At 49.7% G+C, this 139601-nt stretch overlaps 2 protein-coding genes across 2 annotated transcripts; both read left to right on the top strand.

Annotated features, from left to right (window-relative positions):
- The first annotated feature begins 53232 nt into the window (after positions 1–53232).
- LOC128721717 (uncharacterized) lies at positions 53233–76103 on the top strand. The gene is made up of 7 exons (XM_053815496.1): positions 53233–53277; positions 64978–65137; positions 70688–70749; positions 70839–71800; positions 71871–72300; positions 72363–72520; positions 73157–76103. Exons 1-7 carry the CDS (start codon positions 53233–53235, stop codon positions 74949–74951), a joined length of 3612 nt encoding a protein of 1203 aa, XP_053671471.1. The 3' UTR covers positions 74952–76103.
- A 13804-nt stretch (positions 76104–89907) lies between these two features.
- Positions 89908–136224, top strand: LOC128721903 (nascent polypeptide-associated complex subunit alpha, muscle-specific form-like). The gene is made up of 4 exons (XM_053815705.1): positions 89908–90373; positions 131549–131846; positions 131918–132245; positions 135620–136224. The coding sequence occupies exons 1-4, from the start codon at positions 89908–89910 to the stop codon at positions 135701–135703; spliced, it is 1176 nt and encodes a 391-aa protein (XP_053671680.1). The 3' UTR covers positions 135704–136224.
- Positions 136225–139601: the final 3377 nt, after the last annotated feature.

The following is a 139601-nucleotide window of genomic DNA, read 5'->3' as shown; positions in this document are numbered from 1 at the left end:
GGAACCGTAGTGGTACCATGGAGAGGCTACACTGAAGGCGAAGGGAAACTGCCTGTTTGCATTGGGCTCGTTCTTGGTTCGAGCAAGCGTACAGTGCGCCCTTTCACCAAGTGCCGAACGGCGAGCCCGGATGGTGGCTTTCCCGGTGGGAGATTTGTGCGAAGGAAACGAAAGCTATAAATATATTTTCATCCCCGGTTTTGGTTTTCGCTCCACCTACGCCGTGACTGCGCATTGGCTGAGGGGTGCTGGGATGGGAAGAAAAATGGCACGGAGTGTTATTGCCGAAAAAAAAAAGTTTTAATTAGCTCGTTGCGTGTGTCATTAATTCTTCAGCTGTCAAACTTTAGCTCAGGCGTGGCGTTGAGTCCTGCCAAGGATCCTGGGGGGAAAAAACACATTTCGCCAGCAGGGAAAAGAATGCTCCGGAAAGTGCTTCCGAGAGGGAAGAGAGTTGCTTTTGGCATCTTTTTTGTTTGTTTCACTTCACAGACGCAACGGCACCAGACTCGCGTGCACGCCCTAAATCGTCACCGAAGTCAAAGCCGGTCGGAAAATTCTACCGTTGTCAACGGCAACACTCGCGCGGTGACGGGAAAACCTTTTCCCGCGGAGGAGAAAGAAGAGATGGCTCAATTATGAAGGCACTGCGGCGTTACGAGCCTGAAATTCATCAACACAGAAGGCTCCATCAAAGGCCTCGGATGGCGCGTGCATTAATTCTAAAGCGTCGCACGGCGATCGATCGAGATCGGGTACGAGAGAATCTGTTCGAGGATGTTGCATAATTGGCATCTGGGATTAGCAATCAATTTGCATTAAAGTTTTGTGTGCATTAAAAACTTCCCCAAAGCGGTGGCCGATGGCTCCATTTAAAACCACGCTACCGGATGGAGCGATTCGTAAGAAAATTGCGCGCCGTTCGCGGCAAAGTCTATTAGCAACGCCAAACGGCTCATCGGCCCGTTGCCAACCGGGGAGGGCCAAATAAAATTTAATGATGCTTGAAGTACTTTCCACGCGCATTTATTTCGATATCCCAATTGATATTGCGCCCTGGCCGCCGGGGTGCTTTTTGCCTTCATTTACGATTTATTAAGATAGATACCATTATAAAGTAGTGCGCCGCAGGAAACGGTAACCAGGGCAGCTTCCCGCTCGAATCACAAATGTCGGGATGGCGGGAAGTTGTTGCCAAGAAGCAAGAGAACGAAAAAAAAAGGGAAAGAAAACCATCCCAGCCTCCCGGGTGGGGCGCTGGGCCAATAAATAAGGCACCAAACCAGAAGGGCGCGAGTTGTTTTTCCTTGGTGGTGTTTTCCTTCGACCGAGGAAGCCTCCTGCGACAACGGTTCGTGGACGCATGGAGAAAGCATGGAAAGCGGAAGCGTGACGCATAAATCTAATTCACCTTCCACCGTAGCGCGCCGGCAACGACGAACATGACGGTGGCTACTTCTAGAAAAATGGCGCCAGAGGCCGAGGACTCGTACGGCAGCAGCCAGGCAGGCCGTTACACAGGTAGGTTTGTTTTCGATGGCGGGAAAAGTGATATATACTTCTGCCGCGCACCGTTCGAGAGGGCATCCTTTTTCGCGCCGTTTGCGAGACACGCACTCAAGTCATCGTCCTGCCAATATTGGCGCAACCTGTGCCAAAAGGGGAGCCATAATGTTCTTACCGAAACGCATCCGGAACACGGCCAGGACGGTGGTAGTGGCAGCCAATCGTGAAATGATTCCTGACGGCGTTGCCCTTTTCGCCGTCGGCGCTGTTCAGATGGGCCACGGTGTATCCTTGCGGAAATTGCGCCTGAATGGTAGGCAAACCGGAGCGCATCGGACGTGATTCATGGACAAGCGTGTGCGTTTGCTTGCTCGCTCGCACGCACTGGAAGCGACGTTTCGCACGTGCTAATGTGCTAGAAGTAGCCAATTTGCCACGAGTCCTTTGGGTGTGTGGATGCGTGCGATGGACGACCCTCTCGAACGAATGTCTCCGCGTTCTGTGCGCGGTACCGTTTTCACCAAGAAACGAACCCCTCCGTGGAAGAGTCTGTTTTATTTCCGTCCCGTGGCGCCACCTTTTTGGACGCGCGGGAATGATATTTTTGGCGTCCATAATTGGCCCATATCCATGGCGAAGTCGCCCCGAGTCGTCGTGTTAGCGATCCTCGGCAACCTTTTGCTTCCATTCGCCAATTCAGCGGACTGGAACTGTTTTTTCAACGCGAGTGGAACATCGACGCGACCCTTCGTGCTCTTGTGGCGGAAAACTCCTCATGGAAAACTCCCTTTTCTCGTTCGACCATATCACCCAAAAGCAGGACGACGATAAAGTGTAACCGATTGCGGCCTGGCGAATATCCTCCTATCCAACATTTCCGTCATGCCGGCACGTTTTGCCGCCCGGCTTCCGGAAATGAGACCGACGACGATGTCGCAGACTCATCCGAGCCCGCATCGACATTGTTTTCATATCGCTACGCGGATGTTTGGAGTGCTTTTGGGACGCGCCACGTTCGTTTGATTTCCTCCGTACAACCGAAGTAGGCTTCGACTGCGTTTATCGATAAGCCGTTCGCAGCAGCTGGTCCATTTTTTCGCCTACTTCGGTAGGAGCGAAACCTGTTTTTCATGAGCGATTGTGGGGCGACTACTTCGAACCAATTCCTTGCACGGGCACCGCATCGGTATTGCTCACGCAAAAGATTCGGTCGATTCTAATGTGTCCTGGTTTATATCCACCGCCAGCACCGTCTGCGTGCTAGCCAGATAAATCGGTTAATGGCGAGCGCACGGAATTCGATCGATGCGAGAGTGCGTAAATGGGGGGAAAAATACGAAAATTTAACGCAGCTTCTTTGCCGGCGCCATTCCGTGACCACTTGCTTAATGGGATTCGGTCGTTATTGGGTGTGAAGTGTGCCGATGCGCATGTTTCACGGTTTGTTGTGAAGGAGTTTTCAAGCTAGTTATATTAGGAAAATCACTATTCGTTTTGTCAATGGGCACGAAAGGTAGCTAAGTAGTTATACAATTCTGGCGTTTGCTGTAGATTTTATAGTAAATTTGAACACATTTCTCCAGCAAAAGAATAACTGAATAATCCCTCATCAAGCCGCGTGTGATGTTGCAAAGTGATTCCAACCAAAACAGAAAACTAATTAGTCAAATGAAAGCCTAAAATACCAAAGCAAATCCCATTTAATGTGATTGAATTTTGATGTGTGAACTGCTGAATTCGAAGGCACACAAAACCGCTTACCGAGCGTTTTCCACTCGCTAAAGACCGCATTGAAATTAGATTAATTGCTCCCAAAATCCGGTGCACGGACAAGCACGCATATTCAAATGGTGTTTGTGGCCATTCGAACGTCTCCAATCCAAATTCAATCCAAGCGAGCGGAGTCCGATCTTACAGTCCGAAATACGCAAAATCGACTTGGGGGGAAAAAAACCCCCACCTCCATGGGGATTTGGAAAGGCATCGGGGCCACTGAGCGTCGAGTTTGTCGAACATGTACGCGAAAGGCAAGCTAACCTTCTCTACAGGCCCGTTGCTTAATGTTGCTTATGCTGCAGCCCCGGCAACAATCGTGTCTGCCGGATCCGGCGGGTTTGCCGCTGCATCACTTTCAAGGTTATTATGCTAATTGAGGATGTTTTGGCCGACGAGCGGTCTTTGCGAACCATTTTGGCTTCCCCAGCCACGAGTGTGAGCTGCTGCCTGAAGAAGAGTGGATTGTTTTTTTTTGTCTGTTTTGAGTCCACCATTCCTTCGAGCCGCCATTGCAGCCGTGTTGTGTGCAGCCCCGTTTTCTCACGGCTGATGAAAATTAATTTTCCCCTCTGCAAATTATGCTGCCGGGAGTTTTCCATATTTTATCGCACTTCCCAAAAGTCGGGGAAGCGATCGCGTGTGGTGCCATCGCGATCGACAAACCACTCGTTGCCGGCTACGAGCTGGAAGGGGGGGGAAAATCGAACCAGCACCCACGAATTGCTGCCATTAGGTGGGAGAGATTTTTCACCGACCGGCACCGTGGCTTCGCAAACCGACCCCCGGGTGGTTTTATTTCGCTGCGGGTTGGTTTCTCCTTGGCTACCGTGCGATTGGAAGCGCGCCCTGCGGTTGTTGCGATAATATATAAGCTTTCAATTCATTAAGGATGCGTTACAGTTGATAGGGTTAGCTGACGGGGGAGACCGCGTGTCCTAGATAAGACGCCGAAAAGCCGAGATTGTAACCTAGCGGTATAGTTTTATAGCTAGGAGAAGCTTGAAGTGTATGTACCAACTATTACTTGCTCTAAGCGTTTGTTTTGAGAGAGAGAGAGACACAAAAATTGAAGACCCTCATGGTGACACGTGCGACGATACACCATTTTCCGACGTAAAACAGTAGCTGGTACTGTAACGCAGAAACAAACAGACGTTCGATTGGGTGGGCTACTTCAGTTGGACCGAAAAGTGGCACAACCCGTTCGAGCTCGCTGCAGCTCATTAAAAACTCCACACTTGATTGAGCTGTACTAAATTATATGCTGCACTTACCTGGTATTGATTTTATCAATACCGTATTTTGCGGTGATGGTATTGATTTTATCAACTAATCCAATTGATTGCCACCTATTCTCACTTCAACGAAGCCGATCACCATCCTAATTAGGCGCACGGCTCAACTTTACAGCTTCATCATCGTTATCAAACCCCCTATCGGCCCTTCGCCCCTAATGGGGTGGGTCGGCCATTTGCCCATCCTAACCTTGGCGTGGTTTCCTTTCCATTAGAGCTCGTCTTTAATTTTACGATCCCTCCATCCTGAGCCGTCTTTTCGCTTCTCATTTCGATGTAACAAGCGGCTCGTTACTCCGAGCGGAGCCACTTTGCACACGGTTGCTAATAAAATCGAAATTCGATCTCCCAGCTGAAGGCAGGCAGATCGTTGCCCTTTCGCTGTCAATCTTGACCTAGTGAGGTTCGCTTCGATGGATTGCAATTTTTTTTCATTCGCTACCACCTGTACGGAGCGCGAACCCGATCAGATCAGTGCGCTGTGGAATGTGACCGTGGCGGTGAACCTGGGAATCATCCTGGTCCAGATGTTGGAATGTTGCGATTGAATGACCGAGCTGATTGAGACGGCGCCCATCGTAAGGGCGTCATCGTCGTCCTGCAGAAGGCGCCTAGTAGAAGCCACACAAGTGATGCCGCCATGGCACAAAGTATGGTGTGGCCTAGTTGCGGTTCCACGGCGCATTTTCCCGGTGCTGTGGTAATTGAATTGTGCACCTGACGGCCGCGGCTAAGGGATGAGAAGTCCCGCAAAAAAAAAAAGCATGAGCACCCACCTATTAAAGGTTTCTAATGCCACTGACGTCGTTCGGTTCGAAAGTGCGCTCGGCTGAGGTAATCAATCATTCAGCGTGGTTAAGAAGCGCGCGCGGCCTTTTGCGGGATTGTTTTCGGGTTCGGGAGTTCGTTATCGTCGAGCCGTCAACTTTCACTGCCCGTGGTGGGTTGTGCATCCTGTGAGCAGGATGTTGGGAGGCTTTCCATTGCTCTCGCTTTCGTCGCTTATCGGGTGCCCTTATCGTTGAACCATTTTGGGTCTCGATCGTGCCGGCCATGTTTGGTCATCGTCCACCTGGGGGTCGGTTCCGATAGAAGCAGCCTTTAGGCAACTGCTGCTGCTGCTGCCGTACACGCGTATGATACGCTAGGGATTTGGCGTGACTCCGCACTCGGTGCGTGGAATTTTGATAAACCAAGCTCTCGGGCATGCTCGAGGCAAACAACACGGAAGACGGTGGCGTGGCTTGCTCGCGAAAAATCCGCCCATGATCACGGAAGGAAGAGCAAAGGTTTAACGCCCGATGGTGGTGGATTTTTCGTGCCGCGAGGTATCTAACCGATTGCGTTTTGCGTGCGTTCACGCGGCCTGGGATGGAGCAATCAAAGCATAAGTAATTCCACCAATCTCCCGCACGAACGGTTGGTGGTTTCATTTTGGATGTCGTTAATCATTTTGCGAAATGTTTTATTTTTTTCGTTTTGTTTTTCCCACCTCTTCCGCTAGAGGTTAAACAATAATGTGACCGCTGTGGGTTCCGCGAGACCCCCGTCGGTAGAGTTAGCCGTTAGAGAGTGATGATTTTGGCGTGTGAAAACGTACTCGCTTTGGCAGTTTTTCACGTTTCCTTTTCGTGCTGCTCGTGTCGATGGATTGGAATTCTTGATTGGCGGTTAAAAGAGCCGGATGGATTTAGGGAGTCCGCGACGAGTGGTTTCCGGCCTCCGGTGGTGGCTCAAAATGATCGATTGTTTGTCGAAATCGAAAGCTATGCGACGCGGCCATCATTCCAAACTTTTCAAAAAGGTGTCTCTTGCGTCTACAGGTTGGGCGCGTTACGGAATCAGATGCAAATGATGCATTCCTGCTGTGTAACATCCCGTTGCAACGGAGCCGAGGCGTGATTAAAGCCACACTATCACGGCTGATCTATTGATCTCGATCGCGTTAGGAAATTAACTGCCTCGTCGTCGGCGAACGTAAACAAAGTGTCATTAATTTTCACCCGACGATTGTCACTCGACGCGCTTGAAAGATAGTGTCGGGATGCATTCGTTCGTGAAGGAGAGATAAATCAGCCTTAGATGATCTGGAAATCAAATTTAGAAAGCACTAGGGCTTTTAACGCGATCAACCACCAAGGGATGGACGGAGTTTGGATTCGATTGACATTTCACTGTGGCTCAGAATCGCCAGCACTTCTTCGACGTTCCCAAAAGTAGGCCCTGATCGTGCAGCGAGAAAGCACTAAAGTGTTGCCTATCCGTTGATGGGCACATCCAAGTATGCTGTACCATTCGCGCACTTGTTCGAGTTTCGCTCGTCTGAAAGGTGCCGCTGGGTCGTGACTTCTTGAGGCGAAGACGATACCAAGCTCGAAGTCACGCGCGTGGAGAAATTCAATCCCGCATCCAGTGGGGGCCCGTTTTGTCATCCGCGCAAAACGCCGGGAAAGCATTACTGCATCCAATCATCCAATCATCCCCAACCAACGGCCCACCCGGCGGTGGGTTTTATGCAAATTATGCTATGCTTTCTATTTTTTGACACTTTCTTTTCTCCAAGCGTTACGTCCTCGCTTGGGCCTGGGAATCGAGCTGAGTAGCCACGCTTAGGCTTGGAGGTCGCTGGGAATGACGCAGCCAGCGGAGAGTTATACACGTGCGAGGTCCGGTTATGCGAGCGGCCATCGAACCAGTTCCGGCCGTCGTCCGGTTTTCGGGTACACATGTAAATCTGCTTCTTCCGATAGGGGTTGGGGATGATTTTTTTTTCTTTATAAACCGCCCCATTCTCCACCCTTGCCAGTCTTTTCGATCCGGTTTCTCTTAGGGGCGTGATCGGAAAGATGACAATATTACGAAACACCGCACCGTGGCTCCGGCGATCGGTGGCTAGACGATATTTCCATTCCAAACCTGCTGGCCCGTTCGTTTGCTTGTTTGCTACGGCATCGGGAAGGTGATGAAAGGAACTTGCGCCCGGAATGTCGTTACCCTACGGGTACAATGCCGTGTGCCGCGGCTGGCGAGAGGCGTAAAAAATGCACTGAAATTTGATAAGCGATAGCCATTCCGTCCATTACCGAGCGTGGTTTCTTGCCGCTGAATTCGGCCGGCCATGATACACCATGATTAACGAGCATGAGCGGCCGTGTCGTAGTTGTATCGGGCCTTCCCGGAACTGGTAGCTCCCGGGGAGCCTGTGGACGGTGAAATATGTTCTACTAATTGGATTGGAAGCCACGGAACCACGGAGCCACATCGGAAGCCTCGGGAGCGTTCGCGTCCGCAACGGGCCGTGGCCGAGTGAAAAATTAGCCGTAGCGTGATTAGAAATTCAAATTGCTCACCGCGTGGTGTAAACAATTGAACGAGCGCGCGAGCGTGTGCTTCTTGCCCCGTGTGTGCCCGGACGGACCTGTTGGAGTCCTTTTCGAGAGGAGTGCTTAAAGTTTAATTAGAAAAATCAATTTTACATGTGAAAAGGTTTATGGCTAATTTTAATTATGAGCCTAGTGGTTATGATATATTAATTCCAAATTGGAGAGTGTTTTCCGAGTGGCGAATCCATAAAACCCCTTTTTGGAATATAAGCGATCTACATCGTGCTGCGAAATCGTTGTGCGAAAAAAAAATCATACACGTGCTCATTTATTCCGAACAAGTTGCCATGCATGAAACGTTATATTTAGCGCGATGTAGCTTAATTGTTTATTTTGTATTTTTAATCGAGCTTTATGAGCGTCCACCCCACGGAACACGGGGAGAATATGATTGAAGGATGTATGTCCATCTCGCCTCACTGCGGTGCTGAATCCACAAAGCGAAGCTGAAAATAAATGCCACGCAAAAAAAAAAAAGGGAAGCATGTAACAAATCTCCCGCAACGGTGCTCGCGTTAATACCGGTTGATAACTGGTTCTTAAAACCGGCACTGACGTTGCACTTAAGACGGGCGAAAATTGGCCGCCCGGAATAAGGGATGAAACCTTGGAAGCACGCTGCAAAAGTGCATCCACATCCCTCGGTTCAGGTGAGCGGGTTTTCAGCCATCGGAAAGGATTCGCAAAATTAAGGCCATTTGGTGGGGTGCATTTTTCGCACCGTCCCCATTAAAAGCGTCGTTTGATTTTTGTTCCTCTTTAACCGCGGACCGTTTAACGCGACCGTGCGCACTGGGGTGGCTCGAGTGTGAAATAAATTACAACCAAATTTATGTTTCGGGACAACATGGGGTTGAGAAAGAGACATGAGAGCACGCGCGTGCAACCTTGATTCGATGGGAGCCGCTCAGAACTGGGCCACGTGAGCGTGTGGCTTTCGTGAACGATTTGCGCGAAACCTCTGGATCCCTTCACTCGTTCCTGACGGTTGGAATGTGAAATCAGCTTCACCGGAGCTCTGCACTACTTCACGAATGCATCTTTTTGTCGAATGCATCCTGACAGCAATGCAGCTGTTAAACATGGGACAAGTGACATGGGGCAGCATTAAATGGACGACATTTCGACTGACCTTCGACTACGGCCTCGGTCTGGCAGCAGTTTGTGCGTGTCCCCTTTGGCCCTATCATATCGCTTTCATCGCGTATGGATTATGATCTGTCGGTGCTCGAAGCAGGCAGGCCACAAAGCCGCAGACCTCAGGACCGACCACAGGGTTGCGCCTGGGAAGTACATCTTGACCACGGACAGGATTTTCCGCTGGGCTCATTATTTAATGTTGCCATTTTGTGTTCGCGTTTGCGCGTGCCTTTCGTCGCACGCGTGTTGCTTCGAGCGGAACGCCCAAACACCGCCCCGGGATGATTTTCAGATTGCGGTATCATATTTTCCCGGGAATTTCTGTTCCACCTTCGAGCGGTCGGTTTGGCATGACATCAGATGATGTTTTTATTTGAAATTTCTCTCAGCTTTTGCGGCTTGTTTTCCACGCCGTTCCGCTGAATGACAAGCTTTAAGTATGCAAATAATTGGTTGATTGAACGGAGGGGACGCTGCCTGGGACTGGTCCCGCGAAAATATGTATTTATGCCGATGCTTTCCGGTCCCGCGATAACGCGTGTGCAATAATATTTTTCGCTCATTCCGTGGGTGGAATCGTGCCCTCCAGTTTTGGGGGGGCGAAACATATTCAGAACGCTAATTAGATGAGGTAAGCGTGGCGTATTTTGGGACCCGGATTTTTTTTCGTCCTAGAAATAGACAATCCGAAGCGCATGGAATTTCAAAGGAAAATTGTTGTACCATACACGGAGCGTCTTTTCAAGGTGCTGCTCGGGATGGAAATTGAGTGTGTCCTGGTGTTAGTAACAAAAATACTTTTAATTCTCGAAAAGAAATTGTAAGCAAATGTTACACTCATATCATGTCTATTTATGTGCGAGCGTTTCATAACGTTTTCATATTTTTGTGCTCCATTTCAATGAAATGTGGGAGGAATTATATAATTTTACACTTCAGGCGAATTTATTTGATAAAAATTGTATCAATGCAAAATATATTTGAATTTGATTTATTCTAGAATGCCTTTTTACGTTTGGATATTGTTAGGCATTACAATTCCGCATTAGAACCCCACTCAACTTCGAAAAGTTCATTTTCTCTCTATTAAGTGCGACATTCCCCAACGTTGAATGTTACGCAAATTGCTCCACCGAAACGTGGTGGCTAAATTTAGCCATGCGCGTAGAACATACCCACCCTAACCACCCGACCCGATGGCAATCGAAATTAGCAAAACGTTACCTTCTGCCCATTACTGCCCCGTCAGCGGCGCGCGCTTTTTTGGGCTCGGTTTGCGGCGGCAATTGGGCGAACAAGCGGCAGTGCAAAGCCAACCGCGGGTGCGATATTACGCCGCTTGGGTCAAATTCCAATTAGCGGAGGAAAAACAGACACGACGACTGCGTCTTTTCTTTCCATTATTTTTTTTCTTATATTCTGTTCGCGTCCGTTTCGGCGCATTTCCACGCGTTCGTTTTTCGCCTAGTGTCGTTTGGCGGCTGACCCTGGACGCTAATGGTTGCTTCACCATACGGTGGACGCACGACAAACACGACAAGAAGACAACCGCGCGAGGACACCAAAAACAAGACACCAAAATGCCCACGGACACCCAACCCACCCGAGAACCTGTGCCCGCGCGTCGATTATCGATTTGATGTTGTCCAATTATCGGACGGTCCAAATTTGATTACCGTCGCGGTGCGTTGACTTTGGAATGGCTTTTCGGCCCTCCAGGGGTTCCCCAGGTCGCAGGATTTCTCCACCCATGGTGGCTTGATTATGGCCCTGGTGGCAACGGCGCGTAAGCCTGTTTAAAGTCGCACTTCTTTTTGGCTGCCGCGCCTGGGGGCGACGAGAGCATGTGTTTTACGGACATTAGATTAGCATTAATCTAATTATGAGACTTTCTCCGCCTTGGCGTGGCGATGTTTGCTCCGTGGTTTGGCGTTATTTCTGGCTTTTTTTTGGAACGCTAACGCTCCATTCCACCAAGAGCGAAGGGAACACACTTGGCAAGGGGTTTAGGGATTTTCTTTGGTGCTTTTTTTATCCCGCCCTAGATAGGGCTTTTGGACCAACGGACCAAACACACATTCCGACGTCCGGCATTCCGACGTCGTATGCTAATGTTGCGCCCTGAAACGTGCGGAGACAATATCGTAAATTGGTGGGATTTAAAAGCTTCTGACCGATGAATGGCCACCCTCACGTGCCCTCTTCCCAGCGGCGGATTTTTGGGGAAACTCATAAGAATCAAACGCTCCCTGCTGGACGGATGGGCTCCGTTACGAGATGCCGCAATGGCGCGATTCCCAGCCTCACGCATCCCATCTAAAGTTGGTTGACCTTACTGAAGGGGCTTGACCAGATTGGTGAAAGGAGAACTCTTCGATCGCTGGCGTCACGGCTCATTTGCATACCGAAAAACATGCGTGTGTCGCAGATAAAAAAATATGTATTTTGTCTCCAGCGGAACACGACACGGCCGCGTGAAGAGGCCCTTTCGCGAGAGGACATTCCACAAACCACTCGTACGCAGTATGATGTCATCGCCATTGACGCGCCATTGTAATCGTAAAAGGGGTGGACGATTTTTTTGTTGTTGCTTCGCTCATCTTTTGCGCCCTCAACGCCACAAATATCGGCTATTTGTTCGACCGTGCATGACCCGCGTGACATCGATCACCCACAGGTGATCATCTTGGCCTCCCTGATCGCGGGGAGGGACACATTCTGGTGGTTTGTGGCAAATTTTCCACAAATGAGCACCCCCTCAATGCCGAAGGTGCTTCATTCGATGTGGTGCGATGACGCAGCGGTATCGAACGTGGCGCAGGTTGGACGATTAGACCCCGGTAAATGCCTGTAATCGGGTGTACCGTGGCTCGATCGCTACGAGATCGAGCTTTGGTTCGTGAAGAGATGATAGAAAAAACCAATTCCAAACCACTTGGGGCGCCTTTTGGGGGGCGCGTGTTATGTAAGCCCGGCTGATGGCCGTAGCGTTCCACAACCTGTCCTGTAGAACCGGTACCCGGTCGAAGGGAAACCCATCGTACGCATCATTCCGAGGGCGCAGAAAGCCGCGATCGCGGAGTCTCGCGTCATGTCGCGCGAATAACGGAACCACGGATTCGATTGCCGAACCCTTTCGTGCGGTGGTGGTGGGTCTCGCGTTTGGGATGAAGCGTTTGAGCGCGAGGAGAAAATTAATATTTATAATACGCTTCTTCGACCTCGGGTGGGTTTGGACGACACTGTGTGGCTGTGTGGCCAGGGTTCTTCAGTCCAGCGTTCCCGCTAGGATCACGAGGGCGAAAGAATTTCGAACTTCTACATCGCTCCGTTAGATTAGGCCATGGCCAAGTGTTCGTGTTTGGATTATGTTTTTCTGTTCTCGGTCCCGTCGGTTAGAAAAGGTCAAAGAACTGGAACCAGTTCGCGCGGGCTGGTGTTCGATGTATCGATTCGATCTTCCTGATACCACGCGAGGGCTAATGATGCCTCGAGCCTCGAGATGATCAGTTTTGACGGCATCCTGTTGGATCAATCATGTTCAACGGTCGGATTGGGGCATGGATAACACGGCCGAATTAATGGTTGCCTCAGCTACACGAAGGGCGTTTTGCTTGCCCATTTACGGGAAGGGTGAGTTTGTTGTATATGCGTGTGTGTGTGTGTGGGAAGGTTCTTTTTTGCAAATACCAGAGAAGCTTTTGCTTTTGAACCTTTGCCACAGCTCTCCGGTGGATCTAAAACTTTCCTCGTTCTTTCGAACGACCTGCACCAGCGTGGGGGTCGTATGCTCCTTTTTTTTGGGTCAATGGTATGCGGGATTCCAGCACGTACGCACCCCAGCAGTTCGATCGCTAGTTTGTTAGTCTACCCGGAGCCATTCGGCCTGGCGTCGATGCGACCCATTTCTTGCCGCCTAGCTGCGCCCGTAGAAGTACGTTTCTATTGTGCTGTTGAGCAGGGAATGCTAGGGATGCTTCCTGTATCTCAGGGTGTGTCACGTTAGAGCGACCCATTTCGTGCCGCAAACACAAAAAGCCTCTATTGTCTCACCAGGGTAAGGTAAAAGCCATTTTTCAGCTTCAACAAAGCGTATGCAAACGTACAACCGCCATGTCAATTCATTTTCGTGCAATTCGTGAGCTCCTTCGCGACGTCATCACCGTCACTAATGAGCCTTCCAGCGCGCTTCCTGGGGTGAACTCGAGCCCAACCAATCAGCAATAAGTGAGCCCGTTTCCCGCTTTTTAGTGCCGTCAGCATAAATCTCCAGCCTTCGGTGTTTCGATTAGCGTAACGGGCTTCCCGCTTCCGGCAGCTGTCACGAAACTCAATCCACGCTCAATCGATCGACTGTCGGTGTGGTTGCGATATTCCGCGCTTGCAGATCTGTGTCCTCGACCCCCAAGGAAGCAGCTTGATGCCGCGGAATTCAGCCAAGATCAAGCAAACAAGTGGCTCGGGCTTACGGCTTGGGTTATCGATCGTGCATCGGATTTAGCATGTGTCGGCCATAAATCTGTACCCGTTCCTAATTGGCTCGAGAAGGGGTTCAAAGGCAGGTGATCGATCCGCATGTTTCTGACGCACATGGTGCTGCATGTCGATCTCGCGGCTTTGTCGAAACCCGATCGAAGGCCTGTACGGTGAGCTCTTAATTATAATGGGTCCCCGCAGCAACCCGGTGCAGATAAATTAGTGTCGATAGTGGCGATTTTTCGCGGCTTGCGTACCCCCCAGCGAAACAAGGTCATTTGAAGGTGAAAGGGTATGTCGCTGGAGAAAAAGGGTACAAAACGCAACACTCCCGCACACCCATCGAGCGAGCTGAAAGCCATCGTCGGGAGACACATTTTCCCGCCTGATTGCATCAACCGGTGACCCGTCGGACCGTTGGGTGCCGAGTTTGGTGCAATCAATTAAAGCACTCGAAAGCGCAGCCCCAAAAACCGCAGGACCGTTCAGTCGTGTGACTTGTTTAATCAATTTACCGGGGTGCATTCGGGATTCTGGGTTTATGCGTTTGTTTTGATCATCATTTGATAGCGTCGGGCAGCGAGGTGCAGTGCGTGATTGGGATTTGTTTGTTTGCGTCCGTACGGTGACCGGAAAGCGGTCCGAATGCTGCCGCTGTCATCGAGGGCGAACCAAACCGCACGCTCGTTTTCCACAATCAAATTATTTATCATTTTCAATTCGATACAATTTTCCCTCATCCACGGTGTTCATCAACATGTTCTATCCTCGAATAGCAGACGTTTTCAAAATGCCATTGACGACTGGGCGGACTGTGTGCGGTTTTGGCACTCCATTTTGTCTGTTTGGGGTTTTTGGGTGATTTATGAACACGGCAAATAATATGCTGCAAACAGCGAAGGGTTTGTTTGAGTTTTTTGGCGCTTTAAACGTGAGCATTCGTCTATGAGGAAGGAATTGAAAGTGTCTGAAATTCAAAATTGCTGTTTAAACTGCTTCTCTCCAGCAGGAAATGACATGAAAGAAATGTGTTCCAAAAGGGGCACTTTAAAATTACGCCAACGGTTAAAAAGTGAACCCCTGAAGAACCTCTCACGCTCTTGTGAAGTACATGTTTTAGAGATGTTGTTTTTTTTGTGCATTCAGCTCCAAAATCATCCAGCCCGTTGGTTCGAAAACACTCCACACAACAAACGCACTTCAGGATGTGGAAGGTAGCGATATGGTTGAATCGCAAGGCAAGCTAGCTTCAACTAGAACCCATGCAAACTCGCGCCACGGCGAATGGGCATACAAAAATGGCCACCAAAAAAAAAAAATAAATGGCTTACCAAAGTCGCGAAACTCTAGAGCCTACTAACTCCGAGCGGCTCGTAGTAATAAAGTCACCCCCGGGCCGCTCTCGTGGAGTTTAAGGAGTGGCCGAGGCGAACCGTTTGCCAAGAGGACGTGTGCGAAGGCTGCACTTGGGTCGTAAAACATGGACGAACGCAGGTCGAGCTGCGAGGCCTCTCGACGATCTCGCGTGAATGATGGCGGCTCTGGGGGGCTTTTGGCGTCATGGCGTGGCGCAGGAGGCTTTCGGCTTTCGGGTTGAAACATAATTCTTCGACTTCAGCCATCTACAGGCAGCAATTTTGAATGTGCCCCAAGCGGAGGCAATAATCAGCGGGCTTTGTCTTGTTCGTTTTCGTCTGTGATTTTCCTTTCTCTCTCGCTCTCTTTCTCTCTCTCTTGCACCATCTCGCTATCTGTCTCTTTCCTCCTCCTGTACTGTACGGCAGGTCCGGTTCCCAAAAGGCTTGCAAACCTGCAAAAGCGCCGCGAATTTATGTTCCAGCTTGTGTAATAATACTGCGAAAGTTTTTATTTGTCGTTCTTTTTTTGTTTTGTTTTGCGCCAACGCGTTTACCGCGCTGTGATATCGTGAGCTTTGTTTTTATTTTTGCAACCCGTCCACCGTTAAGGCTCAACATTGAATGGTTCCTTCGAAGCTTATATGTTTCTGTTGCGAGGGGATGTCGAAAGAAAACAAAAACCACGAAACGAACGCCCACAGAAAAATCCCATACGATGTTAAGATAAGCCCTTATCGAGCGGCGAGCACGAGAATATAATCGAATGGTAAAAACCCCTCAATGGAATGGCTCCTTTGGACGGGTCGAATTAACACAAATTAATTCCACGACGCATATCGAACATAATCGTTTGTCGTACGGTCCAGCTTTAGATCCGCCGTTGGAAGAACCGTTCGAAAGCAAACCACCATCAGGACGAGCTAAAGCGCGTTCGCTTAACTTTCTTCCACCTTTCGGATCGCGATGCCCCACGTAGCGCCGTGTGCTGGCGTATGTTTAGAATTTCAAATAGATTATGCTAACGAGCAACGCTAAAACCGCACAGGGAGTCCTTGTTCTGTCGCGCTTCGGTTTCGGTTTCGATCGAGCGAAACAAATCGATGCACGGGTACCAAGAGGTCACCCGGAACGAACGCGGTCGCGTACAAATTGGATGGCGTATTGCAAGCATCTTGAGGATCGTACTCGCCAGCATCTTTCCACCTGCTGCACGAAAGCCATTCAATGGCCGGCGAGTGTCTTTTGTTGGCTCGTGCAGCTCGACGGCTTTTGTTGCGCACGCGGGAGCAATACGATAAATTTACATATTTTATTGAGCGAAACAAAAAAAAAAGCAACGAAAGAAACGAGCGAAGAGAATAACGTCCCACCGAAGCGACATCGTTCCCCGTTCGAGACGCTGCGTCTTGTGGTGTGGATCGTCGCAGCTAATCACGGGGATTTGTTTCCCTAAAGCTTTGCCGTTGTTTCGCTTGCCGGGTACGATAATGTGTTACCGGCGCATGATCGGCCGCTTGGTTAGCCGCGTGAGGAAAGTTAACGTCAATAGAATGGACTTTCACCTGCCGAGTGGGGTGGAAAACAAACCATCCCTTGCGGTGAACCCGGTGATTTGGTCGCCGACACTTGCGACATCCGGCTTTCAGGGAGCACGGTTCCTGGGGACGCTCGGAAGAGGCCCCACCATCTCAAGCGGGGGTCGAGCAATCGAACACAGTTGCTCGATTGATTGGAATTGATTTCCACCAGAGAGCAGGAGGGAGTTTGTCTTGCACATCCGGCTATCCCATCGGCACCGTGTCCGGGTTCGGGTTAATTGTTTCTGCAGCCTTCGGTGGGTCGGAAAACTCACCCTCGATAATTAAAAGTGGACAAGCCATGACAGCTCAAATTATCGCCCGAAAACGGAGGAGCCCAGGCACTCGTCACTTGCTTCCCTGAGGGAGCGTACATCGCAACTGGAGTAACTTCGGGTAATGGTTGGCCAATGGACACTTGCTCTTCTTGGCCACAACTAACCACAGCCGGAACATGTCTCCTCGAGTGCTCGAGATGTGCACAACTGAAGGACGAACTGAGCATGTGTACCGGCTGATTAAAAGGCCTTCCCATTGTACCCGTGACCTCTCTGATGCTGAGGGTGGTTCGGTCAGCAACTAGCGACCAGCTCAGGCATGTCGAAAGAAGGAAAACGTCGAGGCTCATCCCGACGGGTTTTCGACACGGCCAAGTGAATGTTAGCAATTTGAGCCACGCGGCTGGGCCGTCGCGCCGTCGGACAGTTACGTGGGAAAAAGGGAAAGTACGCTCGGCTGCAAATTAATCGGTGATAAAATTCACCCCTACGACCGTCGACCGGGGTTGGTTCGGTTCACCTTCTCCACTGCTGCTACCCTCTCGGGGTGGGACAAGTGAAAGAGAAAAGTAACAGCTTCACGGGCGCGTTCATTACATCGATGCTGCCGTCGTCGAGCTATTACCCGGGATCGATCGTCCAGCCGGCTGTGGTAGAGGGCTTGTTTTTTTTTTTAGTGTGTCTCGGGGAGGTCTGAAAAATCAAAAGCCCAGAAGCAGTGTCATAAGCCAACCGAACGGAATGTGCTCTCATGCGTCATAGTTTTTCGGTAATTAGAACTGGGATGGGTGAGTGTAAAAAAGCGAGTGGGGGGGTGTTAAAAATTGGAAAATTTGAGCGCTACCGAGTTTGTGAAACTCTCGCCCTCCCGCTGATGGGACGAAGCCATTGCTAAAGCGCCGTTTTGTTTTCCACCGGAGCGAGCACGTGTGTTTTCTCATGATTTAGAAATCGATATCACAGCGTTCGGGTGATTGAAAGATCGAGGGAAAATTGTGTTAAACTCACCCGGCGAGTGGTGCGAGTTATGCAGTTTATGTTAATTAAATTTCTTTGTGAAACGACACCAAAATGCTGGCGAGCATTTTTCAGCACTGTAAATTTCCCATCCCGCGCTTTAGAGCCGGATCGTAATGTGTTTCTTATTTCTTTTTTTTTTGTAAATTGCTTTTCACTTTCAGGTAAGCCTCACTCGCGTGCTATTCTTAACAATCAAAAAGCCTCCAAAAGGAACGATCGGCGGAAAAAAGTAAAAACCCGAGCCTGTTGGTGGAGCAGATGTGAAAAGTTAGTGAGTAAATTTGAAACTTTCGCCCGTGCATCATGCCCATACCACCCGCCAAGAGGGAATGTGATTCTCGGCAGCATTAGCATCAAAAATGCTGCTGTGGCGGGCGCTTTATTGACCATCGGCGAGAACGATTGTTGGGAAAGTTTTTACTTTGAACGGTGTGTTGGGTGCCCGCACTCTGGAATGTTTCGCTAAAGACTGGCCGGGGATTTTGGGCGGATTTTCGATCAAAATTTTTCAACTTCAACGTGCTGTTTGACCTTTAGCAGGCAGCGTTTATGCGATTACTTTCGATCTAGATAGGTTAAAGCATCAATATCATAATCATACCAGCTATTTAACGGTTGGTTTCACCGACTGAATAGAAGGAAGAAAATCACTTCACCACGAAGATGCTTCATTAAAAATCAAACAGCATCCCGACGGTCTCAATCGTCATCGTCAGGACATGTTGATGACATTCCCGTACAAGTACGATTCAACCATCGCTGATTGAAACATCCTGCCAACACGGTGCGATGGTGGGTAAATGATGCGTCAGCAGTATTTGCAAATTTAATGCAAACCTATCGACCCGCTTGCGTACGCCGTGTACGCCGAGAAGGATTCGAACGCTTCGGCACCACCCAAAACAGCTCGAAACGGGTGTGGAAGCGTACTGGCACACCCGCCCAAACTAATTGACCATTGATCGGTGGCATTCCGGTCGCTGTGAAGTGAAACGCAACCGATAAAACGTCGACATCAAACGTCGCCCGAAATGTGGCTGCCGTTTTGCTCCAACCGTGGCTCCAAACTTTCGAATTGATCTTCCATGTTGCCGGAGCGTTTTTCGAGCCTTATCGTACGCGGACGATTGCGGGCAATTTTCCTCAAACGCTCACAACCGAGCAAGGGGTCGATTGTTTTGAAAACATGCGCCACGATGGTGCACTAATTTTCCACCAGACACTCGGCAAATTATGCAAACGCCCAAATTGCAGAATCTCATCGGTCGTTCGCTCGCGAGGAAGCCGTTGTATCGCCTGCGACTTAGTAAAGCGCCTCAAGCGGTGGGAAATGGTGAAAATTGATTCGAAAATCGATCATTTGGCGGTCGGAACCCCCCACACGTAGACTGGGTCAATCGCAGTCGGTCGTTATCAATTCCTCGGCTCGGCAATCGAAGCAGCCCATTTTTCATCGCCACCGAAACACGGACGATCGATCGATCGAAGCCCCTGTTTTACCGCGTGTTTTTCCGGCGCGACTAGAAAATCCGGAGCGACACGAAAACAAAAAAAAAAAAAACTAGTTCAAATCAACAATTGAACGCCGGCGAGGTGAAATGTGCAATGGCACACCGTCAAAGCTGCGGCCGGGATGCCTTCTCTGTCTCGGGGGAGGCCTTGTTATGTCACCAGGGTCTTTGTAGGCCTCCTCGTCGGTTCGATGTTTTTCGCTACCGAGCAGCTAATCGCGTCCCAGACACGGCCGCATGCTTAGGCAAATGAAACCGTAAGCAAGGAAAGGTCTGGGCTGGTGAGTTTTCTCGAACCACACAGCCGCTGGGCCAATCGCCCTTCGTGGAGTTGAGCAATCGAACGCAGGTGAGTTCTCGCTTTTCGGCAGGTGGAACCTTCGACCAACCAATCCATCACGGGTGTTCCGCGATCCGGACGCCTGTCGGTATGGGCCCACCGTGACATGATTTTATCGAGCGCACTTTAATTGGCTCGCTGCTCTATGGTAGGTCCGACGTTTAGCTACGCTTTTGTAAGATTTCTGTGTACGCACGTATGTCTGTGTGTGTGTGGGGGTGGCTTTGTGTGCTGAGGGAAAGCTCGTGCGCGAGAAGCTCGATTTGTCGGGAAGGGTCTCGTGGCCCACGCCGATTCGCCCTTGGCGTTAGAGCAAATGTTGCAATGAAGTTAAAAATTATTGTTTTGACAAACGGTTTCCCTCCTGGGCGAGGTTTCCAAAACCATCGCCATCTCTCTTTCTCTCTCTCTTTCCCATGCGATCGATCCGCGGGCCAAGATTGATTAGCCCGGGGCGGTTTGCTTTCGGTTTCGATCAATCCGCTTGCGCCCGCGATTGTTGTGTGAATGGTCGCTAATGGCGGTTGCTAAAAAAAGCCGATTTGGAAACCGGACTCGCGCGGGCCCGGGAATTGCTATTTATGGCGTTTATTTTTCGTTTTCGAGCTTTGGAATTTTCTCGCTGCAACAAAAGTCAACCCGCGAGACGATTGCTGTTTCGGATGCAAATTGCAAATTCAATTATGGCTGTATTGCGAGCAGTGTTGAGCAAATGTTAAGAGCGTTCGAGGTTTCTGACGGCATGGATGTGAAATTAAAGCCACATTTTCGATTATTTCAAGCTGCACGTGTTGCTGAGTGAAATGTGACGCTTTTTGTGTGAGCTGAAGCAGACAAAAAAGCATTATATATTCTTTCGCATGTTACGCGTGACTGTGACATGACACGAATCGCTCTAGATGTAAAGCGCCGCTTAAATCGTAATCAAATTCAATTCAACACCCCACAAACAAGAGCCATCCCATTACCCGACGGAACATTACACGTTAATTTGCCAAATCCCGTGTCGGGCTGCGTGCCACCGAAGCGCGATAATCCGTGGTTTCAGTGACCACGGGAGGCGCACTCGGCGGCTTTTAGCCGGCTTGAATATTATTTTCTAATCACCATCATCAACTCGCTCGATGTCGCTCGCTCTCTCTCTCTTGCTGCGTGATGGACCGCAAACAACCGGAAACAAACATCGACGGCAACCAGAACTATCCATTAAAAATCCATCGTCTGCTTAATTGCTTTCACTTTTTTGTTTTGCCCTCCCGCCTGGTGGCATCCGTTTCGGAAGATGACAAGGGAACATGAGCTCTTTCACGCCTTGTGTGCGGTGCTTTCGATTTTTTCTTTCCGCTGGTTTTGGCTTGCCGTTTAGTAACTATGTCTATTTAACGCACCGGCCACGGATAGAGCGGGCCATTTTGTTTGCGGACAAAAAGCCCTTTTATCGGGTTTGGGCTGGGTAAATAAAAAGTGTGCCGGAATGTCGTGTGTTGGGAGGGAAAACAGGAGACAGCAAAAAAAAAAAAGAAATAAACATTCGGCTGGCAAATTGACGGAAATCGTCACCGGGATTGCGCTCGAGGCACACCTTGTTTCGTGAGTCGCGAGAAAAGCCAGGAATGTTTGTGTGTGTACACACATTCACACACACACACCACAGCCAGGGTGATAAATCACGAAGAGGAAGCCATCGCGGCATCCACGGCTGAGCGGATAAATCGACTCGAGTGGGTCGGTTCGCGCACCAAACCGACCGGAAATTAGGCTAATCGTCACCACAATCTCCTGCCGAAGGAAAACAAAAAATCGCACAAAAGCAAAAGCCCAAAATCGCACGAACGGAGCAATTTACCAAATGGCTTCACGTTATCGATTTACCGTGCGTTTGGCAGCGCGAGCAGTGGGATTATCAAATGGACCGGTAAGTTTTGTGCGTTTGCACTTTTTGACGAGTGGCTAAATCGACGGTTCGATTCGCTTTTGGTGCGATGAAGTATGATAAAAAAAAAGAATAGTGCGGAAGTAAGGTAAACGATGGCACATTCGAGCCGCCGGTTAACGCGGCACTGACGATGCATCGATTTCCTTCTCTCTCGTTTGGTGAAGTGCTAGTTGATCATAAATAAGGGGTGCATTTCAACGACGTGCAAAAAACACTTCTTGTTTTTCTTTAGCTCAAGCTCCGAAGTATGTTGAAAACAGGCGTATTTTTTATTGATTTTGATAGCCTTGAGAGCTAGGGTCTGATAAGGAAGTGGAGAACTTTCCCTTTGCATACGCACTTTGGCATTAATATCCTTTTTGGAAATTTTTTTTTGAGATTGCTAGAGTATGTTTAGTTTTTTTTTGTGGGAAAGTATACGAGTTTTTTTTTTAATTTTTCGCACCAACCAACAAGCTACAATTCGAGCTCCAATCTCGCTTGGCCCTCGGCAACTCGCTAATATTCGCCAATTGGCATCCATTTTACGATGCGCCAATAATCTGCTGGCGACTAACCTCGGCTGGGAGTCGAATTGCCTCGCTAATCGTAGGCACCCACGGGCGGCAATCGTCGCTCCAAAGCAGCGGAAGTGTGAATTAAGACGCCACCCGCCGATGGGCGCAAATCACGAAAATGGGAAAAAATCATACCAATCATCCCGGCCGAACGCAACGAAAGTGTCCGACTAGCCCTTGCGTGGACTTTCGCGCGAGGAAGCGTCCGCTGGGACCATTTTTGGGGGAGCGTTCACAATGGAAAGGATCGCGAATGGAGTTGGACGATTCATCATTTCCTCCAACACCATACACGGGTGTAGGGAAAAGCGACAAAGCGTCTCGCGAGTGTCTGACGTAGTGACCGTACGACCGGACGGCTTCCGTATGCTTCCATATCGGCCGTGGCCGGTGGAATCTCACGAGATGGATCCCTCACAAGGGCAGTAATAAAACGAATGGCAGTAATGGTACCTCCGGCATAATCCCGTGCCCAACATCGAGGACGACTCCCACCAAAATCGTAAGACCCCGCCGGTGCAAAGACCTGTTTGACTTGTTTCTGGTGGTCTCGTGTTTTTTTTTTCTTTCTTTCTCCAGCTTACTTCCTTCAAAGCCGCGCAATGCGCAAGAGCAATGGGTTTTGCGTTCGTGTGGAGGTCGCTTTCTCTTTTTTCGAACCCCACCATCGTTGATCGGTGGCGACCCCTGAGGTAGGCGCGATGGGTTAAGACGTCCGAGACAGGTCGGCATGGGGCTGCGGCTCTTTGACGTGTTTCTTTCATTTCTGGCCGCACACACGGCTGGATGCAGCGGAAGTTGAGACTCCCAGCGTTCCCGGTTGGCCATCGATTGGGCTCGCGGTAATCAAGCAAGGCTTGTATAATGCTGCTCCCTCAGTTCAATGCCCTCTACGTGCAGTTCCGTGCACGAATGTGGAGCAGTAACCCAACCATCCTGCTGGTGGGCGATCGAAGGTAAAAATGGGCTGACAAAATCGTCACGAAATCCCCAAAATCACCTCCTTAAAAGCGTGCCCTTTCCCGTTAAAGGGCTGGCTGGTGGGTTTTTTTTTTGCTTAAAACCTGCTCTCTAACCGGTAGCTTAGGGTTTCTTAGTGCGTGACCCGGAAGATGGGTTCCCCAGTTCCGGCTCTCTCGCGTTTTACGCCCGACAGGAAGCGGCATTCGAAGCCACATTTTTATCTCCGAAAGCCCTTCAAAGGCGTTCACTCGGGGAGACGCACATTTTCACTTTCACTGGTGCCGATAAAGCGAAAAATGAAGCTCGCCCACTTGCCGGCGAAGGAGTTATCGGGGATGACGTCGTACGGAGGAAGATTTTACGCGTTCAGTGGACCGATCCGGTTCGCTGTTGGCAGGAAGTTTTTTCGGTTGGCTTCCTTTCCAGAACCGGATGCGAATGGTGAGGCATCTTAAACGAGATGATAAATCTCCCACCCTTCGCAGGCACCGGCGTGCCGTTTATTTCTGCAAACAGTAATTATTTGTGTTGTGCCACGGGGAAAAGTTTTTCCCTCCCCCGATGCGAAAATGCCGCCTCACTGTGGAATCGCAATTTCGCAGAAGCTACGGTTATGGAAAAGCGAGCGCGAAGGACGAATGCAAATTCAAGGCGCTTTTTTGTTTTTTTTTATTCTTAAAAATTTTCCACCACACAACCGCTTGTTTGGAATTGTTTTTGTTGATCAAATTCCTCACGAAAAATGTGGCGCCGTTGCGTACGACGGCAGACGTTTGCGAAGGGATGCACAACGCTGCGGCTTCCTGGCGCACAAAACGCCGAAACCGATCGATGTGGCGTTTTGTCAGATTTCCGAGTGACACGATAAACCGGAAATTTATGAACGTTTGTCACGGTTGCAGCACCCCGGTCGAGAAGGTTGCCTTTCGCGCGGATCAAAGGGCGACATTCCAGCGGCGGCTGCTGTCAGCAAAAGTTCTGCCAAGCAATTCCCGGACGCCGGTGCTGTCTCGAAAGTTTTACCATCGGTTTTTCTCGCCAGCTCGGGGTGAGAGTTTTCCACCGCCCGGGAGACGGGTTTCCTTTTTCCCGGTGGTGGTTTCCGACAAAACTGCAACAAGCGAGCCGGGTTTGATCGGAATGCCGCTGCTGGGATGGCAACTTGAGCTGCGATTGGGAAAAAATGAAGATGAATGGATGTCTTTTTTTTTCTTCTCTCTCTCGATCCCCTTGGTTCGGTTGGCGGGATGAAAAGGAATTTTGTCGTTGGAATGCCAACTGAGTGGCGTGGTTCCGGGAATAGGGCTTATCCATTGAGCAATGATGTCTCAATGGGGGAGAGATGAATTTATCATCCGTCAATGCGTTGCCACCCAAACGAAGGGCCGGATAAGGCACGGTTATAGGGACGTGTTGCAAGTGACAACATCCGTTTTCACATCCGCCTTCAGACTCTTGCGTGGCTTGGGCGAGGAGCAATACTCAGACACACATTATGGAGATTCGTTACAGGCGCTGGAGAGAGAATCATTTTTCACATAAGCCCTTTATTCCGCGCATGTTCGTAATGTCTTTTTGATGAATTTTTGAAACATTGTAGCGGGCTGACACGAAACAAAAGACCCATTGCCCAATTATATGTTTACTAAAAGTTTACAAACAAACTGGGAACGCGCGGGTGCAACAAAACAAACCCATCATTATTTGCCGATCAAAGAACACCACCCTCTAGGTGCAGTGAATTCCCTACCCAACCAGCGGTCAGTCCCGTCGTGAGTGAGTCTTTTTGATGCCCGCGAGGGTGCCCTACAGCGAGCCCAAGCGAAAGCCAACCCCAATGAACGTATCACCACACGGCACACCAATTGAAGGTCCGACCTTCGGTGGGCTAAAAACCGTGCGTGAACGGTTGCTGCAAACAGTGCAAAACCCCCCGGAGTTGATTGTCGGTGGTCGCGTTGTGGACGGAATTATCCTCGCCAATTACAGGGTACCGTGCGCTTGCGGCTAATAACTTGCGCGCTGCCTTCATTCTGTGGCCTCGAACCGAGAGGGAAGGCGGCTAGTTTCACCGAACGTCGATCGAATTTCTTCCTGAACCGTTCAATCGTGGGTGCACGAATCGTGGCCCTATCGTAATGGTGGGTGGCAAAGAATCGCGCCGCTTCTAACGAAGGCGACCCTTTGGTTGCGATCGGTCGGTGTCGGTGCGCAGAACCCTTTGGAGATTGCGTTTAACAGCGAGAAACCGCGCGTCCAAGGGAAAGTGAAAGGACCAGGTTCAGGTCCGCGTACGGAGGCAAACATTCCACCCGGGGCTGGCTGGTGGTCGAACAATCGCGATCGTGGAGGGGTTGAACACGAGAAGTAAGAAAAGCACATGCGCCATAATTTAAGATTCCACCACGGTGCTGGTGCGGCATTCCCAGCGATACGAACAATTAGGCTCGTAAACACGGACCCCCGGATGGCTTCTGGGCATAAGTTATAAGTGTTTTATGGACTCCGGGAAGCGGGAGCTAGACGCGTGTAAAACAACCGGATTGCACTTTTCCTGCTCGCTCTCTCTCTCTCTCTCTCTTAGTCCTTTTCCCAACCGCTTCTTGCTTTGTGACACGATCTGGGAGATGTTAGACCGCGCTGAAGTGCATTTTCTGCTCGAGATGCATTAATCCGAATGATGCCGCTCTCGCACAGGAATGGAGAGCCTCATTTCGGTGGAGACGGTTGCATTAGCGCACGTTTATGGTGCCTGTTGCATGTCGTTCCCAGCCACCCAGTGATGGCCGCTGGCGTTAACGTGAGGCCTATAATGCGATGGAATTAGTTAAAATACATTTCTGAAACAAAAAAAGTTATACACACATTCACCAAACGAAACCGACGGTGCAACTTTGTGCTGTGATTGCGAAACCATCGGCTATCATTAAGTCATCGAGACTTCCATCACGTCGGCACGTCGAAAGATGCTCAAATTTGGTAATTATGGTGCCATTAAAGCCATCGAGATCCATCCCACAAGGAGGAGCGATTTGCGACACGGAACCAATCGTGCACGTGTGCACTGAAAAGCGCCAACACAAACTGACACTTTGTTCGCTTGTCGGCGTGGTGGTGTTAGATGCAGTGCAGTTGCATCGCCGATACCGATGTGCCACACCACAATGTCGCTGTTGTAAATGATGTTTCCTTTTTATTTCCTTCACATTCAAAAGCCACAACTGCAATGGTGTGCTTTCACTTCTCGTTTGCACGCGCAGCGGTGAGCGAATGGGGACGGTTCAAGAGGACGTTTGCGTGAAGCGCGTCAAGAACATGCCATACTCACGCGATTCCCGTTACAAAGAAGTTTATTTGCATTTTAATTGCACCCCGGTGGGCGGCTGAAATGCATCCGATGATGTAATTAGCAGAGCAGAAGCAACAGCGAGCGAAGGCGTGCGCGCAGTTCTTTGCGCTGACAAGTGCTGTTGAATGTTTGACAGCTCGGATGGATCCTTCGAGTGTGTTTGACAGCTCGCTTTGTGGGTTGGGTTTATGTGTGAAAAATCCTTTTAAAAATGCACGAAACCACACAAACCGTACGGAGGGTAAGTTGTTGTTAAATTCTCATTTCATCGTTCATCTGTTCGTGATCGCCTTCCAGCTCGACCCACACGACGACCTCTTATGCACTTGTCGGGTGGAACACATTCCTTGCATTCCACCATATACGCAAACACACACACCTACAAGGCCCCCACTAGTTGCGGAAGGTTGGCGTTACCCTCGATTAGCTATTCAGACGCTAATTTGAATATGATAGTGTAAGTTGTAAGTGGCTTGCCCCGTGCCTAACCACCTATTAGCCCACACACACAGGCTGCTCCGCGGTTCATGAAATCGCCAACCGTGAATGACACACCACGCTAAATTCCTCCCCAGGCCGAAAGGAGCTCTCGACACCACCTTCACGCAGGGCGCAAGAAGGTACAACATCGGCGCAGAGGCGGTTTAAGCGAGTCTCGAAACCACGGCAAGCGGGTTAAAAGCGTCAAGTGAGCACCTCCGGATCCGGAGGCTTCGAGTGTCTAACAACGTTTTGAGCAAACGTTGCGATCTCGCGAAGAGAACACACCGAGAACGTCGTGGAAGCTGGTTCACCTTGAGATCGTTCTTCGAGCGCATCCCACCACTTGGGTGATGAAATTCCAACCGGACGCGAATGCAAACGCATCTACAGACCTCTCAAGCAACTGTGGCCACTTCGGAAGTTTGGATTTCTTTTGTTTTTGCGCTCGCAAGAGTATCCTGGTTTTCTTCTTCTTCTTTTCTGTATGATCGCGCACACTAAAGCATCGTGACCAGCTGCTGCGTATCCCGGTGCGAGATGTTGTTATTCGATCATTGAAATGTCATAGCCGAGGCTGAGGCTCCGATTACTTAGCACGTCGAGGCGTTTCGTGCGCCTCCATGTGTTGTTCTTGTTGTTTTTTGTTCTTTTTTTCTCCACCCATTCGCGCTGGAATGCGCCTGCCTTTTGCTTTGCCAGGCTGCCGAAGGTCTGACCGTTCGATCGCGCACCATTAATCTCGCTCGCTGGAAACCCGCCTGACCGGAGGAGTGCCATCCGTTGAAGGCGATTGCGTGTTTTTTTTCTCAGTCTGTTAGTAAACGACGCTAATGGGCAGGTGTCGGGAAAGGGTGCTTTGCGGATTTGCGTCGTCACAGTGTTGCAGCAAGATCGCGAGAGGTGGTTGTTCTCGGCACTAGAACGCCACTCGCGAGGTTATGGGAAGCGGAAGCGAAATTCCTTCAAACGGTGGCCACGTTGAATGGCTTCAAAAATGCTCGCAGTTTGACGTTTTGGGGGGCGATAAATTGGCGATATTAGCTTTGGGAGTCTTGTCTTTTGAGTCTTTTGGGTCTTACTTCGAATTGAGTGTGCCTCAAAATTACGCTAATTTATGTTCAACAAACAACTAGACGTTAGAGAGCTTGAGTTGCTTCCTCTCAGCCGAGCAGCCGCATTGAAGAGCGATTCCATTTGTCTTGGGAAATGGTGTTTTTACAACATTTACCCTCCGGTTTTACTTTCACCCGTGGCGCCCGAGCGGATGCACGTTGTACAAAGTGTGAATCGAAGTGTTAACCAACCACTCACTCACTTACTCGGCGTGTATCTCCATTAGCCCTTCGAATTCGGTTCGATTCGGTGTTCAATTACTCCGGCGCATTGCTGCACGGGATTTTCTTTATTTTTTTTTTCATACAAAATACCCCACGCGTGCGTTACAACAGTGGGCATGTGGGCCCTTTTTCGCAGGTGCACGATTTTCCACCGAATTTCACCTTCAACGTAGGCACGCAAACGACGGGGCCAAGCTCGCGCAAACCAACGTTGTCGATTGGGAGTGAAATATTGGGGTACGGTCGCGGTTTTTCCACGAAACCCGCACTCATTACTAAAGTTCAATCGTTCATCACTCGTCCTTCTCATCCTGCGGCACCATCTGTGGCTGGGCACATTCGATGGACCGGCTAATGGTGCTTCCAACGGATCCAGGTGCGCCGAAATCGAAACTCTTCGCCGGCTAAAGGATAGCCGGCCAAAAAGAAGGCATATTCGTTTTCAACCTCGTGGCAGGGAAACAAAGCAGGATCTTCGTAAGAAAGGGGAACCTTAGCTCGGTTGTGACGCGCATCCTTGCCAACCATCTTGAAGAAACTTTAAACCACGGACCGGTTGCTTGAAGGGGAATCTTAACCAACCAACGGGAAACTCTTCCCGGAGGGCGTATGAATATTCATGAAAATTTCCCTCCCATAATAACAGATCACCCCACAATGGCAGCCAAATTGTAGCAGCTTCCGGGCGTATTACGGGCTAAAAGTGTAATGTCATTCTTATGGCGCGTACCAGCCGATTGCCTTCCGGATAAGTGTAACGCAGTGCTTCCCAGCTTCCAGGGGGGCGCAATCTAATTTCCCTGCCCAGAATGAAGGACGGCTCTCGAGCAAGGGGTGTGCATTGTCCGGAAGTTTCCTCCACAATTTAGGACATTTTGGGCCACAAAGACAAAGCCACCTTAGGGAGGCTCCCATCGAAACAAGAAGAGTTACGAATAGATCTGTCCCCGGTTCCGGAGACGATTGAGCTTGGCCGATAAGATGGCGCCCGGGAGTGCGTTGTCGTTCCAGTGTCAGCAGGATTGGCTTAGTTTTGGGATAATTGAATTTTAGTTCGTGATTAGAACGAATCGTCTTCCCTTTTCTGGTGGCCCCGGGAGTAGGACGTGCATCAGGCAAACGTGCCGACGGCCGTCCACGGATTGTTCCCGTTTATGCGCTGCCAAACGGGAAGGGATGAGTTTTTACGAGCACGAAATTCGCAACCTCCCGGTGGAGACGTGGGCAATGGTTAATTTTCGAAACGTGCCACTTTCGTGTCGATTTCTCGTACGGAAGGAAATTAAATTACGAAACTTCACCTTCAACCCTTCTGCTCGGTGCTGAAAACGGGGTAGCTTCCCGACAAGGGGTTTTCGAACGTACGAAAGTGATAATGGCGCTGTAAGGACAGTGGAAAGTTGCCACCCTTGCCGAGTTCCCGGAGTGCCTGTGTGCATGTGCGCGTGTGCGTGTGTGTGAGCGCACGTTCTTTAATGATCGTTTTCTTGTCTAAACTTTCTGGTGCACGTTTTCGGGACGCGCGTGTATGTGTACGTTTTTTGTTGACTCTTCTCTCGCTATCAGCCGGGCCACTGTTTCGGCACCGAAAGGTGATAATTGAGCCGTTTTGTTCCCATTTTTCGCTTCAGCTTCAGCTTACAGGGACTTAGAGAAAGTTTTTCCCCTCGCACGTCACTGGCCGAGCGGAGCGAACGGGTTGTCGAGTGGCCCGAATTATTGCCCGCTGTTGGCTGTTGCGTAACAATCGGGCGGGATTTCTTCCGTTCCGCAAATTCCGTCCGTTTGGTGACGGAATTGTTGTGTGTTCACGGCACCCCACGGCAGCCACTCAAGATAGGGCAGGGTCGCGTCGGATCTCCGTGACAAAGTGGGTGACGGTTTGCTTCGGTTGTGCCAACAAGTGCTCGTCCTTTTGGCCAAGTGCGGTCAATAGCATTCGTCGACGAACTCGCATGCCAAGTGGCAGACGCTTCCGAAGCCCCAGCGCAGCTCAGAGGCAACCGTCTTTGCATAACGTTACATGGCACGTTCGTGTGTGTGTGTGTGTGTGTGGGTTGGGGGTGGTGGTTTTTCCTCGAGCAGTTTCTTACCACCTCCCGAGAAGACGGCCCGCGAAAGTGACAGAAGCGGGCGGTAATGTAATTATGGTGCAGAACGCGATGCAGCTAATGCGATGCAATGGTGGCGAGGATGACATCAGCGCTGGGTTGGGCCGTTTGCATCGCGTCATCGCCGCTCGAAGGGTGGGGGTGGGTGGCATTTTCCGGTGCGGTTGCCGGTGGGCGTGCGGGTAAACGATGATTAACTTTGAGTGGCATAATTCAAGCGAAACGTACGAAAGTGAGAAAAAAGCATTAGCCAAACCAAGCCCAGCTCGTCCTGTTTGTGGTAAGCTGCGCGCGCGTGTGTGTGTGTGTGTGTGTGAGTTTTTGCAGAAATCCGTTCCCGAAGGAAAAGTTTTCCTTAGGGACGGTGCTTCGTGAAGCAGGTGTTGCTTTATGAAATTATGCATTGTTTGACGTTTTTCCGCCTGGCTTTTGACGACATTCCCGACACCGATGGTGCGTTGCGTTGAGTGCAGCATATATATATGCTTTGGTGAGTTTTGCCTTTCCTTCCATGTAGCAAAATCACAAATAAATGACGAAAGGAAAAAAAAATCCTGCTCATATACGTACAAGCCAATGGCTTGCGCAACGTGATTTTCCTAGCCACATGCGTGGCTGGAGCGCGACTGTTTGCTTTTTCGCGCCATTCTCCATGCAACGCGTCATATAAGGCGGTGTTGTGATAGGGCGGCTGAGAGAGCGAAATAGGAGAAAAAAGAAAGATGTACAAAAATCATCCCCAAGCATAACACCCGCGAGCGTGTAATGCGCACGAGAGAGCTCGGAGGGCCCACAGCCATCGATTAGGCGTTGGCCGCTCGGTGGAGCGTGATTTACACGTGCTTTTTCCGATGTTATTTCACCATACCATCGTCCGATCGATCAGCCAGCACTGTGTAACCAGCCAAGCTAGGGTGGAGCTAGATGGAATATGTAATACGGCACAGACGGAGAGGAAAAACTGGCGCTTTTTAATAAACCACCGCCATGGGCGAAATTAAGGGACGGATCAAGATGGAGTGGAGCAAAAAAAAAAACGTCGAAATGGAAATTCGTGGCGACCCGAACGGAGCTAGGCGGATGAAAGTGAAACTCAAAGTAAGAAAAAAGAAGCTTATACCGGCAGGAGGGTAGACGTGAAACTGCAGCGACCGCAAAGGTGGCAGGTTGCGTGCGAGAAAAGAAATCATAAAAATTATGTTACTACAAATCTCCAGCGTTTTTTGTTTAACTATCCAGCCGATCATCTCCGCGCACCGCGATCAATAGCATCTCATCGTGATCATGCTCCGTTGGGTTGATTGAGCCATTGCGGGTTGAACTGCTCCCAAGAGCTGTTTCCAATCGTACACCTGCGCCGATGTGGAACAGCTTTTGCGTTGGATTGACGGATTTTTTTTTGCGAAATTTCCTATCCCATCCCACCCACCGGTGCGGGCTTTACATGCAGATGTCTTCATTTGCATTCCACGGTGGTGACGTGCATCACAAATGCATTCGTTCCGCCGACACGGAGCGTGGAATGTGACGGTTAGATAATTGTGAGCGCTCGTTGGAATCGATGATCGAATGCCGGCGTTGGGACGTTGTGCAAAAATCCACCACTTTCGGTGGCGAATCCGGCTGCCCGATTCGGTAATTTGTTTGCGTATTAAGCTTTTCCGTGCGTTTGGGTCCGGGGCAAATATTTTCCCGCAGACAACGCACTCTCGTTCGGGAGCTTTGTCAACAGCGTGGCGCTAAGTGGGATGAAATTAGAAAGGGGCACGTTGGCATCGATTTGTAGTGAGAAAAATAGCAACGGAGGACGTGACTGGAAAATCGAGAAATACACTCACCCCATGGCAATTGTATGGGGGTGAGTGTGGTTTTTTATTTTCAAACCAAAATCGATACTCGATTGTATGCCAAGCGCAGTGTGATTTTAATAGAACGTGGTAAATTATGAATGAAGCCATCAGCGACACCTGCAGGTGAAAGTCGAGAGCTTCTCGAGCTCGGTACCAATTTAACTCCTCTGGTTTCCTTGCAAATTGCAAATTCCATCATCACGTTCGTGAGGGTGGAACGCCAACAAAGCCTGCATTCGTAGAGGTCCTTGTTCTTTTTTTCCATTCCTGCTACAGTGGGGCTGTTAGGACGATTTCTACACGGTGGGTGCGTTTAGCGCGTCGAAAAGTTGAACGACGGGAAAATGTAAAGAATGTTTGCTGCAGCATGTCCGTAGCGTTGGTAATTTCGACAAAAATGCACCGACGTTCGACTGTCGAAGGAGCTTGAAACGCTTGACGAGTTTCGACAATTGAGCGTTGTTTTTCAGGTTATGTATCCTTTCTCGTTCCTTCTCTAACTCAAAAAAAAAACAGTCACCTTCTTTCGTGATTGCATGCAGCCCGTGATTCGGGGCAATACAATTTAACGCCACTCGTGACATGAGGAAAGGTCCTGTTTCGGTTCTCCACTTACCGCGTTTAGTTTTTCCTCTTCAACCCGGCCGACCGGTTGCCAAAAGGACAAAGGAAAACGCAAGTGACGTACCCATTGCCACGCTAACGAACGTTGACCAAATGAAAAAGGGTGCCTTTTTCAGCTGCGCAATCAATGCTGGTGGTGGTTGGAATGGTGCCAAACTGAAGATGGTTCAATTCGGAGGAGAACATAAAGATTCCTCCCTGCTGCTTCCCATCGAGCAGGGAAACGAGAGCATCGATTTTCGCTCGCTACGCTAAAGATAGCCGGAAAATGCTTCGAATGTTTTTCTTCGCCCGAGCACGTAAATGAAAGTTCTTGATGATGCGTTTCGAAGTGTTCCACGTTCCGGGATCGCTCCATTCGCTTGGTGCAAGTTTTCCTCCAACTCGGCTCGGAAAGCATGATGAGGAAAATGTATGTGTGCGTATGTGTGTATGTTCTTTAGCTACCACTTCAACGAACAAGATCGAGAACCCCCACAAGAGCAACCGATCGATCGGTGCACTCGAGTGTGGGCTGGAAATCAAAAGTTGCTCCGCAAAAGAAAAACCCCCAAATGCAAGTGCTCTCATTTTCCCCGGTTTTCCCACGGCCGAGCGCCAACGTCCGGCAAGAACTTTCATTTCGTTTATTGAATGAAATCAATAAGCAATTAAAGTGGCTTTGCTCCCGGTTGGCCCAAGCCCAAACGAGGCGAGCAAATGAGAACCGTTTCCGGAAGCTTATCACGTGCTGCCGAGCTTATACAGCAGCTATCCTCGGGGGGGTGGAACCTAACTAACCACTTGAGAGGCGGCACAAGTTTTCCTGTTTTTCCGGCCGCCGCTCTGATCCGTGTGAATGAATTTCGCATGTGGCGGGTTGGCTTTTGCAGTCTCGGGTGGGATTGTGGCTTTTTCCGGCCCCTTTCGGAGCCGGATTCACTTGACAGACGGTTCGAGCTGCCGTACCACGGTGGTCCTGAACATTCCGCCCCGATAATGAATGGGAACGGAAATGGGGCGGTGGTTCGCCTTTGAACTGGCAGAGGATGGACCAAGGGTGTTTTAGATTTTTGCTTTCTTGAAGTAGATTTATTCGGCGCCAGCAAACGAACGGTTGGGTTTTTAGGATAGTAAATATTTAATTTTTTCACCCCTTGTTCGGCCAGTTCGGTTTTGCCGAGAAGCTAAGTGAATTTGGTGCAAGAAGTCGTTTCCTTTTTGCGGCATTTTTACCGATCGCATCTCCTGTAGAAGGAGGTAAAATACCGGCCGCCATTGTATCGGGTCGGGATCATTGTCTGGCCGAAAGTGCGTCTGCTGGTGCGGATTTTTACTCGTTCCCAAACCGTTCCGTTCAACAATTCATAAGCGCTTAAGAGCGGCACCGAACTTATTGCGTTAAATCATTCAATGCCTGATGTATGGCTGCGGTGATAAGAAACCAGCCACGCCAGTTCCAGCTCTTGGCGTTCGACTGCAGCGACACAAAGCTAAAGTCACCATTGGGAATGCACGTTCGCTCTCTCTCTCTCTCTCTCTCTCTCTCTCTCTCTCTCTCTCTCGTGGGGACACAAGCAAACGGGGAAGCTGTTAATCAAACTTTAAAATCTCATTTCGAGTGCTCGGAAAACTTTGTGTGCATCCGTGCCGATAAACGGCCCGTTTCGTTCACGCTCGCTGGCCTGGCCTGGTGTAATAAGAAAATTAAAATTTGTTAAACAAGATCAAACTTCTAATGAAAAGGGCATTCCTTCGGTGGTTCCCGAGTGACTCCAGGGAACAATCGTTCATTCTTTGTCGATTATGCTACAAAACCACACAATGGACGGGTCCTTCGAACCCATGTGCCCTTTCGGTTGTTCCGCGTCGACTTCTAGCCCAAGTCAGGGCGCTCCCGGCGATAGTTTACGGTGATATGGGAATCCCATATCGAGGGGTGCCTTTTACAGTCGAGTGTGATCCGAGATCGAATTAACGAACTTTCCCTTCACTCTGTGGACCACCGGTGCTATTTTCTTCGAAGTTTTGTGATGTTTTACTACGTTTTCCTCGCCATCGATGGTGTGCCTGGTTAGTACGACGGCGTGTGGTCTAGCCGTCGGCAGCAGTTGGCTGACGCCACAAAGCAGCTTTTGTTCTCGGTCCATCCCCTTTCTCGTTGATGAGCTGAACGCTCGATGGCTCGAGCGGGACGTAGTGGAGCTGAGCTTCTTTCTTTCTTTCTGAAACATATTTTTGCAACGTATGCTACTTTTCGTATTCTCTAACACGCAGTACTTTCTACTTTCAGACAGATTATCACCAACCCGGAGTGGCGAAATTGAACCGTGCCGCGTGAGGTGAGTGTTTCATCGATTCGATCGAGTGAAAGGGAATCGCTTGCTTGAGAGCTATCTGATGTCGGGGCGAATGGACAGTGTTTTTCACCACCCACTCTCACACTCTTAGTCATGTCGCGCTAATGACTGTTGGCCCACGAGCCGGGAAGGTTAATAGGAGGATTCCGATCAAATTTGTACCATCTGCTTGCTGTAAAGTGGTGTGCGAATGGCGTCACCAAAAAGGCACCGTAATAGGCTTTCCACGGCACCATCGTTCAAGGGTAGCGTAATCGGTGAATTGAACTCCAACAAACCACTACACGGCTCGGTAGTTAACCTCGACTTATTTCGGGACACCGGTACCGGTGCTCGACTTATCGCGTCCTGGCATCTGCTGTCGAAACAATTCCCCCCATAAATGGGCAAATGAATTCACCGAAAATTCTTGCTCCTGCTTTGCTGCAATTAATTATACCTGTCCCATGGTTGTCGCTCTGTCAGCCGAAGGATTTCGTCATCGAAGTTGACTTGTTGGCCCCACGACGTCGACAGATTTGTTCGTTTCACCTACTGCTTGACGGATCGGTCGAAGAATTTGCCCTCAAACCTCAGCCATCCATCGCTTAGTTGCTTCGTTCCGTCGTCTAGCAGCCTATGGGCTTGGGTTTGGGTCGTACGCAACTGCAGCAGCACCACTACTAACGCAATCAGATCCTAACCCGGCCCAGGGCGCACCCAAGAAATCGTGTATAGTTCCGCGCCCAGTTCCTCGCTGACATTGAGCAACTCAGCGAAGTTGGCGAACGCGTGCGGCTCTATTCGATGATCAAACCAGCTGTCGAAGGTTCCTGACACCTGGGGACGCCCATCGCCTTTACGGCAGTTTTGAGCCCTTTTTGTGGCGTAGCGGCCATATTTTTTCACCCATTGTCCTCACCTGCTGTCGTTGGTGTAGCCGAAGAAGCACCTTATTGACCACGGTTATTGATTAACGCGACCTATCGCACGATCTATATGACTTCGGTCCACTAGCGGCATGACCCAGATACCGAACAGTGGCGAGAAACTTCACCTGTCTCACGCGGCTCACGAAGGTCCGACCGACTGGCCATTAAAATTTCAATCTACTCCAAAGAGCCGCCCTTCGACTCGTCTTCTTCACGATGACATCTAATTTTTCGAAACAAACGCCTCCATAATAAGCCGGGAGGCCCTTTTTGTCCGCTATTATGGTGGTGGTGGGCTGTGTCACCGGTCACGTTGGTGGACCTTGACTCTAGGCCAAACGAATTACCGGTTCGTGCTCGGGCTGTGGACCAGGCCAAGGTGTTGTGTGTTGTTCAGAACGTCTCTCGGGTGTTCTGAGATGTGCAAGATGTCGTCGTGACGCTGGTGTCGTGATTATCGCGTGCTTTACGGTGTTCCTGCTGGCCACAGGTGTTTGGAAATTCACCTTCCAATGACATTTTACAACGCATCGTTTTCTGTTACTTTGGAACGCAATTTCAACCTGATCTCGGTGATCGCATCGTTTCTAAAATAAAGCGCCACCTTGTGTAGAAATAATCACATTAAATAACGCCTGTTTGATATTGCGTAACAACCACCCTCCGATGCTTCGGTGCGTACGAGGTGTGGGTTCCAATTTTAATGTGAATTCCCACGCCACCAAACTAACCATCTTTGAGGCTTGCTTCCACTTACGCCTCCACGGTGTTGATAGATTTTGAAGTGTCGATTGTTTGCGGCTGGAAAACAATCCCAGCCAGGGATCGGTTCGTCTCTCGCAAGGTCACGAGCAGCTGAAAAGCGATCACTAGCAGCGATGAGGAGCTCAGGCGACATAATGATGCTGGAGCAACAAATAGCTTCTGGTGACACGTTCGATTTCGGGCCCACCTGGTGACGATAAGCATCATTCGTCGAGAAACCGTGTAGGGCGCGCGAAAACGCTTGTCTCATAGCGCCAATCTCGCGCTGCATGTTTGCAAGAAGTTGCGAGACCAAAAGCTTCTGAACAGAGCTGAGTGGTGTAATGTTTTAGGGAGTTTTTTTATATATGTTTTTCCACAGAAAGCACCTCAATTGCATGGCTGATTTTTGTAAAATAAATGTTTGAAATGATATCTTGCTTAGGTTGGAGGTAAAATTAGGTCATTTCTGGAACGTTTCACCATGAAACAGATTTTGTCGGACGTGTGTTAATTCTTGCTAATTATTCCGCTTATACTCTGAAACAAAACGCTAAAACATTGTATAAACTTTGCCATTTTTGGGGTAGATGACCTTGCCGTCTTCATTGTACGGTACTATTGGCTTGAATTATTTTGTGGTGTCGTGTTGAACCCCTAAGCACATGTTCAAACCACAGATTGAGAAATAAATTTATTTATGTTATTTTTTTCCATGTCTGCACCCCATTCCACACAGCTTTCGCCCAAGGGAATTTGCAATTATTCGAACAAAAAATTGCAAAATCTAATTTACGATTAATCGCGTAGCTTTGCTGCACCTCGCGCGCTCGGAATTAAATGCCTGAATTGCCTGTCCACAAGGGCCTGCGGGTTCATTGAGCCACACCAGTTGTACGTTGTGTCCGTTTGCAATTACGGCCCTTCTTTGTGGGGCAAACCGCAGGCAAACAGGTTATGATGGATTGGAATCGGTGACCGAAAGCGAGCATAAACGTTGACCGCATTCTTGCGAAGGTAGCCAGCCTCCGCACCGGGGCGATCGTTAACCCTTCTCGCGGTGGGTTACATAATTGCTGCGAGCTTTCAACGCTGCGGTTGTGTTTTAGATCTTACCCTCTTTTTTTTCTCTTTGACTCGACACTTTACAGCTCAATCTGTCTTGCAAAGGTGACCATTTTCACCTGCTCGAAGGCGAAGAACATTCTCGGCGGTTAATCAAGCGAAAAAGTGTCAGCTCGAATTGGTGGCGTTAATCTTCGTTGCTCCGTGGACCGGAATGCAGCCGGAGGTGGTCGGACGGTCGGTTCGGTCTCGGTAGATTGAATTTTGCTACGAGAGTGGAGTGAAATCGACAATTTTCTAAACCAACGCCACCACCGCAAACGGGTGGCCAATCTGGCCCCATTCATATTTAAACGTCACCAAACAAACCAACGCACCCGACCCGTCCGGAAGGCTGGTTTTGTGGATCCTTTTCGTCCGATTTTAATGAACCATTACACCTGGGGATTTATTGCCTGCCCAGTAAATGTCAACCGCTTTATTAATAACATCTGCATTCCGGAGGTTGGCCAGTGGTTCCGGGAAAGAGTCCTCCGGTGTTGTTCAAAATCCTGTCGCTTACTCACTCCTGAAACATTAATGAAGGTGTGTGTGTGTTCAGAACCATCCCCAGCCCAGCATTCCTGATGGGCTCCTTCCCAAGAGGGTGTAAATCTGACGTAAAATTGACATAGACACGTGATTTTTAATTGCCAGACGACGTGTTCCGAGCGCCAGGATATCCTTACCACCTTAACCGAACCCTTTTTTGCCTTCCACTGTCGTTCACCGGCGCTACAGAACGTTTCCAAACACCGTAACGACGATTTATGTTAGCAAGGGTTGGTTTTTACAAAAAAAAAACCCTCCCCCATTGCTCCATTGATAGCGTACATCTTTTTAATGCCACCGACCTGGGCGGTTCCGTTCCAAGGCTCAACGTTTACCCAAGCGTACCCAGCCCAGGTTATGGAAGGTGTGGTGTGCATTTTCCTTCTGTTGACTTTCCGGCGGAAACCCACACCATACCCGCCATCGGTCGGGCTGGGTTTGGGTGGGAGGCAATCCTCAAAGTAAGCAAACCCGTAAAAGGATTCGACCATCGACCAAAGGGTAAAATTATTGATACGGCGAAGGTGCAACATGGAAACCGGGCAACCGCAATCTGCGTCTTGTCGGATGGCACGTGCGGTGGTGTATGCCGATGTTTGCCCTGCCATCCTGTGGCTAGCCTTTGCGCTCGCGTTAACTAGCAGCAGGTCGGTCACGCGGGTGTCGTGGAAAGGTGAATTTTAGAACACTTTTCTGCACACCCCCTTCACCCAGGGACGGTCAACATCTGCTGCGGGAGGTGGAAAAGGATCGTGCCGGCTCGCAAGGATGCGAAGGGAATTCTAATGCATGTTTAATGGAGGCCGGGTGTGTCGGGTGTCGATCGAGATTGGGTTGGATTGCAATCGTAAACATAAAGTAAACAGATGTTACATCAAAGGGAAAACGGCTCCCTTTCACTTAAGGAGCACAAATCGGGCCGGCACGTTTGCGAGCCGGAGGCGCTAGAAAAAAGAAAAGGATGCTGGAAGAGGTGTTTGATGTTTAAAGCTGTAATGGTTGAGGTTAGGGCAAGCTTGTGCTGGCTCGGTATCCAGATTCTTCGCATCAAACGTGATCTGATTGCGTGAGATGCGAATGCAATCCTTCGGAAAAAGATTCCGACTCAGAAATGGAACAAACCAGCGGGCCTGGCTCTGAGGGTCTGGCATACTTTTGAATTCAATGTCAAACCAACAATCCATCATTGAGGTAACAAACGCCACGAAGCACGCTGGCAGTTCGCTTTCGGTTACAAAATTAAATTTTCCATTTCCACCTTCGCGTTCGGTCGACTTCTTGCGGCAATTAATTAAACGCTGCCGTTCGCAAATAAGCGATTGCTTCATCCCCAAGCAGCCCGAGCCGCTTAGCTAATGCTGCAAATTAATGTGCCGAGAAACGATTTCATGGCTAATTAGACGATGAATGGCACTTTTAAGGCAACGCCAGCCGTTAAGCCTGGCTGTTGTTGTTCCGCGTGCAAACCGGGATGGGTTTTTTTTTGTTTTGTTTTCAAAAACACCTAAACAATCATCATACCAATCAAGCGAAAAAAGGGAGAGGGCTTCTTTACGACGCGACACAGCATCCAGGCAGACACTTTGCTCGTCTGCCGTTGCGATGCTGCGAGCGTTTGCGAGGAAAGCGAAACGAAAAATAATCCCCTAGCGTGAAATTTATGTCTTTAACGCCAACGCCACCACCACGTGGGTCCTTTTTCAACACAACGCAGTGGTGGAACATAAATTGTATGGCTCCTTTTTTTGCCACCGAAGCCTCAAGAGTAGTGATTTTTGTCGCACCAGAGGATGATGCTGCAATTTCCATCCAACGTTCGTGGCGTCGATTCGGTCACCCAAATCGAAGGGCGGAAGGTGTTAAACTGAGTGTGTTATCTCGTACCAAGGGTGCGTTTTGGTTTTACTTTTTTTTTTAGCACAAAGCCGCACATAATGCACCACGGGTAACGCGGCTCGTAAGATCCTAACGCGGCTGGGATTAAACCTCCAGCAAGCGGGAGGATGTTTGTTACGATTAGAGCGAAATTTATGCGATACCGTACTCGAGTCACATGCGTGCAATCCAAGCGTAAGCGTAATCCGGTAGGTAGTATATTTAAAGCCACTTAAAGGGCAACCCGTGGTTCCGTGAGAGCGTATGTGGCTCGAAGCGTACGAGAGCTCCTTAAATTCTTGTTATGGCAGGATTAGGTGGAATATTTACGGCACTACGGGGCCGATGAAACTCGCGGATATCCTTTTTAGCGCTGGTGATTTATGCGCCTCGCATTGCTTTATTTCCACCGACGTCCGAATTTTCCACTCCCAAACGCAAATTAATGCCACCTCGGTGCGGTTTAATTATTTAACGCCGCATTTAAAACAGCAAAGCACCACCTAATTACCGATTCGCAAATGTTCATTACGCCCCAGCCCCAGGACACCGTTTTCGCGCGATTCGTGAATTCGCACTTCTCGGCTTTTGTTTTTTTTCTCGCGCCTTTTTCGAGTGCATAATTTAATTCTGCCCCATTATTCGCGGGGCAGTTGCGATCGAAGTGCGACCGAAATGAGCCACGGAACCGAGCGTAAGCGATTATCGATCTCGCGGCTCGATCGTGGCTGTGGCTGGCTTGGGAGGAGAGAAATGTTCGCCCATAAACCGAAGGAAAAGTGGCGTAAAAAAGTGAAAATCAAATAAGAGTACAACCGGCAATCGGCACCGTCTCGCTCGCGCACGCCACGGGAAATAAAGCATCATTTCCACCCCACCGATCGGGACCCTTTTTAATGTGATTTTTTTTGTTGTTGTCTTCGCTCCACCTCACGGAGCCCAATGCGCTCATCAGAAAACTTCTCCTAGTGAAATCGAAACCCTCGCCCGGCGTCCTCGGCCGCCGGGCTCGGGGTCGTAAAATAATTGAGCATGTAATTTCATTAGCGGAAAATGGTGTTCCCTTTCCTCTTTGGTGTGCCACCGACTCTCGCTCGGTGTTTGCTCTTGGACGGATAGCTTGCCATTAGCTTTCGTTTTCGTTCGATCGATGTAAGGGGTTTGGCGTTTTTTTTTCGTGTGTGCTTTCTTGGAGGGTTTCTTGGTTTTTCACTCTCGTGGCTCTCGTATCGGGCTGTGCCCGCAATCAGGCGAATCTTGTGGCGTTCTTTTTTGTCGGTTACTGTACGTCTGCATCATGGAAAATCGTGGTTTTGCACAATCAAACATGCACCATGCACACACACACACCACGAAATCGTTGCACTTCTCGCAACAGACGGATGCATCGATTGGTGCAGATGGAGTTTTTCTTCGTTCATTCTTTAGACTCCTTCGATTCCGCGGCTCGTGACAGCAATTTCGATCGCGAGCATGAATCATGCGGAATTGGATCGGTATTGAGCCCCTCGGAGGCACACCCTGATGTAGTTCGACCGCAACAAATTGTGCTACGAAATTGGCTCACCCTGGTGCGCACGGGCGATTCGAAATTAGAGCAAATTTGGCCTCGTTACCGCGCCCGTTTAGGACGGTTCTGCGGTTCGGCAAAGAAAACATGCATTATTTCAGCCGGGAAAGAGTTGTTCACGCGCCGAGAGCTTTCAGAGAGGGAGAAAAACAGCCAATTCGCAGCGTTTTTCACCCCGGTGTTTAGCCATTTATTTTTTGCTAATGAAAGGTTGAAAAAGGCCAGGGTTGGCCCGGAGCACGATGGCGCCCTAATGGATTTGGTTACAGCTGCTGCAAAATTGTTAATGTAGCTTTATGTTTTGGTGATGATTTTTTATTGCGCAAGCCGTGATAATGACAATTACTGATAATGATGATGATAACAGCTTGCACATTGCTGGCCACAACCAGGTTATATAAAGTCGGCGGAAATGAGATTTTCAGTAGCTTTACCACTAATGCCATCTAAATTTGTGGTCTGGTGCGTCGTTGGAGATCATTGATTATCAAAACACGAAATTTCATTTAAAAGTTTTTGTTTAAATATTTTCATTAAAATAATTCCTCTTTAAAATCGGGTAGATATTCTTCATTGTTTGTTAGCAGCAATAAAGGCGAGAGAAAAACAGCAGCTGACGGCAATAATAAAGTCAGGTAAACTCAAGCAGCTGCCCTGAAGTAACTACAAATATGCAGATCCAATTCTATCAGGATCAAGAAAAGGTGTTTCTCATCGGGAGTCATCAGTTTTTATGCCTCAAAGCACTCCCCATCAGATGACGCTCCATGCATAGGTTCCTGGAGCCTCATCTCCATAAGTCCCTTCTGCCAAGGAAACACATTCCATTGATCAGCTCCACTATTCTCGAGTACCGCTCTTCCGACGAATTCTGCACTGTTTTCCATAATCTTCCCATCACTTTCGCTCACGCGCGCGCGCTCGCCTGTGGCACTGCAGCCAAGTGCACGCGCTTCCCGAAACCGGATGGATAAATATTTTCTCAAATGCACTGCCACCACAGCGATGCCGTCATCGCAAATTTATCTTCTCGGAGGCGCATTTTCATCCACCATCCGACGTGTCATCGTCGACGGTTCGTTCCAAAGGTGGATGGCGCAACCTGGAAAATGGCAGGAAAATGCAAAACATGCGAGCCTGCCATGTGCGCCTGACAAGGGTGCGAATTCAGCACAAAAGTGTTCCGGTGCTTTTTCACACCTCTTTTTCCACCGTAGCTTATTGGTGGGTGGGATGATCCCCGTGGCAGGAAGTTTTATTCTTCTCATCCTTTTCGCAACTTTGACAGCGCAAGCAATCGACCCAAATGCGCTAGCAGAGGTGCAGGTTGCTGTTGGTGGCGCATTTTCATACCATCGTGGATTTCACTTTGCACGAGTGAATAAAAAAACTCATATGTTTTATTGTTGATTAAAATTGTTCGAACCGTGAATAAAAGCATCTCCGCCTCGAACACCGTTCGAAGGACATCCGGAATGGAACACGACTAGAGAGTTTCATGCCTACAACAATGTACCATTAACATAGTTGCCCTTTTTTTGCTCCCTCCTCCAATCACATAATTCATACGAGCAGGTCCATTCATACGATGCTCCTCACGGAGAAGCGACCAAGGACATCGCGCGATGAAGCTGCACGAGTCTGCGTGGCCGATTTACACCGCGGCATCGTTCGTAGGGTCACGCCAGCATAATTGCCGGCATACCAACCGTTGCTCACGTCCTCCAGACGGTTCCGATGTCAAAGTTCCATCTCGAACGGGGCCAGTCCAAAAGGGCACCACCGAAAAGGTCCTAACACACAACTAACCTCTTTCGCGTCTTTGCCAAGCCTCACATCGTTAGTGGCTGTGTCTTCGGCAGAGAATAACCTTCACCGTACGCAGGCCACGTTCGCACGTGCTGCATTCGGTGCGCTAGTGCTGATTGCGCAATGGAAACTGCACATCGCGTGCGTTCGAGGTCCCTTCTGTTTGTGCACCTGGCCGTCTTAGGCTTACAGGGGGTGGCCCAGGGTACGATCTTCCCACCATGCCGTGAAGGAACGCCTTACGGGGAAAGTTTTGCTGCGTGACGTGGTGTGTATATGTTTGCTTTAATTAAGCGGCACCGGGCGGATGATGTTGTGACACATTTAATTAGTTTCCCGGAGCAAACTTTCCAGCCGCTGTCTCGGAGGCACACAAGTTTACGTTACGCCGGGGGTAACGTGGCTCTCGGTAGGATGGTTATTGTTCTTAAGATAGCTTAAAATTGTTGCGGTAGATAATCCGCTTCATAACGGATTCTTCATGCACTACACAGCGCTTTGCATGCGGTTGACAGTTGATCACTTCATCATTTTCGAAAAGGTACTGGAGAGCTTGGAAGATGAATTTCGGGACTTCTCGGAAAGGGTTCTTTGAGCGGTGTGCTTGTTGAAGCACGCAATAAACCGGTTAGTGCAAAGTGCATCCGTTAGAGCCAGCAATGCATTCTGCTTCCATCGCAACCAAATCGAACCGGTTGCATTTTGCCCGAGGCACTCGTGATGACCGATCTGCTAATTAAAAGTTCCAGCTGGATCCGATCCGATCCGGAGCCACCACAACTCCGGTGTTCCTTCAGGGTATGAGGCCTCACGTTACGGCTACGGCAAGAACTCGTCCCGAATATCGAGAGCAATCGATAATAATTGGATTTATGCCGTTTGATCCCGGAGCTCGGGCCCGTGGAAGGAACGATTTCAAATCGAAATACGGTGATGGCAGGAAACGTTCGGTTTTACCACACGCTCCCTACCGGTGGAGGTACCCGACGTAATGCCGGAGAGATTTGGAGAAAATTCAATTTCCTCGTACCAATATTTGGATCTCCGCCCGGCAAACCGTCGTACGGCCTACGTCACACGATAATGAAGTGCTCGAGCCGGCGGAAGGTTAGCAGCGAGATATTCGATTGCCATTTTTCGATCGAAAATGTCTACTTCGAAAAGCGAAAATTAAAAACTCAAATATGATCGGGAGCTTTTTTATCTCCCTCCCATCTTATTGGCACAGATCAATTGAGTCGATATTGACTGGTCGCGATGTTTTCTATTGATTCGCCCCGAGAGAGGGAAAGCTCGCACAGCCAAATCGAACGCCACGCCAATTTCCGTCCCAAATCGTCGTTAAGCAATCGTCGGAATCGCTTTCATTTTTAAAAACCACCGCGTAAACCGTATAATACACGTGGCTTATTTTCACTGATTTATGTCGTCCCGAGGTGGTGAGGGATTTTAACCGAGCGACGCATTTATCGATCGGTGGACGGTTCTAATGCGATACAAGCACCATCAGCCGTAATTTTGCCGCCGCCCTCCCACGCGATGGTATTAGCAGCTTATCACGGGTGCAACCTTTGACCAAGGCCATTACGCAACGGAGGGCCTTCCAAAGCCTCGTCATATTTATTACCGTGCCGGAGAAAGCACAGACCGCCACCGTGGGAGGCCATATAAATACCAACCGCCGGGAGGTTTTTTTTTTCGTTAAGCTTTCCGATGCCACAGGATCTTCGGGGTCGCGAACGTAGCCCACGGAGCACGCACGGTGGGTTTCGTAACCAACCAAACCCGGCGGCGCACATAAATCGTCAAGTGTTAAAACAGGATTAAAATCATACTCCGGCTAATTTATAGCATCGCCGGGTACGCTCTAACTACGCACGGTAATGGCGGTGGCCCCACGGAATGTTGTCACACATTCGAGTGGAAATTGGTTTTTCCCCTAGCGAATAATTCGCGCATAATCCGTGTGGCATCGGACGCCGTGTGCAGCCGAAGCATGTGCTGCCAAAATGCTTACGGTAGGCCTGGCAAAAGGACAATTTGCATGATAAGGGAGTGCAGTGTAGCAAAAGGGAAGCAAAAAATCAAGGTAAAATGATACCACGACACTTTGTCGCTGGTTTGGCGGTGAATTCCGGTAGCGTGGAAGAAGTGGCACTAAAATTTATGATCCCATTGTTGACGATATGAGTTCACCCGGCGGCTGCCTCAACGTGATCCTCTCGGCGATCTCTCGTCCGTTATTCAACGCGCGTGCAGCTTCGCCGCGGCGTCTTGCGCTTTGTGCTGATTTTGTGCAACAACTGAACAACCGAAACGGTGAAATATAATGGAACCATATAGCGTGCTTTCGGCGCACGGTGGTGCGAATTCCCCTTTTCAGGAAATTAAGCATCGCATCAGCACCACCACTGGTTGCCTTTTTGGGCGGCAGCCCATGCCGGTGGTGGTGGGAAGATCTATGTGGTATTCTTTTATTTTCCTTCGCCGTATCGCGATGGACAGCTAAAAATGTGTGTGCTTTTTTCTGCCGTCTTCCTTATACTGCAAATCGCAATCTCAAGCTTGGCTGCTGCATATGTGAGCGCCTTGCCCACCCCGGAAGCCCCGGAACAGCAGCATTCGTGGGGACAAAAAAGAGCGTGAACAAACAAAAAAACGCAGCAGATTGCCTTCGCGAAAACAAATGAAAACACTCACCGAAGGGCAGCACGCGAATACCCTCCCTCCCAGGTGGAAGATGGATGGGAATTGCCACACGTGGTGCACGTTATGAGGATAAACAATGGTTGGAAATAAAAATTATCATGAGCAAATTAGTGTCCATTGCTCAGGGAGGTGGCTGCTCGTTTGCGTTCCATCGCAGACCATCACGTGCAGGTGAATTCTTCGTCCAAATAAAGCACAGTTTACGAGCGCGCGCGGCCTTTTCGTAAGGTGACAGATGGTCAGGTGAAAGCTTTCGGGGAGATTTTTGCATCAACCGGAAATGGATACAATCAAATGGACTCCGCGAGACAGGAGGGCTTTTTCTTTCGTCTTGATGCTGAACTCGCGCCAAAACCTTACGACAATTCGTCGTTTGGTTTGCAGGCAAAAAACAACCAAAAGAAAAATGGCAACCTCTCAATAAGACGGAAGCCAACAACTTAACGATGCCGTGACATGTCGAAACACTCATTTTCTTCACTGTTTTTTTGTTTTGTTTCCTTTCGCTTGTTTGCGATGTTTGGCACGATGGTTGTTAGGGCCCATCCCCATTCGAGATGACCCACAGGCATTTTATCACTGGTGAAATAAAACAACAAAAAAACTAGCAATCCGACAACGAACGAAATCGACACATCCGGGCGGAAAAGGGCCGCGAAAAGAAAGCACCCGGCCGCCACGATATCTGCGCCATTTTGCGTGCCGTTGTCTATTTCGCTTTTATTGCGGCGGCATTAGAAACAACTAGCCGCCGAGTGGCGAGATTTGGCACATAAACCGAGCTCGAAGCTGGGGAAAAATGAGCGTCTCGGTTTATGTTTATCGCAATTTTATCTGATTATCCCTCGGGGACGACCGGGAGTGTATGCGTACTTACCTTTCCTTCCGCGCGCGTGTCGTTTTGATTGGGGAGGAGGGAGTTTGTTTGCCGTGGCGCCGTGCAAAAACCGCACGTAAGGATGTTTTACATCTTTATTTGCCTGTTTTTGCTGGCCGAGGGGTTTTTTATGTGGCCCGCGCATGGCGAGCGCCATAAAGTGTGTGGATCTGGGAAGGGAATATAAAAGAGACATAAATAGTGTGGCCTTGCGGTCGGGGTGCAAGAGAAATTTATTTCTGCGTTTTGTTCGGTCTCTTCAGAACAACAACAAAAAAAAAAGAAACGCGAAGTGAAAAGCCGTTCCAGCTAACGGTTCCATTGATAGCAGTGGTTCTAAAGCGAGAGAAGAAAATGCGCAAACATCTTGCCGTTTTTCCCGAGTTGGCTAGGATTTTCCTCCAAATGGATCCAATTAGGATGAAATCTGAATTAAGCTCGGCATTCGCCTGGAAAGGTGTGCGAATCGGGCCCAGAACAAAATTACATCCATTGCGCTCGTCGCGTCGTCTTCCTGCGTGGAAAACCTGCCTGCTTATCGTAATCGGTTTTGCCCCGTAGCGTCCATCTTGTGAATTTCCCACCCACCAGGCACAAAATAAAGCTGAATCAAGTCGCTTTATGTTTCGTCACTGGAAAGGAGGAAAAAAAAAAGACGCACGGTACGCGAAAAATTATCATGATGCCGGGGGAAAAGCAACGAACGCATAAAAAAAAGAAAAGAAAACAGGGAGCACGCGCTCCCGGTTAGGAAAATGTGCACGTTTTTCCTTCGATTCGCGACGCTCGAGCGTTCGGGAAGCAAGAAATCTCTGCCACCAAATTTACCCATTTGTATTCGAAGCACATCAGCGGGCGAGCCGAGTCTCACGGGGTTTTCCCGATGCTGCAATATGCTGCTTTATGCTTTGGCTGCATGAATGAAACACGGCGCCGTGCCTGCGAGACGATATGAATCGAAACGAATCAACGCAATTTGTGCTGGCGCATCATCATCATCATCATCATCGTCTTCATCGTCGTCATCGTTGCAGCGACGGTCGAGACGCGAAGACTGCGATAGCGCAACCAAGCTCGCTTTACGCGGTGGACGAAGAAAAACTACAATTTTGTGGGTATATTTTCTCCTAACCGAAACACCCTTTTCCGGGCGCCTCGTGGAAACTGAAAGTAAAATATTTTCCTTCGGGACCCTTTTCCCGGTGCTGCCAGGGAGGAAGGCTACTTGTTTGTTGTGTCCTGGGTTGGAATTGCAACCGGTCCTGCCTTATCACGTGGCTTGGTTTCGGTTGAAAAAAACGCACAACCAGAAGCATTTCCTGCGTTTTGAGTTTTGAGTTGCAAGAAATGCTCCACTCTATTGTGGAGGCACATTGCCAGGATGCTTTCTTTTGCCTCTTCTTTTTTTTGTGGTGGCAAATGTAAAGCCAGCACGCATAGAGATGAAAAAAGTTTTTCGCCCGCTTTTGCGGCAGCAGCTACCTTTTATGGGTTAAGTTCGCTTTATCTAAATTACCGGCAGGTACCTTTTTTTCCCTTAAAGAAGCCCACCTCGTGCCGGGGTCCTTTCGAAGCGCATTCCCTCCGAATGGATTCCCATTTGGGGTATTGGTTTGTTTTCGGGTTCGCATTCGGGATGAAAACTCGTACCAAAGTGGCAAATGAACTTTCCCGTTCGGTCCAACGGCTGGTTGGCAATTCGGTTGCAGTAAGCGAGCGAGCGAGAAGTTTGGTTGATAAAAACTTTATTAGTCGTTCGTAAAAGGCTTGCAATCAATGTCAATTGAAGAGTTCCGTGTGGAAAAGTTTACCGTATGTAGTTGAATGTATGTCTCGGCATCGTAACGTTCCTGCCCGGGGGGTTTTATTGTTTTGATGGGTGCCTTATGCCGTCAAGCAGTTAGTTTTCTTGTTGTTTTTTCCACCCAATTTTGGAGTTCCTTGCAAACTTACAACAGCAAACGCACGCTGCAAACGAGAGCAAACACTCCCGGTCCGAGTGATAAACGACCATAGCGCAATAGCTGCAACATTTTCCATTGACTTCGGGATTATTGTCTAGCGCCAGACACAATTCTGCTTCAGTTATTCAGCAGATTAGTCTCGGTCGGGTGAAATCCAACGTAGGATATCAGCTCTCGGCCGCCGTCGGGAAGCCATCAAGTGCAATGAAATCGAGACAAATCACGCCACCCCCCGAATCGTGCTGATAAGCCTTCAACCTCGTCACCGGATCTCTTGCAGGAGCTGCGTTGGGTGTTGGTAATTTAAATTGCCAACCGTGTCCTGTCGGGTGGTGCTAACGGCTGGCCTGGGACCCAGACAGCGTGCTCCATTATGTCGTCCCAGCAGGAACACCGTCACGGTGCGGCGGACACTTCAAATAGGATTAAAAGTAACGCTTCGATTGATTTAATTAAAGTATTACCAGTGAATAAATCTTCCCACTTTTCCGGGCACGCGTTGGGGGCTAATTAATTTCGCCAACATGGCAGCAGCAAACGTGACAATAAAGACCTGCCGGTCTCGATGTTGTTGCTCCTGCCAGAAGCTGATGGTGAGAGAAAGAGATGTAACGAGAGAAACAGAGGATAATTCATTTCCAGGGTAGCATGGTGAAAATTTGGACCGTTTCAATACCTCGCACTCGACCCGGGCCAGTGAATGTTTCGCAGGATTCAAGTGGCATTTATGACGCCCCAAATGGCCTCTCAATCACGCTTGCTGTTTTCCGCACAATAACCGCCCGTGCACCCACACACAGTCAGATCAACCACAACGCCACTCATTTCCAGCAATGCGAGAGTACCCACAAATTATCATAGCTCGGGTCCTTTTCATTTTGCAACCAAAGCGCTCTTCGGTCGCTTTTAAAACCTGCGCCGGCTAATGCGAGTCCTACTTCTCGAACATCCATCGTGTTGGCGTGGTCCACTTTTTCCTTTCGCAATGGGGCGGTGGGAAAAAGTCTCATTAGACCGATAGCATGCGCCCGGTGCGGTCTCGACTGCCAATGGTACCAGTTTTCCGTTCGGCTGGAAAAACAGCGCGTCCTTCAAAACCCCAACACTATCATTAGATGCGCGAACAAGACGCCGCGAATGCATCGCCCAACCCGCCCACGAAGCCCGGCATTCATCATCGTCACTATTCATCGCCACTTCCTTTGGCTGCCGGGAACGAGAGAGCGAGAAATGCGCAGCTCACGATGCCACGGTACGATGGTGAAACGTTATCACCCACTTCGGTTCCATTTGCCAGCACCGGCAGCCTTACGTTCCGATGAATCGGGATTGTTATTATTACAATGACAATCATTCTAGCCGTTCTGGTATTTTTTCTTCTTCTCCAGCAGCACAACGAATGGATCCTCGGCATTCAACTTCTGATGTCCTCCTTTTCGCACGCCGTGCATCACGTTGCGGCAACCGCAAACTCAATTATCTTCGAGGCGCAAACTAATGTACGGGTGAGGCTATGAGTGAGCTTGTGGGATTTATTTTTTCCACTGACACACTCTCGGTGCAAGTGCATTAGTTTGTTGCTGGTGCGGTCGGGCATGTTTGTCGGGCTGTGCTAATTTAATTGCTATCAAAATTGATACATGCATCCGTAGTGTAAATGCTACGTGAAGTTTGTTAAATGTTACATTAAGCAGACTGATTCCCTGGCTCGCGGTGCGTTTTTCGAGCGCTTTCCTTCCGCACAAAATGCTGGCTGATCCTTGGTCCAGCGAGCGGGTTAGCCAGCTAGAGAGAAGCTTCATTGCGAATACGACCGCGTTCATCGATTTGTGGTGCCTGGGTTGGAGCGCCCGAATGTTCAGTGGGTCATTGCTTTGAAGTTCGACCTTTCGTTCGCGGTTTTTGATCGATATGCGTGGAGTGCAAATTGGAAAGGGAGTAGCGAAACAAAAAAACACACGCACCACCACCAAACCTATCAACCACAATCCTATGCGCCCACCAGCATAAGCCCGGCTTATGGAGACTCAATAAAATATCGAACACCGCAAACATTGATCGTTCCTCCTCGGCAGCTTCCACTCCGGCCACGGCCACAGTAGAGCAGGACTTCCGATGTCAGTCAGCTCGTTTATCCTGCGGCGTTCGTGCCGTCGCTGGCATGGTTGTGTGGTTAATTGCAAAATATTTGCATTTTAAATTGAACTCCAGCTCAGGGTAGGCCTGTCCTGGGGAGGTTGTGCAAATTTTGTGCGCTCGATAGCTTCATAGCAGGAGCGAGATGGATGAGGCTTGGAACGGGTATTAGCCACGATAGGGCTCAATCGCGCATGAAGGCTCATCGAGGGACAAATAGTTAATCAATGAAAAAGGGGCGCCATTGGCGATCGTTTGGTAGGGGGGTTCATAAATTTAATTAAAACCTAAATCGTTTGCTTTCCAGTGCCAACTGCGTGAACGCTTGGGTAACTGTTTGCCCGTGTAAACAATTTCATTTAATATGAAGCGATCATCGCTTAAATTCCGCGTATTTAAAGTTACGTTAAATCGTCTGCATCAGATATCATCGTTGATTTTGAGGCTCTATTGTGGCACGAAGGGAAAAATCGAAATTATCTTATTCTTTATAGTTGTAGACGGAGATATTTCAGACCGGCACGGCAGGGCTTCTCGTAAATACGCCACAATCAATTATGTCACAAATCATCCCCGCACAAATCGAAGCAATCTATTAATATTATCTTTCCATCTTTCTCCGCTTCCAGATCTCGGATTGCGTGACACCGTTTCCGGACGCCCGTTGGTCGCCCCCTTTCGGACGTTCTGTAGTTCTGCCCGAAAAGGGCACCCAAAAAGGACAGCCAAAAAGACAGCAAATGCGATAACAAAAATCCCGTCTCGGCATCGAAAACCGCCCCGAAAGAGGGCCCCCACTAGAAACGATAAATTATTGGCCCCGGGTACGCCAGCACGGATTCCGCAGTGGCCAGCCGGACAAAAGCCGGTCCTCATAAATGATACGCGGAACGCGTGCTATGATTTATAGCCGGCTCGATTGAATTGCCGTTCGAATGGCAAAATTCTTCCCGTAACGCTCGGCGTCGATGCGTAACGCGGAAAGGAAAGTCCGTCCGTTCTACTTTTGAGTGATTCGTAGCTTTCGGACAAGTGGTTTTAGGCGTTTCTTTTCGTTCGATTTCCATTCGCACTGTTGCATCACTCCTCGTGGTAGAATTTGTCGGTTTTTGTTACGCAAAGAAAAAGCGTACAAAACCTACACCACGTGCACAGACATTCTCATAGGTTGCTTTGTTTTATCTTAAAAACAAGATCGACATGCCACCACGTGACATTTAAATTTAGTTTCCTTCCTTCCCTTCGATCGTAACGTTGTTTTCTTTCAATTTTTCCATAGCCAATCGTAGCACAACCCTAGCGAAGGGGTTTGCCGTACGCGAGTGGTGAATGTAGCGGTGATTGAAAATAGTGCAACTCTTCCCTCGCCTTCTTCGGGAGGCAAAAATCTGCATCGAAAGTGAAAACTCAGCCAACCGGCCCCACGGGCGGCCCCGTACCGGAAGTGGCTCCGGAAAGTGAATCGAAGTGAACCGCCGGTTTCGCGTGTGCAAGAGGAAAAGAGTTAATTAATCCAAATATTCGTCCATCCGACGGGTGGACGTATTTGTACCCGGTTGGGACCCACGTCCCTTCCCGTTCGGTGGCGGGAGTTTTCCGTGTTTTGTGTGAGCGTGTGTGGGTGTGTGCAGTGCAGTTGTTTCTGCTTTGCATCGACGGCTCGCGACCCGGTGCGGAAGGAACCCGCTCGGTAGCGCATACGGAGCGATCAAAGCGACTGATCGGCATCTAGAGACGGCTTCCCGAACCGCTTTCCCGGCACCGGCAGTAACATGGAAACGGAAGAAATCATCAAACTGGTCGACGGGATCTACAAGGTGAGTTAGGAGCGTGGCTGGCGCTGGCGAGAAGGAAATGAAATTTTCCCTACAAATTTCCTCCAACTCTGGCTGGCACTTTTTATTTGTGTGTATGTGTTTTTTTTTACCGTCGAGTCGATGCTTTTGATTTTGGCACTTCGTTAGGAACTATTCTGCGGCGAAGTTTGCAGCTTCCGTGCGCACCTGATTAGAGCGAGGTGGAAATTGGGTTCCGGTAAAGTTACTTCCCTGCAGCGGAACATTTTCCAGCCAGTTGAATATTTCACGCTCGTACGGAGCTACTGGCCATTTTTGTGGGAGTTTGTGCAAAATTCCGCACTGGCATGCACGGTTTTGAGTTTTCCGTTCCGCTCGTGTTTAGTTCCCGTTCTATTTTGCTGTTCCTGTGCAGGCTGTAGCTTGAATTCCTAAATTGGTAACTTTAGAGGATTCTCTCTGAACAAGTAGCCTTTTGCACAGAGAACTAGTAGTTGAGATTATGCAGCGGAAAATATGGCATAAGGAAACTACTTTATTTTCGATTAACCAGCAAACAATCCAAAGCTGCTAATATTACATACGACTTGTCTTTAATTTCAAGTAATAATGTGTCAATTTTTGCTCAGCGTCAAATATCACCGCCTTTCTACGATGCGATATTGCATTCCATTTCTAGGAATAATGTTTCAATTTCTGCTCAACATGCAATCATGCAGCACGAGAACCTACCGAGCTCTCTTTAATCATCCACTCACGACAAGCGCGCGGACACAATTACCGCCATCTTTCGGCCCGGCAAGCGAACCATGGGAAGCAATTAGAAGCCCCCGAGGCTGACGTCAGGACAGATGCCAACAGTAATTCCTCATTCCTTCGAGCATTCCTCGCGCGCAGGATTGGGTTCCCTTCGCGAGCCCGAGATCCGGGCAGAACGAAACCTGTTTTCGAGCCACACGATGCAGAACGCCGAAGGCGTACCGGAATGTGGGTTAAAGTAGATCAACCGTACCATGCTGCTGAAGGGTTGTATCATTTGCCCTCACCGTGTTTGGTGGCTAGAGATCAGCCCTTCAGGACCGGACCTGACCCGCAGGAACTTACAGGTGTGGCTCTGCAGCTCGCATGTGTACGGTTGTGTACGTGTGGTACGTCGGGCGTGGAGCGTAAATATTTATGACGCCAAACCCGTGGACCCGTTTCGTGGAAAAGGCTGCCGTTTCGAGCTGACGACGCCCATCGACAGCCACTACCACCGGCGCGCTGAATCAGTGCTGACCACACGACGAACGGGGGATTCGCATTGGGGAGCAAACGTTTCCAATTTCCATGCCCACTGCAGGTCGCCGAGCGTTTTCCGGATGAGTGCGTTTGGCACTTGCTCGGCTTCCGAACGACGGGACTCCGATGGAAGTCCATTTGCAGTACGGTCCGTTGCACTTTGCACGTGTGCATGGGAGATGCATCCCGTGTTGAGGCACGCAGAACCTGGGGGCTGATGAATTGTGTCCGATTTGTTGTAACCGGTGTTACATCCGGGGTTGGTTGGTCGTTTGTTTTTCACTGTAAACTACGCTAGTCGTGCCATTCGGGGAAAGCTTTTTCGGTCGGGACCAGTCACCTCTGGTAGTGACAATGTTTAGCAACGTTTTAGCCATGTGCCGCCACGTGTGATAAGGACATTGTGGAGTGGAAGGACAACAAAAAAAGTGAGCAACCGCTGTTTGCGGTCCGTGCTTTGTTTTTCGCCCAGCGGAGCTTGCGTGGAACGATGGCTACTGTCGCAGATAAAACGGACTGAGGGATGAACATCGTTCAAATTGGGCTCTCTAAATGGAGCACACAAGGGATGGAATTTATACAGCTTTCCTATCTGGCTTACGAGCCGCGGCACGTTCTGGTGAACCTTTATCGAGCGATACCGAGGGCGCCTTTTCGATGCCTCTGAGCATCCGTACGAATCGAACCTAAATATGCACGATAGAGGATAAAGCGTGCGTGTGCGTGTGTTTTTTTAGTTGATTCCGACTTTTCCGCCCAGCCCAGAGACTTTCTTTTCTCCGTTTATTAGCTCTTATGCAGATTTACGGACTACGCCCGCCGGAGATCCGTAAGGTTCGCTCGAATACTAATTAGTTAGCCGCCCGGTATCAAGCCCGTTGATGGTCATTTATTTGCTCCGGCATCAAAGCAAAACGACGGATAATGGAACAACTCTTCATCCTGCTCCGTCGCTATCGACGTTTAAGTTCATCATCCCCCGCCAAGGAGGGATGCTCTTTAAGCTCACGAACCTTTCGGTGTCTGCGAGTCTACGTGTCTATACTCTGGCGCTGGGTCAAGCTCGAACCTCTGTTGGGAGGGTGGCGAGTTTTTATTACGCCCTCACACCACACCCAGATCGCGTTTTCTGCTAGATTAAGCAAAATGAAATTCAACACGCTCATGATTACCATTATCATCATCTTCATCTAGAAGCGGCATCAACGCACCGTGTACAATATTGGGTCGACAAGGAGGAAAAGAACAAAAAGTACTGACCGCTGATGAAGCGAAGGAACTGACGAAAAATGAAACGCGACGAAAGCAAACCGTGTCTCGGGAATCCGGTTTCTTTTCTTCGCCTTCGATGCTCTCGTGCAAAAGCGCCCAAATAGATTACATTTGTTTTGGTTTGTTTCCACCAGGATTCCACCTGCGGCGGTGGTGACTTTTTGATTGTTCACCAGCTTGACGTTAGACGAACTTGACATGATTCGATTTGCGTTCGGCGCTGCCGGCTCGAGTGCAATCGTTTCGGTTGATTTTTGTTTAACTTGCGCTTGGATGGAGCGTGTAGAAAAGCGCTCAAATTGCACTCGACAACTAACGAACGGCAGGCGGCAGTCGTTGTGGCACGAGAGCTTCGAGGAATCCAGACAAAGCCATCCTTGAAATGGGGAGAAAAACGAATGAGATGCTTTCTTATCTGTTTAAAATTTGTTGCTGCAAGAACATTCGCGGCATATTTGCACCGAAGAGTGGCGAGGAATTTTGGCGTGGTTCCAGAACCTCCTCGAACCGTGGAATGGATGAAAAGCTGTCCGCCCTGACGCCGTATATTCGATGTCCGGGAGTTGTCCCGAATTTTGTGGAAGCTCACTAGACGATCGCCTCCGTTGCAGCTGCTTTCGCATGCTGTTTACTTTTTACGTCCTGACGCTATGTTTTATCGTCCGAAAATAAAAGTCCTACCAAAAGCAATACACCAACGATTGTACAGCGTACAGAATGGTGGATAAAAATGGTGTAAAAAAAAAGAGACACCAATGGCCTTTGAAAAAATAGACTCAACTCAAGGCACCGGCCGTGATTATGCAACCCGCAGCGTTTGAGATTATTACCGAGTGGTTGGCTGGCGCTTTTTTTTTTGCTCCCGCTTTAGAAATTGTCTAAGCGTGGCCTAGATTTTCAACGAAATGAGTGGAAAGGCAAAGTGCGTCGCCAGCGCATTCCAGCTCGATACAGTTGACGGGATTATCGTGAGGCATTTTTCGTGGTCCGTGATAAAGCACTTAATCTCTGCATATCCACGAGAGAGGAGAATACTTTACATGGATTTGTACAAACTATCCATCAACGGTAATCGAAAAACTCCATTTAAGCGATTTGATTGGAGAGTGGGATAACATTTATGCAGAACATTAACCAGACAACAAACGACACCAAATATAGATTTACGATTCATGACATATCCGAATCATGACGCGAGTTAAAATTTGATTTCACTCCATCAGGGCGCATTTTCACCCGCCGGCTGCGGCGTATTCATCGACTGACATATTATGGGTGGGAGAGAAAAAAATAAATACATTCACTCATCCACTCGCACAACGGACAACCAATTGGCTCAATCAATTTCCCATACAACAGAATTTGACTCAATAAGCCCCCGTATGATCCGCGTTGGCTTCTGACACGCTCCAGGCACACCAAGCACACCAGGCTTATCCGCCAACTTCTGCTCGTGCAGGGTGATAAATGGGTAGACTGCATCTGGCAGTATCGATTCACGCATTCCGAATGTCGAAACGGTGCTATACGCCAATCAAATTTTCATCACCCCACGCCAGGGGTTTTCCACACACTCTCCCCAACACCATTGACACATGTCACTGACGTAGAACGGTTCTGGGCCGTTCCTCTTGGCCACGATTCTGTCTGCTCGTGGCAGCGCTTTTCCACACCCAGCCCGATGACACTTCTGGCTGCTCCGGATGGCGCCAGACACAAAATGGAAAGTTTTCCTTAGCACCATCATCTCACGGGGAATGGGTGCGCTTTTCCGACAAGGAAAAGACGTCAGACGCGCGAGCACTAGCGCAGGAAGACGAACGCCACGCGAGAGCACATACCAAACGTAGACCGGAAAGTTTGCCGTTTTCACCATCGTCGCATAATTTATGGAAAGTAACGAAAGACGGACGTGTGTCGTGAGGCGAGCAGTGTGCGTGTGTGTGTATGTGGAATAACTTCCAACATTGAATTAACATATTCTTCCGCAAACATGGCATGTTTGAAGTAATCTTACAAAAATTCATTTAATGAACATGCCTCCGTGGCTCGTCACTGAAAACTACGACGAAAGGCCATGGCCTGGGGAAATTGTTCCATACTGGCTCGGATTATAGCAGGTGTAGCGTTGCCCGACGTGTTGCCCCACGTTCGATTGTTTTATGTGAACCGAAGCGACATAATGTGATCAAGACGACGTGTTCTGGCAGCGACCGGGAACGGAACCCACCAATCGACCTGTGTACTGCTTCCGGTCGGAGATCGATTTGACACCGAGCCGAGTCGAAATGGAATCGACAAACACGCCCATCTCGGGCGCTTAAGAAACAACATGACACCCTAAGACGCCATCACCAGCGAAACGGAACCAAGAACCAAAGCTGGGAAGGACTCGCATCCTCTAGCCGAACATATGTGTCGATACGATGCGACACGAGTGCGGAAGGAAAAAATATCCTTTCTGCTTTTCACCCTCTCGGCATGTCGCGGCGTGTCGCAGATGCTGTCGACCTAAGGTCCCACAGCACGGAAGCTTTACTCGATCTGTCGCCTCGGTTGTGGATTGTTTTTTGGTTCAGTTTTTGGCATTCAGTGCAGACAAGTCGTGTGACCCGGAGGGCACTGGCAGTCAATGTTACAATATAGATAAAATTGACAATAAAATTGACAAGCACACAAACCCTCCCGTGGCGACCCATCCACGTCTACGATTCGAGGCGTTCGATGTTGTGTGTCGTGGCTGCAAACTTGTCCATCCCACTTTTGTGTCTCGTGAGCACAGAGGCAGAACAAAGTAGGTGTGTAAATGCGGGATGTCTCGGAGTTTGTTTCCAAACAGCAGCATGTGGTCTTACGGGGCATCCGTGTGGAATTCTTCCGGTTTACTGTACTGTCTGTGCTGTTCTGAGTCTGGAGATGCACTCGAACGGGCGAGGGAAAATTTAATTCAATTTAAAGCTTTGTTTTGGCAGAATGGATTTCAAAATGCACTGTGTGCTTTGTATGTGCTGTATTTGTAACATGAAACATGTAGCAATTCAAATCATGGCAGATGCTGGTGCATTGGTTGAGTAAACTAATACTCTCACCCAACGGTCTTTGTTTAAACGTCTCTTATGCAGCCCGATTTTGCTTGAAATTATTTAGTTTAGCAATATTATGGTAACGCACCTAGAGTAACAGTTCAAGCACATCTACGAAATACATCGGAGAAAATGCTACGTTATCAAAAGGTGAAAAAAAAATACCCACCGGAAACCGCTAGTTGATTTAAGGTTCATTTTCTTTTGATGCTAGGTTTGGGACCCAAATTTTGAGGAATTGAAAATTCTTGTTCTTCACACGATTTAAGCTCCACAGCATTCGAGTGTTGGTAGAGTGATTTTACATGAGAAACTAGGATTGGGTTGCCACTCAAAAAAGAGAAGAAACCCAAGAAATAGTATCTCACAAACTTATAAAACTTCACTTGCTTTATTATGACTCGGGCTTAAGCTGCTCCGTGAATTATAAAATTAGTTTTTCTTCTCGCAAAAAGTTCTCTCTTTTATCGCGTACAGAGCGTTACTTCGATTGAACCCCACACTCTCAACAAACGCCACAGAACGAGAACGAGAAAAAGAATTAATCCTTGAGCGACATTAAAAAAAACCTTCACCACTCGCAGCTCCACGAGCAAATCGAGCCCAACCGGGTCGGTAATCCGCTCTCGATCCTCGACGATGCCCCAAATCCACAGCCACAGCTGGCAGGCGTACATAATACGTGGCCGGATTGAAGGGCCGTTCGGTTGAACCGATCCGAATGGTTTCATTTGCGCGGTCGCGCGTCCCATGGAAATGGTGGCGAGATTTTTCCGCCCCATCACTTCGTTCCGGCTCGACGGGGGATGCGAAAATTCGGACCATTGTCGCCCGGCATGTGTTCCCTTCCGGGGGATTTATAGCTTTTACGTCCGCTTTCGGGCTCCCCCATTTCGCTCGTTGCCATCCGCTTGGGTATCCTGCCGATAGATGCCACACCTGACACCGTTCCGAACTCAGCAACCCGCAGCGACACGACGGTAATCCTCGGCAGCAGCCTTTTCTTTCCGACGCGATGGCCGCTGAACGGTCTTCATCTTTCCATGTCGCCTGCCGTGTAATGTCGGTTGGTCATCCCCCCGTTGTGGGTGGTGTGAGGACATTTGCCGCACACAACCACACACATACGTACAAAAAAGCAGCCCTCAAGTACAAGCGCCTTTTTGGGTTGCTTTTGGGCCTCATCTTTACGGGACAGGCACCAGACGCTGCGAGGGAGCACTTTTTCCGGGACGATTTTTGCTAAGCGTCGAGTTGCAACTTTATCCCGACACCTGCCCGGTTGGAAGAGGATATATTTTTCCTTTCACTGGTTTTCTCTTACATCGGGTAGTCGGGAATTGTTTTTTTTTTCTTGCCAAATTTTTGGTGACACTTTTTTCCCCCCATGCGGAAGAATTACGCCCAGCAGGAGATGATTTAATGCGCCACGCGTGTGGGCAGCCACTTTTGGAGCCGGACATTGCAGTGAAATATGAATAGAGCCAATGGGCAAAATTAATTAAGTGTCGCCGGCAGGAACGTTTCGTGGGGTCGTTTGGATGGCCGCTTTGGATGCATGGCAAAAGGGATTACTTCCTCCGGGATGAGCAAAAGTACCGAAGTAAAGAAAATGTACATGTAACAGTTGGATGATTATTTTGTTAGACTTCCCACCCGTATCAGGTTTTCATGGTTTCCGTAACTGTAAGATGTTGGATTTCCTCGTGTCCCGCAAAGAAGCTTTTCAATAAATCCTCCCTCGAACCCGAAAGGTCAAAGTGATTTGCTTTACATAACACATTCAATCAATCACGATTATTTTGCGAACGTGCGAATGTTTCCGCGCAGACGTGTAGGTTCTCTTCGGCCTCGGGTCGTCGAGTTTCCTTCGCTCACTGACATAACCGTTTCCTGGTTTTGTAAGCTATTTCAGCCGCACAAAGTTATTTAATTAGAGCAATTGTAGGAAAACAAGTGGTGCTTCAAGCGCACGAGCGCGCTTGATAATTCACTTTGCACAATAGTTTTCAATTACACCCAGCGACTGCAACAAGGTATTATTCTAGCGAGCACCTTGCATCAATCCAACTAGTGGCATTTATTTATACCCTGCCAGTCAGCTACAATCGGGAAAAACTTTGTGATGCGAAGAACCGGCAGTGACTACGGCTTCCCGGTGTTGATTCGACAAGGACTTACGACGGTGGGTTGATACGAAAATGCCTTCGAAGAAGCAACCGTTCGACGGGAGCTTCTAATGCCATTAGAGCAACTGTTTGTGCGTGCGTGTGCTGCTCCACATCCACATCCATTGACGTACGTTTTGTAATCCCCAGGCCTACGGGACACGAGGTTTCTAAGCACCCAGCTCGAGGAAGGATCCTGGAAAGGTCCGTGTTTTGTTTTTGCTCGTTGACAACCCTATTTTTTGTTGCCACAGCCCATCGATGGTTCGCTTTGATGGCTTCCAATTGCTTGCCGTTGCCGAGCGTAACGTTACGGGAAAAGAGAGAGTTCCACCTTTTGCATCCCGTCGGGACAAATGGCTGTCAGTGCGCGGGATTCTTTTTAACCCTTTACAAAACCGCTCGTTAGTGGGACGAGATTTTTTTTTTCATTCCCAACGTATCCTGTCACACTGTCAGGAGAATCCCCCGAGTGGCAAAGGGAAGCAAAACAAAAAAAAATCCTTCATCTCTCTGTCCATCCAGCAGAAATGGTGCCCGGCTGGACGGGATTGATAATTGCAATGGGTCGACAGGACGATGGCCACCATTCCGCTGGCTTTTCCGGTTGATTCGCTGCGGGAATACACCACGGCTCGGAAGTAATTTTTCGGAATCGCATTTAAATAGTGTTTGCATAAAACATCACACGCGCGCACCATAGTCAGTCAACGTGACGCGGAAGAGGCTTTATCATCGGCACTAGCGAAGGGACGCTGAAACCATCCCTAATGCATCTGATTTACATGCAAATTTGATTCGACCTCGCAGAACCGCTCGAAGGTGGTCACCAACCTGCTTCGTGGAAATTCCTTAATGCACCACATCGGTGTGGGCGGCTTTTGTTACCATTTTAGACGACGAATCATCCCGCCAGCAGCCCTATCGACATAATTAGAAGCTTATCTTATCGCGTTTGTAGCGCCATCTCTTCATCGCTCCATTCGCTCGTTTTATGCGAATTATGAGCGTAATTATCGTTTACGCGCCCTCAAACACGGTAAACCCAAACAAACCCCCGGAACGCGCTCGTCTGATCCTAATTACAGGACTTTAAGTAACTTTTCGTACGGCTCCTGCGAGCTCATCATCCTCTTATCATCTCCACGATAAATAAGCATTATCAGTCCCAACCGACGCCGTGCGGCGTATTGATGGCTTTTCCGTCTGTTCGATCTCGGGCGAAGGAGTGCGATGATTTTTGCGAGGCTTCTTGAAAGGTTTCCCCCATCGATGGTTGCTCCATCCCTTCCTGCGGGCTCGGGTTAAGTTTTCACATCCAGCTTTGTTTTTTCCCGCCCCCAGGCTGCTGTTGCTACTTTACGGCGTTAGATTTCGTTACGTTCGCATTTCTTCTATCGATCCCGATTTGTTCTCGCTTCGTTCCACGCCCTTCGGAAAAAACGTGTTTGCGAAAAGGGCAACAGAAACAAAATAAAATAAGCGGTACCAAAACAAGTAAGCGCAAACACTTCCACACGCGACCGATGTCGCCTCGGGCTTCCGCCAGCAGACACGGGTCACAATCGGATTACTTCCGAGACTGGGCCACGGGCAACTAGGGGATGGTAGGAAAAAAGAGGTGTATGTGTGTGTTGGTTTTCCGGAGAGAGCCCGAGAGTGTCCCTCGACGGGCAGCCTGCGAAAGCTTCATCCCCTTTAGAAGGTGCAGAAATCGCACTCAAGGGATGTCACTCTGTTGGTTTTAGACATTTTTTTGTTGTTATTTTCCATCGCCAGGAAATTGGCGTGCATCGCTTTTCTTTTTTCCCTGTTGCGTGTTAGTCCGTTTTTGAAATTCAGTTTCGCTCGAGTTTCGCGCAGCCAACGCGAAGGGTTGGACAGGTTGAAAATGACATTACGAAAGTTATCCCATTAAAAGTTTACTTTTTCCCGGTGAATCGTCTGCCTGGTGGGGTTGTTCTCGGTTGATTATTGCCTTCGATATGCATCGAATTTTACGTAAATTGAGATCAAACAAATGCCTTTAGCGGGATGAGTTTTTCAATTCCTGGTTATTGTTATTGTTCTACACGTTCCATGATGCATACCGTTTTCAAGCTGCACTATTAATCAATGCGTTACAATATGTTGTTGTTTTGAGCGATGCTTTTGGCTTAAGCCAACATTTCGCATGTTTATCGCCAAGAAACCGTTGAGCAAAGAACCGTAAACCGCGATGCTTCTCGATAAGAACCAACCGCCGTAAAGTCAACAGTAGTGCGGTCGAACCGAAGGAATGACGATCAATTTTTCCTTTTCATCATTTATGCATCGCATCAATAAATCATGGAGCGTCGTAAACATGCATACCATCAATCTGATTGCTCCTTTCCTTTCTGGAATAACACCGGCTCTTCTCTACGGCCTGAAGCGTCTCCCAGGGGTAGAAGTGTTTTATTTGTGCTAAAGGCTGTAGAACATGTGACGCTATTTGTTACACTTTATGGCCATGGTGGCTCTAGAATGTATTTTGTTATTATTCATACATAAACTGTGCTAGCTGTGCATGATATGTTTCACTATCTTTAAATTATGATTTTGACGACAGTTTTTTTTTTGCCAAACTGCCCACCATGAGAACACTGTTCAAAGCTCCCCCGTTCATGGCTGGGTTCATGTTAAATTTATTCCTGCTCATGCACGCGTTCTACAGCGATTGTCATCTCTGCTCTTACGCTGCGTCCGAGCAAAAGTGCAACCGAAGGTGGCGCATTTTCATCGTCAACAACGCAAATTTGGTCGTATCTCGTCGAAATGTCGCGAATGCCGGAAGAAAACCGGAGCCAAGCGTCATCGTCTCGGTCGCTCGGTTTGATTGATCGACAAATCGTGCATTATGACAATTTCCATGAATTGTTCATGCTCACGACGACCAAACCGGCTAGCTGGTTCGCGTGAAGCGCACTACCGGTTGCAATCAGCTGCATCAGTTCCGTGCAGGAAGCTTTGTGCGAACAGCGTCGAAGAAAATACACTCTTTCGCGCTTGGAAGCAACGAAGGGTACATTTTCAAACAAGGAAAGATGTTTTTTTTTGTGAATATTTTATTCGCTCCTCAAGCACTGCCCATAAAGCTCGTGAAATGGTGCTTGAAACTCTCCTGAAGGTGTTCACATCCTAGGTTCGCTTGCAGTGAACACATTCCCATCTTGTGCCGGCCAGCGATGATCATTTATCTTATTTAGTAAATGCGCTGATAATATTGTCGGCATCGTGGCACGACTACTGCGACTTACATGTTTATTGCGCAGTGGATTGTCCCTCCAAGCAGCCTTGTGCCGGCGATCATTCCGAGTCACGATTTTGATCTCGTCGATTGCCTCACCGGCTCAGTCTCACGCGTTCGGTGGGGGATAGTAGCATATTCGAAGATCCGGGAGGGAAACTAGAAAAAAAAACAGCTACGGCTCACAAACCATGGCTGACCCAACACGAACACCCATCGAAGATGACGCCCATTAGGAGGCGATATTGATGTCAGTGGTAATTGCAAGTGACGGCCCTCGATGGTCCAATCTGCGTCGTCTGTTGGTTTTGTCGGCAAATCAATAAACCGCGCAGCTCTTCTTGGAGGTGATTCTACGTTGGGTACACAAATCGTCGCCACATGCTCATTACCACGGTCGAGGATGGTGCGTTCGCGACTCCATCGAGCCAGCACGAAGGTTGCTCAACAGCACCCGCGCAGAGTTATTTGCCAGCCAGATGCGCCGGATGGCATTACAATCATATTGCTTCACAATTCTTCTCTTCTAGCTGAAGCACGCACACAGATTCGCGTGTTTTGCTCATTCCGAGCCGAGTGATGGGGGTTGATTATCCTTTGCGCGTGTACTAACGTAACCGTTTTGTTGTTTACTCTTCTCACTCTGTAGAACATACTGGAAAAGTTCAATCCCGGAGCACGCCAGCTGATCAGCGCCGGTAAAGCGTACCTAAAGGCCCTCCATGGAGCGTCCACGGCGTCGAACGTCTTCAACGAAGCACTGGCCAAGATCGCCGTCAATGCACAACAGGGTGGCACCATCGATATTGGTAAGCATCACGCGGTCTGACGCGTATCGATCGTATCGGTTTCTCATGCAGCCAGCTCTCGTTAGGCGCTACTTCAGGGCTGATCGTTCTTTATTTCTACCGTGCGACGGTAAACAGACGCTTTGTCCCCGGGACAGGGAACGTTTAAATTGTTGATCGTAACATTTACAGCGGAGGACATCTCGAAGGGGACCTGCTTTATGCATGGTGCCATTCATTGGCGTGTCCTTGTCGACACGCGAGGACCCGTGATCATGCGCGAACGCGTTCACGTACGAGCCGCGAACAGGTTAGCGGGAAGGCTAGCATTAATTTCGTTTCGCTTTAATGTGCCATTCCTTGGTCACCGAGAGAGCCATCGTAGGGATTGGGGAGGTACAAAAACATACGGTGCTTGATTATGAGCCCTCGCTTGGAGAGCTTTTTAGTCCTCACTGCCTTTGACTGCCATTTCGGAATGAATCGAATCTAGTTTGACGTCCAGTCCGGGCGGATATGGGAACCGGCTGACCAGGTTTTTCATTTGCCGGCGCCGATGAAGCAACCAAGGACACTCGCAAGTGCAACTGTGAAACTGCATTGGATTGCATGCCTGAGGCGTTTGCAGTCACGAAAGAGCAGCACATTTCGGAGGCCTTTTGCGAAATGGAACATCACCGTCTCTTTGATGATATTCGCATAAATGGAAGCTCTTAAATTATTGCGCGAGCTTTTTCACGGGTGCTTGGCGAACGGCGAATTTTGCAGACTTAATTTAATTGCAGCACGGCAAAAAAGGGGCAAGCTATCTTTTTGCCGGCATCTAGCTGCACTGATTGGCAGAAATGGCAGGAATCAAGTACATCAAGGAATCGAGTGAACCAAAATGAAACTTCCTTAAGCTTGACAGATAATCTCATCAAGCACGGGGAAAGGTTAAGTTACGAATCGGTATCCTGAAGCCATCGCCGGGTGCTATCGATGTGCGCCGAGTTGGTGAAATAAATCCTTTTTCACCTGGATCCTTTTCCCCTAAAATCAGGCAACCTTTTACGAACCGGCGTGTGGGTGAAGTCTTTAGCAAACGCGATGGTGAAAGAAATACTCCAACCCAGCCTTCGTTGCGATCTTTATCTGAAAATCTCACTCTTCGGCTTGACTGGTGCAGAAGTCTTGGAAATTGGAAATGAAAAATCAACATCAGACGCTTTTCCCGTCGCTGATTCGTACTTTTTTGCTCCCTTTAGAACCAGAGGACCTGCGAACAGAAGCCAGTAGTGGTTCAATTCAGGAGGGTGCTATTATTTTTTTTTTTTCGGTAGCTTCCACATGCCATGGGAAACGGCCGTACCTCAGAGGATGGGGATTTCTACACATTTTCCTTCATTTATCCCTCTGATGGGTTTTCCCTCGTCTGCTTTGCTCCAGCTGCTTCCCTACATTCAATTTCCAAGCGCATAGGTGGCTGATGAGGTGGAAAATTCAACGAAAACTCACTGCAAGGAGCCGGGAAAGCGAAATCCAAATATCGCTTCACAACGATCTCCCCGTGCTGCCGTTGCCGTTTGCCAAGCTGGTGAGCGTGGCTCCGAGATTTGAGCAGCCCGATTGTGCGAATGGAGTGCAAATGAATGTTCGCCTGCCGCTTCCTGGTTTGCGCCATCCTTTTGCTCGTGTGCGATTGCAAACGGTATCACACCCGCACGTAGGTGAGCGATTTTCGTATTATGCAGTCGCACCGATTCGCTCCTGCCAGGCGATGCATTTCCGGGTGAGATGCTATCGGCGCCAGGGTAAGTCGAACGTCGTCAGAGTGGCAAAAAGTCATTCGGTGCGGCAGCTCGAACGCCACAAAAAGCGGTGTTTAGCGATCGAAACGAAATCGAGCAGGCGTTGTTATCGATGCGTTGCATCAGCAGCAAAGGTGGGTGTAGATTTCGTTCGATATTAAAGTGCATTACGCGGTACATTCAACATGCATTCCGTCGGTGTTGGGATGCCGATGAATGGATGAATAAATTTGGTTAATTATCGTTTCGCCGTGCAGAAACCATAAATTGTTCGATTTTCGCATAACTTTTGCGACGACGGAACGCCAATGGGATGTTGATTTTATTTTCCCAATAGCCCCCATTTGCGAGCCCCCATTTGTAATTAACGCAAGGTTTCACTCCCGAGCCTTTACGATCCGCATCAGTCGCTGCTAATGGTTGCGAGAATGTGGCACCGGAGATGATGGTTATTACGTTAATTAATATCATTACCGGTGGCGTAGGACCACGCGCCCGGTGGCAGATGCAACATTTCCTTGGAAGAAACGCACGCCTTGTTTATGGATCGCTCGCACTGCAACACTCATTGACACCACTTATGATTTCATCAATTAGCTGCATCGGTCACCACCCAACGCCACCAACGGTTCGATTATCTCATCTCGCCGGTGTGGTCATTTTGCTCTTATCACATTGCCTGCACGTGGGATGGAGATTGGTAATTTGCAGTTGCAAGGGCCAGCTGCAGTTGCAAGGTGAAACCACCTTCCGACCCTGGGAACGGGTTCCACAGGTCGAGAAGACGTTTGATAACCATCGAGCCGGACCAACGAAGATTGCCTTGCAAGTTATCAGCATATCTCCGTCGCTTCCGGAAGCATCCCTGCGGCGCTGATTTCTCTTCCAACCCGGATGGCTGGATGGTATCACCGATCGGTACGTCCGGATGTGCACCGGATGCACCCGGCAAGCTAATGCCGGTCGACACACCGCCAATCAGTGTCCAATTAGTGTCAACGGCCGCAACCGATGCGACGCTAACTAGCCGTCCATCGCGAGCCAGTGCAGGTGCACCGAGAGCGAAAGTGCATCATGTTTGCAATGATGCGCTTTTTTTGTCTTCTTCCTGTGTCGCTGTTCCGCGCCACATTCTTCGGGAAACTCTCACTTGTTTCGGCGTGCAGTGTGTCTACGCGATAAAGCGAAAATACCTCCGTGAATGGCACTTCTTTTTTTGCTTCCTTTTCAGTGGAATCCCTTCCATTCGCTTCCTCGTTGCACTCGCAGATGCACTCACGTCCACGGGGATGCCGCGTTGGCGTATTTTGATTGATCCTCGCGGTTGGTGGGAGCGAATGAGCAGGCGTACGAGATCGGCGACTCTCCAGGTGGATCGAATGCAAATCGAACCCACCGATAAGGTGCGCCTCGCTGATGAAATTCAGGCTCGTTTTCTTTTTTTTTGTTTTTTAAATGGTATTATGAGGCTGCGCGCGTGCATATTTGCATCGCGCGCATAAAAATGCAAACCACGACGCACTCGGTGGTCCGGCAAATGCATCCAAGCTGGGGGAGGACTTTTTTTTTTACTCTCTTCCCGCTTTCGACTACGTGCCACCCGGGAGCAGTAGCTGGCACTGGAGTCGAAATAGACCGTAGATGACCCGTGCTCGATGAAAGAGTGGAAAAAATCGCATTTCCCGGGCGTGTGGTGCCAATAAACCGGCTGCAGCGTTGCTGCTGGGCTGGAGCAATAACGAAGAATAAAAAAATGCACCCACAGTTCCTGCAGTTGCATTTAATAACGAAAACATAAACCAAGCGCTCGCAGCGCCGGCTGGCACTAGTGAAATATTGTTCGTTTATTTTCTGCGCATTTCATTATTAAAAATCACACTTTTTATCGGTGAATAAGCAACCGCTGGGAACGGGTTTAAGGGAAATATAGCATTTTGTGTGTGCATGTGTTGTTTCCTCACGGAACGCTGCGTTGGAACTTCATCAATATGCATCCGGGGTTCACCGTTGCACTTGCCCGGCTTGAAAAGTACATTTTTTTCCGGTTTTTTTTTGTGCTTGTAGTCAACAAACAATTCAAAATTTGTACGATACGGCGGCTCAAAGCTGGACCAAAATTCAATAATATCTATGTGGCCCTTTCAAAACACATCATTTACCAATCAATAACCATCGTGGATAGGAAACTCCCCATAACACTCTCTCTCTCTTATGGTTGTTTTTATCACCAAAACTGTTGGTTTGAGTGGGTTCGGATCCTTCTCGTATCGTTGGCACGTCCGGTCCTGATTGCATGCCATTCGATATACCGGTGGCCCTTTTGGGGCCGAAAGTGGGCCGCAAGAAAGCGCCGGCCGTCATTTGACCCAAATGGAATCGGATAAGGATGCCATTTCTTCTCCCATCCGAAATCGTTCCGACGCCTGTCGGTTTGGTACGGTTGGTTTTCGGGGCGATTTCTCGTGGTTTGGATGCGTCGGATTTGGGGTGGCTCAATATGACGTGGAGTCATGCACAAGCGGCTGTCTTTTAAAGCCGCTTTTACAGCTCCTTCGTGCGATGGGGAGTTTCATCTCTTTGGAACGCCTTTTTGCACATATTTCTGGCTGTTGGCGTAATTTACTGGGATGTCCTTACCAGCAGCACGCAACGTCACGAGCGGAATGAATGATGCCTCATTGCTCGTTAATTAAAATCGAATGGGCCTTCGCAAATAAATTATAACCCCAGCCCTTTCTCGCCCATATCGGAATGGTACAGTGTAATTGATAAAAAAAATACTCTCCATACGAGCGATTCCTTTTGAAGTGCCACCAGTGGGACGAAAATTCCCGCGAGCAGGGTGACAGCAGAAAAGCCATGTGAAAACATCCATCCCGGTAATAATGATAATGACGATGCAAATTGGGAAATATTTACTCGGTTTTATTTTTCCTCGAGCGATACGAAAAGGCGAGAAAAAAAATCAGCTCTCCACAAAGGGGGTTCCTCCCGATTCCGAATGCTGCACGAACGGTGCAATCGAGCTCCTCGCACACCGATATGGAGTCATTAATTTCATTTTTGCTCCCTTCGCAAGTGCGTGCCCGTCTGGCGATGACGGTTTTGGGATATTGGCCATTGCACACTCGTTTCTGGTGGTGGGAAAATTGATATTTCACGACAAACAAACGAGGATGGGGAAAAAGGTCGTCTACCGCGGGAGATGAATTGCAGGCAAAATAAACATCGATTCGATGGCACGGTGGAAATCGATGGTCACCAGGTGGTGCATGATGTGACACATTTTCGTAATTGAGTAAATGAAAATGAAACATTGTTTTTCCGAGTCCGTGTGGGTGGAACCCCATTTGCAAGAGTATTATTAATCAGCACTGCTTTGGACATCAGTTGTCATACTTGCGCAATATTTCATAAATGCGAAGATAAAACCAAATTGGACCAGTATTTCAGCGATATTTCTCCACCTTCTGTAAAAAATACGTTCTTTTGATCATGGGCGTAGCAAATCTATCAAAGTAAAAGTAATTTTGCTTTCCCACCGCTAAAGCGATAAGAATGATTTCACGAGAATCACGCGAGAACGGGCGCAACGCGAACATGCCCTTTCCATTTTCATAAATCAACATTCCACCAAGCAACCAGGTGGCAGTTGCTGGCCTTCAATTTAATTTGCAACCACCACGCCCTCAACGGCTTGGTGGTAAAACTCGCTAGCCAAACGACAGTCTCCAAGCCCTTTCTCACCTAAAGCTCTTTCTCTTCCGGTTTTCGATTGCAGGTTCCGCCTTGATGAACATTGTCGGCGTGTACAAAGAGATCCAGGACCAGCACATGAACATCGTAAGTTTTTCAACACGTCCCAGTGCCATTGACGCAAAACACGCTAACCCGCTCCAACTCGATTCCGTGTTGGACTCACTCCCTTCCAGCTTAAAGCGTTCTACGTCGATCTGCTCGTTCCGCTGGAGACGAACCTCGAGAAGGACACGAAGGTGGTGCAGTTCGAGCAGAAGAAGTTCCTGCAGCAGCACAAGATGCGCTCGGACAGCTACAGCAAGGCGGCCGCCACGATGAAGAAGTACCGCAAGAAGAACGCAAAAAACACCCCCAAGGAGGCGGAAAAAGAGATCAAAAGCATCCAGGCGTTCGAGGAGGAAAAACACAAGCTAGACCAGTTCTGCGAGCAAAGCCTCAAGAACGCGATGACCCAGGAACGCCGTCGGTACGGTTTCGTGCTCGAACGCCAGTGTTCACTGGCCAAACACTGGATGGCATATCACCACTCTGGACACGTAATCATCGAGAAATCACTGGACAACTGGAACGATGTGGCTGCGACGCGCGAGTTCCTGCCACCGAACGTCGAGAACATGTTCTCCGCCAAGCAAGCGCTCCGGGACGTGGAAGATGAGGACGATGACGATGATCGGGAGTCGATCGCGTCCCAGCTACGCAAGACACGCTCGATCGATGCCTCCTGTCTGGACATGCGCTCGCTAGCGGACGTCGCTAATGGAACGCTGCAGATGCCGCGGGCAAAGTCGGAGTTTAACCTGAACAACGGTGGTGGCGGTACACTGCTCGGAGGTGGTGGCCACCATCACCATCACGCGATGCTTATGATGGGTGGTGGCGGTGGAGGCGCACCCAGCATGATCGGAGGTGTTAGCAATGGAAAACCGGACATTTCACACTGGGAACGGCCCACGGTGAAGGCACTGTACGCGTACCTTTCGTCGGGTGAGAACCAGCTCAGTTTTCTCGAGGGCGACCGGATTGCGCTGGTGGGCGATCGAGCCAAGGGTTGGCAGTTTGGGGAGAACTTGCGCACGCAGAAGTTCGGTTGGTTCCCGATCGCGTACGCTGAGACCGAGCGTGACGATAAAGAGAGGTATGTTGGGAAATTCTACATTCCCCAGGTGTAACTGGCACGCACTCACACTTGTCCTTCTTCATTCCAGCATCAGCGAGTGGGTGAAGGCACCACCAAGCGAGCTCGAGCTGGAACACACGCCAGACACATCGCTCGAGAGCACGCTCGTCGACGACAGCCTGTCGAAGCTGACCGGATCGTACCACGGTGGTGAGGACGCGTCTCCAACGCGCATGTTTGGTGACACGATCCAGTACCGCCAGTCGAAGCAGTTCCGCCGGTTGTCGCGCGGTGAGAAACCCCCAAAACCGGGTCCTCCACCACAGCTACCGGCACCGGTTCCGACACCAGTCGTGCCGAACAGCTACGGAGGTGGTAAGCAACAGCGTCACGATGGTGCGCCCGGATCCGGACCCGGTGGTATTCCGCAATCGAGCAGCTTTACATCCGCCGGAGCACCACCGATGGTGTCGGACAAACGCAAATCGGGCTCGGCCACCATGAACTACAGCAAGCCGGTAAGTGAGGACAGCTCCAGATCCTAAAACCGACTGACCACAACAGCGTCTTTTCTCTGCAGCCTTCGAGCAGCAACTCGAAACCGAAGCGGCAGAGCAACGGTATGGCCAGCGCGTCGCTTCACAGCAGCAACGATAGTGGATTTTCGAACGAACCACAACCCCAACCGGAAGTGGATCTGTACTCCGACGAGGAACCGGTCAACCGGGTGCCGATAAGGTACGTGCCATGCGGGTGGTGTTTGAATTCTGGTAGTTTTGGTTGGGTGAAGGCATGCGTACACAATTAACCCAATCACTGTGCATTTCGCTGGTCACTAACTAACCGATTTCACATGAACGCATTCGGGTGTTTAAGGGTGGTGAAATTTGTGGGTGAATGAATGGTTTTGGTGGGGTTTTGAAAATTTGCTGTCACTACTTCGCTTTGCTTTACGCACTGAAACTCAAAATAAGCTGGAATGAACGGTGTATCGCATATAAAGGTTGAAAAACTTCATCTTGTGATCCGGGCTATGATGGAAAACTATTTGGGATTTGATTCTAAAAGGTTTGTGTGGCGCTTCGCATGTACAAAAGTAGCTAACAAACATTGAATGTGCTTAGTGTGTAGCCTGGTGGCACGTGGTGTGATTTATTATAGTGTATTCCGGACTTTTGGTGGCACTGCGAAGAAAAGTGCACATGCTTAACTAACTACAACTGCAGCACGCTTTCCTTACGAGTTGGAGCAACCAAACTTTGCTCACAACTGCACTCGCTACTAATCAAACGGAGGCTTGGATCAAAACACTGCTCTTGAAAGCTCCAAAAATCGTGTGTTCACGTACATCCCTGTTTTGATCCACACACGCAGATCGGCCCGTTCGGAGAAGAACCTGCTGAACGACCAGTCGACGTTGGTCCGGTCGGGAGGCCGTGACGGAAGTGTTCCGTCTCCACGCTACCATGACGAAGACGACATCTACGGTACGATTGTGCCGCCTCGATCGCGCCAACAAAGCCAGATGATGATGCGCCAGGCTAATAGCTACGGTAACATCGCCGAAAGCCACGCAGGAACACTCGAGTACGGGTATCGATCGCGTAATCGCGTGCCCTCAGATAGCCAGGCCAATCAGAGCGACTCGCAGAAGATCAAGCGCACAAAGTCGTTCTGGAAGTTCTCCAAATCCGAAGATCACATCCTCGAGGGTATGGCCATGTGGAAACACAACGATATCATACCGACCGGGCGTGAAAAGCGCGAGATGGAGAAAAAGGAAGCCACGTTGAAGCGCAACATGCGCAAGAAGGAGCAGCTGGAGAAACAGAAGCAGAAGGAAATGATCGCTGCCAAGGCGGAAGAGGAACAGCAACAGCAGCAGCAGCAGCAGCAACGGCGTAAGGACAATTCGCGAGGCAACGGAAATGGAATGATGAATGAAAATGAGAGCAACACGAGCACGTTGGTGCGCGGGAATAATCGAGAGTCACGTGAACGCGATCGGGAACACCGGGAACCGATGCGTGAACGGCCTCACAGCATCGCGTTGATGCCGGAACAAGAGAAGTTCCCGATCACGAAGTCGGACATCGATAAGCGCATCTCCAAAATCGATCAGGAGTTCCACCAACAGCAGCAACAGCAGCAGAAGAAAGCGAGCCGTGCCGGGCAGGATGATGAGCAACGTGGTGGACGATCGGGACGTGATCGTAGCGATGGCGATCGCAAGCAATCGAAGTCCGGTGGAAAGAACGACACCAACAACAATAACCGGCACAGCTACGCCGGCGAACACCTGCACCATCATCAGCAGGAGCAGGAGTTGTACGGTGAGGCGCCAATGGGTCATACGCAGGGAAAACCAGGCAAACACGATAAGTACCGCACGACGGAGCGTGAAACGCACAAGAACCGAAACAACGACGCACTGAACAAGTACTACCAGGATCAGACGTTCGATGACTTCTCGATCATACCGGCCGATTCGATCATGATGCAGGACACGAGTTTCTACGATGATGACGGCATGATGGATGACATGATGCTGATGAAAACGGTGCGTCGCAAGGAGATCCTGAAGCAGTACTACTCGAGTGGCACCGACACCGAACGCAACTCGTCCAGCTCGGACCCGTACGACTGCATTGTGGTTGACGATCATCTGGTGGCGAAAGGACGCGATCGTAAGGCGAATGGGGATGTCTCTAAAATGCGCATGATGACGGACCGGCGTGGTGGCGATAAGAAAGGCTCGGGTGTTCCAGACGACAAGATGACGTTTTCCACGTTCCGTGGAGGCGCACCGGGTGGAAATGGAGCCCGTGGTCGACCCGTGGAGGATGACGATGATGATGACACGATGATGGCGTCGATGACGCTGGATGATGAGCTGATGGAGGATGAACAACCGCGACAGCAGCAACAGCAACAGCAGCAGATGATGCTGCAGACGCGCGATCGACGCTCGAAACCGTGCAAGGAGTCAAAGTACGAATCGGAACAGGAGCAACGCATCAGCGCCAAGATGCAGAGCAATGGGCAGCATCAGCAGCAGCAACAGCAGAAGCGCAAATCCACCAAATCGATCGCATCCGATGGTAAGGCGTACGGGCCGTGGTATGATCTGTGGGGTGCGGACAGTTCCGTTCACAACCAGAAGCTGTAGAGGACCGTTAAGGATCCCCAAAAATCCCCGCTGAATCGATCTTTAACACGCGCGTAAAGATCGCATTTCAGCCGATGCACATTTTCCCGGACAAAACGCAGTCGCACCAAAACCGAACCAATGCCACAACCATTCCGCATGGGCAGAAGATGATTACCATTCCACGCAACCATTCCCAAATGCACGCAGCGGTGCTGTGCGAGAACATATTTTAGTCGTTAGTCGGTATTTGAACCGCGGTGGGCGCGTGGTTTTCCATTTACACACCTCAAACCTCAGAACACAGCGCTTAGCCCGGTAGGTAGGCCTTAGGTTAGCGTAAATTGCCGTAGGATAGTGTCCGTCCCATCGCTTCCCGAGACCCGAGTCCCGAAGGAGTCCTTGCCAGGACGAGAAAAGCGCCCATTCGGGTGCCAGTTGATGTTATTTCATTGCGCATTGTTTCGTTGGTTTTTTTTTTTCGAATAGTGTTATATTTTCTATCTCTTACACGTCTCTCCCTGCGTTTGCATATATTATCAAATTTTATTTCTGGTTACGGGATGTACTCACATGGTTATGCTGTATTAATGTGTTTTGTTTTGATATTGCTCCGTTTTTACATCGGCTCGTGGACCCGTGGTTTTTTCTTCAGTTAATCGCTCCACGCGTCCAGTCAGTATTTGTTTATTAACCACTTTTTCGGAAACGAGTACGAAGGATGATTTCCGCACAAATATCAACGTAGCAAGTAGCGAGGCAACGGGCGCGTCGGACCAACAGTGGACCGTTTGTGCCGGTTTTTCTCGGAACACACTAGGATAAGGTTTTGTATTTTTACCCCAACAGAAGTTAATGTGCCAATAGTGAGCGAAATGTTCGCAGGAGAAGGACGCTGGATGCTGAGGTCGACGTCGATGCGGTTTAAAATGGCCAGCACCTCGGGGTTGGGATGCGAAAAGGAGAGAGAGCGCTGCAGGGCGTGGTTATGCGGTTATTCTTAAGAGTACACTAGCCTAGCATGATAGTCATGGTCGACGACACCATTGAAACACGAGTAATTTAAACCTTCAAATAGATATGCATTGCAACGTGGATGGTTCGGATGGTATTGAAATGTTTTGTGTTTACAAATTGTATCATCTATTACCGTCAATAAAATTATGTTAGTTAAACAAATACGTGCGTTCTGTTTCTACAATCGATCGCTTAGTTATCCTTTTGGAGAAGAATTTTTTGCTCCGAAAAATGGGGTACAATTGTAATCCACAAATATGGTGTGAAGAATCGAATGCCAACAGTGCTCTATGATGCAAGCTTGTCTGTCCATGTGATTGATAATAATATTGGGTTTTTACACGCTAAAATAGATTGAAATACAATCATAAAATTGTATTTCGATTTATTTCTCTCGCTTATTGGCAAGAAAATGACGCAGGTAAAAAAACTGACTATGGAATGTAACGCAATTGCATAACCAAAGGCGTTTTAAGGGCCGAATTTCAAAGTTTGCCTCTTCCGAGCAGATGAGGTTGAAGGAATAAAGCTACGTTTACGTAGATGAACTTGTTATCTTTTATGTGCATTTTTTAAGCTTGTCTACACATTTCCCGAACGTTTCTCCTGAGAAAAGGTTCGAAGAAAGTGCAAATATAGAACCTTGGACACAACTGGGTTATCTAAAGTGCAAACAAAACACACTCTATACCCGTGTCCACCCAGCCGTTTGTGTATGCAACGCCCTTGCACCTCACAAGAGCAAACTTGCATCCTTTACCTGTAGCTGATAATGGATGCAGATGGGCATACGACAACACACGAAACAAAAGAGAAAGGTCCTACTGCAGGACGTGAGATAACGCAACCGGTCGCAAAAATGGACGTGTTTAACTAGGGCTCTCCGGGAGCTGAGCCAGTAAATAAAACTGCACCAATATTGACGTTGTGCTGTTTCCACTATCATAGTTAAACGCACGCTATTGCAGACGGGCTATGATGCTCTGTAGAAGGATGGATTCATTTACATGAGCTAGCTGAAGTGTTTTTTTTTTCATGAATATCCTCCAATCAATCCAAACTGTGCTATCAAGTTCATTGTTATTATGCGGTTAAACCCAATCAAATTCGATGTTTCGATTGCGTGAATCGTGTAATGGATTAATATCATTATCGATCTCTGTTGCGTAATTGGTGTTGGGATTTTGTAATTAATTTTCGCTTCCATTGTTGAATTAGTTAGCAGAATGTACAGCAGAAGCACACGGCGATTAAAGTTTTGCATGAAATATAAATTCGAATCTTTTTCAGCTCTTTCACTATTTATACATTAATCACTGTCTCTCTCTCTCTCTCTCTCTCTCTCTCTCTCTCTCTCTCGTTTTTTCGCATTTGAAACTAACATGTCTATTTGTCTTATCTTTCTCATTGTTTTATCTAACATTCTCCGCACTTCGCAATGCTCGCTCGTTCACCATCCGTCTCGACGTCCGTCGGAATCGTCACTGTTTGCCAACGTAACGTCATCGGATATCCTTTATGTACCCCAACCTCCCTTTCCTCCCCCCACTCATCACTCTCTCGGTCATCTTCCTCTTACACCTTCTTCCCCGCAAGCAGAGCCTCACAGTTCGCGACGGTCAAGCTGCGTACGACAAAGACGAACGACCGCTCGGCACCGATTATAAGATAATTAAAAGCCATCGGAGAGCTACCCTCTCCGGAACCCATCGCCATCATCCGCCCGTCCAGCCGGGGTCCGGCCACCACGTCCGGAACCGGAAACCCTCTCTCCTCTTGCTCCACATCCTCCTCCTCCTGCTCATCGTCGTCCGGTGTGTCCGTCATTGTGTGCCCTTCGATTCACCATCCACCCACGTCACCCGTCGGCATTGGGGTGGAGTTGTCTTCGGAGTCCTGTGACCCTAACACCACCCTACTAAGGACCGACGCCACTCTGGAAGGATTGCAGCACTGAGCGCATCACCAGAGCTAGCGAATCTCGGAAGTCATCCGTTACGACGAACCATTAAGCAACCGATTTGGCAGTCGAAGCCCCACACGCAGGACGATCCTTATCCCGGAGTATCCGGCGGACAAGGCCCCGGGAATGGGGCAAAGGGAGCATTTTTATCTCTCCCCTTTCAACCCACGTCCTTTTGATCCGTCCACCACACGACGCCGAAGGATGAATGCAGCCGAGAAGGACGCAATTGCGAGTGCTCGTCGATCGGGCTGGAATGCAGACTGGCGAAAGGAGGCGCCGAAAGGACACGTCCCGGGACTGACTGACGGGAGGAATTTAATTGGAATGTTGTAGCCGGGTCAGTCGGAGGAAAGCTCCTGACATCCTGACGATGACGCCGGACTTGACGATGATTGACTTTCCGGGGGCAATTAAGTGTCCGGGAGCGTAATTAAATCGAACCGGGAGCCATCGAATGCCTGCCCGACTTCTTCCCGGTGGGCTATTCGAAGTTCGGCTCAAACGGGCGCTCTGCGGGAAATCATCAATGGGAGCGACAATTATACAACCTGGTTTTGAGAAGGGACGGGGCGATTTATCGTAAGCGTAAGTGCGCGTTTAGGCGAATTTCAACCAAAGGAAGTGACGCGTAAGGGTCGTTCGAGCCGCATCAGTGGTGGCGATCCGGAGGGGATTGTTTCTCTTATGATGACTGTAATGTTTTAACCGATTTCGTACCCAGCTCCCTGCGTCCCAATATGGTGTTGGTTGTTACGTAGAACGCCTGGGAAGGCGATTTAGTGATAAGGGAGCTCTCCGTTTCGCTTCCAATGGGACATTTTGGCCCGAGGAGGATGCGAACGCAAGCAGCGTTTCAAAATCAAAGGAAATCAAATAATCAAACCGAATGCAAATATGTTAACAAATAAATATTACACCGTTTGGTGAGGTGGTGGTAGCGTGTATTGATTGAACCCTAATTCTGTTGTGTGTGTGTGTGCGTTTTAATGACGTAGAGTAGCTCATCAGGTAAGTAATTTACTAACCAGCTAACATGGTACCTGGGTCTAGTTTATCCCATATTTAATATCACTAATTGGAAGGGATTAGAATACTTTTAAAAAGATTTGCAAAATCAGTCGACTCTTGTAGAGAAACAATAATCATCAATCTTGTGACTAACATTCATTGAGTGTTATTTTTATAAGGTTTTTCAATGTATTTATTTCTGCTTGGCTACAGGATGCATCCTTGCACTATTTGAGTTGTTCCATTCATCTTATTCTTTTAAAACGCTGCATTGCGAGACAATCACTGTGAAGCCAATGCACCATCAAACTGCTGGTCAGGTGTAGTTTGCGTATTTTAAATTGACCATTTATTTCGTTAACACATTCACCCTAAACTGGCCAGTATTTGAATTGATATCCTTTACGAACCAAAGCAACCGATTATTTTAAATGAAAAAAAAAACATTCGAATAATTGCTCGTGGTAATTTATGCTTATTATTTCGAACCAAAAACGGACGCTGTTAATTATGGACGTGAAATAAATATCGTTTTAAAACAAATCAATAAATCCACGCCCTCGCCGTCCCGCAATCAACGCACCATCCGGGCGTAGCATCCTTGCGTGACTTGCACTCGAGCGCGTAGGGGTTAGAAACCGGCCACGTGTAATTCCTGCGGCTTCCCGCCGACCAGAAACAATACCCGAAACGGAAGAGAGAGAGAGAGAGAGAGCGTGTGAGAAAATAAAAGCACGAGCAACGAGGTCAAATCCTGCGTTCGAAAACCGTGAGCCGATTAAGTGGAATTAAGGCTCAGGTCACACGTTGCTCTAGTGCTGCGGGTCGCAATTAGCGTACGCTCGAAGGACTCCCGGGCTTTCGCTTCCCGGTAAGTCACCGCATTCGCCCGCAGAAGCTTTCGCTTCGTCCCAGAACACCACTCAGCCAAATGCACACCACTCAGCCAAATGCACCTTCGGCCCACAAGCAGAAGTGCATTCTCGTTGCGTTTGCGTTTGTGTTCCCGCTTTCTGGTCGGCTCGCTCGCACGGTTTGTTGCAGGTTGTTGCACTAAAAACACCGTGCACCACCCCAATCATGCGCGAGAACTGGTTTCCGAATGGTCGCGAGGTCTCTTTTTATCGCCCCGTCTGGCCATTTCCCTATCGCTCTCTGTCAAACTCGCGGATCGCACCGCTGCACGGTTCCGTCAAGGATCGTCCTGCCTCGTCGTTAATCCCTCGCATCAAACAACACGCTCTCAAATGCACACACACACACACACACACACACACACACAAGCCAAGCCCAGCTCAGCCCAAGCTCGAATGCAGCGGTTTGATGCTGACGAAGATGATAGGTTATTGAAAAGAGATCCACTCCTGGCCGAAGGGATGAGAGGATAAAGAGGGCACAGAGGCACAGAGGCCCCCTTGCGATCGTCTGACCGCCCGACTCGATTTTCAACGCCCGGGCGTTCGAGTGCAGTGATCCCGACCGAAAACCCCCAACCATCGAGCGCCCTCTAGCGGCCGGGCGGGACAAAACCGGGCAGCTTCTAGCGTTGTCTGGCCAGCGTCTGGGTTGACGACGTCGGTTGTGACGCTTCATTTCGTTCATTTTTTTTCTTCTTGTTTGCTTCTTCTTCTTCTTCTTCTTCATCATCAGTTCTCCAGCTTCACTTTGTCAAAGGCAAGAGGGAATCCATTGGGGTGGGGTTCCCTTCGAGTCACCCTTCCGGGGCCCGTCCAGGTTTGGTCCTTCCAGCATGAAGGTAGTAATTGCCGTAGTCCCACCCTTCGGGCTATCTCCCGGTCGCGGGCGAACAATTAGGTCGGATCGAAGGCGATCGAAACACACGTTAGCTTCGAAGCCCTTCGATCGGAGCTGAAGAAGGGATGATTTGTTTGCCCCTTTTTCCCTCCGATTCGTTCTATCTCGTTCCAGCCACCGATGCTGCTGTTGATTTATGTGGCACCTCTCGCTCCACACATCTCTCTCTCTCTCCTTTTCACTCACTCGATCGGTCTAATTTCGATGTCCGAGACTCACTCCCCCCCCGGGTCCAGTCCCTTCCGCGACGATCGATCCCTTTTTTTTTGTTCATTCGTCCTCTCGTGATATCTTGGTCTGTGGCTTTGGTTCGAATCCAACCATCCAAACGGGCACGCATGTTCGGTGTATGTTTTCGTGCCATCTCGTTCCGTTTTCTCGATGCCATGTATGGCCCTTTCAGCTGCAGCCCTTGCGCCTTCTTCCATGCGCCCATGTGCCAAGCTTTGATAAATCCATTTGTCCGTGCGTCCGTTCGGACCGGCCATTCTGGCTGGCTCGTCATGGGCTTGGGTTTCGAGGCTCTGATTTTTTCCTTCTCGCTTGCGTTCTAGCTTCGCTTTTTTCAGTCGAAGTCTTAGTCACATTATCATCATAATTGCACAGTAGGTTCTCGGACCGGCGAGAGTCGCTTCGGGTGCACAGTATGACTTCCTTCCCGGGGTTTTTTTTTTCGGTACAGGCGTACGGAATCAATGGGAGGAAAACCAACACCAGCCATCATTATGCAACGCTTCAGCCCGTGAGCCGTCTAACGACAACGCGTGATTGTTTTTTTTTATTTTCTCCTTCTCGTCTCGTCCCGTTCGAAACGTCCTTTTGGACAGCCACCGCAGGTATGAGGGCACATTAGGGAGAGAAACAAAAACCGAGTGATCTTCATTGCTGGGTGAAAAGCAAAGCATCTAATGGAAACCCCATCCAGCGGGCGGGTGTGCTGTCGACACGTTACACGCGAGAGATCTTACACCCATGCGAAGGAGGCTATTGTTTTAAGCATTTGGTCATTTCGAACTCCGGTTCCATATCAACCGAACGCTACCAGCCACAGATAAGCGTGTGCCCGGAGGGAAAGTAGTTCAGAAAGGCAGCATCGAAACGTAAACACAAAATCGTGTCACGTGAGCGGTGAATCACACCTTTCGTCTTCATTTATTTATTGGGTTCTGTTTGGAAGGACGCGTTTGTCTGGAATTGTTTTGTGGTTTTCCTGGAAATGAAAGGAATTTGGCAATAATTTAGCGATACAATGAACGGTTAAAACAATGCTCCATATGCAGGTAAAAACCACTAAAAACAATGGCTTCGAATTTTTCGATGCGAGTTAAGATTTTTCATTACACAAAACAAGATAAATGACAATTCTGGATGCCCGGAGAGGTTGATTAACTTCGTCGGAAACAAATAAAATATCAGAAGCAGTTTTTCGTTTCTTAATCGGCTTGCATTCACTATGAAAGCCGCTATCATGCACCATTGGCCGCTTGCACAATCACTTTCCTTGCAATCCGTGTGTTTACAAACTTACTCAAACAAATCGACTAGTTCAACCGTTGCATCGTGTGCACGGCAGGTTCAATTGACCCACCAGATGCCCGTTATGCCAACATTCCAGAGTTGTATGAAATAGTGCATACTGCGTAAATTGTGCATCGCAAGGAGCTCCCAACTGATAAGGCTGACTCGATTGGCAAATTGATCGTGGGAAAATTCAACACGCTAAAACGACTGTCGAGCTTTGGGAAACAGCTTTTGTGAACACGCTAAATCAACATCTCGCGTTCGTGTGGCAGTTTCGTCCTTCCAATCAGATAAAAGTTCATCGAACGACAAAATCAGTGTGAAGGCCGACTCGTGCGGATTTGGTAGTTTTGAGAGTATTTTAGGCGCGTGCGCTAATTATTACGCCGCTTCTTGTGCCCCGTTGAGCAAGGGCCAGCGATAAACGTAAAATTCGAACACTACCGCATGAGCCACATACACAAACACTCTCCCTGCCTGACCGGACAGTCGCCTTCACGGAAGGACGAACGGAACGGGCTGATAAGCCTGTTTAGAAAGCCGCAAACGCAACAAACCGCAAACGGCAAAGCAATAAGGGTTTTAGTGTCGCTTAAAGTGAAACATAATTTGCTATTGAGCTCATTTGTTTACTGATCACGCTGATCGCGATGATAATGTCGTTGTCAGTTTGTTAAGAATGTGTGCGATGACCGACGAGAGATGATTTTGTAAAACTGTTCCAATTAAAAGCTCCACCGGAGAAGCAGTATTGAGCAGATTGAAAAAAAAACGCTCTTTTTGAAATAATAAAAAAAGAAGCCCAGACAAGATCAAGCCTGAGCTCAATTGTGGTTAGAGGATGGTCTTTTCACGCGTTAATTGCCGCCGGCAAGATAACTGCGCGTAATTTCCAGGACAGAACCGACCTTCAACCCACGGCTGTCGAATGCGAAACACCCCACGGATTGTCACTTTCTCGAAGGGGGGAGGAACCTATCACGACCTCAGCTCAGCCTCATCGGACCACTTTACTCACCCAATTATTCTCCGATTACCCAAAACCACAAGAGTCGACCTCGAAACGATAGTGATCTCGTCCGGGTCCGTGACGCGCGTAATTTCTGGGCCAAAATCGTCTTTCGCGTCCACGCTTATCAGCGATATGAAACACGATGAATCAGGCTGCCCCACGCACTAAGTCGAAGTGGTTTTGCGACGCAGTATTTGTGCATCGGTGGCTCATCCGATGTTGTGACTTCATCGTCTAAAATGAGCCCCACGGTGTGGTCGCGGTGTCACTTTATAAAAAAGTAAGATTATCCGATTAGGGAAGGTGACCAATTGAGCCATTATTGATTAGAGCGCTTATCACTTCGATCGGTAGCTAACCAAATTGCGCCCTTATCGTGGCCTCTCACAGTGAGTAATTTTGTGCGAGCTGCTGCGCATTAAAAAATGTGTATCCCAATGAGGGCCAATTTCGCAACCTGCGCAATGATTTGTCGATCCCAGTTATCCCTAATGTGGGGCCATGTAACCCGATCCGGCGGCCACCAACCCGACCAACCGCGACCGGCTTCGCCACATTAATAACAAAAAACGGCTCACTTGCCGAGTCGCCCACCTGCAGCCCTTCGGCAGCGCTCAAAGTGCATCATAAAATTTGCCACTTCACGTTCTCTCGTCCGGCCACTGGGGCGGCTTGTTGGCAGCAAAGCACAAAGAAATGGGCGCGAGGGATGGAACGATGGAAAACGGCCGATCTCGAAATGCAACGGGTTCGGGATGCGTTCTTCCCTTGGGATGAGTTTTTCTTTATCCAGCAACGAGACGAACTTCAATCCGCTGGATGCACAATTCACCAGCGAAACCATTAACCTAATTCTGAGCCCTTACTCTGTAACGCATCCGGGCGTCTCGCACTCTACCATGGGTGGGCGGAGGGTGTTTCTTTTACATTTTTTTTCGTTCCTCCATCGACGCGGGAAAGCTGCCCGAAAAACGCACATTTCAATCAATCGATTTGGTTACACTTTAAAGCGTGCTAATTGGATTAAAATGTAGGCAATTTTTGTGTGCTAGATTTGATATTAGTAGTTCTTCAATTAGGCTACTTTTCAAGGTCAAAGAAGGTCAAACGTGTTTAAAAATCAATAAAAAATAGTCCGATCAGCGCTAGATCATTCTCTTAGTTCATGACTGATTTTTCCCGTCGTCACCATTCCACCGTAGCCAGTTTATGTCAGCATAATCGAGCTCAAATCACTAACGATCCAATAAATCATTACAATTTCGGCCATCCACCGACCGACGAAGTACCACCGCATCTGCTAATATTCACAGCTGGCTCACCCGCCAAGAAAAACGGCCACCGCGCACCATCAACAAAACATCAACGGTGGTAAAAGAGCTAGAGAGAAACGCCAAGCCTCCCAAGAAGAAACGACACCCCCCACTTTGATGCTCTGATTTTCGGCTGAATTACTGCTTCCTGGCTCGCCACCACGATCGAAACCCACGGCAGCATAGCGCCGGATCGCTGCGGCCAAATTTTCCCCAAGCAGCCCGGCTGTAACCGATCCGGTACGAAAATATCACAACAAATCCCCCATTGGGCGAGTGAGCGAAAGAGAGAGAGAGAGAGAGAGAGCGATGGCAAATGATCAACGATACATGTTATAATGCACCCGCGTTATTGCTGCCGTCGCGATCGCGAATCCGATCCTTCAACCATGCGGACGACATGGCGCTAATACGTCACTTTCGATGCGGTTTTTTGCGGTTTTTCCTCGCACCCTCGGAACTTCCACAGTCAATCCTCAGAACCGGGGTTGGATGGGCTTTGCCCGCGATGACACGATGGAGTTCGCTGTCCGGGCGGACGGTTTCGATGGTGCCAGCGTACACATATGGTAACCATTTGACGGGGGACTGTCAGTTAAATTATCATAAATCGGATCGAATTTCCCGTCTGGTGTCCGGAACCCGGCTTCTCGGGGACTCAACACACCAACCTGCACCATCAAGCGAGAGAGAGAGAGAGAGAGAGAGCACGAGAGGGAGAAGAATGCCGGATTTGTGTGCCGTGAGGCATCAACCGAAATTTGGCCATCGTTTACTTCGCTCAGATCCTGGCTCCTTTGCTGCTTTCCGGGCCCGCTGGCTTGCGCTTCTTCTGTCGCCGTTTTTGCAAATAACAAAAACGATCCGAAAAAAAAGGCGACCAGCGAAGAACAACTCATGCAAGTGCGGATACGACCGAAGGAGAAGAAGAAGGAGAAAAAAAAGAAACAAAAAAAAAAAAGCCATCGCAAATAAAGTTCAACCCCGAGTTGGTTTGTGCAGCGCGAACGGAAAGGAAAGAATGGAGCACAAAAAAGTGCACGTGCACACACACGCACACACACACACACGAACACACCCAGTAACACCAGAAATTGCAGCACATCAGCAAGGATCGGTTCCGTTTTGTGGATGCGGACCGCGGTTGGCAACGGAGCGATGGGTCAGCTTGTAATACGGGCCACATGGGCCGAGAGGCAGTGGTAGGGCCGATTGGCGCACATGTGAAGGGCCTGGCCGCTAGGAAAGGAAGGAAATCGAGAATTGTTGCTGCTGCTGCTGTTGTTGTTGCTGTTGTTGCTGCTGCAAGGAACGCGATCGAAAGGAAGCGCATAAAAAACTCACCAGCAGCCGTGGAAGAAAACAAAAAACGAGAGAAAAGCGGATATGCGAACAAACGTCGAAAGGGGGAAAAAAAGGGCCCACAAAAATCCACAATAAGACAAACTCGAACGTAAGGCTGGCAGGGCGACTGTACGTGGAGTGGGACCAAGAGGGGGAAAAAAGGGCGATGCAGCGAAATCGCGCAAAGTGCATCACCGGGGCTCCAGGGAATGAAGGAAAATCGGAAGAGACAATGACAATGAGTGTGTGTGAGAGAGAGAGAGAGAGCGCACATTGTTCATATCCGCGCAAAGGCTCGCTCGTAAGCCGTCTCTTTCGAAGGGTGCAAAAGGACACGCAAGCAGATCGTGGGCGCGTACAGGAGAGATCGCTTGCAGCCCAACGTTGAAGCCTTCTTCAAGGTAGATCGCGCCGGATTGGGATAAACGCACACAACTACACACCAATCGACCGATCGAAATCATCATCAACCTCTCAAAAGGGAGCCACGTCTTATGAACCTCTTGTGGAAAACCTCTCGTGGATGTATCGTTTCGATTTTTACGTTCCTTTTTTGTCTGCCTGCTTGCCTTCCTGGCTGGGCTTCTCTTTTTTTTTTCGTCTCCTTCCTTCTCAACATCAATCGTCCGTTTCCTATCGCTACGGGGATTTCGATTCTCCGGTGCTCGATGGACCTGCTTGATCGTGTTTTCCTTCTTACACGCGCCAGCTCGCTTATCCATTTATCTTCGTCTCGTCTTCTGCTGCCCGTTCGAAGGGTGGCACGGCAGAAAGGAGCTGCACACATGCGTGAGTGTGTGTGTGTGTGTGTGTGTGTGTGTGTGTGTGTTTGTGTGCAACGAGGTCTCTTGATGCGCCACATCATGTCCTCGATGCAGCAGCGTGCATCCCGAGTGTCCCTTCGATGCGTTGCTTCATCGCATAGAGTAAAGAGACAACAAATCAAAGATGAGAACATACAGAGAGAGAGCGAGAGAGAGATGAAAAAAATGGTCCAAAAAAACACACACACGCACACGCACACACGCTGTGGAAGTGCACCAGAGGGAAATGAATCCGTTCTCTGCTGGAGCGATTCCTTTACGTCGTCGCTTTCCATTTTTTTTTTCCTTCCATCACTCTTTCTCCTTCTCGTGGTGGCGAATAAACGTCTTCCATGCGACTTTTGGGCGCGCAAACGGGTGCACTTTCCACGGATGCACTTGGTTGCGGTTCCTGGTTTATTTTTATCCACACCGTCCCCGGGGCTGCCGATGCGGTTCTCTTTTACAATTTGTAAATATTGTGATTCGCTACTTCACTGGGGGATTGCGCGGTTCGCGCCGCTGACCTGGAATTATGGCACATTACGCGTAAATACGAAAATATCCCACCCCACCAGCGTTCGGTGAGCGATTGTCATCATTGCGGAATGGTTGGAAGGCACCCGTATGAAACGTAAAGGGGCACATGTTTGTGGCGTTTTCGCAACTTCTTCCGGGCAAAAGAAGAAGCGCATAAATCGTCCGCTTTATGGTTAGCGATGTTCTGTGTGATGTAATGGAAGCAAATATAGCCCGCTCGGTGTACGCGCACGCCACAAAATATGTCTTTGTTTGCCGTTGTTGTGTTGTTAATTGGTACGTTACAATTAATTTCATTCGCAGCAGTAAATCTTGCAGATAACCGGAAGGGCGCACGAAAACGAACCCATCGCTAGCTGAACCGTGCCTTTGCTCGATCATGCTCTTCGCTCATTAGCACCACACATCGCAGGATCGTACGTATTGTCGTTGTGTTTTTTTTTTCAGTTCGCGTCTTACGGCGTTTTGAGGGATGAAGAAAAAAAACCCTCCGGCCCTAAGGCACCGCCCGGGTTTTGTGGCTAACGCGCGCTGCTTTTACGATCGGACATTGGAAATATTATTTTCCAATTCGTTAATGCGCTCCCGCCGATGCTAATAGGATTATGTTTCCTCGCAAAGGGTATGTTTCGTCCCCCCGATCCGCGTCATTCGAGCTACCGTAGGTCGGCGGACATTAACAACTCTTCACCGTCCATTAGGGTTTTATAGGCCGAGCCTGCCCCCGAGTCTCGAGGTTCTACTTATCGGTCCGGGATCATCTAGCTGCGCTTCCGAAACCGAGCTAGAAGCCCACTCCGAGCCCTTCGCCCGTGGAGGCTTGCGCGTGTTCATGTCTCAACAGGAACGAGCGCTGTTGCATCATCCGATTTAAGGCGCATGATTTGTTTTTTTCATTTCTTTTCTTTTCTGTTGCGTAGATCCTGCCCCGCGAAAACACCACACGCGCACAAGAACGCTCGAGATATCGCGCGGGCGCGTATTTTGCGCGACCGATAAACAGAGGGCGAGAGCGAGAGCGTGGTAGAGGGCAGCATTAAGAACGAGAAGCGAGACTTGATAAATCCATCTCCAAGAAATCGTGGGCTCGATCGAACGCGCACACCGTACGTCATCGTTTCTTTGTTATCCGTCGCATCGCGTTCGCGCGCGCGCGCGCGCGCGTTTGCACCAACGATTGCGTTTGTACGCGGTAGACGCACACCAGTGCGAGAACGTGATCGTAGCTGTGTGGGTGCGTGATCGAGTAGCCGTGCTTGCGAACAGTGCTGTGCGTAGCATTCTCGATCGACACATACTCGATCGCTACATGATCATGCAGTTATGAGGAGATTTATTGATGCAACATTAGTGCAAAAAAAAATTGTAAATGGTAATCACCCACACAGGGAGTTTGAAGACCTCCGAAATCATCTAATAAACCCATGCTTTTGGACAGTTGCTTCCCGATCGTAAACAAAACAGCTAATGTCGTGTACCACACTGTGCCTGACCGGTTGAAGATCAGGTTCTCTGCTGGTGTTGCACCGCACCTTATCGCGAGAAGCAGGAAGAATGAGAGAACCCTTGCGAGCCCCTCGTACGTTTGAGTGTGTGGATTTGCGAGCGAGACATCGAACAGCTCTCTCCGTACGCTTCACTCGTGCACTCGCTTACGGTTTGTTGTTGTGCGCTCTCGCTCTCCTGCACCGATCGTTCGTTCGCTAGGCTTGGGTTCCGTTCTACCGTCACTATTTTTTTTTCAACGCTCCTGCACCCACACCCGCGTGTGTGTTGGTGGATGTGGCTGCGTGCGTGTTAGTGGCCATCGCCATCTCCCAGCGCAAGCGAGCGGCAGTGAGCTGGCAGCATCATTTTTCATTCCATTACAAACTGCACAGCGCATCGGACGCACGGTGGCTACCTGGGCTCGAGAAGGAGGCACACACATCGCACAGCATCGAATCCCTGCCAGATTGCGTGGTGTTGTTTGGGTGTGTGTAGTACGGCCCCGCCCGTAGCAGTAGAGCGCGTTAGTGCGTCTTTCGGGAGACTTAGTGCAAAACCTTGTGTACAGTGCAATTCAAACAAACAGCAGAAAAGCACAAACAGATCACAAAAACCCCCGGCGGATGCGTGTAAAGTGCGTTCGCGATCGAACGAAAAACGAAGTCCCTTTTTAGTGCGACAGTGCCCTTCGACGCATGATCGAATCGCGAGTGTCGTAGAGAGGAACATCAATCGAACCCAAGCGAGTGTGTGTTTGTGTGTGTGTTTTATGCAGGTGCAACAAGTGCAACTGCAAAGTGCAATACGTGCAATAAGTGAACGCTAGTCAGGCGCACTTTTCGGCCTGCCTTAAGCCAGGCATCCTTTTCGACCATCCCTTCCGATGGAGATACAACTCTCGGTGATCTTCCTCGAAAGTCCCGATTGATAGTGCGAGTGCAAGCGAGCCATCCAACTGCAGACTTCAGGCCCTCAGGACAGGGCGTCTTGCGATCTCACCCCCACCGTGACGTGTTCCAACGCCTGGAGTGTTCCCCACGCGAGTGTTCGACGTGTCGAGTGAAAGGATAACAAGTAGGAGAAAAAGGATACACCCGTCGGTGTTCAACCCACACAGTGTTCATCAGTGGACTTTAAGACGATTGCCGTGATGGCCAAACCGTTCGCGCGGCCGGATCCCGGCCCGGGCGAAGGTTCATCCTCGTCCGGTGCAGGTCCACCCGCCACTCAGCCACCACCTTCCGGCACTACAGCTCCGAGTCCTCCGGCCCCTATTGGACCGGTGGCCAGCGGAACCAGTGCACACGGAACACTCGGGTACGTGCCCTCAGCATCGATCCCCATCGCCGACGGCAATCCACACCATCACCAGCAGGCTCCGTTACCGATGCCACAGCAGCCGGGACAAGTACAGCATCCCTATCAGCCCTACGGAGGTTCGTGGGCTCCACCAGGTCCGGTTGTGGGCAGTCCAGTTGAATCGCATCCAGTAATGTTGCCGATGACTCCACCGGCGAGCGGATTTGCGACAACCGTCCAGACACCTCAGCTGGCCCAGGTTAATGAGCAATTTGTGCAGGCGTTCTGTGAGGCCCTCTATCGTTGCTCCTTGGGAGGTAAGCTATATGGGACACATGGAAAGAGTGAAATTGATGCAAGTGATGCAATCGTTCGAGTGGATTGTCACAAGACACGAGTGCGTTTGGTGCTGACGCATCGTTCGATGACTTCGTTGGGGAACCACATCGTGCCGATTTAAATAATCGGTTAATAAACCGGCCCCCGGATGCTCTTGGTCTCACCTGATAGCATTACAACATCTGGTGCACACTGGTATTGGTGTTCGAGCGTAGCGGCCACGTCAATCTTTTAGTGCGTGCTGTTGCTGCTTTATTGCGATTATTCGCAGAAAATGGTTGATCTTCAGCGCGATAACTTGGTTGTTAATTCCGTGCTTTTCATTTGATCACAATCAAATGCACATTAAGCTGGCGACTCTGAAAATAGAAGACCCGTGTATATATTTTTCCTTTTTTAGCTGAATAGTCTCCTTCCCCAGTCGAAACATTTCAGCATAATTAGTGTACATGGAATATCAATTTCCGTCAATGCAATGCTCATAATCGATAAGAAATTAGGTCCCCCCCATGTCTCGCGGTGCAGTAAGTAATCACTTACTTGCATTTCATGTCTGGCTCGTTGCACAACCGACTAGAACTAGCGTCTGGGGCCATTTTTATGACATTGTTGTCTACCTAACGGAAGCCAAGCGATGTACTTGCGTTCTAGATAATGTAATCATTTTTGCAGCTCTTCTTAGCATATCGCTCAAACACGCAACGTGTGCGCTGTCATTATGTATTTTTTTCTGTCCGTTTCCCTTGCTTCAACTCACGGGTTTATGGTTGATTGATTTGCTTCGAATCAAAAATCGCGTCTCCAACCACGGTGTTGCATGCCTTTCAACGTCCTCTCACCCAAATGCTCGCTAAGGGAAATAAATCCCCCCGGTAGCGATGGACATTTTTCGGGCGACACTCCTCACACCAGCCACTGCAATCGACTTTTTACGAGTTCAGCTACAGCTAAGTGATTAGAGCTCAAGCATGACAAACGCCAAGCACGCGCGAAAGATGCATTTGCGTTCGCGCCGGGAAACTAGTTCACGGTGGATGGCTGCGGGTTCGGAAAGGGCACCAAGCCGTAGCTCATAATATGCTAATTTAATCGCCTTTGTCCCGCGCTCAACCGCGAATCGATTCCGTTCGGGGTGGTTCTAGAGGGTGCTCGTTAAACGGGCTAATCGAGCTGCGCTCGAGCGCACGGAGACACTCGAAACCCGTAAAATAAATATTTACGCCGGCCTATCAATCATGCATTAACTAATTGAACCTCGCGACGACTTTTGCGCTCGGGAAGAACAACTTTACGAGCGGCGATCGCTTAACCAATAAAAATCATACAACATCATTTCGGTTCGGGTTTGGAGCAATTTTCATCCGTTTATCGAGCGCTAGGAATTAAAAAAGAGTGGCATTTCTTTCCCATCACGATAGGTCGCTGTCTCCTTCTCTCTCGCACGCGTTCTCTCGCTCTTCGTCGTCATTTGAATGCATTCTAAGCGCGGTTGCAGCGTCATTCACTCGACGTGCTTGGTCGCTTATCAAAAACGAAGCGCAATGCACGTATCAAGAGGAGGTTCGTTCCCTTCGAAAGGGAGTTGCTCACCTCGCTGAAATAAGCGAATAAGTGTTCCCCACGGATACGCCGGTGTCTTATCTCTGTCCGAACAGCGCTTCTTGAAACGAAAATCAAAGCAAACGCTTTTCGCGGGCGTAACACCCGACGCCGAGCAGTCTGTGACTCGGGCATAACGCTTGCGTAACGGTAACGGAGCTGCTTTTTTCCGCTCTCAAGGCTAACTTGATGTCTCGGCGCTATAATCCTTCGATGCAAAGCCGCTGCTGGTGCTGCTTTGCATTGGTGAACCCGTTTTCGCGTGCACAAAATAAAGGGCACATTCTCTCCGCTGCGCTTCCGGAATGCAGGTTTTGAAGGGAATTAAATTCCGCACTTGCATTTTCCAGTGCGATGCCGCATTGCGCTTCCTCGATGCACTTTCATACGGGCGCTCGGCAGCTCGGGTGACGTAAAAACGGAAGCCACGACAACGCGCTGGTCGTGGAAAGTGCATCGACGCCGGGCGCTTTGTTGCACCACGTCGCCCTGCACGTGGCGTATCGTGTCGCTGATGCGCGTGTTAGTATTCCAGCGCTCTTTGTTCCGGCCCGCACTTAAGGTTTGCGAAATCGCAATCGAACTTCTCGCTGCTAACGCGTGAGACGGAACATCTCAAGTGGCCGGCCGTTTCTGCTGAGCTAAGCGCGCCCGGTCAGTGGCCGGAATCGTGTGTGTCACGGGACAGCTAAGTGGGGCCATTTCTAACGCACGCGCTTTTTCTGCTCGCCTCAAGGCCACCGAAGTGATTGATGAAAATTAATAAAAACCACCCCAAGAGGCGACCTTGAATTGGCGGCTTCTCTGCGCACGTTGGGGGTTGTGTGAGCGTTTTTTTTGTGTGTGTAGCATGCACACGAAATGAACGATGCACCCGATGCGTTTGTGAACGGGACGGAACCGCACGTGAACGACATTACTCGATCGCGTTGGATTGCGTTTACTCATCGCGCACGAGACGAATGCCCATGGGCAGTGGGCAAACAAACGCACGCGCGAGCTGATGCTGCGCAAATAAATACATATTCATACGCGCGACGGCTTCCGATGATCGATAAACAATCGAACACAAAGTCTGTGTTCCTTCTGATCCGAGTCAGTCGGTCAACCGACAGGGAGACAAATTTGCCCTCACCGATGGATGGGAATATTTTCCACTAGTCATCGCGATGGGTCTTCTCTGCGCTACCGAACTTCTTCCCGCCGCATGCGTGTGTAAGAGAAATGTATTTATTTATGTGCAACCGTTGGCCAACGGGGCTTTGTGCCATCCATCACCGAAAGGATACGGAACTCCGGGTTCGGGATCTGCGCGGGACAAGTGTCATGCGCGAGCAGGTCTCGTGCAGGGTTGGGATTTGGGAGAAAAGATTAATGATTTAATACGGTTGCGTACGCGTCAGAAAGCGCAATGGCCGCTGGGTCGTAAGGCGGTTGATGTATCCTTATTTTTTTGTTGAGGTTTTGTTCGAGTAATGTCTTACACCGGACGGTGCGAGCTATTAACGCTTCACGAGACCCGCCAATGCCAGCCAATGTTGAAAGATAGTCCTCTCCTGCTCTCGGTTGGCGTGGTACAAGGTTTGGGACAAGCTGGGAAGTCCTCCCGGAGTTTGCTCGCGCATGATTGAAGGGATTTTCCCGGAAACCGGGACGCGTCTGTTTGTTTATTTTGCATGCCAGGCCAGACCCAGGCCGCAGAGAACGCGCGTTCCCGTCGTCGTTTGTTTGGCATGGTATGGTAAAGGGCTCAGCAAGCGCGGGCGAATGGCTTTCGTGCGTGACTCCCAGCGGGCTCGATGGTTGACGCGCGTGAACAGCAAAACAAATCATTAACCATCGCGGGGACAGAGAGGCGGTGAGTTGATTTGTGGGCGGGGAAGCGCAAGACCCTTGACATAATAGTAAAATTCTAATGATTTTCATTCATTAGCGCGTTACAACCGAGACATGCGAACAAGCATCTCCAGAACACGCGGAAAGGAGAAAAAGTGAAGCGATTAGATCGCTACACGCTTACACGTGATAAATGGTTGTTTCCTTTCGTTGACATTGATTTCAGGCTCGTGTAAATTGGACGAGAAATGGGAAACCCGGTTGGAAAAAGGGGCAAAAGTCGACGACAAAAAAAAACGAAAGGACGTCCTGGCTCGTTGCTGTTTTGCTCCACATTCCGGTAATTAACACATAAATTACCGAACCGAGCAACAAATTGATCGCCCATTCGAACAGTGTCGATCGGATCGGCAGCTCGCTTCATCTGCTTGGCTTCGAACGGTTCATTTCGTGGGGAGAATCGATTCGTGCAACGGTCAATTTAAATTAACAACACCGACTCGTTGGGGTCCGGGACATCCCGCCAGCCCGAAAACGGATGAAACCGTTCGTTAATGTCTCTAAAGAGACATCTCTCATGGTGAGCACGCTCTCTAGCTGGGAAACGCACCGAACTCGCCTAATCGATTTCCCACCCGCCCAGGGAGGATGGTTTCGAAATTCAATTTCCACTGCCATTGTGAGCGTCGAATGGTCGAAAAAAAAATGAAAATTTCTAGAAAACTTACACCGTCACTGTCAAAATTTCGCCCCACAACGAAATCGATGGCCGGCTCGGTGCGGGATGCTGCGTCACGCCGGGACGATGCTGCACAGAGTCTAGAAAAGGCTCAACTCACGACACCTGTACTCGGGCAAAAGGAAGGCGAGTTTTGGCAGCTCGGGCTCAGAAGTTCACTGGTTCCATTCTGGGTTGTTTGTGGGTTTGTTGTGTTGGTTTTTTTTTTCACCTTTCCGATCCCCGTTTCCACTGAGGGCCGAAAATCGAAACGAAATCCTCCATTCCACTGGCCCGAATGCGCGTGGAAAAGCTGCCTACGTCATGTTATAGTTTTCTCTCAAATTACCCTTACCTCATGCCCCGAGCCAAGCTCACTCGTAGAGAATAAATTCATCGCTGGGTTTGTTAATATTTCAATTTTTCCTCACCACGGGCCTTAGCGCAGGCAAATTCTCACTCGATTAAACGAGAGGCACGTGTCGTGAATCAGCGCGTCATGATCGCTGAACTCACCTCACCTCGGTGAGTGGTGAGAAGCCACAACTCACCACTCACCACGGGCCAATGAGCAGCTCCAAAGAAGCTGTCGGATGTTTCTTCAGCCAACTCGCAGCCACCACGCTACGGATTCTAGCTTTTACGTTCTCTACTCCACCACACATTCTGGGCCTTTCCCTCGAGAAAGGACCCTCGAGCAGGTTTGTGACTCATCGCTCGTCGAACAACGTCTCTGTGCCCTTCCTTTCCGGCTCACAGGGCCAACAAACCCCCACAGACGGTATCGTTTGATTTTCGAAGTTCCCTGGTTCTGGGAACGAAGGGAACGCTTGCCCGCTTAAAGGGTAGGGGGCATTTGTGTGTGCACATTTTTTTTCCCACATTCCGCCATGTTGCATGTTGACCGTGTGCACCGGCGTGTTCCCTTGTGCGACGGCGTTGCAGAGCAGCTGCTGATGGTATTTTTTTTTATTACTCATCCCGTCCCGTGTGATCTCGCGAGCATCCGCACACCCCTGGTGGAATGCGTTCCAGTTTTTTTTTGCGCGTTTCCAGTTTTTTGTTGTTGCATTTAAGCCACTTTGGTGCACCTTTTCGCACTGCTCAGCTTTGGCCCCTTTACTCAGAGAGCGGTGGCCATTGGATGCGGCACCCGATTGAAGGTATGTAGGTATAAATTAAACGACCATAAACGATCGTCTGGACCACCCGGACTCGAAGCGCACACACCGGACCTGGGAAAGGAGCAGAAGCATCCCCAAACGGATGAGCTTTTCGAAAACGACACGGCGAAATGCCCCAACCACGGTGTGGCAGTGGACTCTGGCACCACACAATGGCTCCCATTGTTGGACGCCGTTGGATTCCATTGGCCACGCCTCTATGGCCTCGTGCGAGCAGAAGAAGCATAACGCAATGGAGCGTGAAATTGAACTGCGTGCCTGCGCTAACCCGCAGTGATTATGAGGTCTGGCCATCGTCGAGGAGTGGTCCTGGGGGTTTTTTTTTTTTGAGGAATCCAAGAACGACACTAAACTCAAGACGGAATGCCTGCGTTCCCACGAAATGGGTTTGCGATTGGCAATGGTGCTGCTGCTGATCGGTTGCTGAAGGAGCTTTTGCAACTCCACACATCTAATTTGAAAACCAACTCAACGCTCCACAGCGTGGGTTCTCTCGATGCGGCAAAATTTGCGATGCAGTGCAGCCCTGGAGGACGAAAATGTCCGCTTTCCGGGCAGTAACCTTTACTTAAACCGAGACCGGGCCCCAGGACCCAGGAGCAATGTCAATGCAACAGCATCTTATCATCTTCGAACGGCACACCATTTGACGGCATACCCTCGGGTGCCGATGCAGAAGTGCATTTCATCGGGAGCGAAAAAAAAAACAACACGCCACAACACTTTTACGACCACCTGCCCACCAGCGGATGTAATGGTAATTTCTTATTAGTTTCTTCGCTCGCCCCGTGCTAACGACCCGCTTTGGAGGTCTTGCTGTGCTTGTGCGTCTCAAACTCGTCGAGATGGGCACGCGGTTGCCTTTCGCACGGTGGATGCACTTTTGCTGACAGGTGGGGTTTTTTTTTCAGGATTCAGTTCGAACCCGTGAGAACGGATTCGCACGTTTTGCGACGTCGGTAAGGATGAAAGCATCGAGCACGGCGTGGTGTTTTACAATCGCTCAATTCGCTTGTTGTGCCTGGTCGCGGGCGCTTCTGAGCGACATGAATAACTCATCGACCCGAGCTGGCTTGTGGACGTGCCAAAGGCAACCGCACAAAGCAACCGTTCGAAGCGTTTTGCTAATCCACCGGTGGTGGTGGTTTTGCGTTCTATCATATCCGGTTTTCAAAATCCACCGCAGCACCGCAGGGTCCAGTGATTAGGAAGGGATTTTCCTTCCCGCATGCTACTGTTTGTGTGTGCGTTGGTAGACCAAGCTGGGCTTATAGGATCGACAAGCCGCGACACTTCCGGAATGGTAATCCGGAAAGGCAGCAAACAAAAAAAAAACATAGAAGCAAACCGTCACTCACGCTAACACCAACCGGTATCGATTTTCCCTTAAGCGGCCAAAAACTCCACGAGAGAGAGAGAGACCATAAACAGCGAAACATAACCTGCGAGAGCATCCGGTCGAACTTGACATTGACAGACCCTTTTCCATGCTGCCGGGGCGATGTTTAGCGCGCCCCCTAGCAACATAGAGCTCTCGTTTTGCCTCTCAAGCGGTCCAGAGAGGTCCTAAAATGGCGTCGAACCGTTGACAATTGCCGCTGCATGTGGCAGACGGTGTTGACGTGCAAAAAAAAGAAATCCCCGCTTTAATTAACCGACCGCGCCGTGACTCACCGCCTATCGCACGATCAAGATCACCCTCTCTCGATCGCTGACCCGACAGTGAACCGCCGCTTTGGATACGTGGCGTGACAAATTTGGCGGTTCATCGGAGGTTGACAGTGCAAATAAAGCCCCACGCAGCCTTGCATCCGTGCGATACTCCGCATTTGAAATAATAAGCCTCTTACTTGAGGAGGCTTTTGAACCTGCATTCGATCATCGTCAGCTGCTGTGGAAGGATTTCACCCTCAAATCGAGATCCGACGGGTGGTGCAAAACACGTCTCATCTCCGCGGATGGCGTGGTTGATTGCATTCGATTATTTACACCACACGCAGGCACGTACGCAGTAGCTTCGTGTTTTCGCCACCAGGCGGCGCGTTAGCTGCAACGCTTCTAACAACAATCTGCTAATGCTTCCGGCTTTGGCGACGGTCTGTCTGGGACCGCACCGGCAGGCAGGGCAGCATGTTAATTATCTAATTAATTGCCACCTCGCGGGTGCGGCGAGTGGGCGAAAGTCCGCTTTTGGGGGTTAAATTTTGACGTACATTCTGCACACACGAATCCGCAAAACCCCAGTGTAAATTATCACACCAACACCAGACCCGTGGCCGTTTGGCTCGCGGTAATCGATTGTAATGCAGTTAAAGCGTTGCATCGTGTAGGTGTATGTGTGTGTGTATGTGTGGGGGTGAATTATGGTGGCCAGAGTGTTGGATCGATTAGCAAATGAAAACCCACTCGGGCGGAAACTCGTGCACGATAACGGCGCCCGGCAGTAGGAAATGACAATTTAAACGGTGCATGATCTATGACCAGAGTGGCCGGATCGGTTCGAGACCGGGCGGAAAATATGACTCACACCAAAGCCGTCGAACCGGGGGGGGTGGGTTTTGCTTCCAGCGTCCCGTTTTCCTTCCGAAACCGGCCGCTTTTTGTGCACCACAGACGCACTTGTGTGTTGGGTGCTCGCGTTTCTTTGTTGAAACCCTCGTCGAATGCCGCATTCGGGGTACGATGTTGCGAGGAATTCACGCGCCTGCTCTGGTCGCGGTGCCCTCTGTACCGTGGTGCAGCTATTTTTCCACTCAGGTGAGCCCGAACCGATAGGCCGGCGGTTGTTCGCTGGGGGTTTGGAGTTAATTGAGACCCCAGACCGCCACAAAGCGTTCGGCGTGAAGTGCAGAAGTCGATAAGTCGGGTGCACCATCGGCATGGAAACCCCCACCCCGGGGTTAGAATAGGTTGCTTGTTTTTTTTTTGTTCTTTGCCACCCCCGACGGTAGTGCAGCCAGGTGCTGCCGCATAGCGCTCGAACGGAAGAACGGTTCGATGGGAGCCATTTAACAGCCACTGATTGAAGCTGCATTCAAAGCAGCACCGAACGGTTGTGGACTCGTGTTTGTCCATCGAGCGAGACGCAGTCGGTTGTTGGGCGAAACAAAAAGCGCAATATTTCAGTACGCGTGCTAATAGCGGCATCGATAGGCTTGCGGTGCATGAAAATTGGCAAAAACCAGGCAAACAGTGGCTTTAAATACCTGCAGAATCATTTCAGAAAATAAATGCTGCTCCGCCGTCAACACGCGCCCTTTTTTTCCATTCGTTCGTTTCATCGTTTCAACCAACCATCGCTGCTTGATGATGGATGAGCATGCGTTTCCAATTGAACCGTTCTTAAGATTGATTTATGCCCATTTATGACCCGACGGGTGCCGTTGCCGTGGTGCGGTGGTTTGATAAATACATTACCATTGGCGTTGCTAATCGATCCCGTTGATGCCGGAGCTTGATGTTGCATTGCCTGCGGTTGCTCTCGTTCGCGTCCAACGCGATCGATAAGCGCTTTCCAGAGCACCTATTCTGGATTTTGCATGCCTCATCGTGGTGTAACACGCCGAGAGCGGAAATGTATTATTTTCGCTCCCTTCTTGCGTGTGGAAGGGGTTGCTAATCGAAGGCGCACCAGCGACTGCATCTTCCCGGTCCTTCGAGCCTGCCTTTATCGCCGATTGGATAGGGCAAATCTTGCCAACGAGCTCACGACGGGCAGCGAATCCGCCAAGGTCCGCCGGAGATGAGCTTCTCGCAAGATGCACTGAATCATCGGGCCGGTTCCCGATCGAATCGGGGCGGGGGGTTCAATAAAAAAAAAACACAACACACGTCAATAATGAAGCGCGAGCCTGGCACGAGCCCGTGTGATGAGAATTGCCCGGGAATGGGGAATTGGAAATAAAATCCAAAGGCCCCAGACAACGGGCCATTTGGTGAAATGAAATTAAACTTCTGAATCCACCAATCCATCGTTCCAGGCAAGGTGATTTCTTTTTTTATTTTCTTCTACATTTATTGCGCACCTTCTAAAACACTCTCTCTCTCTCTCTGTTGGTCGGTGCAGCTAGCGAGTCTCTTTAGGCCGCACAAGCGACGAACCTCCACTATGGCTTGACCGCAACACCAGTAGCTCGATTTATGTTAAAACATGTTCATTGCTCGCTCTTCGTCTTGCACCTTTACCGCTTGTATCTTTGCCTTGGTGGTGCTTTTATATGTGCCCTTTCTTTCAAACCCATCGCTCCGAGCCGTTGTGTGGCGATTTTTTTTGTCTTCTCGTCCATCGCTTTATCCCTTTACCTTTTCGTATTATTTTTTTTTAATGCTTTTTGGCTACCGCGGCTCCGACGAAGATCTTTCACCGCAGATTCTGTGCCCATCCGGAGTCCCCGGGCCGATTCGGTAGGTGATGGTCAGGAGGGCGGTCTGGCTTCATAGGGTGCGCGTGAAACGGTAGCCGATATCATGCCCGGTAAGCTACCGGTTTGCAGGCTGCGGATGCGGAGAAAGATGAGCGTGCTGCTTCTCGGGATGGACCTCGACAGGATAAATGCTGGCTGGCTGGGGCGCGATTATCGCGCTTGGGGAACGGTTACGCTCGGTGGGGGTGAAAAAAAAAGGGCAAAGAACACTGTAAGAACGACTAGCTGGGTCCGATTGGACAGGGCCTCGCAGGAGGCATCGCACAGATGCGGCCAACTTTCGGGCCACAAGGAGAAACCTCGACGACGTTTGAGAAAAGGCGAGAGAAGAAGAAAAAAAGTACATGCTGATGGGTGGTGGATTCACCTTCGGCCCTCACCTATCCCAGGTACATAATGATTCATGCTGCGAACATGACGCTCGTTGGCAGCAAAACGTCATTAGTGGCAGGCGAGCATGAGATTGAATTCTGCGAAAATGCGTCCGCGCCTTTGCCCGTGCGCCGTGTCGATCATTTGTTGTTTCTGCCGTAAGTTGTGGTGCTTCTGCTTTTCTGTCCGATCTGGGTTTTCACTCCTTTTGCACCTTTTTCTCGTTCGATCTCCGATACGCGGCCCGTGTCGATATACCGTATCACATCGGCACAGATTCTGTGTGGCGTAGAGCGTTGAGAAACGCAATTCAAACCGTGTCGGTTTTGAGTTTGAGCTTGAGCGAATGCAAAATTTGAGCCGGAAAAATGCTCATCCTTTACGCGCGCACGGGGGATGGAAGTGATTAATTCTCACCGAAGAAACCAATCATCCACGTCCCGATGGGCGGCAGGTTGAGCGAAGCACGTGCCTGATATGAATCATCCGCTTCCCGAGCGTTTCCCAGGTGGGCATAATTTCCTCAGGCTGATCGGAAACATCTTTCGCCCATTCACCCAGGCGTGGATTGGATTCTAACGAACGATCTCGTTATGCAGATCAAACTGCGCCAGTGAAAGAGGCTGGAAGCCTGATGTCCGCTGACCTGCAACATCCAACAAATCGCGATTAGTCACCCGGTACGGTATTACGTACCTTCGTCTGCATTTCGTCTGGCAAAACAGGGTGTCTCCTCGTCGGTGAAACAGGTTCTTCGTCCGGTCTGGGGTTTGGTGTTCCGTCGGAACCAAACAGAAAAGAAAATAACACAAACACACGCGTGCGCAGGCACATTTAACTCGAGTGACTCACGCGCGAAGTGCAAACAAACCTGACGCATCAACCGCGAGACGATTGCATGCGCTCGAACGTGGCGTGATGAGCAGCGACGAGTGACGGCACGGAAACACCCCTAATCCGTGGGGTAGGTTAGTGACCAAACGTGGGGCTAATGTTTCGCATCGCTGAGTGTGAGCGATTTGACGTGCAATGACACCGCTAGTGTTCGGTGTTGGTTCACGGGTCAATTAAAGCACCGGCACAGCATGACGTCCCTTTTTGGTGGGGGTTGGCCTCGAAATCGCACCCTTAATGGGTGGGCTCTGTAAGGACACTGCCGTTTGAGATGCAACTCACGCTGCCTGCTCGTGATAAAATCATGCGGAAGTCGTGGCTGGACGCGCGATCCTTGAGTTTGCTCGCGAAAGGCAACCACGAGGTCACTGCTGGGGCAATCCTTTAAAAGGATAATTAAAAATTATGCCCTTAAATGAGGCATCACCCCCTTCTTCCCGGGGGGTAGGGGGGTAGCAATTAAAGCGAAGAAAAACTCCCCACCACCACGGCCACGGCCACCTGGGAGCGAGAGTGGACAGTTTTTCCTCAGTCTCGGTTCGAAGAATCAGCGAACGAGCGGTTTTTTTGTCCTCTCTTGTCTCGAGAACGTCTTCTCTCATTCTAACCGCGCACACTTTCGATTATTTAATTACCAGCAAAAGCCCTGCGCGTTGGGAGTGCACCAACCCTCTCGAGAGAGAATGAGCCACAGGGTGGTCATTAAATTAACGAAGAAATCTTTCTTTTATCGTCGCCCTGTGTCTTTAGTGACGTTTCTCGTTGGGAGTGGGGAGATTTCTTTCTTTTTCCTCTCGTTCCCAATGGCACGGTAAAACTTTTGCCATTGCCACCGTCCGCGGCTGTGTATGTGCACCGAATTAAATGGCGACCGTGTCGCAGTAAAGTGCATCGACCTGGTCGGTCGAAATGGTGCTTTTTTTCTTCGTCCTTCGTGACACCGCTCGAAGCATACTGAGACTGTGATGAGACGAGACGGCTGTCCCGTTGTGGGTGTTGAGAATATTCATATCATCGTTTCCGGCCCTTGGAAAACAGCCTCTTATGTGAGATGAAAATTAATCGCTCATTGCGTAGCTCCCAACAAGCGGTTCAATCGGCTGCAGTTGCCTAGGAAACACCGTGCCTTCTTCGATTGATCGTTGCCGGAACATTTGATACCGAAATCTAGCAGAAGATGGGCCGAGTTTCGATGGCACCTTGATTTGCCTGACAATGCGCCACCGCTTTGATGCCGTACCACGAAATCGACGGCTATGATGACACGTTTACTGACACCGTTCCCAGTTAAGGGAAGGAAACCGAGCAGCGACAAGCGAGTAACACAAAAAGACCATATCGAATGATTTGTTCGATCGATTCCCTCCTCTCAGTGTTTGGTTGGAGCATGGCACACGGAACACGGCACCGAGTATCGAGTTCCTTGAGCGTGATTCATGGAAGCAAGCCCCCGGAGAGTTAGCGCTCGAATGCAGCACCGAGAAAGGAGTGATCGGGCGCTATGGGAATGGAAAGTAGCATATTTTTTCCCTTTTCTTCTGGATTTTCTTCTCCTTTCGATCCGGTGACGGCGAATGATTCGATACGCCTGCTAGACGGTTGAATCCTTCCCATTCCTATTGCTGAGGCCGGCTCGTGGATCGCAAGGACAAGAAAGCTCATCAAATGTAATCAAGTCTAATGTAATTGTACACCGAAGCGAGCCGCGGGCATGTTTCGAGGAAAAAAGCGACCTGCAAACATGGGAAACATCGAAAAAAGGACCTCATTTCCATACGGTTCGTGTTTCGATGCGGGCGGGCAAGCTGATATCTAGAGCTGCGAGGAAGAGAGTCCTCGCATATTAGCTCGTATGGCTTCTCACCCGCTTCTCGTAGGGGGAAACGATAGGGTTGGTAGGGTGCGCTTTTGAAGTGATACATTTTGATCGCTAAACATTTGACGCTGGAAATCAAACTGAAGCTCTCGCAGGTGGACTTTAATCCCTGTTGACAGTCGTGTCAACAGGATCTACGCTTGATGAGATGCTTTCGAATCGTTTTGAGTAAAAAGTATCGTTTTAAGACTCTAGTTCCTTCAGGTGAAAACCATTGTCGTGTTACTTAACAAGCTGAAACAATTGCATCAGCCTCCTAGCTGCCTCTATTTCCGATCGATCCTCAGACTCATGGTGGCTACTTGTCATAATTTTCTCTCTCTCTCTCATTCGTCCATCATTCTTTCGCTTACCATCCTACACCAGTCTCGAGAGCACTTCAGGCACCGATATCGTAACATAACACCAGCCCCCCACTATCAAGTTTTCAACAAACTCCAACAGGCACTCGGAACCCTTTTTCCGGCACGCCACGGTAACAGGTACGAACCGGCAAGAACTTGTCCACGGCGAGCCCCCACGGGAAGCGAAGGCTCGCGGGTGAAACATGCAACATAAGCGCTTATGCGCCTCCCGGAATCATGGAGATCGAGACGAAGAGAAGCAGAAATCATAACCACGAGCAAACGGACATGGCCACGGTGTATGGTGGATGGAAAAAGAGACAAAAAAAACCCTGACCCCACAGTACAAGGAGTCCCAACCAGCGCCCCAGACACGGTTCTTCCTGATTCTTATCGCGGTTCTTGTGCTGCATCTCGCGTGCTCTGGAGGCACGAAATCGGCACGAAAATGACTTCCTCGAAGGCATTAACGCGACGTTTGTTATCACAGGGCTACTGTTTGATGGGGTGAGAACGAGACGGAAGCATTTTAGACCCCCTTTGATGCGTGTAAACATACGTATAGCATTTTTTTTCTACTTCTCAAAACGCTGACGACGAGGATCTGGTGTGGGTTTGTTTGCATAATTTTTTGTTCCTTTTCTTTTTTCTGCCACTTTGCTGTGGTGATTGCAGTGAAGAAGTTAAGGAGTAGAAGAGAGAGAGAGAGAGAGAGAGAGAGAGAGAGTGAGAAATGAACCACAAAGGGCTGATAAGTCACATAAGGCAGCCCGCCTGGACGGTGGTAACATTTTAATTCGTCATTTGAATAAATAAGACGTCCCGAAGGGTGCGCGCGATGCCAGCTGGGTCCCTTACGAACGAACATGAGCCCGTCAAATCACGGCCCATTTGGCGCGAGGTTTTTAGTGGCGATGTTTTAGGGCCTCCCCACCCAGCCACCCAACCACCCATTCCACCCCCGGGGAAGCCCAGTCTCGGAACAACGGCGCATCATGCACGGGACGAAGATACCGTTAGACTTGGAAATCAATTAAGCTTTTAAGCTGGTGCGCCTCGTTCTACGCATGAACGGCTCGCGCGCGCATTAAAAGCGCTAACGCACACGTGCCACCCTGTCGGTCCCGCCACACCCTGTTCAACCTTCTGGGCTTATCTTGACGCGCCCATCAGACGCGATGCCTCACCACGAGAAGGCACAGGCGCGATGGGGCGAAAAGCTGCCAAACACGTGTTACGCATTTAAGTGAGTTTCAGAACGTCCCGGAGTGCAGCGGCCTCTCGCAGGGATTTCCTAGGGACGGGAGGGAAAAAGAACGAACCTGCGTCGTCGCCTCGCAAGCCTTTCTGCCAATTCTGAGAAGGCTCAAGTTTAATGACACTCGCTCGCATATGGCGCTGGTGGCGGTTGTTGCATAATCGCGATTTAAATTTCATTCCGCTTCGTTCTTGCTCACTTCCTGGCTCGTTGTTTGTTGTTGTTTAATTTGTTTTTGTTTTTATTTACCATCATGGGAAGTGTGTACCTGACAACTTTGACGTTTGCATGCAACTCCAAAGAACTACCCTGGTTACTTTGATTATTTTTACACGTGCCGACAAACGTACGTTTCGGTGTGGCCATCAAAATCAATTAAATGTGTGTGAATTTAATGTTTGATTGTGGAATTACACTCGATTTATTTGAGGCAATAAATTAACGTAATTTCAAGTAATGATATATGGCTTTGAAGTGCACGCTCCGTACCGATTTAATCGTCTGCAACGCAGTGTGCCGCCTTTCCTTAGCTCATCATTAGTGGCATTCACTATTCACCTCTATGAAAGTCCTGCTCGAAATAACCGCCCAATGCAACCCCACAATCGGGCGTGTGTTGCGTCGAGCTCTGTCGCTCTCTTTGTCGCAATTAAATAACATATTATCCAACGCAGACTCCGAAGCAGTCCCCGTTGCTCGGCGGCTCACAAAGCCAACCCACGGGGCAGATGCCTCAACAACCATTATCATTACGCCAAGACTCGAGGTCCAAATTGCTAGGGGGACCATCGCCAAGAACACACCCATCGCTCGGTAATCGCCCTCTGCGAGCCAGCCCACCGGTTAACTATGTTTTAATAAGCGATATCACAGTAAAGTGAAAACGTTATTAAACGATTTAGGGTTTCGCAAACATTGGCCCTTCGTGTGGAGATGCGCGGCCGGGCGTACGGTTGTCGCATGGTTGTTGGGAGAGTTACAACACGCCAAAGAGGGCTAGATCAAAGAACTCGGCTTGTAAGCATACTAAGCCCTCTGCCCTCAGCTTCAAGCACCACTGCAAGTGCACCCGATGAAGCGAGAGGTCCACTGCAATTGTGGGCTGCATTCAATACACAAACGTATTGTGGCTCGTGCCAACAGATCGGATCCGTGTGCATGGTGCCGGTGTGCCCTTCGAGGGCAAAACTCGTGCCCAAGCGAACAAATTATTATTATATCTGTGTCAAACATACGTATTAAAATTGTAGTAAAAACCGGTCAACCCACACCTACCGGCATGGTGCAGAATGCAGTCGGGTGCAGTTGGGTGTGCACGTCGGGACCCAGTGCAGTCGTGGGGTTTTTTCGTTTACGTTTTGGTTCTGTGCTGCTACAATCGTTTCTTCTAAATCTCCACTCGACCGGGTGTTGATATTTCCGTTCTCTCTCTTTGCTGCGTTCGTGCCGCTTTGGGGTTGGTGCCTTTTTGTTTTCAGGCTAGGTGCTTGCGCTTACAACCACGCGATTATACATCCCGCGGGCATCCCGACACCGCAGTTCGTTATGTTTTATTCATTTAATGTTCATTCTGCGCGCCACCGTTTAGTTCTTTTCGCGATTTTTTTCTTACCCTGGTTTATTTCTGCAAACTATTATCCCTACGAAGGTAGCAGCACGATGCAGTAAGCTGCTCATTTGCATGTTACATAATTACAAACAAACAAACAACGCCAAAAAAAACGGCTCTCAATTACAGTACAAGTGCGATCTTTAGAAAAGCAGGAAAACGAATGAATGCAGAGCAACGCCTCCTGTTTTGGGGGTTCAAAATAAAAAAAACCAATTAAACTAAACGGGCTTAGGTTGGAAGTGTTCTCCAGCACGTTCCCGCCAGGCACATGCCCGTGGCGAAGGTTAAATGATTCAATTCCGAGCTGGAGAAAATGGGGGAGAACCGATGCCGAATCGAATGCCACCGCTGATGTGTGTTATTTGGCGTGAAGCAAGGAAACAGGCGTAGGAAAACACGAAAGCACGGTGCTTGGGTTGAAGGAAGAAAGCACCGTAAGACGGAAACCGAAGGGAGCGATCTTTTAGCACGTTGTTGTGAGTGCTAGAGGCGCTGGATTGGAGGCATTCAGCAGCGCCTTTTCAAGGCGAATAGAGTGTCAGTGAACTTCTTCGCGGGTCTTCTGTGGTTATTTTTGTATTGTCTCAACCCCCCCCGGACCAAGAACCAAGGGTGCCGTTGCCTAGTGCCGTAATGATACGGTTAATTTTTCATTTCCTGTCCTGGTTTCGAGGATCGCGGGCGTGCGGATTCTAAAGCTCGCGCCAGTTTTTCCTTTCCCATCGAGGACGACGTGGCGTGCGGTTTTTGGGTGTGCAAAATTACAACCATCTCTCGCACGGAGAAGGACAGGCGTGACATAATGCTGACGCGGTTCCTTGGGGCGCATTGGGCAATCGAAAGCAAAAAAAAAGGACACGAAAAATGCCCTCAACCCAGGTCTCGGCCTTGTCCCTGCACACGGTGCATCGGGTGATGCACCATCATCGCGGGCCCGTCATCAGTGGCAGCATGTCACCGCATTCGCCCAGGGGCACGTCCGTGACATTTGGAAGCGTAACACGAGCGCGAAAAACTAGCACCTTCGGGCAGGCGGAACGGGACAAACAAAAAACGGAAACGCAAAAAAAAAACCGCCGTACCGCAGAAGAGCGCCCGTTCGAATGCACGATGCACTTCCAGCGGCGATGCATCACGATGCACTCCCTTCGAGGGGTTTAACCATTTAACACTTGGCACGGCGCGTTGCGAGTTTCCTTGCCGTGTGTCGCTTCGTTTTCCACGCGCTCTTGATGGGGGTTTTCCACGAGTACGATCAATTTGCATTCAAGGCGTGCACCGCCGCACCTGGCGCAGTCGAAAAAGGAGCGAAGCGCGATCGCATAAAAATCGTCTTTCCCAAACTGTTCCATTCAACAGCGGGCGCTGAGGGTGAAAGCATAGAATGCACATTTCACCCTTTCCCAAAACATCGCGTGTCACTTGTCGTTCGCCCTTTTTGCAAACGAAGCAAAAGGGGGGGGAAAAAAAAACTCTCGAACGAAGGAGCGAGGATGCGTTTTCTATTTCGGATGCGCAATGTGGAATTATTTTTATTTCCCAAACCCACCATCGACCCGCGGTTCGAGAGAGAGTGGCCCCCTGGGGAGTTTCCATTCGCGCTTCCGTACATGTTTGAGATGCATGTTGCGTGTTTTCCACCCCACAGGAAAAAAAGCGATCCTATTTCTGGCACATGCCAATCCAACCGGATGCAATACACACGCCACGCAGTGCTGTGCAGTACTTATATGCGCCCTATCCCCACCCGAATGGGGAATTTAATTTACTGTGACAAAATTGCAAATAGCACACCCAGCACTGCGAGCGCAACCGAACCGCGGAGGTTTGATTTACGGCCACGGCTCGCGAAGGCACTCTCGTGCGACCTGAGGCACACTGAGAGGTGGCTTCATCGGCGCCGGTTTCGTTTGGGGGAGGCATAAAACAAGCCTTCCATCCTTCGGCCACGAGATTCGCCGCCCTCGGGGTTAGCCGCAGTTAACCCCAGTGGCCACCTTTTGGGGTGTGCGAGGGTTAATTAAACCGTAACCGAAGGGTTGGGACTAACCCCCGAGCGCGTGCTGTGGATGTGGGTTTGTGTGTTCTTCGGGAGTTCGCCCTTCGCCCGATGCAGGCTAGAGGTTTAGCATGGTTTGGCCAGCAGCAACGGCGACCCACACGGTTTTTCCTACCCCTTTTCGGTGACACTTCGCCAGCGGAGGGAGTGTGTAAAAAGACGATATTATAAATCACCCAAAGTCGGCCAGAGACGTGCGCGGGTTTCTCTGCTTCGCACGAAGGACCCCTCTCAAGAACGCATACTATTTCCAGTGCAGTGCGAGTGCATTTTTCTGCATCGCGCTTCACGCGGGCGATAAGTGTCGTTCGGTGTCGCGCATTGGCCAGTGGATAAAAGTGCACCATTCGGCGCTGCCGCACGACCGCAGGACAAGAACGAACGCGTCATGAATGGTACAGGTCCCGGCGGTGCCATCCGACCGGGCGTTGTTGTTCGGTTGCTGGCGGGTTGCTGGTGATTAAAAATAAACGCGCGTTTTACGCGGCTTTTCGTTCGTTCTTTGTTTGCGGTTTGGTACCCGCGGAAGAACCTGCACCGGGTCGATTCGCTTCTAGGATTCTGGCGCGTGAAGCCGATCGTTATGCACCTCCGGCAAGCCGGTTTTGCAGCGAATGCACTTGTGCAGGCACCGCTTTCCGTGTGTTGGGGTGCATTTTGCGATGGCCCCTCCGGTTGTGGCTGTGTGGCGGAAATTGATTGCTTGCCGCGCGATGGTGCGTGTTTTTTTGTTGTTTTTTTTTTATTAGTTTTTTTGTTCTCGCATATGCGAACGAGAGTTCGTTTCCCGGCAGCTGGTGGGCGGGCGAAGAGTGCCGGTTCTTGGCGCTTTTGTGGCTTGATTCTTGGGTGTTGTGTGCGATTGATTCATTAGTGGTGTTTAGGAGTGTTTTGCTTTCACCATGCGCCTCCATGGACAAGGAAAACGCGTAAGAATCACTATTTGAAAACAAGTCGTTTGAATTTGTCGAGAATCTTAGCGAATTTGTTGCGCTGATCAAGAGAAGATACCTGGCAAGATTATACAAAGTCTTAAAAGATTCTTTAGCGAAAGAATCGGTTCAATTTTCGCAAGTATCTATCCACAAGTATTCCATTCACAGTTATAAATGCGCCCATGTATCTCTTACGCGGCTCAACACGGAAAGAATTAAACCCCCAATCATAAACCCACTCAATATCTTATTACAGGATCCTTTCCGTCCAACTTGTTTGGTCCTTTGTTTCGTCGCAGTAATTCAGATGAAAATTTTACTGCAACAATGTTATCACCCCCCCCCTCCCTCCCTCGATCTCGTCCTCTCCCCCTTCCACACGTCCAATCGCTCTCCCGGTTTAACGCCACCCGTACCGAGAACGGTGATTTCCACGCGACCCGCCACCTCGTTAAGTAACGCGCAACAGATTAATCCAAAACGCCTGGCCGATAAATCGCCTGCCGGGCGCGCTTAGCCCCGTGGATCGGGGGCGCCCGCGTGATGAGGAAAGAAAAACTCCAACTTGTCACTCGCCGCCATTAATCACTCGCTTAAGATTGCGCGAGAAAACCGACCTGAACCCCAACCAACCAGCGCTCCAACTGGCACCGACCAACTAGCACCCCCCCGAAGGGGTTGATTGCCAATGATGGGGTCATTTTTCTGGCCACTTCCCGCGCAAACTGTGTGACTTATTTTGCACGGCCACGGTTGAGTTGTGTCAAATCGGTTGACCACAGCATCTCAGCACAGGATCTGCACCACCGGGTTTCGGGATTCACCGTCCAGATTGCAGGAGTTTTTGGTCCAAACCCTGGAACCTGGATGCTAATAATCACAAACATCACAACCGGTCGGTCCTTCGCCACACCACACTGACCAGTTTCTTTAGGAGGGTTCGCGTCCACGTCGCTCTTTGTCTCTCGCATCACAAACGACAAAACGACAGCAATGGCGGCGTCGGTGGCGGTTCGTGGCTCTGGCGGGATGCAGTGACGTGTGCTGCTCATGTCCGTGCCCGCGAGCCTCAGCATGCGCCTAGAAGGTGCAATTCTACGACGCAGTTTCTTGGCACACCCCCTCCCTTGTTTCAGAGAACGTCCCGCGTGTCGTATCCTCGCGACCCGCACGGATATATGCGCGACTTCCCGCCCATAGCCCAGAGATCGATCGAGGAGCAGCTCGCGAACGTGCGCGATTCTGGTTTTCTGGTACCGATCCGCTCGCGAGCACGTCTGTGTGCATGTACGTGTGCCCCACGAGAGGGCGCGCGTGTGTATGTATGCATTTCATAAATTATTCCCGCTATAAACATATGCTTATTATAGGTACTTTTTTTTTTGTTCCAACGCGTTTCTGCGAGATCGCTCTCTCTCTCTCTCGCTTTTGCGCGCTCTCGAGCGCTGAAGATAGTGACGAGTGGGGTGGAAGGATTACAGTGAGTGGGGGGGGGGGGGTGGGGGTGCTTGGGCTTCGAGGCAACCCCGCTGCCACTTTGCAAACCCCTCCCCACGTGCAGTTGCAGTTGCAGGCAATTGCAGCCGGTCGCGGATTCGCGTCTCTTCGTCGTACGAAAGCGGGTCCAGCGTCGCCTTCAAGGCCCTAGTGGAGCGTCGCGTTTTGCGTTATTGTGTGCACCCGTCTCGCTCTTGCACACCCCATCGTTGCGAGTGAATTGATGTATTAATCTGACGATGGGCTGCCACCGTCCCGTTTATGTGCGTTCTGTGCCTGTTTTTTTTTTCATCTCTCGCTTCTCTCCCTTCGTTGGGCTTTTGTATGTTTATGGTTTCTTTCGAGAGGTTGCCGTGTCTTATTTTTTTCTCTCGTTTGTCTTCATGTTTGAGCCGCCTCTTGAGGGTGGCTATTCATTCCGCGTCGATCACTGATCGATCGATTGATGGGGGCCTATTTTTCTCCCATCAGCGCGCGTTCTCCGCGAGTTGGTGCATTTCTACCATTTTTGCCACCTGATTTGTGTCCGCACTTTTCCCACACAAGCACGGACGGTGGATTTGAAGCCCCAAAGGGCTAACCATTGGGCCGTCCGGCATTTCGCGCTAAATTGATGGGCGTTTGCCAGCGCAAGCGCTTTCGTAATGGGACGCATAAATGCTACTCCCTGCGCGCTCTAAACAAAGGTGTCGATGGTAAGAAATGAGCCCGCCCACTCGCGCTGGCCCTTTTCTTTACTTTTCCCTTTGTGCAAAACCTCCCTGACTCTCTCGGTGATCGGTACGATAAAGAGATCGATCCATTCGGTAGCGATCAGACGCGTTCGCATGTTCGCAAACGCCTTAACGGAGCCTCAAGGAGCCCAAGCTCTGTTTGACGTCGTATCGATGGATAATCACCCAGACCCAGGCGCGTACCGGTTCCGTCTTACCGTTCAGTGTTCATTCTTGCACCTCGTGTGCGCGTGTTGCATAAGCCTCGTCGGCCACTGCGAAATGCGTTCTGTTACAGCGAGTGCAAAGGTTTTCCAAACCTCCAACGCGCAAAGGACAAACACCGGATCGGATGGTGCAATGCGGCACGTGAAATTAGTTTAATTTTTCTCTCACTTTTCACCTCTCTCTCTCTCTCACACACACTCCACACGGAAGACCGAACACGCGTCGGTGGATCCCAGATGGAGAGGGCAAATCACTGGCATTAGGACACGGTGCTGCTGTTGCTGCTGCAGCAAAAAAAAAAAAGGAGATCGCCTGATCGCCGTTCCGGAGGACCCCACGCTCATTATGCTATGGACCGTCAGTTGCACCGTTTCTGCGTTGCACTCGGCGCTGTGTGTTATTTCATAATTTCGTCTAATAATATTAATTACCCCTTTCGATCGGTGAAACACCCGCACCACGACCCGCGTGGCAGCCTGAGTGGGTGTGGGTGAAAAAAAATAAAACTTTCGCGAGAATCGGTTCGGGGGAGGATAGCAAAAAAAAAGGAAGATAAAAACCGGTAGCCGCCGTCAACAAGGGGCCAACCAATTAATTGATCTTTTCCACCTTCGCCTGCGCATGGTGCGATCGCTTTGTATGCATTATTCATTGCAATTTATTCCATTTCTGATCGCAGGGGGTGCTGTTTGTTTTTGCGTTCGTTATAACATCGGATTTGCATCCCGCAATGGGAGGAGATTTACAAATTGTGCTTTTTCTCACCCATTATGCTTAAATCGTTATCGTGCTACACGCAGTAATGGTTTAATTATAAGCGATTTCATTCAAATCACCATCACGCGAAGGCGCGTGGGCTCGAATTCGACTGCAACAGGTTAAGTAGAAACCCATCGGTACTACCGGTTTTTATTTTGCTGTCGATCTCCCGCCACTGATTGGGGTGAAAAATTGTGTCAGCCACCGTGAAAAAAAAAACCCCTGTCGACCAGTGGCCATATCGCAGCACCCGTTGGGCTTCATATTTCTCATCGTGCGCGAGAAGTTTCCCGCCCGCGATTGTGCACTTGCCCGTACAGAGGCCCTTTGAGTTCACACTTCGAGTCGTCGGGCCGTGTCAAATGGGAACCACCTCCCTGGGAGCGGGTGGCGTGTGTGTGTGTGTGTGCATGTGTCGTAAAAGCAAACCCTCACTGGAATGGATATAACCATCGACGACGACGACGCACAGAAGCCCACGCATCTGAGCCCAAACGCGTTCCAAAGCAGGCTGTTGGTTGTCTGTTTTTTTGACAGCTTTTTTGATAGCTACAAAACATTACGACCGAATCGGAGCGAGATCCTTGTAACACGACCTGCCTGCCTTTTGCGCGCTCGAATGTAAAATATGAGAAATTACACGCGCGTGCATCGTTAAGGAGAGGACACACACAAAAAAAAACGCATCCCTGGCATCCTCCAGGCAAGGATCGTGCAGCATAATGACACGCGTGTAGCGATGCGTGGAGTGGCCGGGGCCTGAGAGAGAGAGAGAGAGAGAGAGAGAGAGAGAGAGAAAAACAGCTCCTCAATCATCTCCGGTCACGTTCGGGAATCGGCAACCGCGGCGGCTTCTGTTCGTTCAGCGGAGGTTTTTCGCTTTTCCTTTCCATCTCGAGTCGTCCTTTTTTCCTGATTTGTCCTGCCTGCCTGTCTGCCTGCCGAGGACGTTGAGGATTGTCGAGCGTAGATAAGGAGCGCGCTCGGTGAAACGTACGGCCGTACTGGGTCGTCCTGTAACACGAGAATGGGCACCACCGGGGCTCAAGGCAGCGCACTTGAGCCACTCGTCCCGGACCACTGGCAAAAGGACCTGTGCCAGTGAAGTGCCCCTTTTTTTTTTACTCGACCCGTAAATTAGGGGTTCAATGTTCAAGCGAGCCCGCGTACGCGGATCTTTGGGCACCGAAGGGAACATCTGGTTCAATTTTTTCCCGAACCGCGCGCTTGGTGTGTCTCCTTTTACGCGTTTATCGGGATTTTATTTTCTCTTCGCTTTCGTTCCGCTTTTGCCACTTCATCGCTGCACCATCTGGGCAGGAATCGACTCACACATGCACACACGTGGGTGTGCAATGGCCTAGGGGTTGGATTTTCGATCTTAGGATGCACCCATTTCACCTGACGGTTAGTTGGGTGTTTCTTTCTCGTTAATTCCTCGCTCTTAGGCTTCGATTCCACACATAAACCAAGCGTCCATTGACAGTTCTGGGGCGGGAAAAAGTCTTCACGGGATGGGATTTTTGCTCGATGCTAATCAATTTTTCTTCTTTTTTTTTGTTCACATTTCTCTTACAGGTACGTACGATTTGACGATCCATTTCGGGCGAGTAATGCAAGGTGAGAATCGACGAGCCCTTTTACAGGATCACGTTTCAATCGAGCGCGCTCGAGCTGGGAAAGACGTTGCACAAGAGGTCCTTACAAATAATCTGCTTAACTAGCTTTCGTTAGATTGCTATCGCTTCCTTACTCAATTTGGTTCCTCGTTCAATGCGCGTTTTATATCGAAATGTGAGCGAATACAATGGAGAATATTTGTTTTCACAGAAATTCATGTGCTCACACATGACGCTGCGATCGTTCCCGCTGGTTTGTAATTAATCACTGCCGCTGTTCAAACACTCGCTCGTGCCACCGTTTCCTGGGGCTATTTTGCGCTAAAGTATACCCTTCAACAGGGCTGTCGGCGGTTCGGTTTGTTTTTTACGAACGCGCCCTAGCCCCGTTTTCTGCGATCGAGCCTTCGATCCGTACGGTTCCGATCAGCTGGTTTAAATACGCCAGCACGCGACTCAACGGTGGTCAATCGTAGCCAGCCCTCACCTTGAGGTCTTCGAGGTGTTCCACGAGCTGCAGACACACCCACGGGCGGCATCATAACGACAGAACGGTTCTAATGCACGCGCGCGCCCAACCGATCAAGCCACTTCAAGGAGGTTGCGAAAGCGGATAAGTAGCGATATCACAAAACCAAAATGTGACTCTCCAATCACGCGCTTAACCTCTGGCGGTTTGCTGGCGCATAATGCAAAATGGTCGCGCCGGTGGTTACGCCGCGGCACTTAACCGCGGGAATTGGTCAATATCGATTATGTCTTTTCGTCCACGCGATTCCGGTTGTGGTTTTGCGCGTTGACCTTCGCCAGACGCGAGCGCCGGTTAACATGCAGTTGGGGGTTTAATGCTGCACTTTTTAGTTGATAAAGCTGGGGAAACATTTAAAAGAAACCCCAGAAATGCTTACTCCCGGGAATGAGCACAACCAGAGGAAGCAAAATAGGACATTCAGCCCTTTCAAAAGGAGACCCGGGAACCATGCGAATGCGTCCTATTATCGTACGACACGCTCTTTTCCTTGTTGACGGAAGCCAGAGTTTCAGAGCCTGCGTGTTTGACGTGTCCAACGGGCGGCCGCGGAAGGGCGCGTATTGCAAAATGTAACCCTTTTCCCCTACACCATGACCACGTCTCCTTCACGTCTCGCTCGCTTGCCGTCGATTTTCGTCTCGGCACCGATTATTTTCTTTGTGCAACTTTATGCAAACCGGACCCCCGAACCACGACCGCAAGCCAGCTCGAACGGAGGGCAGGGTGCTGGTGGGGTGGCACCCCGTTCGAGCCATCGTAAACAACGTCCACACACAGGGGGCAACACAGCTGGCCAGTGGTCTATCCACCGGTCACGAACGCTTCTCGCGTGGAGGGTGCCTTTTTGCGCGCCAAACGATGCCGTGAAACGGTGGCTTAAAGACCCACACGTCAATGGCACACACACACATGCACACACATGCACAGTGAGCCTGCAATCGCAGCTTCGAGATGCTACTAGTACGCAAGCCACCACCTCCTTGTTGCGGCTTTGAGCCACACGAAACCACCCCAATGCCGGAGCCGGTTTTTCCCTCCTGTGGCCCTTTTTTTTACTATTCTTTTTGCTTCTCGAAACGTACTACTCCCGTGCACCGAAAACCAGTTTCCGTCCGGTGTCGCGTCGCGCGATCGTTAGAATATCACGATTCCTGTACGGTGGGCCGTCCCATTGCGCCCATCTTCAAGGATCTCGCAAGCGCAAACAGAACGCGTTCTAATCCCGGGGGATAGTGGCGCTCGTGATCAGGGGGGGTTCGCTGGTGGTGAGCGGGAACCGTGGAAAGGAACCCAGCGGAAAAGGGCCACGATGGTGCGCAACATTGTAGCCCCGGGGTTTTGTTGGATTTTTCGTCCGGATCCATTACAGGCTGAGCCGGAAAGTTGTCAATCGCGCGTGATCAAGCGCGATCCTGCTGGGGGAGAAAAATGGCACGTCGTCCGGTTCCTGGAAGAAGGCGACCGATCGATCGTTTGCGAGACCCTTTAAGTAGGCCAACTCGATCGTGGCCGTCCGTGGCACGGGTTCCTTATAAAAGGAGGGGCGTAATTACACCCGTGTTGCGGTCGCGTGTCGTGGCTTGCGATTAATGGCAGGTGCCACCGGGAACGACCGATCGGTGGGCAAATTATCGGGCTCTCGTGTGTGTGTGGCGTGTGCGAGATGCAAAAAAAAACCGAGCTGATCCTCACATCGGTTATGATGTTTGCATAATTACCACCCCGACTGCCGAGCCTCCCTTTGCGTGTGATTTCACCCCGACATGAGATGCGATCAAGGGTGTGCCTTTTTCTGTTTCATCTTATCTTGCTGTGGTACGATAAAGCCGATCGGTGTGATGTCCACAACAACGCCTGACTTCGGGATTCGTGATGTCCCATCCTGGGGGTGATTTGATCGTTTCACTGAGCAAAAGCAAAGCAAAAAAAAAACAGGTCAGTTGACGATCAACCCCATTCAGCCCCATCAGGGCAGATCGCCAACTCGTTGCATTTCGATGCGCTTCGTCCAATTCTTAACCTCCCCGGCATGTCCCCGTCGTGTCCCTTCGCTTCCAACCAAGCACACCCCCCACAACATCGCTCCGTTCTCGGACGTTCTCTCGCGCGCGCGCAATAAAACACCCGGGCGAAAGGGCCGAAAGGACGGGTGCAAGTGTTTGTGATTATAATAATAAAATATTTACACTTGTAGCTCCGCCGGTTCGCGCGTCGGTTGCATAACATCGAGTCACCGAGGCGCGGCCGCCAGCCGCTGCCAGCCTCGCACGCGCGCCCGATAATGGAGACTGCAACGATGGCTCGAACGCGAACCATAAATTAACCATCCGTTTCAATTGGAACCGTCTTGGCGAGATCGCATTAGAAGCGGGTGGTCGAGGTGTCGCTAGATGCAGCTCGAACCGGCTTACACACACAGACACACACCCGCTAATGCGCATGCACACGAGCGGCTTTTTGACGGGCGGCCTGCTTCACTCCGTTCAATTCGAATCAACCGCGGTCGAGTGCAGCGGCAATAGTTCCGTAAACAAAACCACCCAACGCACACCAGCACAATCGATGCGATCGCGTGGTGTGCATACGCAACGCCGCTGGTGCATATCGGGTGGCAGGCGTTGCAGGCGCGAGCTATTTTCGGAGCCGCGCTTGAACTTCAAACCACCCCGATCGTGTTCCGCGAAGTCGTACCCTGAGCGATGGCGCTTATCACGTTTCACGGCGTGGTTTCGAGGGCAGCAGAAGAGCGCTTATCGGGCGCGAGGGCCACACCTAAAAAAGGGGTTTTTTTTTTCTTCCCGGGGTTGATTTTTGGGCGGCTCGCTTCTTTTTTTATCACCGACATTTTAATGTTCCGAAGAATCACTTCAGGGTGATTAGTGAACATGCCGTGATCGATGGTCTCGATGGCAGCAGAAGCGTGGCGTTGCTGGCGATGATCGTTTACGCATACGGCACTGGAGGGATTTCCAAAAGAAAAGGCGTTCGATTTTTACATGAAAATATGACGACCAGAACCGTTATGAGATCTGAGATGATGGTCTGGCTTTTCTCCTTTCAAAATCAACGCTTTCCATTGATCACACATCCTCTCACCGATCGAACTGCCTCGTGCTGCTTAGTATTCAATTCCACCATATAGACGGATGCTTCCTAGCGCAACATGAATTATGCAACGTATGAGTCCGTGGACGTGCGCGCGCCTGTTCTAAGCCGACAGTCGTCGGTCCCAACTTTAACCTTTTATTTATGACTGATTATTCCGCACTCATCATGATCCACTTTGCGCCAACCGGGGCACTGCAATTTTCCCGATCATTAGGCCGACCTTGACAATAGCACGGCAACAATTCTACCACCCCAATGTGTGTGTTTCTTATTTTTATTATTTTTTGTTTAATTTAACTCCTCACCACCGAGGCTGCGATCGTGCGCCAAGTCTCACGTATCGATTCGTCGCCGTCACCGACGTTCGATCGCCAAGCCCGCCAGCCCGTCTGCGGCGTTGCATTGCACATATTAATACGAAACAAAATGGGGAGCACAAAAAAAAATCTTATGCTGCAATTCTGCCCCAGACCCGCGTGTCACGGTCGGGGTGCAGCTGGGAGTGGAGTAATTTCGCGTTACTTCGCGCCCGCTAGCCGTGATGCTTATGCTCACCAACCTGCTACGGCTACGGCGAGCTGGCCCTCCAATCGGGACGCGAATCAAATGGGTTTAAATAAACATGATATTGGCGGGGCCAATTGGCTGGTAGCTGCTGCTGCTGCTGCTGCTGCTGACGGCGATTACGCGCGCAAAACCGGTGAGGGAAGCGAAAAATGGGTACTAGATAAATAACAATGAATGCACATATCATTTAATGATCGCTCGAATACCGCCCGAACCGGGGTGGCAATGATGGGCTTCGATGGACTTCGATGGGCTTCGATGGGCTGCGATGAGTTGCAGATTAATGCGAGAGCCTTCCTGCGGTTTGTGGGCACGCTAGGAAATGCGAAGCGTGTGTAGTGAATGGAAAAAAACACACAACGCCAGCTCACGACCACACGCGAGCGATGAAAAGCTCGGTAAATGCACCGGATTGGGAAGGGTGACCACTTTGAGGTCTTTTCGCGCTTCGATCTCAATCCGCTAGATTCTCCGGACCTTTCCACTACGAAAGAGGGCGCTTTATGGTACGGCGGCGTGCGCATCTGAAGTAGCTCGCAGTTGGCTTTTGTCAATCGCAAAGTGGAGAAATATGCTGACCGTGGGGTGGAAAAATGACCGACCCGTCGGCGGGCGCTTTAATGATAATGTGTCAACAAGAGGCACTGGCACCGCTGACGGGCCGTTCACGTGCGGATGGAACAATTAAATGTAACCGTGACGCCGAAGGGTGGGCGACATTGGCACGGAGCGAGCCCTGCAGAATTGTGCCGCTAGCTGTGGTGCTGAAAGGACGCTTTGCCGTGTGGGGTGTTGGGTCTTTGAAGCGGGTGGGATGAAGTGTGAAAAGGTGCAAAAAACAAGAAGGCTTCGAAGGAGGATACTTTATTGTGCTAAATGATGAATGTCACCCGTGAGAAGGGCATTTTAAATGCGACGTATAGGCGAAGCGTAATTCATGCTTAGTTGATTTAATTGGTTCTATTAATTAAAGCATGTTTGCTGCATTTACAATTGATTTTTTTTTACCCCTGTCTTGGACATTGAAACAAGCAACTCTTAAAGCGATGGAGTTTCAAATTTAAGCATTAAACAGTTTCTGTTTGCTTTTTTGTTATCTGAAATTTTGAAGCTTTTTATTATCTCAAGGAAGAGTTCGTAAGCATCCTTCCAAAAAAAAAGACTCACTTGATCGATCACGTCAACTTGACCACTCCCGATGTCAAGCGCATCCTTCCCATTCAGCATAAAGGGCAGCAATTAAACGTGATCTGGCTATGTTAACTCGCCACCAGGCCATTGCAGAAACGAGCATCCCCCCAACATAACCGGTGTGCGCAAAAAAAAAGCTACAAAATCGCGATTTTGCTCACACATTCAACGACGGATCGTCTCTCAGGAAAAGGGCCCTCGAGATGGGAGATTGCGAGTGAGACGTTTCAGTACAGCAAAGCGCACGCCAACCTTCACGATCGGACCGCATCTCAGGGCTCATGTGAGGGCTTTTCGAACGCGAGGGAGCAGACGAGCATAAAAATCCAAAGAAACCCAACGCAACCCCTGGCAGCCACCGCTCACAAATTACCGACAAATACGCGCACTATTTGTGGCGGGACTGCAGCGAAGCAGAGGCAAGGGAGTGAAGATAACTCAAAAAAAAAAAACATACTCGCTCGGAAATATGGCTCAGGAAATCAGGCGAGCTCGCACGCGGAGAACCGTGCTGCTGGCGGGCGGCTAACCTTGAAGGTTTGCCATTGATTGCATAAGCGATCGAGCGACAAGACCAGTCGCGATCGCGAACCTGCATACCCGGCCGCCATTTTCAACCGATCCGTCGATCATCGGCGTGTTGATCGCGTCGATGTTCCGCGCCGCCTCTGAGGCAGCTTCATTAGACTCGTGTCTGTCCCCGAATGCAACTTTATTTGCTTCCCTCTCTCTTGGGGTCCTGGCGAGTTGTTCGCTCGATCCACGCTAACCTTTGCTCCCTCTGTCGCTCACTCACTCTCTCTCTCTCTCTCTCTCTCTCTCTCTGTCTCACACACACCCTCCCGGGTGCAGTAAATGAATTATTCTAAGTGCACATGTGCAATTATTCACTGCTCAGTTCTGTTCTCCGATCAATTGTGGCCCATCAGGGCCGGCTCGGTTGGCTCGACTAGGCTTGCACCCGACGTGCCCTGATGCAACGCTACTAATAACGACGACAATGGCGTCGAAAAGCCTGCAACCAATATGCAAATGCATGGGGGATGCTCCTTCCGCAGCTCCACGCTGGTGATGCAAATGCACCGCACAAATCTTCATTTGCGATTTCGATGCACTTCTCCCGGCAACCGATCGATGGTAACGATAACGACGCCTTGCTAATAATGGTGGGTTGCTCTGATGGGGCTGCTTTTTTTGTGCTACATTTACCGGAAAAGACGCTGCACGAGTGTTCCTCCGGAGGCGATTAGAAATGAGTGCGTTTCCGCCCATTCGAAACGGGTTAAACGTTTGTGTCCTCTTGGAAGGTTTGAGATGGAATCGTTGCTCGGGCTCTAGGTTCTTGCGACGACCCACGAAGGGTTGTTTGCTCTTTATTTGCAACCCAATGCCAAGCGTGCTGCTGGATGAAAAACGCAAAAACCCCTTCTGGCTAAGGGTGGCCCCCAGCCGGAAAGCAGGAAATGAGTGTTTTCCTCTCGAATCTGGATGTTTGATTTGTAAATGATGGCGATTTGCATTCGCACATCATGAAGTACATCACGAGGCCCGCTGAAGTTCATCCGGTGAGTTAAAGTTTTCCACCCTTTTCGATGAGGGGTTTGCTTTCATTGTATCGCCCCTTTTTTCCTGCCCCCATGCGTATGCATCTCATTCTGCTACGAAAAATGGGGCTGTATGCCCGATCATCAGTTAATCGTCATGGACCCTTGCAAAACGCCGAGCGGGCTGTACGTAATTGGCCCTAATTCGCAGCGCCGGCACTGACCGGCGCAACCGAAAGGGCTTTTTTTCCGTCACTTGGAACCCCTCGAGCCTTGAAACACGCGACGCCGTTGGGTCTGATTGTAAATCGTTCGCTACGCTAATCCAATCAACGTTCATTTAGTCGGTTCTGTGCGCGACTGTGCGTTGGCTCTCTCGACCTGCTGTTTGGTTGGTCCGGGAAAAACAGCAACACACTCGGGTCGATGGGAAAACTCGTGTACTCGATGCTTCCCCCGGGAATCGGGACTCTCGGGAGAGAACGAAACGTAGACGGCAATTAGTCAATTAAGCACACGCACACACGAAGGCTCGCGATGGTGCGCAAAAATCAACAACGCCACAAGCGCGAGTCAAGTGGCGAAGTTCGCAACATTTGATAAGGAACCCCAGCATCCCAGCGGGAAAAAAAACGGCACCCGGGTAAATGAGCAAATGCACATGCAATTCTCAGTGCTGATGTGTTTGCGGAAGGGCGTTAGGATGCTGGACTCATTACGTTCATCACCGAGCAGAACGTTCGTCGATGACGTCGCATTTGCACGATTAGTGTCTTCCGACCAAGGACACCAGATTGACGGGTCAGTTTGCCTCGCGGGAAGTGTTTGTCTAATGACCACGGGACCACGAGACCACGGGACCGTGTGACGAGCGAATCCCTTAACGCGATTAGTAATGATTCGGCGCAAATGAAGTAGTCTTTCCCCTATTTGCTGTGTTGTGCGAACCGTAACGAGGAGTCTCGCCATGCCGTGGTTGATTGATCGCATGCAAGTTGCACCATGGCCCGTAATCGATCGGCTGTACCGTTGATCTTTTGTTCGTTCTTTTATCCGGCTCGAACTGCGGTGGAAAAATAAGCAGTTATTATTGAGCGTTTTCAATGAACGGTTTTCTAAGAACACTCGGTACATTCTCGTTGTGTTATTCGCGCCATAGATTGAGAGGTGATAAAATAGATCACCAATGGATGCGGATCACCGCTTTAATCACCCAATGGTAGCGGATGACTCACATGGAAGCGTAAAGTAAAATTCAAACCCCTAACAAAGGACACCACTCTCTCGTCCACGGGGAGCCTCAGGGAGGATTAGTCACTCTGGCATACCTTTGGTATGCTTTTCTGATAGACCCTTGTCTCGCTGGAGCATGGGTTTTGGAGCACTAAAGGGTAGCTGATGTGTTTTTTTTTGCCATGCCCCACTCGAATGCAGGTGTGCAGATGGGGATAACGTGTAGCCGTTGCTGCCCCATCGCTTATATGCGGCTTTAGGAAACAAAGCATAGACTCCTTTAAGGGATTTATGCTGTCTTTCATTCTTTATGAAGCGCTTTTCCATGAATATTGCCATGGTATGCGAATATGTATATAATGGAAGGATCACAAACATCCAAAGCTTTCCTATCTTTTCAACCTGATTCAATGTGGATAAGATTTCATCAGCCTTCGTGCGAGTGAAATCTCGAGCCACTGTCTGGGACAGTTCCACACTACACGCTCTCGGGTATAGCGATCTTCAGCAAGCATAGAATTAGTCAATTTCACCACTGCTTTCGAAAATTGGCGAAACCGGGACCTTCCTGGAAGCTGCCAAAAGGAAGCTAATTCATAACTATCGGTTTCAGCTCAGACTTTTGTGCTGCTTTCAAGGAGGAGTGGCCATAAATCATGTTTCGAAGAAACTCCATTTCGATGGTGGATTGATTTTTGTTTTATTTTAAGCATAATTTAATACCCAGGTAATAATAACTCCATGCTAATTCGTTTTTACAAGCAAATAGCTTTTTCCTACGTAAAGACTCTTTCGTTCTCTTTTATGATTTGCCCAATTTTAAAGCAAACGGTCATAAAAACATATGTGCAATTGTTTAAAGCCGAAAACAAACGAACCAGCCAACACGGTTTAACATCCACCGATTGCTTCGCAGTTGTTAAAATTATGTCCAAACGAAGCTAACGACTTTGCACACCCCTTTTGCAGCAAAGAGAGGGACTCGCTTGGCACACACGGAGTTCGACTTGGCACTGGGATGGGACCAGAACCTGGGATGGGCTGCGCTTTTTCAATTATTATTATAATTTCCTACCCCAAAGCGCGTTAACCGAAAACACTGCTTAACAAAACCCCGGTATCGGTGAAGCGACATCGAGAATAAGCAGCGAACGGTGAGAAACGAAGAAATCACCCCGAATGATTGTGATGGTTAGTAATGATGGAGATTATTGCCGCAGTCATTACCATTTCAGCGTTATCTTTGCGCGTTGATGAATCTCTTCGCCCGTTTCAGGTGGGTGCGGGTTTAAACTTCTTCTGCGGCTTGTGGCTGGTACGCTTCCGACCAGCTCGTTGGGTGTTTTTGGGTCCGATTTTTATTGCCTTTTTTACACCCCTCCGGCGTGGTTACGATCGTGGATTAATAACAATAAATAAGCAACGCTCGGCTGGACGCAATTGGCTTGGAAATAAGGAAAGCACCAACAAGCACAAAATACAGAAACAACTCCCGTGCGCACCAAACCGCAAGCATTATTTGCGAAGCCAGCCCACAGGTTGGGCCAAAACTGAATCTCCACTTAGCTACCGGATCTGGGACGAACTGCGAACGCTGAAGACGTATTTTACGACGAAAGATTTCGATGCACCCGAACGAACGGGAACCTCCGTGAGGATCGACGTCCCTTTCGCGAGGTGCCAAATAAATCTTTCCTTCCGAAAGCTCTCGCCACCACTGTGCGCTGTGCTTTTTGCCATTTCAACAAACCCAGCCCAAGCTGCTTGCGGTTTGGTGCAGCGAAGGTTTTGGTGCCGCATTCGTTAGGCTTCATTTGCTGGGAATTACATTGCGGTGCTCGGTGATACACGCGGTTGAATAGTTTATTTTCCCGGCTGCCCTTCAAATGATAAACGAAACCCATTACTCTCCCGGTGCAAGTGTTTATCTCGCTTTAAAACGCTTCACTACTCAAACGCCCCAGAGGCAGCCTGACAGCGTCGTGTAAGCGTCGTGATGTATTATATGTGTTTTTCGGCGTCAATAATATGATTCTGTTGGGGTGTTGCTCCTTTATCACGCACACTGGCTTTTAGCGGCCATTGTGTGGCTGGGGTGTGCTGTTGATTTCCGTATCTTTCGTGTCGATAATTATACGCTTCAGCGTTGCATCCCAAAACCCACGCCAACCAGAAGCGAGTGCCAGTTTCATGTACATACATTTAGCGTTCATTTTTTGACCGTTGTCTTCCCTCCAATACAATGTTGCACTGTCCGGTGTCCAGTGTCCGGTGATCCACAGACCTCAATCAGCAACGTGGTTCGGGTTGCAATTCGGAAGCATCATCAGAGCCGCCATAACGAGCCCCGGAGTGGTTCTGAAAACGTGCCTCGCTGACAGATGGAGCTCGGCGATCCCTTGGACAGTAGCTCCCGGGGGTGGGAAAAATCGGAAACGTGACGCTGCACCACGCTGCAGGATTAAGATTTGCAGCCATCGCCCCCCAAAAAAGGGAACCGTCCGTGAGGTCGGGCAGGACAAGCAACCCCATTGTCGAAGATTAGCTTACCGGACTCGCGTCCCGGACAGTAGCAGCCACAAGGCAAGAAGACGTAATGCACGAAGACGCGCGATCGCAACAATCACCCCAGTGGTGCTGGTTTTGCTTCTTCTGCTGCGCTACCCCACCGGTCGATGACTTCGCGGTGAACGGTAGCCCGTGGTCCATGGTGTTTGAGGTTTTTCTCTCCTTTAAATGGGATTTAAATCTCCATCCATCTCTTCGTCTTCGTGCCTGCTGTTTTTTTTTTCCTCCCTGGGGGTGGTTTGAACGTAAATTGGAGGAATAAGAATTGAGCAACCGATTACGCTGCGGTAGCTCGAAACGCACACTCGCACACGCTGATCTGCGTGACCGCCGGTGGTTAGCGTGCGTTTGGCTCTGAACCGCAAAGGGAACGCCCGGAAGAAAAGAGCAAAGAACAATAAATCCATTTTGGATGCTGCAATAAACCCAGCGGATGGTCCAGCGCAACCCAGCGAAGAAAGTTCAGATTGACGTGGGCTCCACTCTCCTACCACCCTTCAACCCCTCTTTCGTACCCCATAACCGATACGCGAACGATAGAACGACTGGCAACGACGGACAGAACCGGACGATGGCAGAGACCTCGTTGAGCTTGGCGCGGGTTCGTTCTCTGTGCGCACGTTGAAGTCTCCACTCGCTGGACTCACCGCAGCTGGGGGGCCACGGCCGGTTGCGTGGCGAAACAGGCGATCTCGCAAGAACACCTGGGCGTCGTGACGCGTCAGTTTCAACGACCCCAAACGGGTGGACAAACAAAGCGCGCGAACGGCAGCAAGATCAACGAACGTGAGGCGTGGTTTTGGAAAAGGATCTCAGAACACGCTCTAGCGTTGATGCACCGAATCGGGTGACCCATCCCGTTGGGCTAATTTTTCTCTGAACCACTCGAGATCTATGCTAAGCAGGAAGATCTGTCTCAAACGAGCAGCTCTCATTTGTTAAACGATGTTTTTTACGGGCTTTAGTAACAAAACAACCCCGCGGAAGGACTTTGACGGGAAGTTTTCCACCGTCAGTAGGCCTTGACGAAGGGCTCGTGTCGTTTTTCCCGCCCTTTAAGCTGCATCGTAGCAACTCAACCCGGGCGTGTAAACGGCGCTGAGCTTCTTTAGAATAAATCCTCGTAGTTTTCTTTACGATCGCGTCCTACTCCTAGCTCGCTCTCTTTCCCTTCACGATTCGCCTCGAAAAGCGTTGCTCCAGCGTAGATCGTTGTTTTGGTGCGCATTTTGTTTTCATCCAGCAATTCACCGCATCCAGCGTCTCACTTCATCCTTGGCCCTGCGCACACACCTGCTCCTCACACGCCGATCCACACACACACCCACACCCACAAGCAAACGGTCGTTTCAAATCTGGCCCCGGGAATCGTTCTTTCAATCCAAACCTCGAAGCCTCAAACAACCCAGAATGGTACGATTTTCTTCTTCTGCCTTTTCTCGTACACCAAACCATGGCTCTCTTCCCTTCCCTCCTTCTCCTCGTGGGCTCCACAATCCCGTCTTATCCCTAATGCTCGATCGTACTTTCTTTTCCCTCGATCTCCAGCCCTTGCGCTCTTCGCCACCGCCATCCCCTTGGGCCGACGATCGCGTTTTACGTTAACGTTTTTACGTTTTTGTTTTGTTCCGTCCATTCGCCTCCACCCGGCCTCACCTTCCGCTCGCTTCTCTCCGCCTCTCCCCCATCACTCCCTTGGAAGGGTTCTTCGTTCTTCCCGGACCGGGTCTAGAGCCGGGAAAAGTGTGCCCTTTCCCTTCCAAGCGCCTTCCACTATCATCAGCACACGCAAGTGCACATGCCCAAAAGAGAAAGAGAGAGAGAGAGAGATCGCTCCTTGATCTTGTGCCCTTTCGTGCACCCTGCACGAGCACGATTCCTCTTCTTCCAACCATGTACTTCTTTTTTTTTTCGTTGCCAGCCAGCCTGTGTGCACGTGTGTGTGTGCGTGTATGTGTGCTGTATGTTGACTGCATGCGAAGGGTCCTGCCGCCTGCACAAACGCACAGATCAACAACGACACACAATCAGGTTCTCTCTTTTGCATCCTCCTCGCCACCCGGGCCAACCCTACCAGCCCTACCTTTTATTTATTTATCGCTTTTATTTATTTATTATTCACGCTTTTCTCTCTGGACGTTAGAGCGCGCCTGTGTGTGTATGTGTGTATGTGAAAAGGAGATGTGTTGATGGTCAAACCCTTGGCTCTCGGGCAGAATGCAACTGCAGATATGGATGCAGTTGGGTCGCGGGAGAGAACGTGTTCTACGGTGGTTCGGCGGAAGGGTAGGAAGAAGCGAGAAGGGAAGGGACGCCGAAACCGAACGGATTTTCTGTTGTTGTTTACAATCAGCTCCGTTCTTTTGCTCGCTTTTCTCGTCTCCCTTTTGTGGCGCTTCGTCCCGGCATCGTGCACACGCGCCAGCAGGCTTCTTACTGCGTCGTATTCTTCTCTCGTTGCTTCATGTTCTTCTTCTCAATTCCCACCACCCGTCTGCCCCCACCCCCCTCGTCCTGGGTTTGGTGCGAGTTTTCCCTGATGCTTTTTACTTGAACCTTTTTTTTTTTTTCCTCATTGGTATTGCTCTTGCTCCCTGTCCAATGCTGCTGTTGATGTGTTTTTTTTTCTTTTCTTCTTTTCTTTTCCCTTTTGGCCCCGAAAGAGAGTGCTGCAGGAGGGCCGGGGGGGACCGGGTGTGAGACGTGTGTCCGATCGACCATTGGGGGCCCTGTCATCCGATCGCACCAAAGACGATCACTCCGCGGGTCCCTCTCTCTCTCTCTTTCTCTCGATCCTGGTCTTCGCTTTAACGCAGCTTCGTTCTCGATACGCAGCAACACCGCGTCTTCTGATCGCTGGCCTGGCGTGTGTGTGTGTGAAAACTTTTTTTTTCTTTTAATTTTCTTCCTTTTTGTTCTGGCTCCATCCAACCGCAACCGACGACCCACGTGCGTGTGAGTGTGTGTGTGTGTGTGTGTGTGCCAGATTTGATGTGTTTGTGGATGGACGTTTTTTTTTTACTCTTCGATCCACACCCTTCTCCAATCGCTCCTGCGCTCCTTTGCTTAACGGCACCTCCAGCGGGGGGGGGGGACACCTTCGAAGGGACCAACCCTAACACCCATCGAAAACGCATCAAACGCAAGTGTATGCGCTGCGTTCGTTTATCACGGTCAAATCCTCGACCCATCGGACATGGTGGATCAGGTTCAACGAGTCCCATCGATGGGTCTCGACGGTTAAAAAGGAAGACAAATCAAAACAAACGTTCTTATCAGCTAAAAGGCTCACGAGGGTTTCCCTTTCCGTTGCTGGGTTCTCGTTATCTCTCTCTCTCTCTCGCTCTCACATTTCTCGGGATAGAAATTAACAAAGTGTTTAATCCCTCGCTGCATTGCGTTGTGTTGTTGTAAAGTATAAATTAAATTTTTTATCGTACTTATTGTTGTGCTGCTTTTTTTTTACCTTCACTAACCTACAGCATATCGGCTTTGGTTTCCCTTTAAGTGCCTAAATTTACGACAACTCCTCCGTTGCGCTTTTGCCGGATGTGGATGTTCCCATCTGCGCAGCAGCAGTTGTTTTGCCAGCGCTTTGGTGTGGCGTGCTCGATACTGTCCTCTAGCTGACCCACGTTGGTTTGACCATCGCCTTTTCGAACGACTTCTCCACGTGCACACCATGCGGCCAGCGCCAGTGCACGACGAGTACAACGACTTTTCGTTGTTTCTCTTCACCTCAAGGCGTTGCTTGTGTTGCTTTTTTTCCCCCCAATCTGGGGAGTTTAATTTTTGGCGCGCATTTTCACGCACAACATCCACCGCTTCGTTGTTGGGGTTCTTCTGCTCGCAAAGAACTCTCCTTGTACGTGCACAATTTAATGTGGCGTGTAGGAAATTTATTTGTCCCCCCCAAAAAAAAAAAAGGAACCTCAAACACACGATACGCGCTTGAATCCGTTTTTCGATCGTCCAACGCCTAGAACTCTCCTGCGACGCCGATCCGGAGCAGCGTTATCGAAACGGGTTTTAATCCCACCTCCCGAAAGGCTCCAGAGCTGCCAGGGCCAATGTTCTCGATCCTCTACCATCCTTTGCTCCTTGCTGCACCAACTGCACCGGGTGCGGCCCGTTCGCGCCATGTTGGACGCGCCTGCGAAGGCGTCACGCACGATAAGTAGGCCACGCGATGGAACTGGTTTTTCTCCCGCGGTTGCGAGGCCAATTTTACGGCTCCGTCCTTTTTTTTCCCTTCGACCGACGGGCCACCGCAACAGGGGCTGCCGGGGGTGCATTGACATTCGGTAAACGGGCGAGAACAAGTTCTCGGTTGCAGCTACCGAAATGCAGCGCTCTTCGGGGCGTGCTGCGTGGATATATCGCGGGGTTATCGCTTTTCATATTCAAATGAGGTGAAACGTATCGGAGTACTTGGGGACTTGGGTTTCGGTTTACGCCCAGGGGTCCTGCCGCATCTTACGAGGGCCCTTTACTTGTTAGCTGTTGAAGGAAACGACGCGGCCGGTGCTTCCGACCCGATAAAGACCCACAAAGGCAATGGAAATGGAGCATAATCTGTCCGGCCTAGTGCATACGGCATCGGACCGGCGAGCCAGCGTAATAAATGTTTTATTTTTATTCCTCCCGCCTGACGGTGGGTGAGCTTTTATCATTCAGCTTAAGCGTGGCGATAAATCAATTCCCAATGGGGATTCCTCCAAAGATGGCCCAAGTCATGGTGCTCGTGATTAGTGCCCCGTGTGGGGAAGAGAAATGTTACGAAATGGGACAGAACCCATCGAGATAGGGTGGTTTAAAATAACACCCATTTAGAGTCATGCAAAACACGCTTATCTGATGGTAAACACGAGCCACAAGTCTGTCCGCCCTCGAGCCTTTTTGTTGTGTGTGGATACGCGCTCGAGCATGCAACCTGAACCGAGCCGTCCGAAATCGTCGTTCCAAACCAGTAGGCAACTGTCGGTGGTTGCTTACAAATCACACCCTACGGCACGCGTCGCCGATCACTATCAGTAAAGGGCGCGATAACACCCACCGTTCGTTGGGTGGTGTGAAAAAATAAGCGACAAAGCAAAGCGCTTTCCGCAAGGGTGCGCTTGGAAAACCGATCCCGAAGAGGTTCCGAACTCGGCAGCCAATGACAATGACACCGAAACGGGATCACTTTCGCGCGGTAAGAACGCGGAACCGCGAGCTCGCAGACAGTATGGCACCGCGAATGCAACCGGATCCGAGAAAACCCACCCCCCTTTAAAAGGGAAAACAATGCCAACCGGCGCGTTGCGCGAGATGAACGTGCTATGACGCGCTGGGACGAGGCGTCAGTACGCACACCAACGCGCACGGAACCGATTAGTCAATCAACGGCCACTTGCGGTCAATCATGATGTCACGGTGGCAACGGTGGCAGTGGCGCGAAGATGTTTTGCCCTTTTCCGGCCGATGCACAGTGTGCAAATGCAATCAAGCAGCGTGTGCATTCTGCTGCACTTGCTTGCTATTGCACCCATTCGAAAACCGCCATTATGATTATGGCCGTACGCCGGCAGGTCCACGTGAGAATTTTAATTATCTCACAACCGAGCCGCTTCCTGCGTGTGTGGAATTTTCCTTGTTTGGTGCACCTTCGCCCTGAACATCCTGTGGCACGATCGTGCGCCGTGGGAATCGCCGTGGTGCAAATAATTAAACATCCTTCCTACCAGGTTACGGTGCTGTTTTGCCGGTGAATGGTGGTGTCTTCTTGTTTCTTGCTCGTTCGCCTGTAATTACCCGCTAATCGATACATCCTTGAGCGCCAATCAGATGTGCTGTGGGTAGTTGTGGTGTTCGATCGTTCGCCGTTTTGTGGCAAATTAAATTTCATACAAAACTCGTTTGCGATTTTGTTTTTCTTTTGCTTCTTATGTGTTAATATCCTTTGCCAATGCGTTCTATGAGGTGGTTATCAATTTATGACCTCACAATCCGTTGCTTTTTATTCAACGCCGGTTCAACGGCGGTGACCAAGCGGAATGTTTACCTTTATCGTGTCCGTGTATGGTCAGTCCTGTGTGTCCTACCGAGTAACGGTTTGTTCCAGCTTCGGGCAGGAGTCGATAGCAGTCGTTCTATCGCTTCCATTCGGGCGCGTTTGACTCACGCGGTGGGAATGTTAATTGAACCCAGGAAAAGCGCCCTACCGGTGGGGCTTTTTATGTAGTGCAACCTTTCTGTTTGTGGGGGGGCCTTTCGAGTTGGGTGCTGATAGCGAGCCCGCGAACAGCAACAAAGGCTTTTGTCGGTTGGTTGCGCGAACTTCCGAACTTCCGCGTTAGATCGAGCCCGGTATTAGAGCGCCCTCTATCGGGGGTTTTGATGAGTCAGCTGCTGATGAGTGATCCAGATGTAATGCAGCTCAGAAACTGTGTGTTGATGTAATTCATGTTTTCCATTTCTAATCACATTCTTCTCTACCTCTAGATGGTCCTCCAACGCCATTGTCTCAATCACCACCGAGTGCTTCCTGCAGTCCATTCACCAACGGTGGATTCTACGGATCCGGTCAGGTGTTCTTCCCGCGTACGCCCGCCTGTACCACTGGAGGCTGTAATGGTGGCAGGACTTTCTTCCACCAGACCCACCCGACACCTGGTGGCCCACCGTACGCCCCAACACCCCATTCCCAACCGACACCCGTATCGGCGAACAGCAATTCAAGCAGCAGCGGCATCAGCAGCCTGCACGATACGCCTTCGTGCTCTTCCGGCACACCGCATTGGTGAGTATCCCTAACAATCGTCCTTGAGATGACCTTGCGATGAATAACCCTTGTTCGCTTGCCACCCACAGCTTCCAGGGCCAGCTGCAACCGATCCAGTTCAACTGGCACGATGATGGCGACTCGAGCGAATCGGAAGCATCCTCATCGCAGGCGACCTCCTCGTCTGGCTGCAGCCCGCATTGTCTCGGCTTGGATGGAGCGTCGGGAGGATCCTTTGGGTCGCAGTCCACTTCGTCCACTCTCGCGAGCTCTTCGTCGTCGGGTGGTACCACCCTGTATGCTGCGGTGCCACCCCATCTTGACTACATGGCAGGGCGCGAGAAGCTGCAAGAGTTTCCGGGGAAAATCCCGCAACGCAAGCGCAAACCACGCACACCAAAGCCGAAAAAGCCAGGGGTGAGTAGTCTGAGTAGTCAGCAATTTTGGGAGTGCTTGTGGTATGGTTTTTTTTTTGGATCATTGTGTAACACCTCTAAACATTTATTAAGTCCCTTTTTGTTTTCGATTCATCGCTGTGTTTTGATTAGCTTTCGATTTGATTCACTTTTTTTCCGAATCGCTAACCAATTGGCTTCAATTTCATCGTTCATTTTTCGCATTTCGCTTTTTTTACTAACCCTAGACACAAACAAGCCAGTAGATTGAGCCAAGTGATCAGACTACTGACCCGTACTACTGCTCAATTATCGTAACCCGTGCATGAGCGCGCTGTCCCGACTATCCATCCCTTTCGTTCGCCATTTCACGCCGGAGGAATTGGTTCTGCTTTTCCGCGAACGTTCGCCCCGAGGCCAACCTTCGATGCCAACTCTCCTTCTTCTGCTTCGCTCTCCCATTCTGCTGAACTCATTATGCTATTACCCCACGGACGGACCTGCCACGAGCCCGAACGGCGAGGGAAAGAAAACTGTCCCCTCCTCCCCTTTTTTTCCGACCCACACCCAACAACCCACCCACCACCCATCGGCCATCGAAGCCGAACAATTACTTAACATGTCCACGGGACGGGACGGAGATGGTTCGTTTATAATTAGCCGGACGGGGCCACCGATCCGGCTCCAGGCGCGCTCCCATAAACAAGCTCCCACGAACAAGGATGCAGCGGGAAATGCATCCGCGGGTGCAACGCCGGGTCCCGGGTGCACTTTGTTTACGTTTCGCTTCCTGCACGTCATCGTCGCTTGTCGTCGATCAGTTCGTTGGTCGAGCTGGCGCAAAGGTCCTGCTGCGTTATGATCGATGCTGCCCCATTGATCGCCCGGTCGCGTTGGTTTTCCCTTTGTGCCGGGACCGTTTTTCTCGTCACCGCTCGTCGTTCGGGTTCGCTTCAGCTTCTGGTGGGGATTCGCTCCCTGCACTGCTGGTGAATGGGCGCGATTGCATCTCGCGCGTTCGTTCGCGTTCAGTTTCGTAAATAAACAACTGACTGGCCATGTCCATGCGCTGGAGTCCTCGAATGTGGAGCACTTCAGAATGCTGGGAGAACGCAGTGAAAGCATGGCCGCCGTAATGACGTTCTTCTCAATTGCAGCACATATATCTGTGTATTCTCCTCTGTTTCTCCGTCGCCAAGAAGCCGGACAGGAGATGTGCCACAAATGTGCCCCACAATTGCAGGGTTTTTCTTCGACGTTTTCATCCACCTCTCGAGGGGTTTCTGGAGCGTTTTTCCATCCCCCATCAGCAAGCGATCGTTTGCTCTGGTTTGGAGTTGCTCAGGAGAGTGATCATGCCGAACAGGAAACCCTGTGCCCTAGCCACACGGGGTGGGTCTTGTTTGCGTACGATTTATCATCGCAACGGCCCGGAAGATCATCGACCGTCATCGAGCATCGGCGCACATCATCAGGGTGCGATCATAACGCCCCAGACGGCCGTGTTGACCCAGCTTCGCAGCAGGGGAGCGAAAATCGGTGTTGTTTATTTGATCGATGCTCGTGCCCCGCCTGCATGTGTGTGTGTGTGTGTTTATTGTTTTTCCACTCCACGGGCGCATGGTTGGAAACGTGCACGTGCACGCTCTCCTGCTCTTTCTCTCGCTTTGTGCGTAATTCGGTTAGAGAAAAGGCTCGACCTTTCTCGCGCCCTCGTGACACGTGCTGACGTGCGTGTGTATACGGCGTTGGGATTTCCCACCGCTGATTACCGCCGGCCGATGAGGGATTTACTGTGGGAAACGGGTGGCCCCCTAAAAAAGCGCTCACGCCGCATGTTTTCTAAACAACGGAGAAAAAAAAACGAACCTCCCGATTGGCGATTTGTTGAATACGATGGCCGATGGTCCGGGCGGGAGGTCCGTTCGTTGACCCATCCGCTCGATGGAGACCATGCGCCTCCATTCTGGGGTCGCTTCGGGTCGCTCTAGCGCAAGGCGAATGTTTATTTGAGCACCGTTCAACAATGCATTGCACCGAAAGATGCCCGAAAAGGCATCTGAGTAGGTCCCTGATAAAACCGCGCGAGCGGGTTTCCATTTATTTATTTGTTTGGAAAATCATTTTCACCCTCCCGTCCAATTATGAAGCACCGTGAGGAAAAGCCACTCCCGGGTTGCGATGGAACACTCGCATATGCAATATTGCATCGTCTTTTAATACATTTATCATGAACAACTCAATCAAAATGATATAATAAACGTAGCGCCAGCGTAGCATGCGAGCGAGACGTGAGTCGAATTTGATTTGATTTGATTTGAAACCCTTGTCGCGCAATATCGCCCCACCACGACACGGATCGGGTTACAAGTATGCATTACGATGCGCGTTAAGCGGAAACCGACGCGTGGTGGATTCTATTTTCATACCCCCGCACTCTGCTCAGAGTGTGACCCATTTTCCATCACGTATGGGAGCTCTCGAGTGAGAGCTAGACTATGAGGACTCGATTCCCGAGATATCTCCGACACTCTCGCACTGTGGAGAATGATAAGCGCAGCGAACGGTGTGCATAATCGCGCACAATCGAATCACGTCCGCGAAACTGCACGTGTCCGTTGCAATGGTGCGAGCTGCCGCATTAGGATTGCGTGTGTGCAAAATGCAACCGACCCAGCCAACATCGTAGACCCCATTCGGATGCAGGGCAGCACCGATAAGAACGACGCTAATAATTGCAACCAACCGAGGCCGATATAGGTTAGCGCGTGTATCGGGTTCTGCATCGCGCTTATCGAAGTCCGGGTGCATCCTGCACCCATCAACAAGCCCCCCGCCATTACGAAAGGGGTTAAATAGCTGATAATACTCGGCTTGCGGTCATGCAAGGGTAGACCGGCCCACTGTCGTGTGATGTGAGTCCTGCTGCAGCCTACTCATCGTGACCCACATCGTGTTGGCTTAACTGGCTTCTTGCCGTGTCACGGTGGCTGAAACCGCAACGGTTGCCTAGGGCTGAGGAACAGACAAGGCCCGTGAGGTCGCTGGGACGAGGATGTACGAGGAGTAATTAAAATGGCCGCTTTCAAACAAAAGAACGCGCGAGGATCTGTAGACGTCAATCCAGGACGTCAAGTGGCCTCGTTTTGCGCGATTGATTGCATTTAGTGTTCTTGATTGCATTCTTTAGTGTTAAGCTAGTCCGTAGTGCTTTTGTAGAGCTTTCCAGTGTACCTAATCGATTTAATTTCGCTTGCTTGCATGCTTTCGCTTTGAGAACAACTTTTTGTAGCTTAAATGCATTGGCTTAGTTAGCTTATTTGCTTATTTTTGTTCTAATGTATTTCGTTTTTCGTCCCTTCCTTGCCCTCTCCATCAACCCTGCCCCCATTGCAGCTGCTCGAGCAACCTTTGATGTGGCAAGTGGCTGTTACGGCGGCGCTGATCGTGCTCGGCTGCGGCTATCTGGCGGCCCGGTGAATCGTCCCGTCAAGAGACAGTTTCGCTTTTCTTGTCGTTTGGTGTGCTGCCCGCTGATTTTGTACGCTGAAGTGTAGACTTGAGAAAAAGGCCCCCGTCAGAAGAGAAAGAGAGAGAAAGAGAGAGAGAGTAATTCTTAACAAGCCATCAGGCACATTCCAGTGCCGAAACGCGGTGAAATCAGCGCGGAAAATTAACTTGATTAAGCTAACGAGAATTCCGGTAAAATGAAACGAAAAAGAGATAGTTTCCGTGTTATGTTTTAAGACAACAAACAAAACCCCCCCCCCCAGGATACAGTGATATACAAGAAAAAAAAAACATTTAATTGTCTTCGAAACATGATCGACCGGGGCAGCTTGGGAAGTGAAAAGAGGAGAACAAATTAAGTGGAAAATAAGGGAAACATCATATTGGTCTCAGCATCGCGATGTCGCGTGTAATTTAACCAAATAGTGTTAGAAATCGTGTTGTTTATTTTTTTTTCCCTTTTCCACTCTGCTGCCGCTGTTTGCACCATGTTTGCAGCTTTTGTACCTACGCGTGTGCCTGACGCGTCCGTTTCTCGCCAGAAGTATGCCCGGGAAATGCATCCGAGCCGCATCTTCTAAAGATGCCCGTTGCGAAGCGAAGGAGGCTCACGCAGACTCGCCAGACTTCGGGGCGAGGATCGGTAGTTTGAATGTTGCATTTTTGCTGCCACCTTAACAGTTAGGGAGCCGTCCACTAGCGACGAGAAAATTTACCATCTAGCATGTTACGATGATGAGGATACCACGTAGAGTTTTAGGATCATTCATTTTGGGGAAAATGGTGGCGGTACACAATTAAAGTGAAAACGAGACGGTAAGACGTTAGTGTAAGCTGTAGTAGTGTTAGGCGAACGTAAGCGTAGCAGTATTAGCAGAACGGGAACGCAATGCAGTTTCAACTCTCTCAGATTTCAAGCCATTTTCGGAACAGTAATATCCCTGCGCACCACGGCCAGGGCACAAGGATGTGTCGTAGATTTTCATCCGCTCGCTCAACCGGTGCCGCTTTCAACAGTTGTTTTATGTTAACGTTAATGTTGGATCTCTTTGTTGTACTTGATTATACCTCCCGTACTAATTGCTTCGCCGCAATCGGAGCAGATCTGCCTGCCATTTGTGCTAACCATCGCGCCGTCGCCGCGGGTTTGGTTTTAGGATAAACGGAACTTCCACTGCATCTCAGTCTAGGGGTTATATGCTCACGTCTAGGCACCAGTTCCCCACTAGAACCAGTTGAAAGGCACGAGTAAACGAATGATCTTTTACTAGATTTTAGCGCATTTTTTTAAATATTGTTTCATCGAGAAGGGCTCTCCCTTCTGTTCTAGTTGCAATTAGAAGATCACCTGCCCGAACTGGGCGAACTCTAGCATTATTTGCATTTTTACATTACCATGGGTCGGAATTCGGAATCGTTTAGCAATCGGAGATTGGTGGTTTTGTTGTACTGTTCTTTGTTGGTGCCAATTGTATACTGTGACACCCTGATCCAGTGACGAACCAGGTGATTGGATATCGGAAAAATTGCAATTCTTCAAATTTAAATCCATCCTTCAAAGAGCTTATTTGGATCATTTTAAAGTGTTTTTGTTTCATTTTTTACGTAACGTAAATTTGGTTGGTGCTATCAAGTTGAAGATGTGTTGCAGAATGAAAAACCCACCACCGAATGTTGAACATGTTTCCAGTTCATATTTTCGAACCGAACCCGTCAGTTTTCATTACACAACTACGATTAAAATCCAGCATAGACAACTTTACGGACAGTGGTACTATTGTTGCCATAGGATATGAATTTGTTTTTTTACGATCCGATCCTTTGGAGTACGTTATTTAAAACGTCCCGTAGCAAATGTTCGATCCCAATCCCAAGTGAACCGCCAATTTATATGATGATAATAATATACTAGCTAAGATAACGCGTTCGGCTGGCGGATTGTTTCCTTAAAACTTCCACCTCCGGAAACGGTGTAAATGTAACAAATCGCACACGGAAAGGCGATAGGTCGTGAAGGAACAGTGCCAAGTACAGCGGACGAGCCGAGTGGTAGAAAAATAAAAAGTAGCTTAATTCACGTACGATAAGAACCGAATTGATTAGAACCGGTGCCGGTGCAAGTGCATTGGCCCGAGCAACGACGTGCCTTCAGAAAGGCTGTCCTTAGGAAATACTTATTGCGCAAAGCAGATGCCTTAATGTCGCGGAAGTTCGATACCGAGGAATGGAACTAAAATTTAGAATAAATTGTAGGGCTTAAAAAAGATCGCATCGTAAAAGCTATAGGATGAAGGGATAAAAACCAGAACTACAGTGCAGTTTTTAGTGATTAGCACTAACACCGGCTCCAAAAACACACCGCCGCGCTGTGAGGGAAGCACACAGGGGCGATTCAATTATCTATTCCAAAAATATGCGACGAGGAATTCTCACTGTGTTAGGTGCCCAAAGATTTTTAGCTTTTGTTTCGCCGACGTGTGCTGCAATTGTTTTGTTTATTTTATGTTTTGTTTTTTTCTTCTTTTCCTGGCGCACTTCAGAGCCTCCATTTTACACGACTTTTGTTTCCATTCTCTTCTCATAGGTTCTAGTTTGATTTTTTTGTTTCTTTCTTCTGTCAACACATGCAATAGCTCGAACGGGAAGAAATGTGATTTTCGAAAAATACACGACACATTAACAGAAAGCGGAAGGGAAAGACAGGATTGATCTCAACATTTGGTGGACACGTGTGGCTGCATGTATGTGTGTATGTGTGCGTGTTATTATTGCGTTTAGTTTTTACAATCCGCATCTTTTGATTTGATTTCGGCAAACCATAATTATTGGAGGGTGAAGGAACAGCCGCGAACCCATCATCACGCGGAAGCTCCGGATCGTAAAACGGAATGAAATAGAAGGAGTGCCAGAGAGGTGAGCGGTCTTGTTCCAAACAGGCTGCTTTTAGTGATTATTTAATAATTTACCTCTATGCAGCAGTGGTGCAGGCATATCGCTCCTCTTCCTTCTCCTCCTGAAAGGAAAAAAAGACGGAAAATTCCATGATCTAAAGAAAATAAAAACAAAAAAGAAAAATCCGCGCTTCTTGTGATTAGAAGTAGAATTTCGCTTTTCGTAGGTTTCCGACAGGTTTTGAGCTAGGAAACTTGCACGAGCAAAGGGCGTGTAGCTTTTTCATTAGAAACGAACGAATCCGGCTTTGGGTGGAAGATAAGGGAAAAAAGATGCTACCCTTGCCAGTCGGACGTGCCTTGGCGAGAGGGCGTTCGTTCGTTTTAGTGTTTCTTTCTTCATTTTTTGTGCTTTTGGCGTACAGAGGGCTGTGATGTAGATTTTTGATCTCATTTTTTTTTTGCAAGAAAAAGCACAGGAATCGTGGAGTGTGGTGTGAAACGAGGAGTTGGGTAGTTGGGAAAAGTGAGCAAAATTTAATCGAACGAGGTTTCTCGCGAAATAAAATCTAATATCCGATGCTATATCTTTAAAACAAACCAACAGATAATTTAGCGAAAAGCATACCTGCGAGGACGGGTCGAAAGAGCGAGAAACAGTCCTCGATTACGTGCAGCGTAACGTTGCGAGGCATTTAATATTTCATTTTATATTATTATTTTTTTGTTCAATTTTTTGTTTTTAAGACAATACTACTTAAGTATAGTATCGATGGTGCATTTTACATGCCGAATAAGCAGCTCTTGATTGCGCAATGTAGGCAGCGTCGAACAGCGAACTGGAGACGGCTGTTGGCATGTGTCAAGAGAAAACGTGGAATCCCGATTCGATTCCATTTAGGCAATACACCGGCAGTAGCGTATTGATTATATAGTTGTTGGAAACTGTATCTTTCTTGAATGACCGTAAATAAAAA

The sequence above is a fragment of the Anopheles nili genome, chromosome 2, assembly GCF_943737925.1.
Source record: "Anopheles nili chromosome 2, idAnoNiliSN_F5_01, whole genome shotgun sequence".
In the NCBI taxonomy this organism is placed as follows: Eukaryota; Metazoa; Arthropoda; class Insecta; order Diptera; family Culicidae; genus Anopheles; species Anopheles nili.
This window is presented reverse-complemented; position numbering and strand designations above follow the sequence as displayed.

Coding starts and splice junctions, on each gene's coding strand:
- LOC128721717 (XM_053815496.1), top strand. CDS start 53,233: ATGGAAACGGAAGAAATCATCAAACTGGTCGACGGGATCTACAAG. Junction 71,801..71,870: donor GAGCGTGACGATAAAGAGAG/GTATGTTGGGAA, acceptor TCTTCATTCCAG/CATCAGCGAGTGGGTGAAGG. Junction 72,521..73,156: donor GTCAACCGGGTGCCGATAAG/GTACGTGCCATG, acceptor CCACACACGCAG/ATCGGCCCGTTCGGAGAAGA.
- LOC128721903 (XM_053815705.1), top strand. CDS start 89,908: ATGGCCAAACCGTTCGCGCGGCCGGATCCCGGCCCGGGCGAAGGTTCA. Junction 90,374..131,548: donor CTATCGTTGCTCCTTGGGAG/GTAAGCTATATG, acceptor CTCTACCTCTAG/ATGGTCCTCCAACGCCATTG. Junction 131,847..131,917: donor TCTTCCGGCACACCGCATTG/GTGAGTATCCCT, acceptor TGCCACCCACAG/CTTCCAGGGCCAGCTGCAAC.